General features: G+C 43.1%; 1 protein-coding gene and 1 pseudogene across 1 annotated transcript; both read left to right on the forward strand.

Annotated features, from left to right (window-relative positions):
- Positions 1-30,020: 30,020 nt before the first annotated feature.
- LOC121282453 (ADP-ribosylation factor-like protein 13B) lies at positions 30,021-101,663 on the forward strand. The gene is made up of 13 exons (XM_041196159.1): positions 30,021-30,108; positions 31,708-31,778; positions 37,297-37,546; positions 40,769-40,874; positions 42,960-43,162; positions 48,747-48,867; positions 53,857-54,109; positions 59,485-59,598; positions 82,460-82,556; positions 94,403-94,594; positions 98,249-98,372; positions 98,677-98,871; positions 101,592-101,663. The coding sequence occupies exons 1-13, from the start codon at positions 30,050-30,052 to the stop codon at positions 101,661-101,663; spliced, it is 1,857 nt and encodes a 618-aa protein (XP_041052093.1). The 5' UTR covers positions 30,021-30,049.
- On the forward strand, positions 45,669-45,777 carry LOC121282676 (annotated as a pseudogene).
- Positions 101,664-121,896: the final 20,233 nt, after the last annotated feature.

Here is a 121,896-nt window from a genome sequence, read left to right on the forward strand (position 1 = left end):
ACTATAAAAGGCCCCCCATGGAAGCAGTTCCTACTGTGAGGCAGGAAGCTGATAGAGAATTGTTGGTTCCTGGGAGGAGTTGGCTTTCACAAGTCAGATGAATAAGAACTGTAATTGTTGGCCAACTGGTTACTTACACTAGAAGGAACAAGACGTTGCCAATTGACCTTGTATAATGAAGGAGCACACAGTAGCAATTTAATGCTGGCAAAGCTTCACGAGACCAGCAACGGATCAAGATGGCAGCATCTTGGCAAAATCAGTAGGTCCCAAACTCTGCATTAAGTGGAATTATCATAATGTTTCAGGGGCCGATTTTCCTCGTCCACTTATTCTTTCATCCTCATCTATCAGAGTGTGGGCATCCAGTTGTACCTTGTCCACTACTCTCACTGTGGCACACTGTCAAGTTAGATGAATGTGACACAGAGGGAGAAGTTCAGCAGGGGCCTGTATGCTTGGGAACACAACATGTCATGTTGGCATGACAGGAACATATGCCAGGCCATCCTGCATTCATGCTCGCCCCCCAACATCTGTCAGTGTTATGCATTTGCTGGATTGCTGTATGTCTTTAGCTTGGGGCAATGCAGAGAAGACTCTAGTTTGAAATTCAAACAGTTTATTTACAGAACTTTAAAACATCCCAGACTTATAGGAGTCTCAACACACACATGTTCACAGCTCAGAGCCCAGAACCCTTCTGGAACGTTCTCAGATTTCTTAACTCTCTAGCTCTACCCACAGGCTTAAGCAATCAAAAAAGTGTACAAGGATCAGTTAGACTAACAATAATCAAATACTGATTAGACAAACCCTTAAACACTGCATCTTTTCCCCGTTTTAACTAAAGATCTTGTTCTGAATTAAATAATTCTGAACAACAAACATATATATGACAAGTCATTTCTTAAGAGTTCAACTTGTCTGTTTTCTCTAAGTATAGAAATAGTCTTTGTTGTCATGGTTCTGTGTGATCAACTTGATGAGACAGATGATCAACGTATCTCATAAGAAAAGGAAATGTATTCTCAAAATATCCTGGTCTGCTCACTATCAATGTCTTGCGTACATTCCACTTTGTGTTGCCATCTAACAGGTAAGTGTTGGTATGAGCTACCATTTGATCTGCATTGGACCTGATAGAGATGATGCAAGTTTGTGGTCATGATCTGGCCATTTGATTCAAATCCAATCTCCAATCTCAGATCATAGTTCTCTGGTGCTTGTACATTTGTCAAAGTATGTCTTTGCTTTACTTTGCCACTTCGTGGTTTCATCTGTTTTTGCTCTGACAGTCTTGTTCACTGATATTGACAGCTTAAGAATGGTTTGTGGCATGTGAAAGTTATGATATCTGATAAGTTTGGCTGCTGTCTTTATATGTTCATCTAGGCTCCTCATATTCTGAGCCCTGGTAAGGTTTTTTGTGTGTGTTCGTGTTCTGATATGCATCTTTAATTGATCATTCTTGCTGAAAGCTTTGTCACAGTAGAGGTGTTGGTAGGACATTCATCAAATATGCACACATAATGTTCCACTGCTGGCAAATTTCTGACCGCAATATGGATGAAGCTTCTCCTTCTCGCCAGTATGTGTCTTTTTGTGACTCTTAAGCACAGAGGGAGTCACAAAGGCTTTCTACATAGATCACATTTGAAAGTTCATTCACTGTTGTGTATCTGCAGATGTCTCTGTAGGGAGAAGGGAATCCAAAACAAGGCCTTATACTCCTCACACTGGAATAGTCACTCTTCTGAGTGTCTTTCTGTGGTTCTGGTATACATTTCTGTGAGCAAATCCTTTCTTCAAGGTTTGCATTCCTTAAAATGACCTGGTGCTTTGCCTTTTGTGATTATACATATACACTGTACCTCACTCTCAGGAAGAGATTCTTCCACGTGTCAATCCAATGAAGTCTTCTTCTTCAACGACCTGCACACCTTTGCAAAATGAGTATGAGTTGCACTTTTTTCCCTGGAGTTGGACATGACGTTGTGACTCAATGAGCATTTCCACAATTTGGGCACCATGACGGGGCATGTGTTAATGAGATTGCTGAGATCCCCTTGTCCCGTAACACTTGCACTTGAGCTGTTGGGGCAAGCTGTGTCTACAACCCTGAGGCTCAGGGTGCATTGCTCTGTAAGCTCTTCAAGTCCAACATGGTAGATTTGGTTTGGACAGCTAAGGTTGTGGCTTTCTCCAAGATTAGATTATCATCCTGCATTAGGAGACATTCCCTAACTCGTGGAATTGAAGCCTTCTCAACTCATTGGTCACAAATTAGTTCATTGATTAATGAGCCAAATTTACGTGTCAAAGCCAATTGCCGTGATGCAGCCAAGTATTATTTGATGGGCTCACTATTTCCCTGGGATCTCTGATGGGATATGTCCCATTCAATCATCATATTTCCTTTGGCCCAAAATATTTTTCAAGAGCACGTAATGCCATGTCAAATGTAGACTTATCTCCTGCAAGCTGATCAAATATTGGCTGTCCTTCTGCTCTGAAACAATGTGCAAGTATTGCTTTCTTATGAATTGCTGATCCAGACTGTCCATCCCCATAGCAAGCAAGTAGGTCATGAACCCCAAATCTATCGCTCCCATAACATGGGAGTGTCTCTTGGTGATGAAAGAAATGATTCTAGAGCTGGAGTCCTGGAATTAAACTTTTGTCAACATCATCATGGCCAACATGTTTTTGCCAGGTTGCTGTATGTCTTATTTATCTCAGAGCAATGTAGAGATGACTTGCTCGAAATCCAAGCTGTTTATTTATAGAACTTTACAACATCTTCGAACATGCAGGTGTCCCAATGCACACATGTTCGCAGCTCAGAGCCCAGATCCCTTCAGGAACTTTCTCCCATTTCTTAACGCTCTAGCTCTTTCCACAGGCTTAAGCAGACAAACAATTGTACAAGAGTCAGTAACCAAACTACCATAATCAACAGCAAATGAAACAAACCTGCGAACACTACAGTTAGTACTGAAATAGAGAACATGTGAACAAACATAGGTTGTTATGTGTTGCAATAAATGGAGTGAGAAGCCTTACTTGCCATGTGCTGTCTTCATTCTCATGCCAGAATGTCACAGAGGAGAACAGGTGCAGAAGGCACAGGAGGGTCAGTGCCCTACTTCTGCGACCAGGACCTGCAAATTCTGGTCAGTGAGATGCAGTGAAGGAGGGATATTATTACCCAAGAGGAAAGAGGAAATCCCATTGCGACCAAATGAGCATTGCAGGCACTGTGAAATCAGCAGGTGAATACCAACGTTACTGGATCCAGCACCGCAAGTGGTTCCACGACCTGCTGTATTCCGTCAAGGTGAGTTGTTCGGCAGAAGCACACAGATGTCACTGTGATGGATGACAGCTAAATGCCTCACCTGCTGGGCCAGTCTTAGCACATACACTCATCCATGTTATAGGAGCAATGACCAAGGCATTCATGTAGGTCCAAGCAGTTATGGGGTGACATGTGAATGCCCACTGTGATTCACCACCATACTGATGAGCTTTGCCCTTAGATGCAAGGTAAAATGGGCTTATGCCACCTTGTATTTTGTACTTACAGGAGAAGAGGTTTTACAATGCCAGAGAGATGACCAGGATCGGGGTAGGTCAACATGGCTATGGGCGATCCACTTAGTTGAGGAAATGGCAATGGAGATTGCCAGGGTGCCAGCCAAGCTCATTATCAGAGATGGAAATTTGCCCATAGCAGATGTCAAAGGTGGTGTTAGAAGCACTTTTGATCATGGTGTCAATGGTGGAGGTAATGTTGTTACTGCATTAAGCAGAATGGGAAGTTTTTGTGAGAGGGAGTGCGAAGGGTGAGTTTCATGATAAGGGTTCTGCTAAGGTTGCTAAAGGCACTGGCCTGGAGCCTTGCATGCTTTCAAAACATCAAGAGCTTACTCTAATTGCCTCCTTTTATGTATCACACAGACCCATTCAGCGCTCACCCAGCCCCCACCTTGGGCCAACTCATCCCTCAGGCATCAGAAGGAGGAAGAGGTGTCCGAGGATGCATTGTCACAACTGACCAGCCCATACTCCTTCAATGCAGCTACTAGAACCTCTGTGGGACATAGCGTGTGTATAGAGTAGGCGGCAATTAGTGAAGGGCACCGCACCATGGTACAGGAGGAGGTGTCTGAGCTCGAAACATTTGTACACAGTGCCCCTCTGAGGAGGGAGGGCAGTCATCATATTGCTCCAGTAGACAATGAGGTAGGGCCTCAAGAGTCAAATAAAAGAACACAGTTATCGGAGCAGCAGCAGAGTTACTTGAGGCAATGTGGGTTCATTCACTTCAAGTGGAGGAGTCCATCACAGTGACGAGATCTACCTTGCCTCAGGGGCTCGATTGCATGAACTCTAATCATGAGAGAATTGCCAATTTCATGGAGAGACATTTGCATCATCACACAGAGTGTACGTCAGAGCAGAATGACGCCCTACAAAAGGTTCAAGGCACACTCGGTAGCCTGCAGCCGACTTTTCATACTATGAGCACTGATCTCCAAGGAGTACGCAAGAAGCTGTGTACCCACAACGGGAGATCTGTGCTGATGGCACAACAGTGGCTAGAAGGGACAACAACTGCCAGCCCCATCTATCCTGCCTGAAAGCAACAACCCAGGGCTCTGGAAGCAGGCAATGAGTGTTCTGAGAACATCTCACACTCTCATTTTCAACTGCTTCCCTGGCCCCTCCACCAGAGCTCTCACCTATGGTACATATCCCACAGCTCCTGCACAGATGAAGAACCCACAGTCTCAGATAAGTCCCCAATAGGTCCATGCATAACAAGGTCGGCTGCCACACTCCTCAATGCCACATAGCATGAGACGTGAGCAGCCTGCCTCCACCTCCTCCAAGGCAGCATGGGGATCAACACATAGGAGCATTCACAAATGCAGGTTGCCACTTTGTTTTGATCACTGATGGGTTCACAATGGTGCCATTTACTATTAGTAATTAGATTCATGCTCTTTATAAATACACATAGTTTCTGCTATAGATGTGGTGGTCTGTCATTATTCACTTCAATTACCAGGTAACCGGAAAGAAACATATTCTTACCAGTGGCAATGGAGTCCATCTCTTAGTGATAGTGTGCGTGTCAAGGGTGTGCCCATGCATGTCGGCAGTGGAAGGCTGGTTTGTTATCCAGAAGTTCAGGGAAGGTATTAGTCCACTAAAGGGTGCAGATGTAGCGGGCTATTCCAACATTTATTACCCACCCATAGGTACATTGAAGAAGTAGCAATGACCCAGCTTCTTAGTAAGATGTAGTCCACCTGATGTGGTTCAACCCTGAATGCTGTGCAGAAGGCAGTCAGATGCACGTGAGTGTTCCACAGTGATGGAACAGTGGCTGCATGTCAAAATGTTATATGTCTTTGAGAGAAGCCTGTCTGTGTGGGATCCCACATACAATTGAAACTTTTGTCCTTCCAGGTGGTAGAGGCTGCAGGTTGACAAGAAACCTCAGTGAGCTGCAGCACTGTTGAAGCTGTCACACACTGATGTCACTCTGCACCCTTGGTGGGGGGTGCTGGTGGAAGTAAGTGGGTGGTGTGTCAAGCACACATATGGCTTATTCTTGCACACTGTCCAATCGCTGCATTGGCTGTTGGCCTAGCATTCATTTCTGCAGGTCCTGACTCTCAAGTCATACTGTTTAAGTGCACACATGACATGGCAGATACACTTTGACTAGGCACAAGGTGAAGCCCTCACCAGTTATTTGTCAGCCCCTAGCAGAAAATTACAGGCCCAGATTTAAAAGGGCATCTCAATGGACAATGGTGGATCCCAAGGGTGATGATGGTGCTGGATTCAGTGATGCTGTTGGCATTGAATGTCAGTTTCCTGTTGGTACTCTTTCTTATTGGGTTGGGCATCTCCTAGAAGGTGTGTGAACCAATGATAAAGGGAAAGTATGAGGCAATGCTCACAAGGGACTTGCTGATGGATTTGATGTGAGATCCTAAAGGCTGCTTAGAAGAATCTCCTCTGTATTAAGAGATCCCTGGTGACAATACCGTCCCATATGGATCTGACCATGGATACCCGGGCCTGCCCCACATAATGTCTCCTATTGTAGCTCTCCTTCTCTGTGTCAATTGATGGGGTCCTCCTCACTCTCCTCCTCCTCCTCCTCAGATTTTAGCTCTCTCACTGGCTACTGGCCCTCAATGTGAATGCCTCACTGCTGTGCCATATTGTGGAACATACAGCAAATGACCACTACCCTTTATATGTTTTCAGACAAGTACTGCAGTGCTCCTCCCGAGCAATCAAGGCCTCTGAACTGCCTCTTCAAAACCCCAATAGCCTGCTTGATGACAGTCCTTATCTGGTGGTTGTTCTAGCAACAATGGGGCCCTGTCTCTGGTCGCCTTGAGGGAGTAAGCAGCCACCTCCTTAACCTCCTTTGTCCCCAAGAAAACAACCACTGATCTGGGGTCTGGGCTGGAAAAGCAGTGGCAGGATGCTTCAGAATGAAAGCGTCATAGCAGCTGGCAGCGAAATGTGCTCATATGTGCAGGAAGGGCTTATTTTTACACAACCTGCACATTGATGAAGCGGAATGATTTTCTGTTTACAAATCTTTCTGGCTGCTGCACTGATGCTCTTATAGCCACGTGGGTATAGTCTACCACTCCTTGAATTTGTGGGAAGCCAGCTATGGAGGTCCTTTGCATTTGTGACTCCATATCTGTGGGGAAGTTGATGTGTTCTCCCACCCAAACAGAGACTGCATTGGTGATAATAGTAATACACCAGTGGGCAGCTGATTGAGAGATGCCACAGAGATCTGCAGCAGACCCCTAGAAGGAGCCGGCTGCATAGAAATTGAGAGCCAAAGTGACCTTCAGTGTAACAGGCAGGACATGAGGGTCAGTTGATTGTGGCACAAGTTCTTTGTTCACCACCATGATGCGGATCTCTTCAACAATTTCTCTTGAAACTCGGAGCCTTTGTCTGCGCTGCCTCTTGGTCATGTTGGGATAACTTCTTCAGAGACGGTACACCCTTCCCTCAGGGTAATATCTCCTCCTCCTCTCTTCCTGCTGAGCTCTGCAGTGGTGGCTTCACCATCTTCTGTGTGGGTTCCCTGGCTCTGGCCACACTTAGGTGCCACTGCCCTTCCTTTATTGACTTATGAAGGTTGGTGCGATGCCAATTTTTTTTCCTCTTCCTTCTCTACACAATCATCAACCAGTAAAACTGGCAATCTGTCCTGTCTCCCACCTGGCTGCCCAAGGTAAGGAATGAATCAAAGGGGCCACATAGATATGCCCTTCCAATTCCACAATCACATCCCCTCCCTCCTTTCTGGTCTGGCACAAACCTCTACCTGTGAAGTCAAACTTCTATTTCAAATTTCAACATAGTCAAGCTCTGCACAAGGAAAACACATCTTTTAGAAGGCCTTCAAAAGCTTTTAGAACTTGTCCATAAAGTTGTGACTCACACACTGCGGCAACTAAATTTGCATCTATTTAAACTCTGCAAAGCTTTAAATTGCCCCAGCAGATTTGTGATCCTCACATGTGTGAATCACACCCTGCCACCTTTCTCTTACCAGCGACAATGGCTTTAACTGGAAGCGGGGGCGGGACTTCCAAATTCAGGCCCTGGCTGCCATTTTTAAAGGTCTGCGGCAACTTCCCAACTCTGCAAAAATACGGCCCTAAATCTCCAAACCTTCTCTGAAATGGTAGCCTGAAAATCTTGCTAATTCCACACACTGAAAATAGACTGTTGACCATCAAATGATGAAGCGCAACTGTGCCCGTTAGTTGCTCGTTTAATCTCCGCAGTCCTAATATATATTTGAGTGAGAAAATTGAGAAAAGAAATTCCTCACAGCATATTTTACTCTGAGCTTTTACAACAGGTAGAGAGAAAAATTGTTTACTCTATTAATCTAATCTAGATTCAAATGTGTATACTGAGAGTGAAGGGGCACTATTGAAATGATCTAATAGATCAAAATCTTGTAAGATCTACCTATAGTCATTCTTTATGTATCAGTTTTGATTTGACCAAGAGTCTCAATACAACCACAAACGTTGTGATACAGAGGTATCATCACAATGCAAATTTAAGGCTGTGGAATTCCCTTTCACTGTGAGCAACTGATGGAAACATCTTTTGAGATTATTTTTTTTTCATCACTCCTGATCTTTTTTCTGTTTTGGAAGAATCCTACAGAAGAAAAGGAAAAGTTTATAACATGTTAACAAATTGCTCTCAAATAGGGAAAGGTCTGACAACAGGCTTTGCTGGGAATTGCCTGGAAGGTTCTCCTTCTGCACAGAGTTCAGGAATTTCCACTTGTCGATCATCTTCACATTAATCTTATCATATCTAAAGTGTAGTCAAAATATAAATCTATATTTTCTGTTATATAACCTTGTTTTGGAAAACCACAATCTTCAAACAAAACTTTCCAAATGAAGACCCTTTTTCTGGATCTAAGCTTAACTTGACTTTAAAGAAGACAGTGATTGAAGAAGTGATGTCCACAACTCCACTTGTCTTGAGCAAAACTGATACTGTTGCTATAGTAACTGTTTAGACACACTAATCTCCTAGTCTAATCATGTTAATGTGTTCTGCTTGTTGCCTTCAAGAAAACATTAGTCCAGAATCCTTTATGTTAATTCCACTGATTTCTCCAATTCTAACCAGTCAAAAGCTGCCGTCCTTCTCCAGGAAAGGAGACTGATATAGACCAGGATTCAGGGGTTTCTATTAAAACTGACGTGTGATAAGATGGCACATTTTTATTTATCTACAATGGACATAAAAGCATTTCAGTGTTTGAAGTAGAAATTTAAAATGTTCAGTGTGCTATGCTGTGTAATCTGCTCTGGACTTGATGTATATGAGATCAGCCCTGCCTCAAAAGGTCACTGGCACCTGCCTCCCTCCCACCCCCACCCCCTCCTCACGCCCTCTTCCCTTCCTGCTGTGAGTTCAGATCTGGTTAAATAGGTGGAACAGCAATTCCTGACTGCACAGGCTAAGCAAATGTAGCATTCAGACAGCGCTAACAGTCAACAAGCTCAGGACAATCTCCTAACCACGACACGTGAAAGATTTTTTTGTCTCATACTAAGGAGCTGTTACAGGCATTGAGAGGTTGCTGTAAATTCATGCAAAGGCTATTATTCAACAAAATGAATAAAAATTCAAGGAGCCTAGGCTATGTGCGTAAGGAGGAACTGACTATAGAAGTATATTATTATTACTATCATGACTCTTTAACACAACTGGATGTAAATCTTACAGATTTTGATCCCAAAACTCATATGAATTCAAAGGATAAAATAGGCTACAGCTACTTATATTGCCAGTTAAGGATTTCCTTGAAATAGCTTTTTGGACAAAATTCAATTGATGTGTCACAATCACAGCATATTTACCAACACAGGGAAATGCTTCAGCAATCCTTAGTCATGTTACAACATTCCCTTACCTTTTTATTTTGGTCAGTTAAGGTGATGCATTCTCTCCTGAAGCATGACCGAGAAAATTCAAGTGAGGCTTCCGTTGAGGAGCAGCAGTGGCAGCAGATGGTTTGCTCACATACATTCGTACCTGTACATCTACATCACTGTCAGCCAGTAGTACTGAGGAGCTCTCTGCAGCTCTGCCAGCCCGATTCACACTCACCAAGCCCAGCTTTGCTGTGGAAAACCAGCAATGGACTTTCTTATCAGGACTGGATTTTCTTCCTTTGTGCCATTGGGTGATATGAGAAAACATAAAGCCTTCCAATGGCAAATAAAACTCTTCTATTCTAATGATAAGGATAGAACAGTCAGCTGAGCAGTTAGAAAGATAATAAGGATTTTGATTGACCTTAATACTTGTCTGTTTCTGTCTTTCAGGTATATTTTTTAAACTTTTGAGAAGCTGGATCAAAGGAAATATCCCGTCACCAGTAATGTGATGGAATTGTACTCACATCAAATTCTACCATCAGTACAAACTGAGCAGAGTCAAAGTGATTGTATATTTATTCTGGCTAAACAAAGGTTCCCACCTTTATTTCTATACCACCCGTGTGCCTGTGCACTGTGTGTGCTGAATCTCAATGAGTATCTATTGAGTCTGTAGGAGAACAGAAGCACAGGATGGTGCAGGAAAATCCAAGTAATGACAGATATAAGCGTGTTGATGCGGAGAACCAAGGCAGAATATTTCAAAGGCCAAGGGGGAAGCTCTAGTGACAGATAAGAAGATTCACAAATTGGCACATCTCTGCTGCTCTCTTTGATCAAGAGGCCAGTTAGTTTATAATTGTATAAGGTCCCTGTATCAGGACTCATCAATACTGGAGTAAACTAAAAGCATCTTTAGTGAGGCTGATTCTGTGAGGTAGCTGAATTAACAGCGCTAGAGATATAATCATTAACACAATGCATTTCTTAAAAGAAGTTACTGATCTCATCGCTATGCAGTAGCTGAATTAACAGCATAGCAATAATTCCAAAGGATTTGGTGTTGTGTTATGATCTCAGTAGAGACCGAAAACTTTTATAAAGAAATTTGACCTTCTAGTTAATAATTGAAAAAATCACATGAAGATTTCATGGTTTAAAACTTTCACTGTAATAAATGACTAAAAAAATACACTGACTAAATACTGCATTCTTTACATAGGCAATTTATACATTAAACTACAAAAAAGAACATTCCCCTTTAATACTTTTCATACATCACACTCCCCACAGAATTATAGCCCTTATAGCAAACAGTCCATGGTTGCTCCCAGCTTCAAATGGATTGCTTCCTTTTCACTTTCCCAACCAGTAACCTCCAATCCCAGAAGTGACTTCCACTGTAAGGGTCACACTGGAGATGCCTTCACTCTAACCCAAGCAAGGTGAACCTTCCAGCCTCCTTTAAATCATCGTGAACTCGGCCTCTTCAATCTAAGCACAAGCTTCCACCTATGCTCTATGTAGTGAACAACAGTCAGCATTTTCTTTGCTTCAGATGCAAGACTGACTACAATATCTTGCTCTCTGCCTCTCAGATGAATGCTGACCACAATCTATCTGTGATATTCATTGTTTTGTGGGGAGGTCTATAACCTGATCTCAAAAATGGCTTCCTCTGCTTTCTTCATTATGTGAAACACATTAACCATATATCCAGTTAGAAATACTAATTAGCTATCTTTGATAGGTGATGATGTAGTGGTATTGTTGCTGAACTAGTAATCCAGAGTCCCATAGTAATGCTCTGGGGACCTGGGTTCGAACCCTGCCACTGCAGATGATGGAGTTTGAATTCAGTAAACATCTGTTAAAAGTCTAATGATGACCATGAAACCATTGTTGATTATCATAAAAACCCATCTGATTAACTAATGCCCTTTAGGGAAAGAAATCTGTCGTCCTTCCCTGTTCTGGCCTACATGTGACTCCAGACCCACAGCAAAGTTGTTGACTCTTAAATGCTCTTTGAAATGGCATAGCAAACCACTCAGTTGTATAAAACTGCTACAAAGCCTCAAAAAAGCAACAAAACCAGACTGACCACCCGGCATCGACCTAGGCACTGGAAACGACAGTGCCAAACTCGGCCCTGTCAATCCTGCAAAGTCCTCCTTACTAACACATGGGGGCTAGTGCCTAAATTTGGAGAGCTGTCTCACAGACTAGTCACGCAACATCCTGACATAGTCATCCTCACAGAATCATACCTTACAGATAATGTCCCGGACTCCACCATCACCATCCCTGGGTACGTTCTGTCCCACTGGCAGGAAAGACCCAGCAGAGGTGGGGGCACAGTAGTGTACAGCTGGGAGGGAGTTGCCCTGCAAGTTCTCAACATCAACTCCGGACTCCATGAAGTCTCATGGCATCAGGTCAAACATGGGCAAGGAAACCTCCTGCTGATTTTCATGTACTGCCCTCCCTCAGCTGATGAACCAATGCTCCTCCATGTTCAACACCACTTGGAGGAAGTACTGAGGGTGGCAAGGGTGCAGAATGTACTCTGGTGGACTTCAATATCCATCACCAAGAGTAGCTCGGTAGCACCACTATTGATCAAGCTGTCCGAGTCCCAAAGGACATAACTGCTAGACTGGGCCTACGGCAGGTGGTGAGGAAACCAACAAAAGGGAAAAACATACTTTACCTCATCCTCACCAAAATGCCTGCCGCAGGTGCATCTGTCCATGACAATATCGGTAGGAGCGACCACTGTACAATTGTTGTGGAGATGAAGTCCCACCTTCACATTGTGGATACCCCCCATTGTATTGTGTGGCACTACCACCCTGCTAAATGGGATAGATTTCGAACCGATCAAGCAACTCAAGACTGGGCATCCATGAGGCGCTATGGAACATCTGCAGCAGCAGAATTGTACTCAAGCACAATTTATAACCTCATGGTCTGGCATATCCCCCACTCTACCATTACCATCAAGGCAGGAGATTAACCCTGTTTCATTGCCATTGGCAGCACCAGGCAAACCTAAAAATGAGGTGTCAACCTGATGAAGCTACACCACAGGAGTAATTGAATGCCAAACAGCATAAGCAACAAGTAATAGACAGAGCTAAGCAACCCCACAACCAACAGATCAGATTTAAGCTATGCAGTCCTGCCACATCCAGTCATGAATGGTGGTGGACAATTAAACAATTCACTGGAGGAGGAGGCTCCACAAATATCCCCTTCATCAATGATGGGGGAGCCCAGCATGTCAGTGCAAAAGATAAGGTTGATGCATTTGCTATGACCTTTAGCCAGTAGTGCCGATCCATCTCGGCCTCCTCCGGAGGTCCCCAACATCACAGATGCCAGTCTTCAGCCAATTCAACTCACTCCATGTGGTATCAAGAAATGGCTGTAGGCACTGGATAGTGCAAAGGCTATTAGCCCTGACAATATTCCGGCAATAGTACTGAAGACTTGTGCTCTAGAACTTGCCTTGCCCCTAGCCAAGCTGTTCCAGTACAGCTACAATACTGGCATCTCCTTGGCTTTGTGGAAAATTGCCTGGGTATGTCCTGTACACAAAAGCAGGAGAAATCCAACCCGGCCAATTACCGCTCCATCAGTCTACTCTCCATCATCAGTAAAGTAATGGAAGGGGTCATCAATTGTGCTATCAAGCAGCACTTGCTTAGCAATAACCTGCTCACTGATGCCCCTTTTGGGTTCTGCCAGGGTCACCCACCTCCTCATTACAGCCTTGGTTCAAACATGGTCAAAAGAGCTGAACTACCAAGGTGAGGTGAGAGTGACTGCCCTTGACATCAAAGCCGCATCTGACCGAGTGTGGCATCAAGGAGCCCGAGCAAAACTGGACACAATGGGGATCAGGGGGAGAACTCTCCACTGGTTGGAGTCAAACCTAACACAAAGGAAGATGGTTGTAGTTGTTGGAGGCCAATCATCTCAGTTCAGGGACATCAATGCAGAAGTCCCTCAGGATAGTGTCCTTGGCCCAACCATCTTCAGCTGCTTCATCAATGACCTTCTTTCCACCATAAGGTCAGAAGCAGGGATGTTCGCTGATGATTGCACAATGTTCAGCACCTTGTGACTCCTCAGATACTGAAGTAGTCTATGTCCAAATGGAGCAAGACCTGGACAGGCTTGGGCTGACAAGTGGCAAGTAACGTTCATGCCACACAAGTGCCAGGCAATGACCATCTCCAAAAAGAGAGAATCTAACCATCACCTCTTGATATTCAATGGCATTACCATCACTGAATCTCCCACTATCAACGTCCTAGGGGTTACCATTGAATAGAAACTGATCTGGACTAGCCATATAAATATTATGGCTACAATAGTGGGTCAGAGGCTAGGAATCCTGTGACGAGTAACTCACCTCCTGACTCCCCAAAGCCTGTCCACCATCTACAAGGCACAAGTCAGGAGTGTGATGGAACACTTCTCACTTGCCTGGATGCGTGCAGCTCCTACAACACTCAAGAAGCTTGACACTGTCCAGGACAAAGCAGCTACTTGATTGGCACCACATCCACAAATATTCACTCCCTCCATCACCGACGCACAGTAGAGCAGTGCGTACCATGCACTGCAGGAATTCACCAAGCCTCATTCGACAGCACCTTCCAAACCCACGACCACTACCGTCTAGAAGGACAAGGGCAGCAGATAGATGGGAACATCACCACCTGGAAGTTCCCCTCCAAGTCACACATCATCCTGACTTGGAAATATATCGCCATTTCTTCACTGTCCCTGGATCAAAATCCTGGAACTCCCTTCCTAACAGCACTGTGGGTGTACCTAAACCACAGGGACTGCAGCAGTTCAAGAAAGCAGCTCACCACCACCTTCCCAAGGGCAATTAGGGATGGGCAATAAATGCTGGCCCAGCCAGTGAAGCCCACATCCAGTGAATGAATAAAAAAAACTCCCGTTCATCTTCAAAGTAAATGGTCAGCTTACAACACAACTGTTTACAATCCGAAGCCAACAATACATTTCTGGGCAAAAACAGAATTACCTGGACAAACTCAGCAGGTCTGGCAGCATCGGCGGAGAAGAAAAGAGTTAACGTTTCGCGTCCTCATGACCCTTCAACAGAACTGACCCTTCATCAGTTCTGTTAAAGGGTCATGAGGACTCGAAACGTCAACTCTTTTCTTCTCCGCTGATGCTGCCAGACCTGCTGAGTTTGTCCAGGTAATTCTGTTTTTGTTTTGGATTTCCAGCATCCACAGTTTTTTGTTTTTAATACATTTCTGGGACTTTTGGAGACTCAGAGTCTGCTCATGGTAAGCTCAGAGCCTGCTACCATTGTCCCCAAGTATAAATACCTTGCACATTCTTCTCAGTAAAACAGTCTAAGCCTTTCTTTGATCCTAACAATCAAACTACCCAGGCTTATTATAGCAGGTAGGAGAGAAGAATCCAGGCTTTACTTAGGCTTACTGTTAGGCAGCCTGCAGAACTGGTCACATAGTCCCTTTCATTTACCCTAAATTTAAATATACAGTCACAAAACATGATAATCTTATAAATCTCAAAATTGTGACAGCTGCACAGGGTTAGCTACCAGCCTTTCAGTTCTGTGATCTGGATTCAAATCCAGTTCCAAACTGGTTGTAGAAGATCCTCTGAAATGAGTTTGAACAGTCTAAATCCAGTTCTTAATGTGCATAGGCCCACACCAGAACACTATACCTAGTTTGGCAATAGTTGGCTGCATTAGGAATCTCAGTCCGAGGCCACAGAATGATTGACCTTGGAAACTGAAAATTGTTACCTCTATTAAATTGATTTAGTAAAAGAGATGCTCTTTCAAGATTGAAGGCACAATGATGCATTAGCATTGGGTGAACTTTACTGCTTAATGCTGGCACTGGGTACCTGAAAGTAAAAGTGTTCCATTCCATAACTATGCATAAACATGAAATCATGTAAAAAAACAGTTATGTACAGATACAGTCATTAACACAGTTTTTTAAAAAAATATAAGTTCTCTTCTCTTTCCTAGTGGTGTAGTGTGATGTTCCATACCTACCACCCACAGGCCCAAGTGGCCATTCTTCACCATGAGCCTAAACAGTGAGTGTTGGTGGGTTTGTGACTGAGGCAGAGGGGAGAGAAATCACTGAGCTGAATCCTATCCTTTTCTGTCACACGCACAAACGCTTTTTTAAGAAAAGTCACCGATCAGAAATAGGAATCTTGCGTGAATAATTTGTCCCTCTCATGCCAAACTCAGTGACACCAAAACCAATTGAAGAACCTTTGCTGTCCTGTAGCCGAGATCAACTAATTCTGTACAGATGGGAGAATTGAGCCTGGCACCTTCTGGGTTGGATGATTCCACTTACTTAGCCTGGTTCACTCAGCAACTAACCTATCAGGGCAGTAATGCTGACACTGATTATGCAAGGAAGCTACTTGAAAGTAATTAGAGATACACTCATTAACACATTGTCATGCTGGGAGCCCAGCAGTGATCCTATAGTCTCCTTGCATATGTATGTTAAATCTGTTTCATCACATTCTCAGCAATAATGTAACAGTTCTGATCATCAATGCCCAGCAAAGTCCTGTTAAGGCCAATACTATACAGTCAGTATTTAACCATGGATATCCTCCTGATATTTTTATTTGAACTAGATGTGTAATTATTCTCTTTAACTCTAACCCTAACCCTAACCCTAACCCTATCTGTGACATTCTATATTTAAGCAATATATTTACTATATTTAAGAATTAGCCTTCCCAGCAAAGAACAGGAAACAATCATGGGTGCCCTCAGACCAACTAAAAAACAGACCAAACCCACTGATAATGATGGTGAAATCTATACTCAAGTACCAACTCTATAAATGCAAATATTTACTCAGTTGAATCAGAGAACTATCAAGTGTGCATACTTATTTTCGTATTATTTACTCTTCAATTATTTTTTGCTTTAAACAAAAATAGAGCAAAATCAAAACTGTTCAAAATTCAATTTTGTAAAAGGGTCCTAACAGTTACATTTCCTTTAAAAAACGGTGGGGAGAGGCAGAGGAGATGCTGTGGTTTTGCTAAATAAGGTTAAAGCTAGAATGTGCCCATCCATTTCTGACGGTAATATCAATTCGGTGATCTGATGAGTCACCCCTGATCTCCTGAGATCTCACTCTCCTCTGGGAGAGTAGGTTTCAGAATCACCCTCAGGAGAATATTTTACATTTTTATCATTATACTACAACAATTTAGTAGTCAGATAAAATGCTGTGGATGCTGGAAATCTGAAATAAAAACAGAAAATGCTGGAAATGCCATATGACTCAAAACGTTAACTCTGTTTCTTTCTCCACAGATGCTGTCAGACCTGCTGAGTATTTCCAGCATTTTCTGTTTTTATTAATTTGGTAGTCAGTACCTGTTACTACTTGTTGAGAAGAATTCACATGTGTACGGAGGCAGAGGAGATGCCTCGTTATCTAGGTTGGCCCTATTTGAAAAGGCAGTGGGTTTACTCTGATATAAGTAACTACATTATGGAAATATATACGTGTCTTTAAAGAACATTAAATGGACATTTTTTCACCCTGTTGCCTATAAGATGATGCTGAAGTCATGCTGCCTGCAAGGTGCAGCATATGTTTGAAATATCAATCAGCGACGGCATAAACTTGCCAATGGATCTTTGAAATTTATTTTTGATCAACGGTTTTGATGAATTGGGACAATCCTTTTATGTTTGCATCTATGCCAAAGTGAACCCAAAGGGAAGAGAAAGACATAATCAGACTCTCGCTCTAGTTCTGTAATATTTTTGTACATGATTTTACATGGCAAGAGTGAACTGAATGCGTTCAAGTTCAATCCCATGGAAAGCTTGTCTTTAGATATACAGGATTCAGAGCTATTAAAGAGGACTGTCCACACATTAAAAGTTTTTTTAAAAAATGATCTAATACTGCAAGTTGAATGAATTATTGTAAACTAGCTAAATGTGTTATGTTTGTTCTTGCTTCTGTTTTAATATCTCATTAAACTTGATATGAAGTTTGCAGGCTAAGTTTGGGGCATTTGCTAGCAGTTGGAGAGAACATGGTGATAGCCCACATCCCATTTCCTGAGTACAGCCAATGGCAAAATGATTCATTTTGTGTTCATTGTCCCAGTTACTTCACATGGAAGGCAAACCACATGATTTTCATTTCCAAGAATTTCAAGAGGATAATTTGGCAGTGAAATTTTTCAGGTTGCTTGCAGTGATTTTATCTACAATTCCTGGGATGGAAGAAAAGTCAGAGGGACATTAAACCATTTGTTTAAAAAAGAAAAACCTTTGAAATGCTCTTAATAGTTATAAATGTATTGGAGATTGGAGAGGGTAAGAAAGGCTTATGACAGCTTACTCTCCAACAGATTATCTCTTTGTTTTCCAATTGGTTCAGGGATGCAGTGGTCAGGAGGATTGACATTTCAGGTGACCAATGACCAGGGCATGGTGCAGAGCAGCTTTAAGTCAAGTGATGAATCATCCAAGATTATGTCCAACCAGAGTTAGCAACCCTACAAGGGAAACATTTCCAAATGACAACATATCAAGAGTTTTCCAACTGTGACATGGGTTGCCGCTTCTGGGTTTATATATTGTCAAAACCCCAAATGTGGGGTCTTGTTGAGGCTGAAACATTTTATTAGCCCTTAAATCACTGAAATTTACATCTTCCTGATTTTGAAGTGCCAGTACACTTTGACTAATGAGTGCACTATATCTATTCTGGCCCTCACCACTGGTCTTTCTATTTTAACAGGTCAGCAGAAGGGACCCAAATGTGTGTGCTAGAGCCACAGAAATGGTAAATGTGGAATGCAACTGGAGCAGCTTACTGATATAGGTTAGGATATTACATCAATATCCTGGGGTTTTCATGTCATGACCTATACCTGAGCTGCAGCAGAGTAGAAGGAGCTTTACTCTACTTGTAATGACTGACCTGGGTGTGCCTCATTCTGATATTTGATATCAAAAGTGGAAAAAAAAATCCCTTCCTTAGCATGCTGTCCTTTCTCTTGGTAAGAGTAACATTCACTCCAAAACTAGAATAAAACATGGATTCCCCCATTTTTCAGGTACTGAAAGACTGTAAATAACCCACCTTGGACACCTCTGCCTAGTCAGTTTTGGAATTGTATTGCTGATAACAGGCAAAAGTTTTAAATAGAAGGAAATTTCCTCAAAGTTACAGGGGTTCTCAACACCAACAAAAATAGAGGAGTTCTATAAAATTTATGATGAAAAAGGGATTGAGCCAAAAGTGATATTTTAAAACCATCTAAATTATGTCAAAGTTAATGCATTCTATGGAACAAGTGAATATTACTTAATGTAAATATTTGAAAGTTCAGAATGATCTTTCGTACTTGAAATCACGGCTTCTCTGTTGGCTAGAGACTAGGTATCAATGAATGTAGGAGATACTGACTGAGATTTCATGGTCAGTGATGAAGTGATGTCACTTGACTACTGACTTTGAAGGAAACTGCTCAGAAAGATCTAGTGCTCCCTGTAGCCTGAATTTCCCCTTTCACAATATCAGTTTGAATCTGGCTCCAATTCAAATGAATGGTGTCAAAGCTTCTTTGCTGCAGCTGCACTAATCCAGGAAAGTGGAAAGTATTCCATCACACTCCTCAATTGTGCATTGTAGATGCTGGACAGGATTTGAGGAGTCAGGAGGTGAGTTGCTTGTCACAGAATTCCCCACCTCTGATTTGCTCTAGTATGTGGTGTTTATATGGCTGGTCCAGTTAAATTTCTGGTCAGTGGTAAGCCCCCAGCAATGGTATGGTATCAAAAGCAGATGGTTACATTCTCTCTTGTTGGAGATGGTCATTGTATGGCATTTATGTGGCTCAAATCAAATTTATTTGCCACTTATCAGCCCAAGCCTTGGTCTTGTTGCGTGTGGGCACAGACTGCTTCAGAATCTGCAGAGCTGTGAGTGGTTTAATTGCATTCCCAAGTGACCTCAACAATACACCAACCAGAGAAACAGCAACTTTACTGGCAGCAACTTTCGGGTTTCCTCGTTAAACAGTGCATATGTGAAATCCAGAAACCGATGTTAGTTTCAGAGGAATAATGACAGTGAACTCCAGCAGTTTTTCTGTCATTACTATCACAAAATATGGGCCGACAAATCCAGATACTTAAGTGACAAATGTGTGCCTACGATCCCTCTGGATCTGATTGTGTGTTGTGTATTAGAAGGCTCACAATGAGGGACGTCTCTGACCTGCTCAGTACTGGGAGTACCGAAGGACATGGGGAAATTGTATTGAGACACAAATAGTTACAACTTTTTCAAAGTTCTGTCGAAGTTCTGTCGAAGGGTCATGAGGACTCGAAACGTCAACTCTTTTCTTCTCCGCTGATGCTGCCAGACCTGCTGAGTTTTTCCAGGTAATTCTGTTTTTGTTTTACAACTTTTTCAAAACCTGGTTCACATTCCAATAAATCTGTCTCAGAAAGTGAAGGCAAATAATTAATGGTTAAATGGCTGCATATCTATTTCTTGGGAGATTGTTATAGTCAAGAATAAAGTTTCTCCATCTGATCCCTGGAGACATATAATATGTCTGTTTTTTAACACAAGTTGGAATGCTTCATGGTTTAGTGTAGATGGTGCATGACACGGAAATTTAATGTATTTGAAACCTGGCTGGAAGTGATAAACTACTAAAGTATCTTTATTGTACACCTGGCCTGCCTTATTTCTTAGCGAGAATGGATGTACACATTCAGAGAATGAAGTGATGATGCTATTGCATTACTGATCATTTTTGAAATTAATATAAATCCTCCCAGTGAAAATCATGTGCCAATATTTGCGATTTTTAAATATTTTTTCACGAGAAGTGGGTATCGCTGCCTAGGCCAGCATTTATTGCCCATCTCTAATTGCTCTTGAGAAGGCGATGATGAGCTGCCTTTTTGAGCCCCTCTGGTCCATGTGGTGTAGGTACACCCACAGTGCTGTTAAGAAGGGAGTTCCAGGATTCTGGCTCAGCCACTGTGAAGGAACGGTGATATAGTTCCATAGTCAGGATGGTATGAGATTTGGAGAGGAACTTCCAGGTGATGGTGTTCCCATGATGCAAATCTTGCATGTCCTATAGTGTTGACTATCCAATCAATTAATATAGCTGTTGTAAGCAGTTTTAAAAGCAAACCATTCATGAATCAATGTCTGCCCAAAGACTCCCCAAGGGGAAGTGCCCCTTTAATACTAAAGAATTTAGCAGGAAATTTTGTTCCTTAGCCTTAAGGCCCCCTCTAGTGGGGAGATTTTCACAGTACAATATGTTTGTTTTTATTTTTCATACAGAAAAATCAGTTATGAATGGGAATTGTGAGAAAAAAATTATATTCGTAAATATTCATTTTAATTTCTCTCACAATCTCCATTCATAAGTTACCTGATCACATCTGGAGGTAGAGGAACCCAGAAGGAGAATTATTTCTCAGAGCAAATGAAGGAGTAGGAGGGTGCAGACTATTGAGTTTGTCGTAATATGTAATTTTAGGATAAAACTAGTCCTAATGTGGGTAACACATGCTACTGTGAGATGAAGAAAGGAAAAAGAAGAAAATATTTTAATTAAAGAAAGAAGTTGAGTACTTCTTCATTTTGATCACCATCAATGTCCTTAAATTAAATGGCAACAATACACAATTCTAACTGCTTTGCCTCCCCTTTTATAGGACCACATGATCCAATTAGTTCATAATTATTGATGTTAACACGCTCACTGGATTGCCTGGCATTTCCCGCAGTACATTGACTGCAGTCGGTCCATTACCAATGGTGGTCTCAGTAGTAAATTAGTAAAAAAAAAAATTGGTTGATATTGGTATAGCGCAGTATAGCCTCAACCCTTGTCGCAGTAACTGAATCTTGTAGGTGTGCCATGAGCCCCATCCTTTGTCACGCAAGCTGGTCACCTACCTTTTTCTAAATCAAACAGTATGATTAGGAGTGGATGTCTGGAAATTATGAGATGAGAACTGCAAGAAATTGGTTGATATTGATTTATTTCATATTAATGTCTGACTTTTGCTTGCTGTGAGTTTTGTTTGAAGTGTGGACAATGTCAATTTCATTTCACTGGAATTGAAAAGCAAGGACAGTGTTTTAGTTGATAAGATTTCAACAGAGTCAAAAAAAGACTTCTTTGTTAGATGAGATGGCGCTATCAACATCCATAGCCTGAATGTGTATGAGGTGGTTCACAGGTTAATGTTGCCATCTGCTCAAGAGCAATATTGGCCCATTCCTCTGGAAACATTGTTGAGGAACCTGGGGCAGAATCATCCCAGATTTACACTAAGTGCGGTAGCAAGCAGGTAAAACGACATTTTACCCGTCAGCTGCAATGGCGGCTTTTCACACACAACTAATTATCGTTGCAAACCCACCGCACTATTTATGCATTCCCAGGAAACATGCCATTTCCATCGCAGGCGGGCTTTCATTCGCCCGCCACACCATCACCTCATCGCTTCATCATGCAGGACACCTTATTTAAAATCCAGCCACGCACACACATCTCAGTGCTTCCAGCCCATGGCTGCTGCAAAGAAGACGGCCCTGAAAGGCAAAAAGACTGCAGCTCCCAGGTTCAATGACATGTCCCTCAAATGCCTTTTGGACACAGTGGGGGCTCGCCATGATGTCCGCTACCAAACTCTGACCGCAGGATGGGCAGCAACATCACTAATTCAGCTTGGGAGGCAGTGGCAGCAGTGGTCAGGGCCAATGCCCTGCAAAAGAGGACAGCCTTCCAGTGCCGCAGGAGAATGAATGATCTCTTCTGTTCTGGCAGGGTAAGCCACTCTTCTCATCGCTCTCAACTCACGCACTCACAAACCCATCACACATCCACAAGGCCCTCACTCACTGCCAGTTCAAGGGACATCATCATTCCCTCTCTCACACACATCTTCATTGTCCTCATCCCATCCATGGGACCACTCACCATCTATACATGCCTGGCAGGCGCCCTGCTTGGGCTCTCTCCATCTCTACGTATGCAGGACAGGCTGGTTCATAACAAGACGGAGAAGTCACTTACTGGGGGAGAAATTCCTGAGATCAAGGTCCTCCCAGACTTTGAAAACAGAGCCATCCAGCTGGCTGGTGACGACGGGGACCAGACCTGTGCTGACGATGAGGTCGGCGGTGCTCAATCAAGTGAGGGTCCAGCAGTGCAACATCCATCAGACAACCATGCTATGAGTGATGTGTCCTGTTTCACAGGCCACTGCCATGCACTAATTATCTCTCCTTGCTTTTGTAGGCACATCTGCCAAACAGCCGACAGAGTCCACGACCCAGGGCCTCCAATCAAGCCCCGAAGAAATCTCAGAAGAGGCATCCTCTTTGAAGTCTCATCACTGTGCTCACCCGCACTCTCCACCAGCGCAGAGACACACACCTCAGTGGGACCTAGCTTTAGAATAGCCTCAGGATCACAATCTGGTGAGCACATCGCACTTTCTGATCCACAACAGGCCCAGGCTTCTCAGGTGTCCGGCACTCGGAGGACTGCTGGAGGCCAGAACGTTGCTGAGTCCGAGTCAGATGACGAGCTTCCGGACTCAGACATGTCACAATTGCTGGAGCTGCAAAAGCAAGCTCGGGAACATCTGGAAGGGATGTCCGCTGCTCTCTTCAGATTGCAAGGCGCAATGGAGGAGCCCACCTGCCTTCAGGCTGAGGTGATAGCACTGCAAGGCCAATGCACCAAGGTCAACACTGGTAGGATGGCGGCCGCCATGGAGACCTTGGTCCAGGATATTGCTCCTGCACTGCTGCGCGGGCTGAACTTCATCACTGACACCATTGTTGGCCTTCAACAGTGTGTACGTGAGAGAGGCGCGGGTCAGCTCGATCTCACTCCGCCTAGCCCTTCTCCTCAAGAAGTCAGCCCGGGGCCATCGAGCATCCATAGGGAGGAGGATCAGCTGGTGCACATCCTGGGGCCATCCACCCAGGTGACTCCGAGAGTGTCCAGCCCCTCCGAATCCCCTCTTCCTGTGACCCCAGCAGCTCCAGCTCCACAGGCTGAGGAGGGTGCCACTGCCACACAGCAGGACCCCAAAAGTAGGCCAGGGCCCTCCAGGTCTTGGCCCTCTGGAGGGCGCCTGCCAAGGTCATCACAGACAGGGCGTAACAGTCAGCAGGATGCCTCCATCTCCACTGTGGATGTCCAGGGAGCACCAAGACGTAGCGGCAGGGTTAGGAAGGTTGAGAAGATGTAATTCCACAGCCTGGGCACGGGTGTTAATCACTTGTACAGAATGTTCATTATTGTAAATAAACTCCCAAAAATGTCTCCCTACCTGTGGCTCCTTGCTCTGATGAGCAGTGTTCATGTACTCAAATGTGAAACCTTGGTCCCTGCACAAGATAAAGGCTGGTGTCTCAGTCCAGGGCCTCTTCCCTGTGCTTTGTACAGCCTTCAGACCAAAGTGATGGTCCGGCATTACATTCCCTGGACACATTACTGATGTCTGCACCTCGACGGTGCTGGTCATTATTGCCTGATGGCAGACATCACAGAGTTCCGCCATTCTCTCTGTGTGCTCTCAGTGCCTTTAAGTTGGGGCTGGCCCCCATCTCTTCCACATCTGTGACCAGTGGCAGTGTGCTCCTGAAGGACTCAGGTGCTGAAGGCAGACAAAAGGGATCAGATGCTCTTAAAGTTTCATGGCTGCATCTCCATAATATGACCCTGATCACAGGGCACAAGCAAGCTGCCATCAGCCAGACAGGAGTCAGGTATTCTCAGAGGCTATGTGAGTGCCCTCACTATATGTCATCATCATCCTCCTGCAACTGAATGACTATTAGGGCCTCCACTGCATCTCCATGACAGGAGCATTATCACAGAGGGTATGTGCATTGCCATAAGCCAGATTGGAGTCAAACATTCATAGATGCAATGTGAGGATCTATGATGTCTCCACACTGCATGTCGTCATCATCCTGTACAAATATGGCAGCCATGATGGCCTCCCAAGCATGCCTGCCTCATCTGACCATTGCGAGGGCCTCATCATCATCATCGTCAGCTTCGAGGACCTTTTCACCCTCATCATCATTGATATCCTCCTCATCGGAGGAAGTCTCCAGCTCCTGCATCGCCTCCTCCACCTGCTCCTCTCCCCATTGCAGTGCCAGGTTGTAAAGGACACAGCAGGCATTGACAATACATGACACCCTCTGCGGACTGTATTGCAGGGCTCCACCAGATCGGTCCAGGCACCAGAACCTCATTTTCAGCATCCCAGTGGTTTGCTCTGTTCATTACAGAATGCTGTTCATTATACCTTCGCCACTCACTATATCTCTGCTGCAGTCTGAGGCCACCGCACAGGTGTCATCAGCCATGGCCTCTGTGGGTGGCCTTTGTCCCTGAGGAGCGATCCCTGTAGCCTCTGTGGACCCTGGATGACGTCAGGAATCTGTGACCGATTGAGAACGTAGGAATTGTGCACACTCCCTGGAAATCATGTACAGACCTGCAGGATATGTTTGTGGGGGTCACACACCAGCTGCACATTCAGCGAATGGAATCCCTTGTGGTTGGCATAGTTGACCGCTTGTTGCGATGGAGATCTGAGCGCCACATGAGTGCAGTGGATGGTACCCTGGACCTGTGGGAAACCCGAGATCCAGGAAAATCCAATCGCTTTTGCATCCTGGCTTTCCTGGTCCTGGTCGAAATACATAAAGTTGTGTGTCCTCGCAAAGATGGCATCCGTAACCTCATGGATGCATTTGTGGGTGGAGGCTTGTGATGTCCCACAGAGATCACCTGTGGAGCCCTGAAAGGACCCACTGGCATAGAAATTGTGCATCGTGGTCACTTTCACGGCCACTGGCAATGGATGCCCTCCATGTCCCCATGTCAAATCCTGCAGTAGATGGCAGATGTGACCGACCAGTTTCTTAGATGTGTGTAATCTTCAGCGACACTGGTTCTTGGTGATCTGCAGGAGTGAAAGGCAGTGCCTATACACCCTGGGTCTAGCTAGGTGCCAACCAGCAACAGCTTGCTGGGGTCTTCAGTAGCGTGTGCAGGAGCCCCAGTCGCCTCTTCTTCCAGAGGGTGTTGGTCCTCCCTTTGTGCAGCCAGGTACCTCAGTCGCTCTCTTCTCCATCGTCTTTGCGCTCCATACATAACGAGGCATACAGCTTGTTCACCAGGCTCCATGCTCCTGATGTACTTCTACAGGCTGAAAGAGAGACACGTGGGTTAGCACGGGTGTACCAAGAAAATCTCTTGGTTAAGATTAAAGGCCGCTTAACGAATCCCGGAGAGTGCTGGCCACCATTTGGATGGCCAGAGTTTAGTGCACTGTATAGCTACCCAAAACCCCACCTTCCTCCACCCCACCCCACCCAACCAATTGGTGACAGCTTTGCCCATTAGACTGCATGCTGTGCTCTCAACTCAGGTGCAGGAATTCTCCTAACCCATGCTGCAAGGCTGCACTGTTAGCTTGAACCATGGGGGAGACTGGTTCAAACTGGAATGATGACATTGCAAGGGGCTGTGAGCACCTCCACCAGTGACTGCTCCACGGACAGCTTTAGCAAGGAGATTACACAACGTGCCCAGTCCAACTGTTTGGCAGTACACTAAAATGTTCATTAGTTTTCAGTCAGTGCTCAAGGGGTGGTGATACTTTGATGCCTCTGCATTGCTTGAGTGGGCAGATAAACTAGAAGCCTAACTGCAATCATATCAATGTGACTGCGCCTGAACTGTCTCAGCTACAGTGGAATGGTCACTTTATACAAGAGTTTCCTAATGTGCAGCTACTTCCCCCCACCCCCCCACCATATATGTGCTTGTGCGCTACCTTCAACTGCAGGGCACCCTTTGCACCCCCCACCCGCCACAAAATTAGCACAAAGGTTAATGTGCATTCACCTCCGAGTTCCCCCCAAAATGCAGCTCTCCAAGTGCATGCCTTTTATATGCTGTAGTGAAACAATCCAGCAGAGGGGGGACCTTATAATGATATGTTCATGTTACAATGAGGTTCCCAACGTCCGAAGGAGGGAAACGTGACCCACCATTGACGGGCTAAGCGGACAATTGCAAACTGGTTTCATGACATTGTGAAACTGATTTTTGGCCTTCTCACCTTATTGTCTGCTCACGCAACCAAACATGCCCAACGCCTGCAGGCATGGACGATTCCACCTCTCATCAGGTGATATCTAAAGTACTGCCCCTCTGTAATTGTCTTCAGTTCAATGATTTGATTGATAACTCAGTCAACATAAAGCCTCAATAAGGTATATAGAAAGCCTTCTTGTTAAAAGTGATATTCATTAAATGAGGAACGGGGTAAGGGAATCCTTTCAAAACATATGAATCCACAGTAGAGGAAAAACCAATTTAAGAGGGGTGTTAGAATAATACTTTAGAATTCAACAAGGCCTGCCAGCCATTAAATATTAGAGCATGAAAGCTGTGATTCGGTAATTTCTTCATTACCTTTTATGGCAAGTGTGACCCTAAGTATATGTGCAATTATTATTAATAATAATTATCATTGTTTATGTTTAGTCATTGGTAACAATCATTCTCATTGAATCCTATGAAAACCATAAACAACCTGCATCCTCATGATCTTGTGAAATATCTTATATATTTACAATTAAAAAATCCCTAGCAAAACAGCACATAAAAAGCTGAGGCTTTAAAGCAGAAGTCTGTGCAAGTGTTATCATTGTAGGTATTTCCATGAATTGTTATAAGTAGCTCAGAATGTCAGAGCATAAGCCAGGCTTCCAGTTCCTGCACCACCAGCTCCCCTTACCCCATTTAGCTTTGGACTTGATAAAGATGACAACCTATTGCCAAGTGATGTAATCTAACCTAATGACCAGGCACCTCCCAGTAACACAGCAAAATCTCTGTAGTAAACTAATGCCACCAGATGTCACTAAGTAGTTAAGAAATCGCCATGCGATTTACTAATTTCAATGCAACCAACAATAAATGTGAAATGTTTTGTATAACTCAGCAGCACAAAAACACAGAGAAAAGAACTGCAGGTTCCAGGGTGCATGTCCATCTGTGTACAATTTCTTTCTTGCCCTCCCCCAAAGGAATTAACATGGGAATTATTTAAATCCGGATTACAGCCAGCATAGCAGGAAAAGATTGAGACAAAATTTTAGAACTGACAGACAACAGGATTACTATTCTATGCAATATCCCAAAGGATCCCAAATAATGAATGAATCTAATCTGTTTGAATATGTTTAAGTTGATTGCCTCTTGCTGTGTTTAAATTGATCACCAACAATGAGCCTGCTATGAGTGTGATTAACTGTGCAGCAGCAGTTTAAACAGTGGGTGAGTTAACTTGATTGTAAAGCTGGCATTGTGTATTCAACGAGGTTAAAAATAAGCTACAGTGTTTAATGCTTCAATGTATATATCAGAATTTTTAATTGTTCTATAACGTACTCCAGGAATTTAGTTATGGTTATTCTTTACCTTGGATGTGGTTGAATAAATACTATTCTGTGAGGCAGGGGTTTACTAGGAGAATTAATCCAGCAGTGATTTACCAGATGGTTCAGTGTGCAGTGTGTCCCAAATGATTTCACTGCAGAGATGCTGGGTAACTCATTTATCATATTCAACTTTCTTCTTCGTTTCCCTCACAAAAAGACTGTTCTATTTATCAGACTTTATTTTACTTCAATGATTGTTACTCTAAAGCGATACAAACAATACCAAAACTGGTCATTCAATGCTGTTAGTGGAATGTTGCCCTACAGGAAAGGTTGCCATGTTTACTAAAAAGCAACAGTCATTTCACATTAACGTAACTTATTTTATGTGAACTCAGTCTTGATATGTGAGTACTAAGGGAATTAAGGGATATGATGATAGGGTGGGAAAGTGGAGTTGAAGTGGAGGCTCAGCCATGATCTTTTTTAATGGCGAAGCAGGCTCAAGGGGCTGTGTGGCCTATTCCTATTTCTTATGTTATGTTCTTATGCTCACGTAATTATTTCCTTTAACGTGCCTATTGCTTTTGGTCAATGTGATAGTCTTTTGTGCAGGGCATCATCCCACACAGAAAAATGAATGAAGTATGTGATACACCTTGAGATATTGCTGAGACATGTGAACAAGTGCTATTGTTCTCAACTCTAAGGCAAAATAGCTGGAATAGAGGTCAAAGAGCCAAGAACGATGATATGAACACAGTTTCATTTCTTCTTCTTACCACCGTACTGAATCAGCTCCATCTCCACTCTGGTTTATGAGTCAGAGATGTAGAGATGGCAAGATTTAGTGAAGTAGAGACTGTGCCAATCACTGGGCAAAAAGAAAGAAAAATGTAACTATACTCCCAGACTGTCAAAGAAAGATTCCCCCATTATATTATTATCTTTAAAGGGGGAGGGAAACTCTGACTATACCTCCTTGGTGAGGAGCAACATTTTGTCATCAACAGCACTCATCAGACACAAAAGCTGCCTCAAAGTGTAAGGGGCCGTTCGATAAATAAGTAAGTTTTAATTTTTAACTCTTACTATGTGCAGAAATACTTTGATTGGAATACATTTTTATGTATTGGTTTCAGAGAATTCATAGAATAGTTGTACACTGATGCATTGAGGGGCTTTTCAGAGATTGATAATTGAGGTGCATTATTGACAGAGAAATAATAGGTTTATTCTATATCTAACAGCTTTTAAAATATTTTGACTTTTCATACCTGGCTCTCCTGCTACTTAGTGACTTTTTCAATAAGAGTGAATTAAGTTTTTTTATTCTGTACACGTGTTGGGTAATTTTTTTAGTGTCCTGTAATTCACTGACTCTGGATATTTTTCATTTGGCGCACAATGGCATCTGGATATATTGAGGGACAAACAAGGGCTGAAATCTTAGAGGGTTATTTTGCTTTAGAATTATGCCCTGAAAAGTTTCACTAATATTCAACAGGGATCAGCAGAGCAGAAAAGTTCCACTGGAGTTGTGCCATGGGAGTTTAAAAGCATCATTCTCCACAGAATAAATTTTCAATCTGAGATGCTCTGTTCTAGGAGATTCTGAATTGAAGCCAGCATTTTTCACAGGGAGGAGATGGTTTGGATGTTAATCACTGATAAATAGATTGTGCCCGTAGATCTTCTGGTAGCTCTCCAGGTGTGGTATTGTCTGGGTAAAGGAAGGCATCTCAATATCTATCAGGATTAAGGTGTGACACAAGGAGACCAGAGACAAAATAACTAGGTAAGAAAAACTATTTGACAATAAGTGGGGAGAGAATGTCCTTAACTGTTGTGTTGCTCAAATCTTAACTCTGCTCATTATCCTGATGGTTCTTTTTGCCCTCTAACCCAGTGGTTGTGAAGCTGTCAGTCAGTCAGTTTACCAGTCTCCAGTCTCTGACTAGCCTCATCACACATTGATTCCACATCATGTTCAGCCTAATTACAAACTGCTGCACCTGGGCTCGGAAAGTTCAGGACCCGATCAGGTGAGTTTGTGTCTGCCTTGTTGATTTAAAGGGAAGCATCTTACAAGAAGTGTTATCAAACAATGACGTATCATTTTACAGTTTATTCAGTAGCATGTCCCATAGCTCACTGAGCCATGAAGCCCAGTATGTTGTCTTTGCATGCAGATTTTCTGAACGGTTTGCACCAGGGACTGACTTTCAAAAACAGTGAAATGGGCCATCCTGAGATTGGGACTAAGCTACCTTGGGAGTGGTACAATGCTGGGTAATACATGTGACCTAGGAATTACTTTTCTTCTTTGTTGGTCCTGTGCTATTGCTGTGGCTTAATTTTGACTCTGGGTAGGAGGAAAAAAAAAAGGAAAATCACCCATTCCTTGGTATCAGCGCCTTAACTTTAAGTAAACAATTACTCAAATACACAATCATTTTTTTGTATTTATTTTGCAATGAACCCTATGGCAGAGAATGAGAAACTTGAAATCATTCTTTGCTACATGGAGGAAAAGGAAGTTAATCGATGGGGAAGGTGGGATGAGTGGGTGTAGGATTGCAGACAGGAGCAGCGTTCCTTGCAGCACTGTTTTTTATTTTTCCCATCAAAATTGATGTTTGTTGCTTGCTAGCACATTGAAAACTTTCATCCTTTGCTGCCTGAACTCTGACAATGTGCAAACTAAGAGCCAGAAAGAGCAGTGAATGGGGAATTGTGCATCAATCAAGCATTAGTCAAATCAAACTCCTTGTTAAGAAGATGGTGTGGTAATCTGAGGTGCAATACACCTTTAAGAGAATATGAGCAGATTGGCCACGTGAATGTATTACCCAATTGCTGTGTAATGTGGACTACAATGTTAATCACTAGTTTAGAATAGCGTCTGGTTGGGGAAGCACACATTGTGTAGGTGCTCTGTTACTTGTATTAATAAACAGCATGTGCTTCATCTTACATTGGTCTCTGCCTCTGCAGTATATTATTTGCCAACTCACCCACCGGTAGATAGGCATGCAACCGCGTTCACAAGCAAAGCGACCTGACAGAAGGAACATAACAGATGGATTTTATAATTTCAGGCAGTGTTTGTACAATTCTATCACAGGAAACTTTTCTGAACCTCATGTTCATTCATATCAGATTTAGGAGCAGAGCAGCAGTGTCACAAAGACATTGCATGTTGGTGCTCCACTGAATAACAGCATAAGTTGAGAAGACACATGTTGAATCCCCTCTTAGTGCACTTGGCCCTGAAAAGAGGAGGGAAAATTAAATGGTACAAAGAGTGATTATGCTTCTCCCAGCTGTTATAGGCAAAAATGGGCATTGGCAGAGGTTTGGAAGTAAGCCACAGAATCATCGGACCTATAATTAGAACAGGGCTGTGACTACAACTGAGAGGACGTGCCTTTGTTGGAAGGAAAATGCTATCAAGCAGAAAATTGTAATTTTTGGATAAATGTCAACTTTGCTTAAGGACAGTAATCGATCACTCGAGGAACTCGAGTACAGCACCATTATTATAGATGTTGTATTAATTTTCTGGCACTGATTTGTAACCCAATTTGAGTAATCTATCGATTGCACACTGTAATCTGTGAACTTTTTCATCTCTTCTTCAGGAATGTCACTCTGCTGGTCCTAGGGCTCAGCCATGCAGGGAAAACTGCAATATTGAAAGGAATACAGAAAGGTAACAAAACTGCTACCCTAAGACCTGTTCAAGAGTGTAGAAACAACTGTTGTTTTTTTTATTTCTCTCTGCCACTTTTGAGAGAGAGAGAGTCACTTTCAGAAACCTTGGCCGCTATTTTATGTAGAGGTGGTAGCCCCTTCCAACCAGAAAGTCAGGGTCAATTTTACTTTATTCAGGTAATTAGTTGCCCATGGTTCCTATCCCGCTGAGGCAGGATGCTCTGCCTCCAAGAGCTACCAGCCTATCAGAGGGTCAGCAGCTCTTCAGTTCCAGCAGTGCTACTGTGAGCAGAAGCCACAGCTGGAACTGCAACAGTACCTGGAGCAGCATCAATGGAGAAGGCTGGGGTGCAGGTAAAATGGGGTCAGACCTCACTGAAGCCCAGTGAAAGTGGAGGGCTTAATTGCGCAGGTAGGAGGGTCTTCCAGTGGGGCCAGCCCTAATCACTGAGGGGTCCCTTTGTGGCCACAGGGTATCCAATCAAGAGGGACTACCCTACCCAAGTTTGCAGGAAGACCGTCAGGTTTTACTGGGTAGCCTCCCAGCTGGGGAAGAGCCAATCTGCCACTGGTAGAATACCAGTCACAGTTGGAAGAGGCCCTCAAGTGGCCACTAATTAGCCACTTAAGGGAAGGTGAGCTGTCTGCCACCTAGCCTGCTGCTGGTAAAATAACAGTGGTGCTGGGAAGGCGACAGGCACAATAACCCCCACCATCCCATCTGAAATTACACTCTTCCCCCTGACCCTCACCTCAGAAACTGCTGCTGGGGTCAGGGGTGGGGTTGAGTGTAAAGTTCTGGCCCTTAATCAGGGAAAATTATTCAACACTGTAAGGTCGGATTATAAGGAAATTAGGAGCCACCTATTTTCTTGCATTGAATAAGTAAACTTGGAATAAGAGACTAAAGACTCGCATTTTAACTTACAGGAAAGATGGATGTTAACCATCAAATCTAGTCAGAGATGAATCAAACTATTGAAGGGGAGGGCTGAGATATGGAAATTCTCTTCCAAAGGAGGATCGAACCACTCCTTCATGTTCAGGGAACATACGGGTGCAATGGTGAAAGATAAATGGTGGTGGACAATTAGAAAGAGGAGTCTCCATAAATATCATCATCCTCAATGATGGCAGAACTTGGTGTGTGAGTGTAAAGGTCAAGACGGAAGCGTTTTCAACCAAACTTCAGCCAGAATTGCTAAGAAGATCCAACTTGGCCTGTTCCTGAATGCCCCACCATCACTGAAGCCAGTCTTCAACTAAATTATTTCACCCCCTATGATAAAAAGAAATGGCTGAATGCACTGGGTATAGTAAAGACTGTGGATCTTGAGAACATTATGCTGCAGTGCTAAATGTTGGAACTCAGATAGCCAGGCATTAATATATAGAACTGGAGCCTAGTCTTTAAACACTTTCACACTTTTATTTACAAAGAGACATTACAGGTCATGCACTTCCAACCCAACAACCACAGTTTCAGTCTGCTCCTGCATAAGTATGAGCACAGGTGAATCCCCAGTTAATGTCCACCACCTGGATACAATTAAATGCCAAATTAATATACAATTAACATTGAAGACACATGCTCCCAACCTAGCTGTATTTGTAGCCAAGCTATTCCAATATAGTTACAACACTGACATCTACCATTCAAAGTATAAAATTGCCCAGCTATGCCCTTAACAGCACTGTGGGAGGACCTGTGCTACACAGATTGGAGTGTCATCACTTCCTCAAGGGCAGATAGAGATGGGCAATAAAATGCTGACCTTGCCAGTGATGCCCCTATCCCATGAATGAATTAAAAAAAAGCAGAATGGAGCAAAAACAGAAAATGCTGGAAAAACTCAGCAGGTCTAGCAGCATCTGTGGAGAGAGAAGCAGAGTTAACGTTTCAAGTCCCTATGACCCTTCTTCAGAGCATACTGACATATGAATATACAGACTTGAAACGTTAACTCTATTTCTCTCTCCAAAGATGCTGTCAGACCTGCTGAGTTTTTCAAGCATTTCCTGTTTTTGTTTCAGATTTCCAGAATCCGCAATATTTTGCCTTTAGCAGAATGGAGCATCTTTATCCTACGTAAGAATTATTTGTAAGGGAGGAAAGATGCTGGAATATAATAGGAATTTTAATGGAATACCTGGGGGTGGTGGGGAAGGGGCAGGGGTCAGTTTTTTGGGAGTCAGTTTTTTGGGAGTCAGGAGGTGAGTTACTGGCCTCAGAATAACTAGCTTCTGACCTGCTTTTGTAACTCTTTCACGTACAAACACGTTTCCATCTGCTTATTCAGATGAAGTTACATTGTTTCATAATTTGCCATTGTGAGATTTGAACTCTCGATCTTGGGGTTGCAAACCCAGTACCGTAACCACTTGGCTATTTAGGCCAAGCCCTGACCTGCTTTTGTAGCCACAGTATTTATCTGGCTTGTCTAATTAAGTTTCTGGACAATGGTAACCTCCAGGATGTTGCACATAGGAAGGCAAAAACAGATACAGTTTTGAGTTGAGGTAATGGGGTAAAGGCTAGGGGATAATTGGACCAAAGTATGCAGATATAATTAAAGCATGATTTTAAAAGCTGCAGTGTCCCAAATAGGGCAGATGTAATTACAGTGTGATAAATTTATGTAGGCAATTTCCATTAAGTATGGTTGCAGAAATATTTAATGTAAAGAGTTGACAGGTGATGCATGCAGATGTAATTTTTTTTGCAATGTCTTTTTTATATATTATAGACAGATTTTTAGCTTACATTTCTACTAGTAGAAGAATGTAATTGCAGTGTGATAAGTTTGTATGTAGGTCCCATGAAAAACTTGGATTTTAGGAATTTTTAATGGAAAAAAATTGACAGGAAGTGCGATAAGATGTAACATTTTAATATATTATATATATATTTCTACCATGCTTTCTGATGCTGATGGTAGAGGTTTTGGGCTAGGTATTATCCTGTGTTCATCCTGATACATAGATCTTCTTGTAGTTTTGTTTTAATCTAAAACCTTTTATTTATTACAAGAATTAAAGGTGTAGAGTAAGGAAATCTCTATGCAGTATGTCTATAAATAATGCACTTACGATTTTGCAATACTATTTCATGGAGCAATTACTTCTGAGGAATATAGTTCATTATATTGGCCTGAAATTTGCAGGGTTTTTGATGGCGTTCTCTATCTTTACCTCTCTGAATCCGTCCACACTTCAGGATTTCATGTAAGCACAGATTAACATGGAAATCTTTAAGTTACAGCCTGTCATTCACTGCTCCAACACAGGCAGTGGAGTGGGCCTTTCCACATCTGATGCATAGCCATTGATCAAATCAATTGATCGGGCGAGAACTTCTACTTTTCTGTTCTCATACCAATGTTACATACATAACTACCGCTGAACAACTGATCTGACCCTGAAAAAATATGTGGAACATCATGGTCAGAATTTTCACGTTGGCATGTGGGGGCAGGCTCGGCATGTCGACATGTAAAATGACACACAGTGACATCGGGTGTGCGTCCTGACATCACCGCGTGTCATTCAGATCTTTTGCTCAGCGGGTGCATGCCAGAGGTGACTGCGCACCCACCGAACTGTCAAAGACCTGTTAAGGCCATTAAAAAAACAATTGAAGTAATTATTAACGCTACCCATCCAATCTTAAGGTTGGCGGGCAAGTGAAGAGCTCAAGTGGCCTTCGCGTTTTTCAGGAAAACTCATCCATTGAGCGGGATGAGGTTTCCTGAAGGTTTTATTAAATAAAAAATTTTTTTCTCATCATTCATAAACATGTCCCAGCTCATGCCACACTGTCACATGAGGGGACATGTCTAATTAATTTTATTCTTTCTTTATTTAAAACTTTCAATATGAACTTAATCTCCTTGAGGTAGCTCCATGCCTCAGGGAGATTTCTGCACTCTTTTGCGCGCATGTGTGAAAGCGCAGGCTCCGACTCTCCCTCCTCCCCCTGCCCACACAGGTGGTGCTGAGTGCTACCAGCTGTGCATCCAATTAAGGCCCACCCAGGTAAAATGGTGGCACACAGCCAATCACGGGTGGCAACCGGCTTTGCGTCCACTTGCGCCCGCTCCCGACCAGCCCACCCAACAGGCAGAAAATTCTGCCCCATGAAATGTCTTAATTATGATTAATTACTAGATTTTTAAAAAATAATTTTTAAGAATTAAAGATTTTTCATATTTCCACCTCTGGCTTCACCTATGTATATGTCTTCACCTTTATTTCACTTGGTGTAAAATTTTTAAAGAGTGATTTGATTAATCATGTTTATCATTTCCTAGTTGGCTGTCAATGAGAATTCATTGTTCAGCTTGTTGATTTCACTGCAGCTTCACACTGGTAGTCTCCATTAAACTATGCTGCAATCAATTGCATAGCAAGCGAGGTAAAGTTCTCACCACAGAGATTACGAGAACTTCCAGTGTAGCTTTCTTCAAGGTCAGCAACAAGCGTCCTTGCTTTGCCACTGGCCACAAAATCCGGGCTAATATATTGCCCTGAAATTCATTAAAAGTTCTTTAATAATGTATGTTTCATGGTGACCTAGTTCACTACAAATGATAGGATGTTTGTGTAACTTGATTTCTGCGTGCTCCCATGGGCTGAACTCCTGTGCTGGGAAGTTCCTTCGCGGTTCCATCAGGTGGCCACCATAATTTCCATGGAAACCTAGATACACACTTTAAACAGCCTTGCCACTGACCTTCTCCAAGGTTACAGCGGCTGATCGGAAGAACCCCCAAGGGAATTCCCACTGTGGATCTTCATTGCTTTGGAAATGCAGATAAATAAGAGTAATTTCAAATTTATCATTCCAGTTAAATGGTTCTAAAACACTGTTGTGGTTTATCACACACTTAGAGTCATTTGATGAGATTACTATTGTGAATTCACCTTCTGTAGTAATGTTAGAATCTCTTACATATCATTTCATTGCCATTTGGCCACAACCTTGTACAGTTTGACTTCAGCTGAGGCTACAATCTCTATGCTTCTTTTTTCCCAAGCAGCATTCTCAATTATTCAAGGGTTGCTGAACCACAGCTTTAGCATGATTTTACTACAAGGGAGGACAAGGCGGCAGGTCCAAGTCTATCTCAGTGAGAACAGGGATCAAACCCCTCGCTGTCAGCATTGGTCTGAATCACAAACTAGCCATGTAACTAAACAAGCTAACCAGCCCTGATCACTGTGCTACAATCATTAACTTAAATGGATCTGTGTTTCCTGCATTGCATACAGTTTGCTTTTATTGCAATGAGGAAGAAAGGTTTGAACAGTTGGACTCCATTTCTAATGTGATTGGGGTTAAGGCACTTTCTTGGGGCAACGTAGAAAGCATTTAATCCCCTCCGCCCCCATCTGCTTTAATAGATCCACCACTAGCAAAGTGGAAAAAGTACCCCAGTTCCCAAAATCTTCATAACAACAGACATTCATCAAAAAGAATGAATATTTTGTGTCATTCATACTCTTTTTCCCACCAGAATCTCCTTACCTCATTCAGCCAAATGGCGGGTTTTCCAGGACTGACCTCATGGTAGATCGGTTTAATGTGACACTATTTGACCTGGGTGGTGGAGAGAAAGTCCGAAGCACTTGGAAGAATTATTATTCTGAAGCACATGGTTTTATTTTCGTTGTTGATTCTACGGATGTGAAGCGAATGGGTGAAGCTGGAAATGTTCTGTCAGAAGTACTAAAACATCAAAAGATGTCTGGGAAGCCTGCCCTTATGTAAGTACTGAAAACTATAGAAGAGCAAATTTGATAGTAAATATGATTGGATGATTAAAGGGAAACAAGGTTGATAAAGTGCTGGATAAAGCTTTTGTTGTTTTGCTTTAATGTGATTTAGCTAAATAAACAGTATCAACATGCTACTGTATCAAACTATATCATTTTCATGTGATAACAACAAAGTTTAAATGGAAGACAGTTTTTCTGGCCTGCTTCCTCCAAATACACTCCAGTTTCTCCTCCATCTCACCACCAGATTTTAGGACACTTATATTGTTCACTACTCCCACCACCTGCTACTTTATGAGCTGTCCATATGAGCTCCTAACTCCAGTTGAGGCCCTTAAGTGGCCAATTATTGACCATTTAAGGGCCATTTCCTGTCCAGCCTCAACTTTGAAGCTGCCAGGAGGAGTTCAGGGGCAGAGGGAAAGCCCAGCAGGTGACCCTGTTTAGACCTCAGATGGGAAGGGGAGAGGCGCATTCCTCAAGGGTCCCCTTTTCACATCAGGGCCTCCCCCACCAGATATGTCCGCCACGAATGTTCTCTCTCCCCTCGAAGCCTTTCCATCAAAATCTCACCTGCTCAGGCCTCACCTTCCCTCCCTGCTGTGACACCACCTACCACCCACCCCCTGCCCCCAACCCACCAGCACTTACCTAATCTTGGACTCTGGGACTTAGAATCGGGACTGCTTGTAGTCACAGTCCTGGTCACTTTGCTGCTGGTGCTGCTGGGACTACAGAATTGCCAGCTAATCAGATTGGCCAGCAGCTTTCTGAGGCAGGACTTTTACCTGAGTGAAAGTTGTAAGTCCACTCTCCAGCCAATTAAGGCTACTTCCCTTGATCACTCTACCTGCCATTCTCTTTCCAATATTCCCATCCTTTCCAAAGTTCTGGAATGTGTTAGCTAAAGCTGTGCCCTCACTTTTTGCAACCATCCTATTCAATTCAAGTCCTGTCTTGCTGACAGAATTGAGAATGAAGGGATCAAAGCCACCAACGGTAACATGTTCGATTGTGATTACGGCTTGCTGTTTCTCTTTATACTCCTTAACCTCTCGGTTGTCATCAATATCATGTATCATTTCATTCTTTTGCAACATTTCTCCTCTGCCTCCATGGTATAACTTGCTTCTGCCAATGCAAATTTACATTTCTAGTGGCTTCTCTTCACATCACCTCCATAGGGCCCCATCCTTGGTCCCTCCCTCTTCTTCATTTCCATGCTAAACTTGATGAGATTATTAAGGGAACATCCAGTTCTATCTCCCTGTCTCCTCCATTACTCACAAGATTATTGTTGTATCCCTAGCTGCTTTTCTGACAGTCAGCCTGGGTGAGCCAAAATTTCCTCTAATTTGACACCAGCAAAATCAACATCATTCTGTTTGGTTCACGTCGACATACAAATCCCGAATCTAGAAACACAAAAGCAAAATACTGCAGATGCTGAAAATCTGAATTAAGAATGAAAAATGCTGGAAAAGCTCAGCAGGTCAGCAGCATCTATGGAGAGAAGCAGATCGAGATGATTTTTCATCAAAACTATCAACCTGTGACTCTACCAACCTTCCCAGCTACAACCCCAGGCTGGTGTGGAACATTGGCATCTTGCTCAACTACAAGCTAAGTTTCCTCTACCATGTCAATTCGTCACCAAGATTGCTTACCTTCAAAGCCATCTGTTGTGCTCTGCTATGGCTGAAACCCCATTTCATGCGTTCATCATCTTTAATCTATTCCTAGCTGGCTTCCCTGCTTCCACCCTGTACCAATTACAACTATTCAAAATGAGACAGTCCAAGTCCTCTTTAGCTCCAAGTCCTGTCTCCTCCATTACCCCTGTCTGCTCCAAGCTCCGTTGGCTTTTACGCCCCAGCACTGTGACTTTAAGTTCCATATTCTCATTTTCAGATCACTCTGTTGACTTGTCCCACTCACTGACCTTTTCCATCTATTCCACATCACATATACCCTTCACATCTCCCATATCGGGTCGCTCTAGCATTAGTGTTTGCTCTTTCTATCACTCGGGAACTCCCTCTCTGATCCGTCCATCTTGCCAACTCTCACCCTGCCCTCAAAAACTTACTAAAATCCTCATCTTTAACTATGCTGTATTGCATCCCTCATTATGTTTTTCATTCTTCCTCAGTTTTTCCTTTTGCTTAGCATCACTAGATGCCTTTAGATGCCCTATGTATGTGGGAAATACTGTAGAAACTTAAGTATTCTAGTGTAAAGAAAATATACAAAATAATAATAAATTATTCCAAGTTACATCCTTTCCCTCTTCAATTTTGGTGTCGAAGTAGATGTTGTACTGAGGTTGGGAGTAAGGTATGTTGATTTCAACTGGTCACTAATTTTATGAAAAAACAAATATAGGAATAAAGAAGGAACTTTGTTTTACACCCATGTCTACTGTTTGCTAAGATTTGCAAACAGGGGCTCGAGATTCCCATTGTTAGGGCAGTGTAGGGAAAGCTTTACTTTGCATCTACTTTATGCTTTACTTGACTTGGGAGTGCTTAAAACCACAGCTTATAAGGAGATTTACTTTATATCTGATCCATATATAATAGAAGAAACAAAGTAGTAGATGCTTTCCTCTATATTTAACCGATGGTTTACCTAAAGTAATCATCCTTGTTCCTAATGCTGACTGTTACAAATAGAAAAATATTCAATTTCCTACTGAAATCCCTCAATCTTGATAAACACAGATGTATAAATTGTTTAGGTATCCCCACTCCATGTACTTCATTTTTGGAAACCCAGTTCATATTAATGTGAATTACATGTAAATAAAATAATCTGTGACAATCAACCTAAAGGCTCTGCAATTTGGACCACGATCTGTCATCTAATTGGAAGGTCAACCACCATTCAATAGTTGGAGATAGAACTGGCAATAGTTCTGACAACTTATCCATTGTCAAACACAACATACCCTATTGCCAATTGTCCTCTACTACTGTGAATATGCAACTTATGCAGCTTCTTATATGCATGTACTTAAGTTGATACTGTAACAGGAGTCAGAATGATTCAGCATACTTTAATTTGGATGTAAGTACATAGGTTTTATTCAAGAGTTACTTTCAACATGTAACAAATACTGACAATCCATTGAAATATTGTTTCCTTAAATCTTCACATGTCCATATGTTTTTCTCATCCTGAGTGTTTCATCCTTCACTTTTTATTTAGACTAGCAAACAAGCAGGATAAAGCTGAGGCACTACCAGAGTTTGACATTGTTGAGCAGATATCCTTGGGGAAGTTGGCCAATGAAAATAAATCCATCTGCCACATTGTAAGTTTAATAATTTTTCTGTATTGCTGAGATGCTGCTCACTTTTCTATCACCTTGCGTCTTCTATTAATGTCTTCTGCAAAAATATTAGAGTAGATTTTCCTTTGGACCAACAATTTGATACTCCTCAGGGACAACATACCAGAGGGGGGTGCACTACACCAGTCAGAGAAGGGGAGAACACAAATTTCCTGCTCTGGGCCATTTGAATGGCCTGACCCTTGGTCACATGTGGTGCTTGAAAGCAGGGCAGGATGCAAGACTTGTGACCTTATATTCAATCCCAGGATCTTTATATTTACAACTGTATTATGTCCAGTAATAAATAAATGCTATTATATAGAGGCCTGTAGTAGTTGCGGAGTACATGGTGAGTTATTTAATACAGAACTATTGCCAAGGATTGTTAATCCACAGTTTTTTTGTGAATGCATCTGGGCTTATTCCTGAAACAAAACATGGGAAAAGGGACAAGGATTCCTTAAATTGCTCTGGAATTGTGTTGGCTTCCCCTGAGGAGCAGTGTGGAAGATTGGAATGAGTGGAACTGCAATAGGGCTGCCACTGACCCTGCCTTGTTGTCATGTTCTATTATCAGTGGGAAATTCATATTGAGGGGCAGTCAAGTAAATAGTTCTTAGGACCTGAGCCCTCTCTCTCTCTCTCTCTCTCTCTCTCTCTCTGATTAGAGATTTGGGCAAGTGGTAAACAGAGAGGCTAGAAGAAACTTCCACTTTTCTCACAATGGCATTGAGCAACAGGTTTGTGCTGGAAACTTTCTTGCAGCGTTTGGTGGCCATTTCTGTGGTGTTTCCTTCTTTGTCTCTAGGCTCTAGGCTATACAAGGTGTTGTCCTACAGTGCGGGTACATCAGGACCATACGAATAGCCTAAACCCACCAATCCAGGTGGGTTCAGGTCTGATCAGATACAGGGAACACAGGAAATTCAGCTTCACAGAGCTGTTATCAAATGATATGGGCTACATTGTTATAATTAGTAACTCAGAGTATACTATTTCATTTTTTTACTCACATATAAAATGTTTTGTAGCATCTTATCAGAGAACCACTTCATATTGTCCACCTCAGTTTAGTTCCATGTAAGAATACAAATTGCACCTTTTATTGTCTTTATTCCCTATGTTGTGGTATGAACAATGTTTATTGTTTTCTTATCAGTTTAGCCAATGTATCTCATCGTCTATACACCACAGAAAACTGGAAATGCAAAAAGTAACAAAACCAAGGTTGCTTCGAACTTCATGAGTTATTCTTAAAAAAGAATCTCTTCCAATATCAATATAATAAATCTTTCATTTGAAAATGACACTCCAGCTATTTTGATGCAGTTAATACTGTACAAATGCAATCATCAAGATAGAAAAGAAATTCTCAGCAAATACCATGAAATGAATTATTTACAGTTTATATAACTTTCACATTAACATGATTTATTGGCTATATGACTTCTGGGACAATTCATAACTTTCTTACTTTCTTTCCTTGTAACCTTTGTTTATCTAGCTGCTCACTAGGACCGGATTTGGTTCACAATCCTCTTATTACAGCCATGTGCCAGAGGCAATGAATCTGGTATTGCTACAAAGACCTCAACCAAGTTTCAAATATACAAGATGATCTGATGGCAACTATGCTTGAAGGCACAAGGCTGTGAACAGGGACATCTCACATGTTTTTCATCTGTTGTGGCATCTGGGAAACCTGACAGTGGAGTGCCCCCGCAAGCTATTCTTGTGAATAGTTTATTTCAGTGAGATATTGACAGAGTCTGAGGAGTAGGCTATTCTCTACAACAGTGAATGATGCATTGGGTTAAGGAATTGTAAGGCAGGAGTTAAAACCAAATTAGGAAGATAAAGAATAGGAAGACATTTTTCCAGGCAAAAACTACAACTTAACAAATGGGGAACTTCTTCCAATTATGGGTATGGGTACGTAAGGTTAAATGTGCAACGCCTTGGCGTTTGTTGATGTGCACTCATCAATGTGCTCTTACCAATCTTAAAAACTGTGCCAAACCATGGTGATATGAATTTGCAGTAGCTGTAATCTTCTTTTTTAAGGAACCATGCTCAGCTACTTTAGACTACGCTGAAAAGAAACTAGATAAGACCATTCTGAAGGGGCTGCGCTGGCTCCTGCGGGCTATCGCCAAGGACTACACCAATCTGTGCACACGACAGCTCCATGAAACCATGGCACCAAAGACCAAAGAGCAGGAACAATCAGAGGGAGCACAGCCAATATACAGGAAACAAGGAGAAAGGTAAAAGTTTTGTGTCAACTGTGGCCCATTGGTAGTTCTCACACTTTCAGGTCAGGAAGTTGTTGGTTCAATCCCCACTCCAGAGACTGGAGCACGTCATCTAGATTAACATTTCAATGCAGTATTGAGTGAGCACTGTCAGAGGTGCGATTTTTTGAGTGAGATGTTAAATCAATGGGTTTAAATCATTCCATGACACTATCCAAAAGAGAGCAGCTGAGTTCTCTTGGTGTCATGGCCAACTTGTAATCTGTCAACCAAGACTTTAAAAAAAACCCAAATTATCTGTCCATTTATTTCATTTCTGTTTGTGGGAGCTTGCTTTGCACAAACTGGTTACTGCATTTCCTATGTTACAACAGTGAATACATTTTAAAAGTATTACATTGGCTGTGAAGCACTCTTGTATGTCCTAAGGTTATTAAAAGTACAATATCAATTTGAGAAAAAGCCATGGAGATTGTATATTCCACTGACTTTGCACAATCTCTTTCACCACACACAACCACTTGCAGCTTTACAGCAGTTGATTAAGACCACAAGAAGTTTCAGAGTAGTGAAATCGATAGCAAGCAATAAAATAATGGTTAGGGATGGTGAATGAGAACGTGGTATGACGGAATCTGTGGTTTCAAAGCTTATATTTTTGAGAAAGACCCTAATTGAAAAGGGAAACTTAGAAAGGAAACTCACCCTCCCAGTTTCTAAAGAAACTGAGACTGAAACTGAGATTGGAAACCAAAACTTCTGGGGAGCCTGAAACTGGTTGAAACCCTATAAAAGGTCACAGAATTGTCTAAGCTCAGATGATGATCATAGTGATGCAGTATTGAAGGCTGAAGATGGCAGGGGCTAGATTCAGAAGCTGAGAATAGGCAAATATACTGTTTTTTTTTAATTCGTTCACGGCATTTATTGCCCAACCCTAATTGCCCTTGTTCAGAGGGCATTGAAGAGTCAACTACATTGCTGTGGGTCTGGAGTCACATGACGGCCAGACCAGGTAAGGTCGGCAGATTTCCTTCCCGAAAGAGCACCAGATGGGTTTTTACAACCATAGTAAAACAATTTTATTGAATTCAAATCCCACCATGTGCTGTGGCAGGAATCAAACCCAAACCCAGAGCATTACCACCTCCTTCAATTTGGTCTACTGTACATTGGGGAGACCAAATGCAGACTGGGTGACCGCTTTGCAGAATACCTCCGGTCCGTCCGCAAGCATGACCCAAACCTTCCAGTCGCTTGCCATTTCAACACCCCATCCTTCTCTCATGCTCACATGTCTGTCCTTGGCCTGCTGCAATGTTCCAGTGAAGCCCAACACAAACTGGAGGAACAGCACCTCATCTTCCGACTAGGCACTTTACAGCCTTCTGGACTTAACATTGAGTTCAACAACTTCAGACCATGAACTCTCTCCTCCATCCTCACCCCCTTTTTTAATCTCCTTTTTTCTATATTGATTTTTATATTTTATCTATTTTTATTTTATTTTCATTCATTTGTCCATGGTTTAATCCCCTTTTTTATACCGCCTTCTATCCCAGTTTCTATTGTTTTTTTTTCCCCATCACTGCCCCCTCCCCCAATCCCATTCCCTACAGGGCCATCTGTTATTTGTTCCATCATGTTCTTTCACACAATGCTACCCTTGTTCTGTTATTATCACGGTCTGCTTTCTTAACTTTATGCCACTATCAGCACCTTTTTTAGCACTAATCACTACCATTAACATTCCCTTTGTCCTTTAGTTCATTACATCTTTGCCAACCTCTCCTTTGTCCCCACCTATCACTGGACTTCTATCCAGCTCCACCTGCCTCACTCCCCCTTAAACAGTATAAACTTCATCACATTTCCACTTCTCTTCGGCTCTGAAGAAGGATATGGACTCGAAAAGGCAAATGACATGTTGGCCTTCATTGTGAGGGGATTTGAGTACAGGAGTAAAGATGTCTTGCTGCAGCTATGTAGAGCCTTGGTGAGACCTCACCTGGAATTTTGAGTACAGTTTTGGTTCCTTTATCTAAGGAGGGATATACTTGCCATGGAGAGAGTGCAATGGAGGTTCACCAGATTAATCCCTGGGATGGCAGGATTGTCTTATGAGGAGAAATTGGGAAGATTTGGCCTGTATTCCCTTGAGTTTCAAAGAATGAGTGGTGACCTGATTGAAACTTACAAATTCTTACAGGGCGCGACAGGATGGATGTAGATACGATGTTTCCCCGGTTGGTTCCCCAGGGGACATAATCTCAGGATAAGGGGTAGGCCATTTAAGACTCAGATGAGTAGGAATTTCTTCATTCAAGGGCTGGTGAATCTTTGGAATTCTCTACCCCAGAGGGCTGTGTAAGCTTTAATCATTGAGCATGTTCAAAGCAAAAATCAATAGATTTCTGGAGACTAATGACATCCAGGAATATGGAGATAGCATGGGAAAGTGGTGTTGAGGTAGCATGGGAAAGTGGTGTTAAGGTAGATGATTGGCCATTTGGCAACTGCCTACGGCCATACTAGTCTGAAAACGTCTGATCTCGGAAGCTAAGCAGACTCAGGCCTGGTTAGTACTTGGATGGGAGACCGCCTGGGAATACCAGGTGCAGTAGGCTTAGATGATTAGCCGTGATTTAATTGATTGGCAGAGCAGGCTTAATGGGCTGAATGGCCTACACATGTTCCTATCTATGCCATCCAAACCACCTTAAGCAGAGTTGAGGAGGTTCTGCAGGTGTGTGCCATTTTTGGGGGAGATCATGCCTATGGAATTCAGGTTGGTTGTGTGCTGTTATTGGCTGGGGTCAAGCTAAATTATAGAAGAAGTGGAACTGAAATTCTTCAAGAGAAAGACAGAGATTTGAAGGACTTTGTGACTGGGATTAATGACGCAGACTGAGTGGAATGCTGAGCCAATTTGTGAGATCCATCTTTATCTTAGTTGTATCTGCCATTTCATGTGTAACTTATAATTTATAATCAAGCACAATTTGCCTGTTAATTAATGCTTAAGTTATGTTGATCTGGGTTTTAGAGTATAGGTGGTTTCCTAGGATAGTATTTAGTGTTTGCTTTGTATAGTAAGAATTTTTTTGTTTGAACCATGGAATCTTGTGGCTTCATTCTTTCAGTAAACAACTGGGATTTTGGATTTTTCTTTTTTCAAAAAATAAATTACTGGTCTCGGCTGAGATTATAACAATTGTGAAAGAAATAGGTTTTGACAAGGCTTTTGAAGGTGGCGAGAGAAGTGGCAAAGCAAGGGAATTTATGGAAAGAATTACTGACAGTAAATCCCACAAAGCTAATGGCACTACCATTGATGCTTAGGCTGGGAAAGGTGAACAAGCTGTTGATTCTTTCCAGTCAGTATTTTTCCTGAGCAGAGTGGTTATACAACTCCATCTAGTGGTCAGCTCCATCAGCAAGTCTCCTTGTCACAAAGGGACAGTTAAGAAAATGAATAAAACCTGTACTCATTGGAGTTTAGCAGAATGTGAGTCGACCTTATTGAAACATATAAAATTCTTAGGAGGTCGTGACAGAGTAGATGCTGAGAGGTTGTTTCCCCTTGTGGGAGAGTCTAGGACCAGAGGGCATAATCTCAGAGTAAGGAGGTGCCCATTTAAAACAGAGATGAGAGAGGGTTGTCAATCTGTGGCATTCTTAACCGCAGAGGGCTGTAGAGGTTGGGTCGTTAAAAATATTTAAGGCTGAGATAGAGAGATTTTTAATCAATAAGTGAATCAAGGGTTATGGGGGAAAAGGCAGGAAAGTGGAGTTGAAGATTATCAGATCATCCATGAACTCGTTGAATGGCGGAGCAGATTCGATGGGCCAAATGGCCTACTTCTGCTCCTACATCTTATGGTTTTATAGATTGCCTAAATGCCCAATAAATACATCATTGAGATGGATAACAGGTTTTTGCCCTAGGCAATATGAATGATCAGTCATGAAGTAGTTTGAACAATGTCTTGGATTTGCTTTTTCAGGGATCTCGGTCCAAGTAAAAACCTTGAGGATTGGGGCTATCATGAAGGAAAATACATCAATAGATATTGACTTCATATGACACAATTGACAATGACTTTTTGTTTCTCCTTCCCGTTTTCTAACCTTGTTTCACATCTTTTCCCCAGATAGACAATCCACTTCTAGCCCAATAAGCTCTCACCAGGAGTTGTATAAAAAGACCTTTGAAAGGGGTGATACAGTTTGTCCTCCACCGTTATGTGGATGAAGCTGCTCATTCATTCACACTTCACTGCATTAACAGCAGCTGAAATGGGAAATTCTGTATTCTGTTTGTGGAGGATAGAATTACTAGCTCTGAGGTCAGAATCACTTTGAAGCAGACCGGGATGACTTTGAAGCAGACCGGGATGACTTTGAAGCAGACCGGGATGACTTTGAAGCAGACCGAGATGACTTTGAAGCAGACCAGGATCTCTGTGAGGCAGACCAGGATCACTGTGAAGCAGACTGGGGTCACTCCTTCCATGATCTCCTTCTGTGTTGTCACCATTTTATGATTCAATGATTGGGGGTATTCCTAGAACTCCCCCACCCATTCAGACAGCCTTTCCTTCCATCTCCAATATTTTTATAATTAACAAACGAAAGTGTGCAAAGAAGTGATAAAAACACATAATTTTTTGAATTATGCAATTTTTTTGGTTACTCAAAGCAGTGATCCAGAAGATCAATGCTTAATTCTTGGAGACACCAGGACAATCCTAGAGAGTTGGCAACCCTATTAGAGGATCATATTCCACAATTGTATGATATACTGTGCACCTTACATTAAAACTCTGAGTTGCTTCTCAGAAATACTCAGTATAAGGTCACATTCTCTAGAATAAGTCAATAAGATTATTTCTAAGCATAAAATTAAAACTTTGTTCTCTTGCCATTATTTTTTTGTCATTTCTGAAACCGAGCACTGAAGCATGACATTATGGAAAAATAGCCCATTCATTTTCCAGGTTCACACACGAAGCAGGCCGCTTGAGGTACCAGAGAGTTGTACTGGAATCTATGAAATCATATTGAATGTCAGTTGTTATACTGAGAAGAGGAGAGAAAATTGGGAAGGAAGTAAAGAAATAAGTATCTTTTGCTACAAAGTGGCTACTGAAAGGGGCTGCATTTGATTTGTATTCAATTTTGGTCCCAATGAGCAGAGGTGAGAGTTCCAGTCTCTCAATCCCAGGTTGACAGCCAGCAGGCTACTTGTGTCTGACTGGAGTAGAGTAGTGACCCAGCACCTCTCCCCACACACACCCACTATTGTATCTAGTCAGTCCTCACATGCCAGGCTAATGAAGTTATGAAATAACCCCAAGCTCGATCTATTGGATGTAAAAACACTATATGAAACAGCTCGCCTTATGTGAAGATGAAATGACTATCCATCGCTTGATTTTATCTAGAGGCAGTCAATTTAATTTTGCATAGACACTTTGTGTAAGAACTTTGACTGGTATCTAATTCAGGACACTTGTCATCATGGGTTTTGTTTTTAAGACCTTGAGGAGCATCCTGCAGAATATTCAATAAGGCACTGACTCTTATTTCACAGGAAAAGACGGACCAGGGTTGGATTGGAGATGCAAAAGAGACAACATCTGAAAGACCTTGAAGCCACACCTCACACAAAGATCAACCCTTTGAAGTGTATAAATAATACCATCACTGCTCAGGTATGTAGATAACGGCAGGTTAACGGCTGTATTGTGAGATTAGCTTTTTATGTAGCATATTGGTTAATATGTCATATAATGAACAGGTCTTCCAATCAGTGCTGCACCCTTATTTCTGACCTTGACCAGACATAAAAATACCACCTACCTTCCTCCCAGAAGGAAAAAAAACAATGAAGCTGGAAAATAAGAGTTAAGGTCTGAACTATTTTTTCCTTCTGGGTTCCAATTTTCCTGGCCAATCTTCCTACGAAGAACCTTATGGAACTCAGTCAACATAGGAAACCTCGGAGACATCAGTGAAGGGGATCGTGCAGAAGCCACGCCCCCTTTTTGCAGCATTAGCTACTGTATTCTGGTAAGTATTACTATGGGCAGAATATTTCTGTCGGCGAGCTGGGGGTGGGGCCCGCTTGCCGATGCGAAAAAGACGCAGGATGAAGTTGGGGGGAACCCCTGAGGTCACCCCGCCCCATTTAAAATATTCAGGAAGGCGGACGGACAGCGAAATCAGCTCTCCGCCCGCTGACCTGTCAATGATTAATTGAGGTCATTGACAGGATCATTAAGCCAATTAAAGGCCCTGCCCGTCCAGCCTTAAGGTTGGCGGGCAGGTCAGGAGCCCCAGCGGGCTTCTGAAAAAACATGAAACCTCATCCACTGGCGGGATGAGGTTACATGTCTGTTTTTAAAAAGTTTAATAAACATTATGTGATATTTATTAATATGTCCCATCTCGTGTGACATTGTCACATAAAGGGGACGTTAATCATTTTTTTATTATTCTATTTTTGAAGTTTGAAACACTGTCAGTGCTCTCCCTGAGGCAGCACTTAGTCTCAGGGAGATGTTCGCTCTGTCACAAGCATGCACGAAAGAATGCATTCTGACAGTTGTGGAATCCCTCCCCCCTTCTTCCCCCACACAGGAAGCGCATAGCATTTCCCGTCGGGCGGGCCGCTAGGCAGGCCTTAATTGGCCTGCCCACTTAAGATGGCGGCGGGGCCCATTTCAGCGGCTGCCCGCCCGCTGCTGAGCCGGTGGGGCCCGCCCACCCATCAAGGGAAAAATTCTGCCCTATGAGACATTTAAACAGCTTTTCAGTGTGTCAGTGAATGAGTGTTGTAATATGGGTGAGGTAAGTGAGTAAGGGGGTGGGGTGGCAGCTGGATAGGGTGGTGGCTGGGCAGTGTGGTGAAGTCAGGTTGTGGCGGTTGAGGGGGAAACGTAAGTCCGGGCAGCAGCCAGGTGGTGAGAGTTAGGCAGGACAGGTCAGGGACGAGTCGGGTGAGGGGGTCAAAGTGGGAGTCAGGGGGCTCTGTTGTATAGTTACCCAAGAATTACACTTGGATTTTTCTGTCAAATATTTCCTGGTTAACTATTCAGGTAAGGATATCAGAACTGTCCAAAGTTGCTGACTCTGTCTCAGAGTTGGAGACTTTTTCAGAGGGTCCTGGGGAGCAGTGGAATTGCCCATTAGAAGCTCAAACATCTCAGGCAATTCCCACTGAGTCAGTGCACTAGGACTTCCAAGGGCTCCCCTAGCACATCTTAGGGGGTGGGGGGAATACGTCCAGTCTCCAACAATTTGAAGACCAGAAGATCTGGGCCAATTTTAGTGCAAAATTCCTTTCTATGCCATTTTAATGCAATCGTTAACCAGCTTACATTGAATCTACAGTACAGGAACAATAACAACTTGTATTTCTATAATATTTTTTACGTAATAAAATGTCAAAAAGTGCTCCACAGGAGTGTTATTAAATAAAGTTTAGCATCAAGCCACGTAAGGAGATGTTAGGGCAATTGATCAAAAGCTTTGTCAACATGGTGGGTTTTATGAAGCACCTTAAAGGAGGAGAAAGAAGCAGAGAGGTGGAGAAGTTTATGGAGGAAATTCCATAGTTTATGGCATCGGTAGCTAAAGCTGCAGCTACCAATGGTGGGCCAATGAAAATCAGGGATGCACAGGAAGCCAGGATGAGAGAAGAGCAGAGCAGTGCTAGCATAGGTTAGCAAGAAATGAGGGCAAAACCATTAAGGTAATTTGAAAATGAGGATGAGAATTTTAAAATCAAGGTGTTGCCAGACCAGGAGTTGATGTAGGTCAGCAAGCACAGGGATGATGGGGAATGAGATTTGGTGCAATTTAGGATTTAGGCAGCAGAGATTTGGATGACTTTAAGTTTATAGAGGATAGATGATGGAGTTCAGCCTCATGGGCATTAGAATACTGAAGTCTGGAGGTAAGAAAGGCATGGTTTCCTCAGCAGATGAACTGAGACAGGGGTGGAGTCGAGCGATATTACATAGATGGAAATAAGTGATCTTGGTGCTGGAATGGATATATGGTCAGAATCTCATTTTGGAGACATAGCACCAAAGTTGTGAACAATTTGCTTCAATCTCAAACAGCTGTCAGAGAGAGAGATGGAGTCAGTCCATAGGAAACAGAGTTTGTGGCAGGGACTAAAGACAATGTCTTTGTTTTCCCAATATTTAATTACAGGAAATTTCCAGATATCAGCCAAGCAGCATGACAATTTTGAGACAGAGTTGAAATAGGTGGTGATGTGGGAGAGCTGGGTGTCATCAACATATATGCCTGATTGGGTACCCTATGTTTTTTGATGATATCGCTGAGAGGCAGCATGTAAATGAGAAAGTGGAACTGGGCAAGAATCTTGGGGTCACCAGAAGTAATAGTGTGGGAACAGGAAGGGAAGCCATTGCAGGTGTTTCTTTGGCTATAACAGGATAGTAAGAATGGAACTGAGTGAGCCCAGTCCCACCCAACTGGATGGTGGTGGAGAGGCATTGGGGGAGGATGGTGTAATCACCTATGTCAAAGGCTGAAGACATATCGAGAAGAATTAGTTCATCTCGACTTTAGTCATGCAGAATGCCATAACTGACTTTGATTAGAGCTGTTTCAGTACTATGGTGCAGGCAGAAATCTGATTTGAGGGATTCAAACATGGAGTTCCAGAAAAGGTGGACACATATTTGGGAGGCAGCAGCACAGTGAAGGACTTTGGAGAGGAAAGAGAGGTTGGATATGGGGAAGTAGTTTGAAAGTACAGTGGGATTAAGAGGTTTTTAGGGGGAGGATTGATGATGGTAGTTTTGAAGGAAAGGGGGAAACAGTCACAAGAGATGTAACCATTAACAATATCAGCAACATGGGGTCGGGAAGGGAAGTAGGGTGGACAATTGTTCTGAGGGAGTAGGGTTGAGAGAACAGGAGGTGGGTCTCATAGACATGATGAACTTGGAGAAGACATGAGTGGGATAGGAGAGAAACTAGAGAAACATGCGATTTCAGGGCTAGGATGGGGAGAGCCTTTGAAAAGTTTGCCCCAGGGGACTAACGAGAGGGAGGAAAACAGGCTACATAGCCCAGCAGGCCTACATCTGTGTTTATGCCTCACACAAACCTCCTCCTAGGAATAGGGTTCTCTAACCCTATCAGCATTATTTTCTAACTCTTCCTCCTTCATGTGTTTATCTGACTTCCCATAAATGCATCTATGCTTTTATCTCAACTGTTCCTTGAGGTGGTGAGCTCCAGATTCTATACACTTCCTGGGCAAAGATGTTTCTTTTTATTTCCCAATTGGAATTTATTGGCAGCTATCTTGTATTTATAGCCCCCTGGTTTGCTTCCCTCCCCCACCCCACACCACCAACACCTACACCCCCGCCATTATAGAATCAAAGAATGATATAGGACAGAAGGAGGTCATTCTGCCCATTGTGCTTGTGCAGGTTTTGAAAGAGCTATCCAATTAGTTACACTATCCCCCTGCTCTTTCCCCATCGCCCTGAAAATTATTCTCCTTTAAGTATTTGCTCAATTTTCTTTTGAAAGTTGTTATTGAATCTGCTTCCAACTCCTTTCAGCCTGGCAGAATGGTAGCAGCAAATCTAATAGTAGTTTTCAAAAAGGCATTTGATATATACTGGAAAAGGAAAAAAGTTACAGGGCTATGGGAAAAGAATAGGACTGTGTGACTAAATGGATAGCACAGGTCCTATGGGCTGAATGGCCTCCTTCCTGTACTGTATAATTCAATGATATTCACCAATGAGGATTTCTTATAGAGGTTATCCAGTTGCATGCTCATATACTGGGGTTGCAATTTTACTCCGGTGCTTCCATCAGTCTGTCGAAAACTGGTGCTAAGTGGAAAGCAAGTACTTTTTTGGGAAAGGGGGAAAATAAAGAGAGCAAGATCCCATTCTTATACCTCTTCTTCAGGCAGTTAGGGTGACATGAGATTAAGGGTTTGGAGAAGACTACTCAACCTTACAAAAGCCTGCATATGTTATGTGATAAAGGGGAACCTCAGAAGGTGAGAAAGTGTAAAATTTGCTAAAAATTAAAAAAGACAGATGTTTGTAACTTGTGAGCTTTTATTTTTACTTCAGGGTGGTGATCCTTTTAACAACCCTTTTAATGTTAAATTCAACACACAGTGTACCTAGTGATGCCAGCTACATTCAGCACTCCAAGAGGGACATATTCCACTGCTGAGGCCACTGTAAATGTGCATCATACTGTAATGTTGTCATTCTAAATAATTCTCCATTTTTGTGCAGACAGAAAGAACATGTACGCACATTGCACCTATTGTATTCTAAGCAAGGAAAATGCAACCTAAACAAACAGCTAAACAAAATAAGTGACAGCCATTCACTGACTCATTCCTCAGGGCAATGCCTTGACCAATCAGGGTCAAGTTGTCTGGTTTAAATTTCAAACAATGCTGGCAGTTAACTGTCAGTCATCATCAACTGATGCATTCTCCATGGCAACGCCTCTACCAATCAGAATCCACTTGCCAACCAATCACCACTCTCTTCTCATACAGTATAAATTATTGTTTTCCCCTTATAGTGGTATTCTTGCGAAGTGTCCTGATGGAGTGCAAACGAAAACTTTGACATGTCTCTTTTTTCAGCAATTCTCCATTTTTATCACAACAGAATGAAGAAAAAATCAAGAACGCCTTTGTAACTAAGAAGAAAAAGAAAAAACTCAGGTTTGGTAGAAGCAATCTGACTTTGCCTGGAACAAGGAGGCTGCCTAATGGAAGCAATTCCACTTCAGATATGAGTATCAGTACACTTGTATCCAACCAAGGGAGGAGAGAGAAAGGTGATGGACAGCTAGACAATTCTCATCCAGCAGAGAAGAACACACTGATGCCAGGCTCTTTAAACACAGAAACCTCCACAGGTATAACAGAATAGCCTGGTTGCTGCTCACCTGAAACAGAAAGTGTATGAGTCTGCCTCTGTTATGTGAAATCTAATGTAATGTCTCTGGGTTAGCTACCTCAAAATCTTATCAAATTGTGTTGAACTGGGAGAAGCATGATCTTCAGAAATTCTTTGCAATGACAGGGACACATAAGTGATTTGCTTGCTTAGAATATTCCAGAATGGACAGTACATTGATCAGTTAGAAAAACAGTTGGCAATAACTTAATCGGTTGGAAACATCCGTATTTGTATAAAACTTTACTGTGGGCAGAAATTTCTGCCTGTCGGGCGGGTAGGCCTGACCCAATCGCAGGCGGGCGCGGAGCCAATCGCCGCCAGCAATTGGGGCCGCACCGCCATTTTACGTGGGCGGGCCAATTAAGGCCCATCCAGTGTGACGTCCGCCGGGAAGTTAGCACTTCCTGTGCGGTTGGGGGGAATCCCTGAATCCCTAATATCAAGACTGCACTGTTTCACGCATGCACACGAAAGAGCACATATCTCCCTGAGGCTAAGTGCAGCCTCAAGTAGATCGCCTGGACTTATAAAAATATAAGTGCAGCCTCAAGGTGATCACCTGGACTTTTAAAAGTATTAAAAATAGAAAAAAAAATTCCCTTACATGTTCCCTCATGTGACAATGTCACATAAGTTGGGACATGTTCATAATTTACAGAACAACTTTATTACAATTTTTAAAACCCTACATGAAACCTCATTCCGCCACTGGATGAGGTTTCATGTTTTCTCTATTTGCCGCCGGGGCTCCTGGCCTGCCCAACAACCTTAAGGTTGGATGCGGAGGTTTTTTAATTGGTTAAATGATCCTGTCAATGGCCTCAATTGCCATTGACAGGCCGGCAGGCCCGCAGCTGATTTTGTTCCGCCCCGCCTTCCTGAAAATTTAAATGGGGCGGGTTGATGTCGGGGGTTCCACCCAATCTCATCCTGCGTCACTTTACACATCGGCGAGTGGGCCCGCCCCCTGCTCGCCGACAGCAAAATTCTGCCCTGTGTCTCTCAGGAGCATTTTGAACAGGGCTGTTATGTAGGCAAATACAGAGGCAGCCATTTTTCACTCAACAAGATCCCGTAAACAGCATTGAAATGAATGGCCAATTAATCATCTTGCATGTGTTGGTTAAGGGAAAAATCTTTTACCAAGATACAATAGGACTCACTGCTCTTCTTTAAATCATGCCACAGGATCTTTAATATTTTGACCCTTATGTTGTTTCTAATTGCTGCTGACTCGCTGAATTTATGGAAACATTTTAGATGTAGCCCTTGATTCTGTATGTTGCAACAGTTTATTTGAAGTTCCATTTCTTTATACCTTTAACCCTCGCCTAAATAGGGCCTTGTTTTAATTGCCATCTGAAGATCAACAACTTGAACAATTCAGTACTCAACAATATTTATCTGAGTGTCAGGTTAGATAATGTATTTAAGACCTAAAGTGTAGAGAAGAGTGCTACCCCCTGGACTAACATATTCAAACACATTAAATCAGGTGTGTACTACTTCCTGTACTCAATCCAGAGTGACTTTTGGACTTCAGTACATAATGAAACTGCTGCCTACCAGAGGGTGTCCTCATTAGTCGATTTGTTATACCAACTTATTGAAATAGAATTTCTTTAGATTGTGTTTTCCTTGCTTAGAATATAATTAACTCATCCTAACCAAAGCCACAAATGACATCCTAGTCTGAATTTCAGAGTTGAGATGTTTCCTGGATCCACAAACCTGACCTGGGAGTAAGTGCCCCGGAAGCTAGGATTTTCATTCCAGGGTGGCGGGTTTCTCTGGGAGTTGTGCCAGGCGACCCCGAAACAGGTATAGAGGCTGCCGGGTGAGGAGCTGGGCTAGGCGGAAGGCCTGCCTTCGTGCACCAGCACTTTGTCAAAGATTTTTTAAAAAGCATTAAAACAAAAAAAAACTCACTCCTCACACCCTCCCTCACCACACACACATTCACCAGACCCATTCTTTGCCAACCCATGCCATCTCATGCCCTCTACCGATGCCCCAAGGCCCTTTATAACCCCTATGCCAACCTAATACCACCCACCCCAAGTCCCTTTACAACCCCTTTGCCAACTTAGTGCCAGCACATGTCCTCCACCCACCACCCTTTTCCCTTCCACCTATCAAGCCAACTCACCCAGTATCCTCTAGACTTTAGGAGCTATGCATTATGATATAAAGTTCTAAGTGTCTATTGCAGACTTTTTTTTTTTTAGAAACATTCTCATGAAAACCTATTCAAGGCATTTACATTCCTTCAACTACACAATCCCTTATAAGAACAAACATTTCATTCAAGTGCTTAATCCCTTATAAAAACAAGCATTGGAATTCATAACCCCACTTCAATGAATCTATAACCACTTGGAGCTGTCAATCAAACTGTGAAGTGGAAGGCACTGTGATAATGGAAGGTTGTGAAATCAGTCATGCAACACAAATCCAATAATGATAACCCTCAGGCTTATGTCAACAGTCAGAATGAAATAGCAAGCAGTGTTTTTTTTAACACTTTTTTTTCAAAGATTTAAAAGGTACTTTTAAATGCCTTAACACCTTGACAGTAGTTTTGACACTTTTGACAGTTCCTCTTGACAGATCCTCTTCACAGTTCTAATGAGTTTATGTATTTTTTACATACATTTAACTCAATTTTTAACAATCCCAAATGGCACCTTACTCTCCCAAAGGACGCCTGACCTCCACCACAGATGGCCCGAGACCATAATGAAAGGGGTACCCTACTTCTCCAAAAGGGTACACCATCTGTCCAAACGACTCTGCAAAGTTTAGACCTGCTCCAACCAGGTCTAATCTGCAAATGTTGTGTTTCCCACTCCTGGCTAATGAAAATTAGACATCACCAGAGGAAGTTGCTGTTTTGAATGAGCAGTTGCCTCTGCAAAATACACATGCGTAAATCACAACCCAGCCCCATTCCCGACCCCCTGAGAATGGTAGGTGTTGCATTCAGAGATGGGACTTATGTTTCTCGGCCTCCTCCGCCTTTGTGAAAATTCAGGCCCCTCTGTGACTTGTGAACATGGTACACTATCCCTCTTCGTCCATTTCAACCTTTCTTCAGCCTTTGGCACGTGACCATACCCACCTCCTCCAATGTCACCCCTCCACTATCCAGCTGAGTAGGACTGCACTTGTCTGGTTCTATTCATACCTATCCAGTCATAGCAAGAGAATTTCCTGCAATTCCTTCATTTATCACCTGCACACAGTTATCTCTGGAGTCTCCCAAGGACTCACCCCTTCTGTTTTTCAATTACATTCTGCCCCAACCACAACATCATCTGAAGACATGAGATCAGGTTCCTCATGTACACTGATGTCACCCAGTTCTACCTCACCACCACATCCTTAATCCTCCCACGATCTGTGTAGTCAGACTGCTTGTCCGATATCTAATTTTAGATGAGTCAGTTTCCTTTGAGAAGACCAAATCCATTGTCTCCTTCTCCCATTACAAAGTGTGTTCCCACATATTTGATTCCATCTCTCTTCCAGGCCACTATTTCAGGCTGAACCACACTAGTTTTTTTTAATTCATTCATGGGATATGAGCTTTGGTGGCTGGGCCAGCATGAGAAGGTGGTGAGCTGCCTTCTTGAAACACTAGTCCATGTGGTGTAGGTACACCCACAGTGCTGTTAGGAAGGGAGTTCCAGGATTTTGACCTAGCAACAGTGAAGGAACGGCGATAAATTTCCAAGTCAGGTTGTTGAGTGACTTGGAGGGGAACTTCCAGGTGGTGGTGTTCCCATCTATCTGCTGCCCTTGTCCTTCTAGACAGCAGTGGTTGTGGGTTTGGAAGGTGCTGTCAAAGGAGCCTTGGTGAATTCTTGCAGTGCATCTTGTAGACGGTACACACTGCTGCTACTGTGCGTCGGTGGTGGAGGGAGTGAATGTTTGAGGAGGAAGTGAATGTTAAAACTTGCTGTCTTAATTGACACTGAGCTGAGCTTCCAATCTCATACCCTCTCCATCACAAAGACCACCTACTTCTACATCAATGACATTGCCTGTCTCAGTCCCTGCCCTGCTTTAATTCATCAGCTGCTGAAACCCTCATCCATGTTCTTGTTACCTCTAGGCTCAACTATTTCTGCCTGTTCTCCCATTTTTCCTTTTCCATAAACTTGAGTGAATCCAAAACTATGGTGTCCATTGTTTATCTGTTACCATGTTCCAATCACCCGTAATTCATGTGCTCGCTAAAATACATTAGGTCCTGGACCAGGAATGTCTTGATTTTAACATTCTCATCCTTGTGTTCCAATCTCTCCATGGCCTTGCCCCTCTCTAACTTTTTGTGTTCTCCAGCCCTACAAATCCCCAAGAACTCTGCACTTCTCAAAATCCTGGCCCCTTGTACATCTTCCAATCCCTTCACCCTACCATTGGCGACAAAGCCTTCAGGTGACTAATCCCTAAGATCAGGAATTCTCTCTTTATATCTCTCTATTTTCACCTCTTTCTCACCCTTTAAGGCCCTCTTTAAAACCTATCTCTTTTACCAAGCTTTTAGTCACCTGCTCTAATATCTACTTTGACTCAGTATCACTTTTTGGCAGATTCCATTCTTGTGAAGCACCTTGAGATGTTTTTGCACATTTAAAACATTATATAAAGGTATCGTGTTGTTGAAATCAAATCACGAAAATGACCAGTCTGACTGGTTAGATGTACTGGCAGAGGTGGAAGCAATAAGCAGTCAATATATTTCTAATGCGAATTGTAGTTATCACTCTGATTGATGTTTAAGATGTTCCTATTCACTGTCATATTTCGAAATTTATTGAAGCCATGTTTATACCAGCCTCAATTCTGTGTGCTGTAAAAATTTATTTCAAAACTACTTCCTTTTCTGTTTAAAGTGCAGGGTAGGGAATGGGTGTGGATCAGTACAATAAGTGAGAATTGCAGAGAAATTATAAATTATAACAGTTCTAATTTCATGGCATCAGCCAATTCAAAGTCCATCATAACAAATCCTGTAATTCACCCTTTGAGCTCCACTGGGGACTTGTAATCCATTTATAAGAAAGGAGATTTGTTGTTGTTTATTCTGTCATCAAGTTATGTGTCAAGGTCAAGACAACAGCAGGGAGGAGAATGCATTGTAAACAAAATTAGGTCCTGAAAACTGAGTTTTATTTGGAATTAATAGATGATGAGATCTAATTATTATGATGTTACCTGACAGTATTTGCAAATTCAGGATAAACAGTGTGCCTTGTTGCAGTTTGGATTTAAGGTCATGGTCAAATTTTGTGATTTTATCTCTTTTTTAAAAATCTGGTTTAGATTCTGAAAAGAAAAACAAAGGGAAGAAATTGAAGAAGAAAAGCAAAAATAAAATCAATTCAGATGACACCGAAGATAATTTTTCCAGAAATGTGGACTTAACAGCACCTCTGGGTAAGGGTGCAGCAGATGCTTGACATTCCAGTTGTTTGATTTAAATCAGGTTTTCGCTCGGTGGGGGTGGGTACATTTCCATTTTCTTACTCAAAGGGCCGATATGTAATTTTCAGAAAGATGATGTTTGGCGCAGCATTAAATGGGAATTTCAGAATAAAGTTGTGGCATGAACAAACGAAGCAAATTGCTGAGCAAAAATAAGACAATGTCAAAGCAATAAGTTGATAATTAAAGAGCAATTAATAAAGATCACCATTAGAGCGTGAGAGGGGTAGAGTCTGTTTGTCTGCCTCGCTCCCAATCTCTTGATGTTCACTCACTCACCCTCAACCACAGTGTGAGTGAGGGTGTGGCGGTGGGGGTGAATGAGAATCCTGCAACTGCGAATGAGTCAGACACAACTTCCCACACCCACTCATTCTCTCCAGCACACGCGCGCACGCGCACACACAAACACACACACATATCCTCCCCTAAACACACACACACACACACACACACACACACACATGCATATCTTCCCCCAAACAGACACACACGCATATCACCCCCAAACACACACACACACGCATATCCTCCCCCAAACACATACACACACACATATCCTCCCCCAAACACACACACACACGCGCATATCCTCCCTCAAATGCACATACACGCATATCCTCCCCCAAACACACACAAGCGCATATCCTCTCCCAAATACACACACGCGCATATCCTCCCCAAACACACACAAGCGCATATCCTCCCCCAAACACACACTCGCGCATATCCTCCCCCAAAAACACACACGCACGCATATCCTCCCCCAAACACACACACACACGCATATCCTCCCCCAAACACACACACACGCATATCCTCCTCCAAACACACACACACGCATATCCTGCCCCAAACACACACACACACGCATATCCTTCCCCAAACACACACATGCGCATATCCTGCCCCAAACACACACACACGTGCGCATATCCTCCCCCAAACACACACACACACACGCACACGCATATCCTCCCCCAAACACACACACACACGCATATCCTCCCCCAAACACACACACGCGCATATCCTGCCCCAAACACACACACACACGCATATCCTTCCCCAAACACACACGCACACATATTCTGCCTCAAACACAAACACACGCGCGCATATCCTCCCCCAAACACACACACACACGCACACGCATATCCTCCTCCAAATACACACACACGCGCATATCCTCCCCAAACACGCGCGCATATCCTCCCCCAAACACGCGCGCATATCCTCCCCCAAACACACACACACGCATATCCTCCCCCAAACACACACACACGCATATCCTCCCCCAAACACACACACACGCATATCCTCCCCCAAACACACACACACATGCATATCCTCCCCCAAACACACACACACACACACGCATATCCTCCCCCAAACACACACACACACGCATATCCTCCCCCAAACACACACACACACGCATATCTTCCCCCAAACACACACACACATGCATATCCTCGCCCAAACACACACACACACACACGCATATCCTCCCCCAAACACACACACACACGCATATCCTCCCCCAAACACACACACACGCATATCCTCCCCCAAACACATACACACGCATATCCTCCCCCAAACACACACACACACGCATATCCTCGCCCGAAACACACACACGCTCACACACACCCGCATATCGTCCCCCAAACGCACACACACATGCATATCCTCACCCAAACACACACACACTATCACACAACCTCGCCCAAACACACACACACACTTTCACACATCCTCGCCCAAACACACACACACACATATCCTCCCCCAAACACACACACACACACGCATATCCTCCCCCAAACACACACACACACTTTCACACATCCTCGCCCAAACACAAACTCACGCATATCCTCCCCCAAACACACACACACGCATATCCTCCCCCAAACACACACACACACATATCCTCCCCCAAACACACACACACGCATATCCTCCCCCAAACACACACACACACATATCCTCCCTCAAACACACACACACGCATATCCTCCCCCAAACACACATACGCAATCCTCCACCAAACACACACACGCATATCCTCCCCCAAACACACATACGCATATCCTCCCCCAAACACACACACGCATATCCTCCCCCAAACACACACACACGCATACCCTCCCCCAAACACACACACACGCATACCCTCCCCCAAACACACACACACGCATACCCTCCCCCAAACACACACACACGCATACCCTCCCCCAAACACACACACATGCATACCCTCCCCCAAACACACATACACGCATATCCTCCCCCAAACACACACACACTCACACTCATCCTCGCCCAAACACACACAAACTCATTCACCCCCCTCCCATAAACACATTCACTATCATTCTCTCTCCCACACCCCTGGGCAACAAATCTTTTCATCCACACCACGTACCACCCAACCCGTGTCCGCACCATCACACCCAGCCTCTTCCAGCCCAGCAGCAAGTCTCCCCTTCCCATACCAGCCCGGAGCGAATCTCTCCTTCCCCCGCTTACCATGAGAGAGTGTCTCCCTCTACGGCCTTCCCGGAGCGAGTCTCTCCCTCCCCCACCCAGCACATGGCAGTCTGTCTGTCTGCATGTCTGTCTCTCTCTGTTCCCACCACCTCTGGTTCCGGAGCTCGCTCGCTGCCACCAGTGCTGCTGTTCCTCCAACCACAAACTGCGTCTCTCCCACATTTGCTACTGAGGCTCACTCATGAGCCTATCAGCAGCAAACACAGGCGAGAACAGCCTATGATTGGAGGAGCTGTTTCTTTAAGAATTTCCCACAGCACTTACTGGCATTTTGGAAACTACCTCCGTTGGCCACATTGGGGGTTTCGTGGGCTGCATCTGGCACATGGCACAGAGATTGTACAAGCCTGATTTAAATGGCTGACAGATGAGCAAGACAACATCAGCTTGTATTTAAAGGCAAAATACTGTGGATACTAGAAAACTGAAACAAAAACAAAAATAGCTGGAAAAACTCAACAGGTCTGACAGCCTCTGTGGAGAGGAACACAGTTAACATTTTGAGTCCATATAACTCTTCATCAGAGCTGAAGAGAAATAGAAATGTGATGAAATTTAAACTGTTTAAGGAGCTTGGGACAGGTGGAGCTGGTTAGCGGGCCAGTGATAGGTGGAGGCAAAGAAGAGATTGACAAAGATGTCACAGACAAAAGGACAAAGGGGCATTGACAGTGGTGATATTCGCTAAAGGATGTGCTAATGGTGACATTAAGAGTAGAAAGCAGGATGAGCAAGTGACAGATTGCCCTAGTGGGGGTGGGGTGGGGGGGGAAGGGATCGAAATAGGTTAAAAGGTAGAGATAAAACAATGGATGGAAATAAATTTTAAAATAATAATAGAAATAGATGGGAAAAGAAAAATATATTTTTTAAAAAATAATTATTATTATTATTAGAAGAAGGGGATCGGAAAGGGGGTGGGATGGAGGAACATTACAAGCCCATTTCATTACAAGCCCACCCACTCCCACACCTACCTCGACTACAGCTCCTCACACCCTGCTTCCTGTAAGGACTCCATCCCATTCTCTCAGTTCCTTCGCCTCCGCGCATCTGTTCTGATGATGCCACTTTCCAAAACAGTCCTTCTGACATGGCTTCCTTCTTCCTTAACTGAGGTTTTCCACCCACAGTGGCAGACAGGGCCCTCAACCGTGTCCGGCCCATCTCCCACGCATCTGCCCTCACATCTTCCTTTCTCTCCCAGAACCATGATAGGGTCCCCCTTATCCTCACTTATCACCCCACCAGCCTCCGCATTCAAAGGATCATCCTCCGCCATTTCTGCCAACTCCAGCATGATGCCACCACTAAACACATCTTCCCTTCACCCCCCCTGTCAGCATTCCATAGGGACCATTCCCTCAGGGACACCCAGGTCCACTCCTCTATCACCCCCTATACCTCAACCCCCTTCCACGGTACCTTCCCATGCAACTGCAGAAGGTGCACCACCTACCCCTTTACTTCCCTCGTCCTCACCATCTAAGGGCCCAAACACTCCTTTCAAGCGAAGCAGCGCCTCACTTGCACTTCCGTCAATTAAGTCTACTGCATTCGCTGCTCCCAGTGCTGTCTCCTCTACATTGGAGAGACAAACGCAGATTGGGTGACCGCTTTGCGGAACACCTTCAGTCTGTCTGCAAGCATGACCCAGACCTCCCTGTTGCTTGCCATTTCCACCCTGCTCTCATGCCCACATATCCGTCCTTGGCCTGCTGCAATGTTCCAGTGAAGCTCAACGCAAACTGGAGGAACAGCACCTCATCTTCCGACTAGGCACTTTACAGTCTTCCGGACTTAACATTGAGTTCAACAGCTTCAGATCATGAATGGTCTCCTCCATCCCCACCCACTTTCCAATCCCCTTTTTCTAATAATAATTATTTTTAAAAAGATATATTTTTCTTTTCCCACCTATTTCTATTATTATTTTAAAATTTATTTCCATCCATTGTTTTATCTCCACCTTTGAGCCTATTTAGATCCCTTCCCCCCATCCCATCCCCACTCGGGCCATCTGCAACTTGCTCGTCCTGTTTTCTACCCTTAATGTCCCTATTAGCACATTCCTTAGCTAAGATCACCATCGTCAACACCCCTTTGTCCTTTTGTCTATGACATCTTTGGCAATCTCTCCTTTGCCTCCACCTATCACTGGCCCTCTTTCCAGCTCTACCAGTTTCAGTCCCCTTAAACAGTTTATATTTCAACTCATTTCTATTTCTCTTCAATTCTGATGAAGAGTCATACGGACTTGAAATGTTAACTGTATTCCTCTCAGCAGATGCTGTCAGACCTGCTGAGTTTTTCCAGCTATTTTTGTTTTTGTTTTTGCTTCAGCTTGTATTGATATGACACATTTAACGTAATAGAAAAACTCAGAGCAAAGGGACATTATATTAAAAAAAGACATCAATTCATATAAGTCATATTCGGGTAGATATAATTTTAAGGAGTATTTTAAAGGAGGAAAGCAATATGGAGAGGCAGAAAGCTATAGGGAAGGAATTTCAGAGCTTAGGGCCTATTGTTGAAGGTACCCAGTGGAGCAATTAAATTCAAGGGTGCAAGAGGCCAGATTTAGAGGAGCACAGGTATCTTGGAGGGTTGTGGGGCTGGAGAAGATTGTAGAGATGGGGAGGGGTGAGGACATGGAACAATTTGAAAACAAGCATGAGAATGTTGAAATCAGAGCATTGTTTAACCAGGAGCCAGTGTAGGTAAGCGCGCACAGAACAGCATTGGTGCAAGTTAGGAAATGGGCAGTGCAGAATTTTGGCTGACCTCAGGCTCAGAGGATAGAACATGGGAGGCCTGCCAGGAGTGCATTGGAATAATGAAGCCTAGAGATAACAATACCATGGATGGGAGTTTCAGCAGGAGATGAGCTGAGGCAGGGGCAGAGACACATAAGGTTACAGGGGTGGAGATAGGCAGTCTTAGTGATGGTATGGATATGTGGTTGACACCAAGGTTGAAACCGTCTGGTTCAGCCTCAGACAATTGCCAGGGTGAGGGGCAGAGTTTTAGTTGAGTTTATTATAATGATTTAGTTAAGATATATTGCATCAGAATAGGGAAGAGCCAATGCTGTAAAAAGGAGCATGTCCTGTCTTCCTCCAACTCTACTACGCTCCGACAGAATTCCCCAAATGATGCTGTAGGTTCAGAAGATTCCAGAAGAAATGCACAGCAGCATTGATTCAGGGGAACAAAACAAAAACAGAATTACCTGGAAAAACTCAGCAGGTCTGGCAGCATCGGTGGAGAAGAAAAGAGTTGACGTTTTGAGTCCTCATGACCCTTTGACAAAACTTGAGTGAGTCTAAGGATTCCAGCATCCGCAGTTTTTTTGTTTTTATCTCTTGGTTCAGGGGAATCTTTGAGCGAAGCAGCATTCAAAGAATCATCGCCACTGCTTGGAAAATCCTTTTTAAAACACTGTGAAATGTCAATGTTAACTGCTAATTAATCAAAAAATACAGAAGATTTTACAACAGGCACTTTAGATACTTCTAATCATTTTCTTTTCCTTTTTTAAATCCCTTTTAGATCTCTACAGAAAAGCACTCCTCGCATTAAAGACCAGACCACGAGTTAACAGCTAGGCAGTTTATTCAATTCTACAGTAAGGATGGGTATCCCAAATGGGTCTCACAGGATTTTTCAGTCACTGGGTACTCTTCACTTTGGAGCATGTGAACAGTTGATAATTCATCTGAAACTTTATTAAACTATATCCATCTTTGGAGTTGGTTAGGTAGGATAGATGTCTTTCAGTCAATGCATTACATTATTTTCTCTAAGCTTTCAAGAAAGTATTGGCAAATCATGCAAATTAGTAATCAGAAACCATGACAAATTTAATTTTTCATGATGCATCAGAATGCAGGAGACCTGAGACCCTGGCTGCCACCCACATCAGATTGTGATTCAATGTCACTTCACAACTACTTTCCATTCTGTGCAATATGTCTTTTGTATTCCATGTTGCCACATTCATTTCTTTCCTTTCATCTGTCGCATTTTGTTTTTTTGGTTCTTGCTTAATGTGTTTAAAAAGAAAAATATTTACCTGTTTCATAACCTTTAATGTTATAAAGAGAGGTACCTAAATACCTGCTGGTTCCTCAGTCTCTTGGTATCTAATTCTTGACACTACACTTCAGGGAGAATGTGAAGGCTTTAGAGAGAGTACAGAAAACATGTATGAGAATGGTTCCAGGGATGAGGAATTTTAGTGAGAAGGATATATTGGAGAAGCTCTTTTTTTATTCATTCATGGGCATCGCTGGCTAGGCCAGCATTTATTGCCCATCCCTAGTTGCCCTTGAGAAGGTGGTGGTGAGCTGCATTCTTGAACCATTGCAGTCCATGTCATGTAGGTACACCCACAGTGCTGTTAGGAAGGGAGTTCCAAGATATGGACCCAGCGACAATGAAGGAACAGCGATATATTTCCAAGTCAGAAAGGTAAGTGGCTTGGCGGACAACTTCCACATGGTGCTGTTTCCATGTGTCTTTTCCCTTCTCCTTCTAGGTGGTAGAGGACATGGGTTTGGAAGGTGCTGTCTATGGAGCCTTGGTGAGTTGCTGCACTGCATCATGTACATGGTACACAATGCTGTACACCACTGTACGTCAGTGATGGAGGGAGTAAATGTTTATTTATGGGTTGCCAATTAAGCTTTGTCTTGGATGGTGTCACACTTCTTGATTGTTGTGGGAGCTGCACTCGTCCAGGCAAATGGAGAGTATACCATCACACTCCTGACTTGTGCCTCGTAGATGGTGGACAGGCTATGGGGAATCAGGAGGTGAGTTACTCATCACACGATTCCTAGCCTCTGACCTGCTCTTGTAGCCATAGTATTTATATGGCTAGTCCAGTTCAGTTTTTGGTCAATGGTAACCTCCAGGATGTTGATTGTGGAGGATTCAGTGATGGCAATGCTATTGAATGTCAAGAGGTGATGGTTAGATTCTCTTTTGCTGGAGATGATCATTGCCTGGCACTTGTTTGAGCCACTTGTCAGCTCAAGCCTGGATATTACCCAGGTCTTGCTGCATTTGGACATGGACTGGTCCAGTATCTGAGGAGTCATGAATGGTGCTGAACATTGCGCAATCACCAGCGAAAATTCCCACTTATGAATATACAAAATAGGAGTAGAAGTAGGCCATTCCGCCCCTTGAGCCTGCTCTGCCATTCATTAAGATCATGGCTGATCTGTTTCTGTTTCAAATTCCACATTTCCATCTACCCCTGATAACCTTTGATTCCCTTGCCCAACAAGAATCTATCTACCTTTGCCTTAAAAATATTCAGTGACCCCATCTCCACCACCTTCTGAGGCAGAGTTCCAAAGTCACACAGCCCTCTGAGAGAAAAGATTTCTCCTCATCTCTGTCCTAAAAGGGTGACCCTTAATTTTAAAACAGTGCCCCCTGGTTCTGGACTCACCCACAAAAGGAAACATCCTTTCCACGTCCACTTTGTCAAGGCCATTCAGGGTCTTATATACTTTAATCAAGTCACCCCTCACTCTTCTAAACTCCAGTGGAAACAAGCTCAGTCTGTCTAACCTTTCCTCATAAGACAACCCCTTCATTCCAGGTATCAATTTAGTAAACTTCCTCTGAACCGCCTTCAATGCATTTACATCCTTCCTTAAGTAAGGGAACCAAATTGCACATAATATTTGAGATGTGGTCTCAATAATGCCCTGTATAATTGAAACATAACATCCTTACTTTATGTTCAATTTCTCTCGTAATAATGGATGGCATTCCATTAGTCTTAATTACTTGATGCACCTGCATTCTAACTTTTTGTGACTCATGCACTAGAACACCTAGATTACTTTGCAGCTCGGACCTTATGACGGAAGGAAGGTCATTGATGAAGCAGCTGAAGATGGTTGGGCTTAGGACACTGCCCTGAGGAACTCCTGCAGTGATGTCCTGGGTCTGAGATGATTGATCTCCAACAACCACAAACATCTTTCTTTGTGCTAGGAATGACTCCAACCAGTGCAGAATTTCCCCCCTGATTCCCATTGACTCCGGTTTTGCCAGGGCTCCTTGATGCCACACTCGGTCAAATGCTGCCTTGATGTCTATGGCAGTCACTCTCACCTTACTTCTTGAGTTCAGCTCTTTTGTCTAAGATTGTTGTCTTTAGAGAAGATATGGTTGAAAGGAGATTTGATGCAAGTGTTCAAAATAATGAATGGTCTAGAAGGTTTCTATAGAGAGAAATTGTTCGCATTGGCTGAAGGCTCAAGAACCAGAGAACACAGATTTAAGGCGATTGGCAGAAGAATTAAGGGAGACATGGAGAAAATTTTCATACAGCGAGTAGTTATGATCTGGAAAGCAATGCCTGGGAATATGGTGGAAGCAGATTCAATCATGGCTTTCAAATGAGCATTAGTTATGCATCTGCAGAGAAAAAACATACAGGACTACTGGGAAAGGATGTGGGATTGAGAGTAGCTGAGTTGATCTTGCAGAGAGCTGACACAGATTTGACGGTCAGAATGGTCTCCTTCTGTGTTGTAACCATTCTCATTCTATCCTATGATGACTCATAAACAAGAAGGTTAAAAACATTTTCAATCCATACCCAATTATATAGTTCAAAAGCATCTGACATCCAAGATGGTATTGTACCATTGAATTATTTAGACTTGTCCAGCATCATGTTGTTGAATACAACAGCTGTAAAAAATTAACTTTGATTTAAGCATGCATATTCCATCTTACACTGCATATGAATAAAGATTGCATGTACACCAGGTATTTCCTTATTGGCCCAAAGATCAATAATTTAATATCAGATAATAGATTGTATCAAACATGAATTGCGCATACATTTCAATTGAAACATCGTAAAAAAAAGTTTATGAAAAGAAGGAACAAACTTGCATCATTATCGGCCAGGATGACACTTACAGCTACTCACAAATGCGCTTTTGAATGGCAATTTCAGGAATTAAAGAGCAATTTCAGCATGGTGCATCTAAAAGGGATTTGGAATCTGTATGAGCAACATAACAGAAACCAAAACCTTCACTACACTGCTCATTCACTGAGAGAACATTAAGTTATAATACTTATCTACCGGATATACACAAAACATGCCAGATAAAGTTACAGCTTGTCCATTCAATTATTAGTGAATTTTTAATGGTGTGATAAATCTTGATTAATGCCAAATAATCTCTTCAGCACTAAAAATTTACTTTTCGAAATATTGGGACTCATTCCTCCAAATTTTAATTGGCCAGCATGAAATCGCGGTCGGAGCCTGATTGTGGGTGGTTGTCCATTGGGCAGCTGTTACCGGCCCGCCCGTCCTGCCTGCCCCACGAATGGAAAATCCTGCCCTTATAGTAAATGTTTTAAGCAGTCTAATTAATTTCTTACATAGAGAGGTGATTCTTCATTTATAATGAGGCCGTCCCTATTAATGTCCCATATTTGGTAAAAAGACCACCTATTATGATTGATGAATTCATGGAATTCCTGCTGGTGTAAGAGAAACAAATACATGATGTTATTTTTTTAGGTGTGTGTATTCCTATCAGTGAATTTGCATTGTTGTGAAGGGAGCTAAGCCTCATCTTGTCTTGGTAAGCTTTCTTAGACTTTTGTTAGAAAGAAATAATGCACTCTGAGAGTTTACAGGGAAATCGCTCTTTTTAACTTTATATTCCTGCATTATGACCATATCTTTCTACCCTTATTCATTCACAAAGAGACTCTGACAGTGCAGTACTCACCCAGCATTGTACTGAAGTGTCCACCTAGAGTGTATTCAGATATCCAAAGTGAGGCTTTAATCAAAGGCCGTCAGATTCAAAGATGAAAGGGCTAACACAGAGCCAAAGCTGACAAGTGTAACAAATGTTCTATTTAATAGTTGAAGGGGGATTATGCTTTGCTGGTGATGTCCTGCAATTAATATTTTTCAATTTCTCTTGCAATAGAGTTAACAATGAGATTTCACAAATAAACTACAGTTAATGATACATGAAAAGTTCACCTATATGCATTATACTTTCCATTATTCCATATATTTTTGTTCAAATTATTTTAAAGCATCATATTTATGTTATAAATTCTGGGACATCATATCACTCTTCTTAGTCAAAAGCTGCCTACGTTTGCTGTCTGTGCCCATATATGAAAAATGGCCACACCTTAATGTACAAAAGGGTTGCAAAACCCAAGGAAACATTGCATGTCAATTTCTGGACTGGAGGCAGAAAATTGTAAGGCAAAATGCACTATGGCAGATCTTGCACAAGAGAGGTCAATGTCCCAGTCCTTAATTAGACTTCAGATTACCCTTGCTAATTTCCCTGTGTATTTCCTTGTACATTTACAAACACAACTGAAACATTCAAAGAAAATTACATCTGGTTAACTATCAAGACACAGAAATACAGTAAAAAGTGCTCTAACGGATAAACAAATTTTATATGTAATGGAACATTTTTCCCTTTGCACCCCTCTTGCATTTGATATTCTAGATTTGTTTGTCTGTCTTTTGTTTTTGTTTTTCCTTCTTCCTTATCTTTGCATCTTGTCTTATTTTTCACCCCTGTTGTCCGAACTGGAGACCCTACAGAAACAACATGAGGCTCAGAAATGCCTGAATACTTGCATCATTGTACAGGGGCATCTAGCACAGGTTTTCCAGAAATTAGCCAGAAGACGGAAAGCAGGGAGCAGATGTGAATACTCCTTTTTTAGGCTGAAGGAGAAGGATACGTCTCCTCGGGTCAGTGTTAATGACTTTGAATTTGGCATACAGGGCGTAATTTCAAAGTTTGCAGAGGACACATAAATTGGAATCTAATAAATGTTCAGGAGGATAGAAGCAAACTTCAAAGGACATAAATGGACTGGTTAAATGCACAGACATATGCAGAGGCAATTTAATGCAGAGAAGTCGGAAGTGATTCATTTTGTTAGGAAAAATGAGGAGAGGCAATATAAATCAAAGGATATAATTTTAAAGGTGGTACAAGAACAGAAGAGGCCTTGGGCAAGGAAATTCTTTGAAGTTGACAGGACAAGTTAAAAGGTTGTTCAAAAATCATGTGGGATCCTTGATTGTACAATTGGAGGCTGAAGTTTATCTTAGAAAATTGGGTGGGTTTGTGTCATGTGGGGGTTTGAAGTCCCAAAACATTGTTTCCAGCCACCCCCTTTGGGCTTTAAAGTTGGTGGTGCTAACCCAATCTAAAGAGGTGGGGTTGGAATTTTAAAAATGCTGTGAGCAGCTTCTGTAATGTAATGCTGTTGGCCAGGTTTTCTGAGCAGCTATCTAGAGGAGAGGACAGTGGATTCAGGAGGTCATTGCCTTACACCTACCTGCACCTGAAAACCCTCTGCATTTGGAATCCCGCCTCTGATCTCACCACAAGACCGCTGACCTCCCTCTACAACCAGGCCCCTCGATCACCATTTCACCACCAGGCCTCCAATCCATCCCCTAGCCTCAGATCACTCCACTCCCCCCCACCAATGCCTCTGATCCAGTCCACCACACCTCCCCACTGGGATTGGCATCTGATTGACCCGCAAACTCACTCACCCCTACCAATCGCTCTCTCCCCCCTCCAAAAGACCCAGCCTCACCACCCCACCCCCCACCCTCCTGGTTGGCCCATCCACTGCAGATCAGCATCCCCTTTCCAGTTGACCCTTCCCTTTCTCTCCTCCAACCTCCTTATGGTTGTCGCCTCCTCTCACCACTCCAATCAACCCACTAATCCAGTACTCCTTTTCAAGCCCACACCCCACCACCCCAGTTGATGCCCACCAATTGAGTCCAGCCAGAATGCCTCCTGCTGTGGCCATCACAGCCTGGGCCTCCAGTCAGGGAATTGATCAGTGACATCACTGACACAGTGTGGCATTGAAGCCAGTCTTGAATTGTAGGTTACCCACAACTTTTTGACCGATCCACTCTTTGCAGGTCAGTAAAAATTCTGGCCATGAAACACAAATGTCAGGAACTTTTGTTAAACAATTAGAAATCACTGGTTAGGACCCAGCTGGAATTTTGTGTACTCTGGATGCCACACTTTAGGAAGGATGTCAAGGCAGTGGGAAGGATATAGAGGATGGTATGGTATCAGGGAAGAGGGGCTTCAGTATATGGAGAAGATAGGGAGTCTACGTTGTTTTCCTTAGAGCTGAGAAAGTTATGGAGAAATATAAGATTATGAAGGGTTATGACAGAGTAAATAAGGAGAAACTGATTCCAGTGCCATAAGGATTGGTAACCTTAGAAATCAAATGAAAGCGACTGGCAAAACAAACAAAGGCGAAATGAGAATTTTTTTAATGCAGCAAATTGTTATGATCCGGGAAAGGATGGTAGAAGCAAATTTAATGATAGCTTTCAAATCAGAATTGGATAAATACTTGAAGGGAAACATTTTGCAGGCTGTGAAGAGAGAGCAGATGAATGGAACCTATCAGATAGTTCTTTGAAAGGGACGATATACCAAACTGCCTCCTTCTGTGCTATATCAGCCGATAATTCTAAATGACTCGCACCATTATTTCCGCCACACCAAATATTTTCTCGGACATTCTACATTGCTCCCCATTAGTTTAAAACTGTGTGAATTACTTATCATAACGTTGCCACAGGAACGTCTAATTTGCTACATTAACACCAGGTTGACCGCTGCTGACTCTTTGAACTAAAGCAGCACTGGTGATCGGAAAGTGATACGGTCTGCATTGAAAAAATTTGGTTTGGAAACTTCAACAAGCTCCAACAGACACTGGCTTAACAAAATGTTAAACAAATTTCATGTCAATATATTTTTTAGAATAAACACAAAATTATTCATAAATGTCAGAAAGGCTATTTGCAATCTGAGGTAGTCTTTAGCTTTATGATTGTCATTGTTCCCTGTGACTGCGATAGCAACTGTAATGCCTGTCGTAGTGTACATTCTCCAGAATGCAGCAGATGCCAGTGTAGAAGGCTGCCTGGTTGGAACAAAGCTGGTTGAACACCTTGCAGTTGAGGACCCTGACCAGGTAGTAGCTCTCCAAGTATCTCCCGATTGCTCTTCCTGATCAAATCCTTGTGGTGATGGGCGGGGGCATGGAGTCATTATTCCTGGGAAATTTTAAGTGCTAAAAAGCCTCCAACCTGGCCATGATGGTGTTTTGAGCTGGAACATCAGATTAGTCCATGTTTAGTGCAAGATGTTGTCTTGCCAGTGGAGTTGAAGTGGGTGGTAGAAATGCCTGAAGGATCATTAATGGGCTAATTGCCGCTTAAATTTCCTGCTGGCACTCCTTAGAAAGGCTGAACAGCACTTTGGTGGCTAGCCTTCTGTAAATAGCAACCGGCTGAATAGGAATTTAAAAAGTTACTGAGGATTTTAAATGCTACTTAAAAGCACATTCACCTTTCACTGTCCATCTGCTACTGGAGGTTTGAAAAGAAGTTTTGAAACACATCCAGAGTCTTTCTGACACAATTTATCAAGACTTCACTAACACTCTATCAGCATTTACTCTGGAAATTCTCTGAGGAGCCCACTTAAAAATAGTAAGTGCTACTCTATCCTTGGAGTCAACAGGAGAAAGGGCCATGGGCATCTTACTATAGGTCCCACCATTCCTCATGTTTTGAAACCACCCAGGATTACAGGATCCCAGGACAGACAATGCTCCTCGGACTGCTATTCTGGCCGCATCCTGAGTTCCACACTCAGTGCCATGTGCCGCCACATGAACACACTCGACCTCTCCCTCCAGCAGCACCGACTCATCCTATCTCCGAGCTGTCCTCGTGCCCTGTTCATTTTATTCTTTGTCTCATCCGACACTTTAACAAGAAACTTTTTCTCTTCTTTTCAGGTGTTAAGGATTGCAAGCTCCAATAATTTATTGATACTAACACCCATCCAGGACCCTCTACCCCTTCCTGTCCCTCTGGCCCCATCCGTTCTTCTAACCCCAGCCCTTGCCGTTTATTCACCATACCCTCTGACCTTCCCTTCTTTGATGGTGAACGTTCTGTACTCAGCAAATGACTCAGTTTCATTCCCTTACGCCCTCAACTCAATGAATTTCGGGCTCGGCACAACGCTGAACTCTTCTTCCACCGTCATTGTCTCCATATTCACTTCTTTGGGCAGGAGTTCTCCCCCTGTTCAATAGATACTTTCACCCAGTATTCTCCTTCCACCTGGGCCCCTCCCTCTGGCCTCTTACCTGCTCTTGATCTTTTCATTGAGCATTGTTGGTGTGAAATTGGCAGTCTCAATTTCTCTGCTCCTCTCACCCACTCTAACCTGTTTCCTTCTGAACTTGCTGCACTCCGTTCTCCTAGGCTGAACCCTGACTTTGTTATCAAATTTGCTAACAAGGGAGGTGCTGTTGTTATCTGGTGTACTGACCCCTATCTCACAAGGGCTGAACGCCAACTCTCAGACATTTCTTCCTACCTCCCTCTGGACCATGATCCCACCACCGAACATCAAGCCATTGTTTCCAGGACTGTCACTGACCTCATCTCCTCTGGAGATCTTCCCTCCACAGCTTCCAACCTCAGTCTCCCAACCTCGAACAGCCCACTTCTACCTCCTCCCCAAAATCCACAAACAGGACTGCCCTGGTAGACCGATCGTGTCAGCCTGTTCCTGCCCCATAGAACTCACTTCTTCCTATCTTGACTCCATTCTCTCTCCCCTTGTCCAGTCCATTCCCACCTACATCCACAATTCCTCTGACGCTCTATGCCATATCAACAATTTCCAGTTTCCTGGCCCTACCCATCTCCTCTTCACTTTGGATGTCCAATCCCTCTACACCTCCATCCCCCACCAGGATGGTCAGAGGGCTCTCCGCTACTTCCTTGATCCAAGGCCTGAACAATCCCCATCCACCACCACTCTCCTCCATCTGGCTGAGCTTGTTCTCTCACTGAACATTTTCTCCTTAAACTTGTCTCACTTCCTCCAAATAAAAGATGTGGCTATGCCTGTCTCTTTATGGGGTATGTGGAACATTCCTTGTTCCAGTCCTATTCAGGCCCCTCCCACAACTCTTTTATCGGTACATCAATGACTGTTTCGGTGCCAATTCATGCTCTCGCCTGGACCTGGAAAAATTTATCAATTTTGCTTCCAATTTCCACCCCTCTATAACCTTCACATGGCCCATCTCCGACACTTCCCTTCCCTTCCTTCTCTGTCCCCATTTCGGGTGATAGACTGTCCGCAAATATTCATTACAAGCCCACCCACTCCCACAGCTGCCTCAGCTACAGCTCCTTACACCCTGCTTCCTGCAAGAGCTCCATCCCATTTTCTCAGTTCCTTCACCCCCGTTGCATCTGTTCCGATGATGCCACTTTCCAAAATGGTGCTTCTGATGTCTTCCTTAACCGAGGTTTCCCACCCATTATGGTTGACAGGGCCCTCAACTGTGTCCGACCCATCTTCCCCGCCTCTGCCCTCACACCTTCCTCTCCTTCTCAAACCATGATAGGATCCCCGTTGTCCTCGCTTTTCACCCCACCAGCCTCCGCATTCAAAGGATCATCCTCTGCCATTTCCAGCATGATGCCACCACCAAATACATCTTCCCCTCATGGCCCTGTCGGCATTCCATAGGGACCATTCCCTCCGGCACACCCTGGTCCATTCCTTCATCACTCCCATACCTCAACCCCTTTTCACGGCACCTTCTCATGCAATCACAGAAGGTGCAACACCTGCCCCTTTACCTCCTCCCTCCTCATCTTCCAAGGGCCTAAACATTCCTTTCAGGTGAAGGAGCACTTCACCTGCACCTCCTTCAATTTGGTCTACTGCATTCGCTGCTTCCAATATGGTGTCCTCTACATTGGGGAGAACAAACACAGACTGGGTGACTGCTTTGCGGACCACCTCCTGTCTGTCTGCAAGCATGACCCAGACCTTCCTGTTGCTTGCCATTTCAACACATCACCCTGCTCTCATGCCCACATGTCCATCCTTGGCCTGCTGCAATGTTCTAGTGAAGCCCAACACAAATTGGAGGAACAGCACCTCATCTTCCGACTAGGCACTTTACAGCCTTCCGGACTTAACATTGAGTTCAACAACTTCAGATCATGAACTCTCTCCTCCATCCTCACCCCTTTTTTATCCCCCCTTTTTTAGAAATTTATTTTTAGCCACTTATTTTCATTTTTATTCATTGTTTTATCCCCTTTTAATTCCCTTTTTATCCCCTTTTCCATCCTTTTACCCCAACCACTGCCCCTTCCCCCACCCCACCACCAAAAGGGCCATCTGTTATTTATTCCGTGTTGATTTTTCTCAGAGCGCTGACCCTTGTTCTGCTATTAACACATTCTGCTTTTATGCCACCATCAGCACCTCCTTTAGCCCTTCCCACTACCAATAACAATCCCTTTGTCTTTTTGCCCATGACATCTTTGTCAATCTCTCCTTAGCCCCCACCTATCACTTGCCTCCTTTCCAGCTTCACCTGCTCCACCCCGCCCTCCTTAAATTTCATCACATTTCTACTTCTCTTCAGCTCCAAAGAAGAGTCATGTGGACTCGAAACATTAACTCTGTTTCCCTCTCCACAGATGCTGCCAGACATGCTGAGTTTTTCCAGCATTTTCTGTTTTTTATTTACTACAGGTCCCCCTTGGTCTACAGGAGGGATGAGATGATGTTACAAGGTCAGGAAAACAGCACCAGCTGTTGCAGGAGTGATGGACAGAAGGGCAAGGTGAATTGCTTCCCCACTACAGGCACAGAACAACCCTCCTTCTCTGGAGCTCCTCCATGAGAATCTTCCATGCTGCATCTGGGGACATGTGTATCTTCTCCCTCTGTCCCTGCACCATCCTGAAACATGCCATTGTGTGTCAGCCAGTCCATTTCACACCTTTAGTGGAACTAAGTAAGTGAGCCCACGAAGATTGTTTTCAAGGAGCAGTTGTGTGCTAAACCTGCAAGTGTCTCTTTTAACAAGTACAAGTGATGGCAATTGGCAATTAGGTTCAAAATTGCAGGTTAAAACCAGACTTCAAACAGGCATGTCTTATTAGCACAGCACCCTTTTGGCACCCGATTTCATCCTGTTACTTGACCTCTGTAGAGACTGATAACTTTTAAAAATAAATTCAAACAGCCAGTTAATAGTTGAACAGATGACATGACAAGATTTCACAATTCAAGACATTTATTGCAACAAACAGAATTGTAACAAAGCACTAATGACTACAATTTTTGTAGGCAATTTATATTTTAAATTACAGCATAGGACGTTTAATATAGCTAAAAAAGAACACTAGCTGGTATAGTTTACACCATCCTTTAAGTAGATATCCAATTCTCCTGTAACCAGTCCTAAATGATCTTTAGCTCCTGAGCATTTACTTGCAATCTTTTTCATTTGCAGCCTGGTAACTTTTAACTCCAGAACTGTCTTTCGCAGTGTGAGGTTTTCTAAAGAATTCTCCCTCTAGTTTAAGGTAGGCAAACCTTTCAGCCTCGTTCTCACTAATTTGGTCTTTCCAATCCGAGCATCAACTCCGAAGCCCATTCACACATGGTGAACCATAGTGCCTCACTGCCTATAGCTGCTCTCCCTCTATGGAGAATCATCTGAGACTCCCCCCCGGATCCTGTCGGGTAAAACTTGCCTGTGATATGCAGGGATATTTTAGGAAACCCTGTGATCAGATATAACAATGACTTCCTCTGTACCCTCCCATCTCAAAGCCCATCACCATGGCAACGTGAATCACATGGGCCTTGAACCCAGGTAGTGATGCTGATTAGCTATCCTTGAGGCCCCAACTCTCTTTTACCTTGGAATTAAATGGGCAGTTTAAAGCACAACTGTCAACAACCTGACATTCTCAACATGTTCCTGGGACTTTGGAGACTCTCAGTTTATCCACTGGTAGCAAACAGGCTGTTGCTATTGTCTCCAAATGTAAAAACCTTGTACCTTATTCCCAGTGAAACAATCTGGGCCTCCTTTAATCTCATAACAATCAAACCACCCAGGCTTGCTGTCAGGCAGACTTCAGAACAGGTCATATGATCACCTTCATTTTACCTTATGTTAAAGACACAATCCGAAAACATAACAATCTTATAAAATGCATAATTCTAATAAACCTTTCCGTAAAATCCCACAGGGGTTCACAGAGGATCCACAACTGGGCATTTCAACTGCTTATCTGCCTAGTTTCTGCTGGACGGGTAAGGTTAAAATCCACCTCACTTCCATTGTATCTTTAAAATAATGATATGGAAATGGTATGCAACTACATTTTCTCCCACTAGAATGGTGTTCTTTTAAGAATCTAATGGTTGAGCTAAGATACCTTCAGCAGCAGGTGAACCTGTAGGTGGAGCTTCAAACTATAAAAATTTCACGTCACCTGAGTGGAGCAAATTGTAACAATCCTCAAAAGGTTATCTGAAATTAGCTTCCTTTATGATCACGTGAGGAGTGATAAATTCTGTGGACTTCAAACTGTTCTTAAATAATGCACACAGAGATCCATTTTCATTCCAGTGGAACACTGGCAGAAATGTATCGTAAAGTCTAGGCTTAATACTAAAATTCCAAGAATGTTGCTTCTCCATGTTATTTTCACATGCATTTTGATGCTGTTGGCTGGACAGATTTCAGAATCTCTATCTTCAAACCTCCAGGACAATACAACATCAGGTGAGTGTTGAGCCAATGTTAACTTTGTTGGACAAGAATACATCATTAGTTTGGAAAGCGTTTTCTTCTTTCAGTATCACTGAGGAGTTTTGTTATGTGCACAAGTTTCAGATTGGGGAACTTGGGGAAAAATTCTATGGGCACAAATTTCCCCCCGTCGGTGGGGTTGTAGAGGGGCGGGTGCGAACTCAATTGGTGCCCCCGATCTGGGCCGCACCGCCATTTTGCATGGGCAAGCAAATTAAGGTCCGCCCAGTGTGACGCTCGCCCGGAAGCACTGAGCGCTCCCTGTGCAGGCGGGGGGGTGGATTCCATGAGTCGGGGCCTATGCTCTTTCGCACGCAAGAGTGCAGAAATCTCCCTGAGGCACAGGAGTGCCTCGGGGAGATTTGTTTAAGTTTTAAACATCTAAATAAAGAAATTTAAAACTTTTAAAACATGCCCCCTCAACAGTGTCACATGAGCTGGGACATGTCAATGAATTTTTTGGAAAATTTTTAATGAATTTTTAAACACTTCATGAAACCTCATCCTGCCCATGGATGAGGTTCCATGAAAAATGCCAAGGCCGCCTGGGGCTCTTCGCCTGTCCGCCAACCTTAAAGTTGGACAGGCAGCTCATTTAATTATTTCAATTAGTTATTAAGAGGCCTTAATAGGCCTTTGACAGTTCGGCTGTGCGCCCGCCGAAGTGAAAATCTAAATGACGCGCGGTGACATTGGGAGGCCCGCCCAATATCACCACGCATCATTTTACAAATTGGTGAGCGGGCCCCGCCGATCCAAAAACCCTACTCTATGTTAAAATAAGTCCTGCTGTGAGATTGAATATTTAATGAAGTACTGCCCCAAAATAAAAACAGAATTACCTGGAAAAACTCAGCAGGTCTGGCAGCATCAGCGGAGAAGAAAAGAGTTGACATTTCGAGTCCTCATGACCCTTCAACAGAACCGAGTGAATCTTAGGAAAGGGGTGCATTATAAGCTGGTTTAAGGTGGTGGTGGTGGGGGGGGTGGGGGGGGTTGTGGGGGGAGGCGGTGGGAAGAGAAGTGGGGGGGGGGTGGTGTGGTTGTAGGGACAAGCAAGCAGTGATAGGAGCAGATAATCAAAAGATGTCACAGACAAAAGAACAAAAGAACACAGAGGCGTTGAAGTTGGTGATATTATCTAGACGAATGTGCTAATTAAGAATGGATGGTAGGGCACTCAAGGTACAACTCTAGTGGGGGTGGGGTGGAAAGGCTAGCAGGGCATAAAAGATTTAAAAATAATGGAAATAGGTGGGAAAATAAAAATCTATATGAATTATTAGAAAAAACAAAAGGAAGGGGGAAGAAACAGAAAGGGGGTGGGGATGGAGGAGGGAGTTCAAGATCTAAAGTTGTTGAATTCAATATTCAGTCCGGAAGGCTGTAAAGTGCCTAGTCGGAAGATGAGGTGCTGTTCCTCCAGTTTGCGTTGGGCTTCACTGGAACAATGCAGCAAGCCAAGGACAGACATGTGGGCAAGAGAGCAAGGTGGAGTGTTAAAATGGCAAGCGACAGGGAAGTTTGGGTCATTCTTGTGGACAGACCGCAGGTCTGCAAAGCAGTCGCCCAGTTTACCTTTGGTCTCTCCAATGTAGAGGAGACTGCATTGGGAGCAACGAATGCAGTAGACTAAGTTGGGAGAAATGCTGCTTCACTTGAAAGGAGTGTTTGGGCGGTGAGGAGAGAGGATGTTGCAACTTTTACGTGAGCATGGGGAGGTGCCATAGGTGGGGGTTGAGGAGTAGGGGTGACGGAGGTGTGGACCAGAGTGTCCCAAAGGGAACGATCCCTATGGAATGCTGCCGGGGGCGTGAAGGGAAGATGTGTTTGGTGGTGGCATCATGCTGGAGTTGGCGGAAATGGCGGAGGATGATCCTTTGAATGCGGAGGCTGGTGGGGTGATAAGTGAGGACAAGGGGGGCCCTATCATGTTTCTGTGAGGGAGGAGAAGGCGTGAGGGCCCAAACACTCCTTTCAAGTAAAGCAGCATTTCACTTGCATTTCCCGCAACTTAGTCTACTGCATTTACAGCCTTCTGGACTGAATATTGAATTCAACAACTTTAGCTCTTGAACTCCCTCCTCCATCCCCACCCCCTTTCTGTTTCTTCCCCCTTCCTTTTGTTTTTTCCAATAATTTATATAGATTTTTCTTTTCCCACCTATTTCCATTATTTTTAAATCTTTTATGCCCTGCTAGCCTTTCCACCCCACCCCACTAGAGCTGTACCTTGAGTGTCCTACCATCCATTCTTAATTAGCACATTCGTCTAGATAATATCACCACCTTCAACGCCTGTGTTCTTTTGTTCTTTTATCTGTGACATCTTTTGATTATCTGCTCCTGTCACTGCTTGCTTGTCCCTACAACCACACCACCACCCACCCCCCAACTTCTCTTGCCCACCCGCTCCCCCCCAGACCTTAAACCAGCTTATATTTCATCCCTTTCCTAAGATTCACTCAGTTCTGTTGAAGGGTCATGAGGACTCGAAACGTCAACTCTTTTCTTCTCCGCCGATGCTGCCAGACCTGCTGAGTTTCTCCAGGTAATTCTGTTTTTGTTTTGGATTTCCAGCATCTGCAGTTTTTTGTTTTTACTGCCCCAAAATGTTATTCCTAATAAAGATATATAAAGTGAATATTTGTTCATGTTGGCATGAGGTCATTTAGATTATTGTTTCACAATATCCAGATTGCATTCTAGGCGCATATCCATGGGCCAGATTTTGCTGAAAAGTAACAGAATTTTAACGCAATAGGAATTACTTACATTTCAGGGTCACCATTTTTCCCCAATAGGTTTTATTCTGGTTGGTGCTCTTAATTATATGACATTAAAATCCCATCTGAGTCTTATGGACATCATTGGATTCCAGTTAGCATATAATTAATGAGAATCGTACCTGAGATAGGTGGGTGCTTCAAAACCAGCAGAATTAAACCTGGTGGGCGAGAATGGAGCAGCATTTAGAGCCACGATTTTTAAATCCCATTCCATGGGAATTACACTTCCAGTCCTCAAAGGGTACAGTGCCTCTCTGGCAGCATGGCTTGAGGTTGATAGTTCACTCCACGGAGACAATATAGGCACAAACCTACATTCTCCCATTGCACAGCACTCTGCTGTATCAATGCTGCTGCCATTATGCTAAATATTTATTCTGGAATTATAAAGATCAGAGATTGAATTCCCTCACCTAAGAAGAACGGGAGTAAAGCTCAGCTTCGGCAGGGGTACAAAGTGGTGCGTAGCAGCTTTAAACCCTGTTGAAGGTAATGGGTAAGAAAATCAGGCTGGGTGAATAATGGGCAGCCAATCCGCTACTGCCCGTTTTTGCAGACCTGCCAAAATAGCATGTTTTGCCTAATGTTTCATTTTGATAATGCTAGGGGGTGTTACATCCTTCACAACGTTTTAGGAAGCTATATTTTCTCTGGCAATGTTTTTCTCTTATTATCTTATACTTTTCTTTCAGAAAATTGCAAAAATATTCATGACTATGAGCCATGTTTGAAGAACACATGTCCAGAGTATATGCCTTGCTATTGTAGGGAGAAGGAAGAATACTGCCGGTAAATATACATTTCTAAATGGATATCAATAATGAGATTGAATATTTAATGAAGTACTGCCCCAAAATGTTATCCCTAATAAAGATATATCAAGTGAATATTTGTTCATGTTGGCATGAGGTCATTTAGACTATTGTTTCACAATCTCCAGATTACACTCTAGGTGGTGTACTCACGGGCCAGATTTTCCTGAAAAATAGCAGCATCTTAACAGCCACAAATTGTAGAGAGGGAAAGATACACCATAAATTGTAAATCGCTGCAAGTTGCAGGCCAATTTACATCACTCCACTTCACCAAGATGCTGTGTAGTCTCCTTAATGAGCATTAGCAGGCAAGGTAAGTGGCAGTTAGACTGTTAACAATCCTCTGGGTGGCTGTTCCTAGCTCACTCTTCAACTCCTTCACAAAGATGGTGTCTTGCATTAAACGTGGGCTAAACAGGTGTTGCAGCCCAAGACCCTAACTTGGTCACCTCACAGGCTTTTTAGTGCCTAAGGTATCCAGGGAAAATCATCCCCTAGGAATTTTATTGTAGCTCACATCACACCAGAAGATTGGTACTATCAATCACACCAAACACATTCTTTAATAGACTAAACTGAAGCTTACGCAGAGATGCAGGAGTACAGCTGAGATATTAACCTCGAATATAATCTAGCAAATTTGTGGGAGCTCCCCTGAATGAAAAAACAGTTAAAACTAGGAACTAAGAATGCTGGTCTGAACTGGTCTTGTATACCTTAAAATGGAACAGCTGTAAAACTGGGAAATAAGAGTACTGGTCCGAACTGGTTTTTTTTCCTTCTTGGGCTGCAGATGGAAGTTAAAGTAGTTGCCTGGTGGAAGCCACTCTATTCCCACAGTATTTCTATCCTCCGCCATTTTAACTGCCAGTTTCTGGCTGTGTGAATGCCACCCTCCACGGATACGTGGGGGCCTAAAGATTGTGGCCCAATGGCGTCATTGCTATGGTGCAGTGATTGTAAACTAAAGTCATGAGAGCCTTGTGAAGCACCAAAGCCACCAGTCAAACCAGGAGTGAGGCAGCAGCAGCAGCTTGGCCAGGAAATATCGAGTTAATTAAGTGAAAGAAAAATTTTAGAAAGAGTCCTTAGAGACCAAGAGGAGCAGGACTGGTCCTCTGAGCCCCACGAGGAATTCCTTCAGCCTCCCCTGGTGCAACCTTGCATTCCCCGCATGACTGGTATAGGCTCTGCAAATATCCCACAGTCAGAATTTACTTTGTGATGGCACCTGTTGTCATGAGAATACAGCAGTGTCTTGCTCCATCTTCAATTCTCATTCCCACCTACTGTCTTGATGTTATTCCAGATAGTTTCAGGTGACAAAGGTGCAGACATATTTAAGCAAGGAAGTTAAAATGTCTCAGGCCTCATGCTGTGGAATTCCTGAATTTCCCTTGTTTGCTGCCTTAAATGTTTGCTGCCTTAAATGTGCCTTAAGCTAAAATTAGCACTTTGAATCAATTTAAGTACAGTAGTCTGGAGCCAGTTCTAAAGGGTTAATCAGACTGATAGATGGGAGCCATTGAAGATGTTCTTTGAGAACCTATGATAAAGTAAATTCTTTTCCGTGAGACAATTTTCAGGGTCATTGGTGAGCCAGCAAAATACATATTTGCAGGAACTAAATATAAGAGAAGACAGGGCAATGACCTGATAAAGATCCTCAAGATTATGAAAGGGTTTGACCAGGTATGTATAGAGAAGATGCTTCTACTGCAGATGAGCCTAGAACTAGGGGGCAGTAAATATAAGAAGGTCAATAACAAATTCAAGAGAAGCACCTTTACCCAGAAAGTGGTTAGAACATGGAATAATTGAGGTGAATTGCATAGATTCAAGGGGAATCTAGGTAAACTCTTTATTCTTTCATGTTGTGGACGTCACTAGCAAGGCCAGCATTTGTTGCCATCCCTAATTGCCCTTGAACTGAGTGGCTTGATAAGCTATTACTGAGGGCAGTTATGAGTCAACCACTGCTGCAGATCTGGGGTCTATTTAAGCCAGACCAGGTAAGGATAGCAAATTTCCTTCCCTAAAAGACACTAGTGAACCAGATGGATTTTTGCAAGAATGATATTGTCATGGTCAATATTACTGAGACAATTTTGCAATCCCAGACTTATTAATTGAATTTAAATTTCAACAGTTACCATAGTGGGATTTGACCCCATGTCCTCAGAGAATTAGGCTGGGCTTCTAGACTGTCAGTGTAGTGATATTACCACTATGCCACCATTGCCCCAAGACACAAGCATAAGGGAGAAAGAAAGAATAGGATATGTTGATGGGGTTAAATGAAGAGGCTGAAAGAAAGCTAGAGGGACCTGTTGTTCTGAGTGTTTCTGTGCTTTAAATGTTTTGTAGGAAGGAGGCCATTCAGTCCATCATACCAGTGAAGTCTCTTTGAAAGAGCTATCCAGTTAGTGCCATTGCTCTACTCTTTCCTCATAACACTGCAAAATTTTCCTTTTCAAGAATATATTCAAATACAACAGATAACTGCAAAATTCATCAGCTTATTTAAAATTTCCTTTATTTTCAGTCAATTTGTATGACTAAATTCCATTTGACAGATGGACTGGATGGATTCCTTATCATGGTCTAAAAACATGGCTGTTGATATCTGCTTTGCAACTCCAAGTGCCAAGGTTCCATAGGATAAAATGTGCAGCAGAAAATAATATTGGGCATCGTAAAACCTGTTGCTTCCATCACTAGGAATGTGCTTTTTCATATGCACTTCAGTCATGCTCCATATTTTGCTAACTATCCATAGAGGGGAGGCAGAAACAGAGTGGGTAATTTTAAACCCCCAAAGTGGGTGGGTTGGAGTTGGATGAGACATAAAAATTTTGAAAATCTGAAACATGACCCTAACCGCCTCCAAGCTACCCTCTCCCAGGTTTCATGGAGGCAGGATGAGGGTGTTGAGGCAGTCAACTGACCTGCTCCCAGGAAGTGGGTTGTCCTTTAATATATCATAACAAGGCTGCATGCCTCAGATTTAACCTACTTTAACAGATTTAACCCTGACCGGCTAGGTTTCCCAGCCCTCAGGAAACACAGCAGCTCTAGGAAGGCATGGACAGCTTCAGCGAAAGGTGAGTGCCTTTACAGCATTGCAGGAAGAGCAGGAGTGTTTCTGCATAGCCACCAATCTACCTTCTTCCCTGCCATTGGAGTCCCATCCTTGCCATTGGAACCTCCTCCCGTCCCTGGGAATCAGGCACCCACTCCTCTTCCCAGGTCTGACTTATGGGCAGGGATCCTGTTTAAAATAAAAAGACCCATGTTATGGAGTCAGAAGCTCCACAATGGCCACAGAAGGAGGCCATTTGGCACATCGTGTCTGCACCAGCTTGCCAAATGAGCATCACGACCTAGTGACATTGCCCTGCCTTTTCCCTGTACCCCTGCATATTGTTTCTATTCAAATAATTATCTAATGCCCTCTTCGATGCGTCGATTAAACCTGCCTCCACCACACTTCCAGGCAGTGCATTCCAGATCCAAACCACTCGTTGTGCGAAAAAGTTTTTTCTCGTGTCACATTTGCTTCTTTTGCAAATCACTTTAAATCTGTGCCCTCTCATCCTTGATCCTTTTATGAGCGGGAACAGCTTTTCCCTATCTACTCTGTCCAGCCCCCAAATGATTTTGAATATCCCCATCAAATCTCCTCTTAGCCTTCTTATCTCCAAGGAGAACAGTCCCAACCTCTCCAACCTATCCTCATAGCTGAAGTTTCTCATCCCTGGAACCATTCTTGTAAACCTCTTCTGCACTCTCTCCAATGTTTTCACATCCTTCCTATAATGTGGAGCCCAAAACTGTACACAATATTCCAACTGAGTCTAACGAGTGTCTTAAATAAATTCAGCATAACCTCCCTGCCCTTGTACTCTATGCCCCTATTATTAAAGCCCAGGATACTATATGCTTTATTAACTGCTCTCTCCACCTATTCTGTCACCTTCAATGATCTATGTACACATACACCCAAGTCTTCCTGCCCCTTCAAAATTTCACCCCTTATTTTATATTTTCTGAGCATGTTCTTCCTACCAAAATGCATCACCTCACACTTCTCTGTATTGGACTTCATCTGCCACCTATTTGCCCACTCCACCAACTTGTCTATGTCCTCCATGTTCCACACCATCCTCCTTGCAGTTCACAACACTCCCGAGTTTCATATCATCCACAAACTTTGAAATTGTCCCCAGCACACCAAGTTCTAGATCATTAATATATATCAGGAAAAGCAATGGTCCCAATACCGATCCCTGGGGAATTCCACTACAAACCTTCCTCCAGCCTGAAAAATATCCATCAACCATTACTCTCTGCTTCCCATTTTTCAGTCAATTTTGTATCCACGTTGCTTCTGTCCCTTTTATTCAATAAGCAATTCTCACAAGTCTGTTGTGTGGCACTGTCAAATGTCTTTTGAAAGTCCATGTTCACCACATCAACAACTTTACCCTCATTGACCTTTTCTGTTAAGTCTTCAAAAAACTCCAACAAGTTAGTTAAATGTGATTTCCCCTTTAGAAATCCATGCTGGCTCTTCCTTATCAACTCTTATTTTTCCATGAATACTAATTCTATCCCGATTAATTGTTTCTAGAACCTTGTCCTCCACTGAAGTTAAACTGACTGGTCTGTAATTGCTAGGCTTATCCTTGCAGCCTTTTTTGAACAAGGGCGCAATGTTTGTAATTCTCCAGTCCTCTGGCACCACCTCTGAGTCTAGGGAAGACTGAAAGGTTATGGCCAGTGCCCTTGCAATATCTACGCCCACTTCCTTCAATACCCTTGGATGCATCTCATCAGGTCCTGGTGTCTTGTCAACTTTAAAAGCAGAATTTTTTGTCCCCCAGGCGGGTGTGTGCCCGATCCAAATGGGAGTGAAATAGTGCGCAATGACACCCAGCCCGATGTCATCACAAAGTCTCGCGATTTTTTGGTCAGTGGGTATGCATAAGAGGTGACAGACAATTAAAAGTCAAATTATGGCCCTTAATCAATTAATTAAATTGAATTTTTCACTGCCTGTCCAACTGCTCCATTGGCAGGCGGGCGAATAGGCCAGGCAGCTTTTGCATTTTTAACAAAACCTCATCCACGTGCGGGATGAGGTTTGATCGGTGACTAAAAAACCAATCAAAATTTTTTAACCTCCTTCATGTGACAGAGTCACATGTGGGGGCAAGATTTCCTTATTTTTTGAAATCTTTAATTTACAGGTTAAAAATCTTCAGCTCCCTGAGGCATCTCTGTGCTTTCAGAGAGCTTTCATTGAGCGCACCCCTGCACATGCGTATATTTCAGTGCTCACACTCCTCCCACCCCTACCCTAGCAGTGCTGAGGCTCTTAGCGTGCCTTTCACACTGGTTGGCTGTTAATTGGCCAGCCAGCGTGAAATCATGGTCTGTGTCCGATTGCGGGCAGCGGTCGATTTCGCGGTTGTTCCCGGGCCTGCCCACCACGCCCACCTGCTGAGGGGAAAACCCTCCCCTAAGTACCAACAGTCTATTCGACACTTCCTCCTTATGAATTTTGAACCATTCTAGTGACAGAGATTCCTCATCTGTCACCATGGCCTGGATAGCATCTATCTCCTTAGTAAACACAGATGCAAAGTACTCATTTAATACCTCAGCTATGGCCATGGCCCCTTCGTCCATGTGTAAATTCCCTTTTAGGTCCCTAATCGGCATTACTCCTCCTTTTTCCACCCTTTTACTATTTATATGGCTATAGAAGACTTTGGGAGTTCTCTTTATGTTGGCTGCCAGTTTTTTTTTCTCATAATCCCTCTTCTCTTCTCCACTAGCTTTTTTACCTCCCCTCTGAACCTTCTATATTCCTCTTGGTTCTCAATTGTATTTTCTACCTGACACCTGTCATAAACGCATGTTTTCTTCTTTATCTTAATTTCTATCTCCTTTTTTATCCAGGGAGCTTTGGATTTGTTTGCCCTATCTTTCCCTTTCAATGGAATATACCTTGACTGTGCCCAAACCAATTCTTTTTTGAAGGAAACCCATTGTTCAGTTATAATTTTTCCAGCCAATCTTTCATTTCAGCCTAAATGGCCCAGTTCCATTCTTGCCCCATCGAAGTCGGCTCTCTTCAGTTAACTATTCTTACTCTGGATCCTATCATCCTTTTCTATCATCCTAAACTGTACAATACAATGATCACTGTCTCCTAAACGTTCCCCCACTGACACTTGATCTACTTGGCCCATCTCATTTCCAAGAACCAGGTCCAACAGTACATCTTTTCTTCTTGGATTGGACACATCCTGCTGTAGAAAATTCCCCTGAACACAATCTAGGAACTTTTGCCCCTCTCCACCCTTTACACGACCACTGTCCCAGTCTACATCCAGGTAATTAAAGTCACCCATTATAACTATTCCATAAAGCTTGCATCTCTCTGTAATTTTCCTGCAGGTTTGTTCTTCTACAGCCTTCTCACTATTTGACAGTCTATATACTACACCGAGCTATGTAATTGCACCCTTCTTGTTCCTTAGCTCTAGTCAAATTGATTCTGCCCTTGAACCCTCTGGGACATCCTCTTTCTCCAGCACTGCAATGCTCTCCTTAGTTAATACCGCCACCCTTCCTCCTCTCCTTCCTTTCATATCTTTTCTGAACACGTTGTACCCGGGAATATTTAACATCTAGTTCTGCCCTTCCTTGAGCCAGGTTATCGCCACATCATACTTCCAGTTTGCAATTGACCACTCCACCCGTCAATGGAGGGTCGCATTTCCCACCATCGCACATCAGGGACTTCATTTTAATACATCTGCATATCATTTTAAGCCCTGCTTGCATGAGGCTCCGTAAGGCCCTACCACACATACTTATCCCTCCAGGATCACTTGTGGGCTGGCTGCCTGCAGCTGAACTGCTAGTGGGAGGTCGGATGGGGGGGTGCTGAAAGACATCATTACACATTATTCAATGAAAGTGAATATATTTTCAGATTATAAGGTGACAAAATGTGTTCAACTGTGCAATTACTTGTAATCAGAAATTCTTAACTTTTCTAGGCCTTCCACTTCTTCTAGGTGCTGCCCTGACATCTGCAGTAGGAGTGGAGACAGTCTGTGCAATGGTTGGCCATGTTATCCCGATAACTTTGGCTTGTGTCCTCTGGAGAACCAAGGCTTTGGGGGCCCCGGCTTGTTTGACTGTCCTCCTGTGGGCCAGCTGCTCCCTCTACGGTGACCGAAGACAAGTGAGGGGGTCACAGGCAAAGAGGACTCGGAGGCAGCGAACAGCCTCTGAGTTTCCTAAGTTGATGATTTAGGGATGTCCAGCTGCTGCTCCTCGCTAAGGCTTGGTGTGCCTTGAGAGGAAGGAGCACCTGGGGGATGTCGAGGTGCCTCGTTTCCACCTCGGGTTACCACATCAGGAATTCACCCATGGCTACCTGATGGAGCACAGGTCTGTGCACATCTCCGCATTCTGTTGGACCAGGGTCTCTGTGGCATCCACCATCCTTCCCATGGAGACCTCCATACGTGCAATGTAGGTATCACTTCATCTGAGAGCAGGCAGACACATTCCTCCAACTAACATGCCACCCTATTGAGGACTTCCAACAGCTCTGTGTGATGTTCCCACTCCTTCTGCTTACTCTCCACGATGATTTGGAAGGCCGAATACAGAGCTGATCACCTTACTCGGACCTCACACGTCCCTCTTCCCCAGCCGTCCTCTGAGTGCCAGGGCACTCAGCTGAATCTGCCTCCTCCTGCTGCTGACAAGAGTACCACATTGTGACCACCAGATTGTGAACCTAAGCCTGCTCCAGATCTAGGTCCCACTGAATTATGTGTCTCTGTACTGGTTGGGGGTGTGGGTAAGCGCTGTGACGGATCTACCAGGCTGTTTATTTCCAGCTTTCCAATGGAGGAGGTGTCCTCTTTGCTGGAGATGAGGACCCAGATGGAGCTGAGGGAGCGGTGGATTGAGGGTGTCAATCGCTTGGCAGAGCTCTCTGTGAACCAATGTAAAGATAAGCAGTGTGTGGCAGCACAGTCAAAAGCAGGAGAGAGAGCACTTACATTTGCATTGAGAGAGGGATCAAGTGGTGTAGGATCCTCATGTGAGTGTTCACTGTTGACCTCAACATTGCTGTAGGCACGGTCCACATCCTCACCAGTCAGAGCGATGGTATACTGCTCAAAGTGAGTGAGGGGCCTAATGTGGGCCACTCCACCCTCTGTCTGGCACCTCGCCCTGCTGTGTGAGCAGGCTTCTCCTGCATGAAAACAGATGGAGAGACTGTGTGCTGGGCACATGGCACTGTGTGGAATGTTTGTGTGGTGAGCGGATCCATCGACAGGATGAGGACACAAGCTCCTGAGGATATGAGAGTGATGGAGATGTGAGGGTGTGTGTGAGAGTTAGTAGTGTTGTCCCTTGGGGTGTGAAATCCCTGTGGATGCGTGATGGGTTTGTGAGCGTGTGAGTTGAGAGTGATGAGAAGAGTGACTTACCCTGGCAGAACAGAGGAGACCATTCATCTCCTTTCAGCACTGGGTGGCTGTCTTTTTTAGCAAGGCATTGGCATTGACCACCGCTGCCACCGCCTCCCATGCTGGATTGCTGACCTTGCTTGCTGGCCTTGGCCAAAAGCGGGGTTAGATGAATTTGCTGCAGGCCTCCACTGCATCCAGTAGGCACTCAAGGGAAGCATCGGTAAATCTGGGGGTAGCATGTTTCCTCCCTTTGGCAGCCATCAGTTCACAGCAGCTTTTTATCCCTTGAAGAGTGCTAGCTCTTTGCAGGGACAGCCTTTAAATATGGCATCAAGTTTACTGAAAGCCTGAGGTGACGGTGGAGCATGTGAATGAGAGGATGCCCCACCTGCAACCTGGCATGATTCCAGGGAATGTGTGATTAATGAGGCGGGATTGGGACAATACGATGTGAAAAGCCGCCATCATGGCCAGCGGGTAAAATGTCCTTTATCCTGCCAGCACTTAGGGAAGATTTGTCCCAGATTTGTACTGTGTGCAATGCATGTACAGAGACTGAACAATAGGCCAAACAGCTGTCAATACATGATAACAGTGGGTATATAGTGGGTAACTTGGGCAACTCAGTCACACAGGATCGTGCATACAAAAGTGTTGTTTGTTCATTGGGAATAAAGGGGATGTTTGTATCTTTTTATTAACATGCAAAAGGAGATGTTTGTTTTATTTATGAAAAAGGGAATGTTTTGGTTTTGGAAATGTAATGCTTTATTGACTAACTGGCTTTCCATTGCCATGTCCCTCTGCCATCAGGCACTCTGCCTCTGGGGGCAGACATCTTAAGATCAGTTCTTAAGATCAGGGTCTCAGTGAGTACACATTAAAGAAGAGCAGCTGCTCTTACACTGGAAACACCCTTAACTTGGAAAGGCCTCGAGAGTCTGCGAGCGTTTTTGATTGATGGCTTTAACTTCAACAAATATGAGGAAACCCAGCAAAAGAAATTGGGTCTAATATCAACTGGAAATACTTCCCTAAATAACATGCTGGAAAATATAAAAATCACACCATTAAAGCTCCTTGGATCCTATGAACAATAACCATGCCAAAGAAAGAATTTGATACAAATGCATTAAGCACACAGCCTAATTTCCAACCTAAAGAAAGCAATAGCAAGAGCGACAGCTAGAAGAAAATTATTCCCTGTTATAATGTTAAACATTTGGGCAAGCAGCTTATAAAATAAAATGATAGCCAAGCAATAAACAAATACATTACAGATTTCCCAGCTGAAGTGATAGAGATTTAAACTGTAGTGACAATTAGGTTCTGCAGGTAGAATGAATGCGCTGATGGATCCATTTTAAAATGATTCCGTACAGATAATGCACCAAAAGTTTCACAAAAATTGTTTAACTGGTTACACTCTGTAGTTTGGTCTTCCAATGGTCCAGCGTTTCTAGGCATAACATTTGGCACAAATATTAATGCTGACACTTCATTATAATACTGAGGAGGTGCTGCATTGTTGGAGGTGCTGTCTCTTATTTTTATTCATTTGCAAAATGTGGATTTCGCTGGCAAGGCCAGTGTTTATTGCCCATGCCTACACAATGTGGCAACCATTTTGTGCACATCAAGGTCTCACAAACTACAACATGATAATGGCCAGATAATCTGTTTTAGTGGTGGTTGAGGGATAAATATTGGTTGAGACTCAGGGGGAACTCTGCTGTATTTTTTTAATAGTAATTTGGGATCTTTTACATCCACAGGAGAGGGCAGATGGGGCCGCTATTTTAACATCTCATCCAAAATTGGAGATCCTGTGGCATAGTGGCTATGTAAACAATAACCATGCCAAAAAAGAAATTTAATGATTGCCTCTAGGTTGCTATTCTAACAACATAGCATGGGAGTTCTCCTGGTGTCCTGGCCAATATTTATCCATCAGCCAATGTCACTTAAACAGATTGGGCCAAATCTTCCAGTCTCCAGTTTGTCAGAGACTGGATATATGATTGAGATGCATGTTGGGATCCTGGCGTGTTGATGTATGTTGGAATTGTCCAGAAAACTTGAACTTCCAATGGGCAATTCCCCTGTTCCCTGTCAATGTCTCCAACTCTGAGACAAAGTCAGAGGCTTGGAAGAGATCATCGGTACTTACCCGGATAGTTACTCAGGAAATGTTATTCAGATTAAAACCTCGTCTAACAGCTGAGTAACTATAAAACTGACTCCCCAATCATCCCTATGACCCCAACATACTTTGATCCTCCAACTACCCTCCTGACCACCCAACTACCACTCCAGATCACCCAACTACCTCCGTGACCACCCAATTGTCAACCCATCCTGACTACCATACCAACTCACCCATCTACCCCGACCACCCAACTAACTCTGATCACCATCCCAACCTGACCCAATTCCCCCCTGACCAAACATGATGACTTCCCAGCCATCCAACTACCAGCCACCCAAAGCAACTACACCTGATTACCCACCCACCACCCAACTACCCACCGACCACATGACTACCCTCCCAAACACCTGACTACCCTCCTGAACCGACTAACCCTCCCTGACCTGACTCAACTACACCTGACCCCCACCTATCCACCTCACTCACTTACCCATTTACCCACCTCACCCACCTACCCAACTATCTACTTATCCACCTCACCCACCTACCCAACTATCTACTTATCCACCTCACCCACCTACCCCCTACCTCACTTACCCACCCTTCCCAACTCACCTACTTACCTACCTTATTAATTCACTCGCCCATTCATCCATTCATCCATTCATTAACATTCAAACTGGACATTTAAACTTACTATACAGCAGTTAGTGCAGTACAAAAGGGGCTTGTCTTCTGCACTGATCCTCTTCGCAGGTCTCTGCATAGATTCCTGCGCTGAGACACTTCTGGCTGCTGCATCGCAAGTTGGACCTTTGTAAACGTAACCAGGTAAGTGCAGAGTTTCCTGACTTATCTATGTCAGATGCAATGTTTCTGACACTGACCGGAAGATTTGTTCTACTATCTGGCCATTATCCTGTTTTCTGTTTGTGGAACACTGCCGTTGTCACTTTCCTACATTGCAAGAGTGACTACAATTCAAAATGTATATCATTGCCTGTAAAGTGCTTTGGGAAATTGTTAGGTTGGGAAAGGTACTATATAAATGCAAGTCTTTTTTTCTTTTAATTTGTGCATTTTATCTGTGTATCTGTAATTATTAGGCAACAATTGAATTGCTACAGGATTACAAAATGTTCAAAACATGTTTCCTAGGTGTATAAATTTTAAAGGTCCCTTGGGGGATTACTGGAATTTGGGACCGAAATGTGACCAGCAATGGAATTCCCTAGACCTGATTCTCATAGGTGTAGTTCCTGGAATTTGCCTTACCATGGTTGTCGCTGTCTGTATGTACTGTGTTTACAGCCACAAGAAATGGAACTATCTTGCAAATGCCACAGAAAGGTGAGTCAAATATTATTAGAGGTATAAGTAGATCAAATATGATTGTCAATGCTGGGATTATTCCTAGATCAGTGGGATGACCTACATAATCAAATCTGATATGTTATAAAGTAATTGGAAGCTGCTCTAAAATCTCCAAACTCATCAGGAAGTTTGAAATAAAAACAAAAATCCTATAAATGCTAAGCACGTCTGGCAGCATCTGGAGAGAGAAACACGGAAAATGTTTCAAGTCGTGACCTTTCATCAGAATTTCTCACCAAGAGGTTGTTTGATATGCCTGCCTCGCACACCAGGGGCTGAATGATATGGGTTGCTGGATTCTCAACTGCATCAGCTAAAATGTCGGGGTGTTGGGGGCAGTAGCTGCCAAACAACCCCAGCTGCCCTGCATCCATTTAGTGGCCCCAATTGGCTGTTGATAAACTGGAGGTGGGACTTCCACAGATTTGGATTAAGAAGCCCCTCCTCAAAGAGCGACTCGGCTCAGGGATAGTCAGCTTGGCTTTGTCAGAGAGCGGTCATGCCCAACGAATTTGATTGAATTTTTTGAGGAGGTGACCATGTGGGTAGATGAAGGTAGTGCAGTTGAGCCTTTAACAAGGTCCCACATGGGAGACTTTTAAAGAAGGCAAAAGCACACAGGATACAGGGTAATTTGATAAGGTGGATTCAAAATTGGCTTAGTTGTAGGAGGCAGAGGGTGATGACAGAAGGATGCTTTAGTGACTGGAAGCCAGTGTCCAGTGGCGTACCACAGGGATCTGTGCTTGGTCCCATATTATTTGTCATTTATATAAACAACATAGATGACTATGTGGGGGGTAGGATTAGTAAGTTTGCGGATGACACAAAGATTGGCCAGGTGGTTAACAGTGAGGTTGAGTATCTTGGGCTACAGGAAGATATAGATGGGATGGTCAAATGGGCAGATAAGTGGCAGATGGAATTTAACCCTGAAAAGTGTGAGGTGATACACTTTGGAAGGAGTAATTTGACAAGGAAGTATTCAGTGAACGGCATGACAACAGGAAGTTCTGAGGAACAAAGGGACCTTGGCGTGTGTGTCCATAGATTTCTGAAGGCGGAGGGGCATGTTAGTGGGGCAGTGAAAAAAGCATATGGGACACTTGCCTTTATCAATTGAGGCACAAATTGCAAAAGTAGGGAGGTCATGTTGGATTTGTATAGAACTTTAGTGAGGCCACAGGTGGAATACTGTGTGCTGTTCTGGTCGCCACATTATAGGAAGGATGTAACTGCACTGGAGGGGGTGCAGAGGAGATTCACCAGAGTGTTGCCTGGGATGGAACATTTAAGTTATGAAGAGAGATTGGATAGACTTGGGTTGTTTTCGTTGGTGCAGAGAAGACTGAGGGTCGACCTGATCAAGGTGTACAAGATTACAAGGGGCATGGACAGGGTGATAGGGAGCAGCTGTACCCCTTAGTTGAGGGGTCAGTCACAAGCAGGCATAAGTTAAAGGTGAGGGGCAGGAGGTTTAGAGGGAATGTAAGGAGAAACCTTTTTACCCAAAGGGTGGTGACGATCTGGAATGCACTTCCTGGAAAGGTGGTGGAGGCGGGTTGTCTCACATCCTTTAAAAAGTAACTGGATGAGCACTTGGCATGTCATAACATTCAAGGCTATGGGCCAAGTGCTGGTAAATGGGATTAAGTAGGTAGGTCAGGTGTTTCTCACATGTCAGTGCAGACTCGGTGGGCCGAAGGGCCTCTTCTGCACTGTGATTCTGTGATAGGTAATCAAAGGCCAGCAGCTCTCCAGGACCGGCAGTACCACCGGGAGCAGTGACCACTGCACTCGGTGCTTGAGGAGGTGAGCTTCGGTGAATCCAGCTCAACTGGTGAGTCAGGAGTCTGCTGGGTGCCAAGTTGGCAGGCCCTGGTGAGAGTCTGGCGCATCAGCTTTTGAGAGGGGAACCTCGGGGCTAAGGTAATGCTAAGTGTGGCCCTGTGACAGGCCCAGGGGAGCCCAGTTAAGGAGGGACTTCCCCCACCCTCCCTCATGCAGGGAAACCTACTGGGCTGGGCACTTGGCATAGGCTTCTCCCACTGCCAATTAAGTCCTGGCAGCAGTGCGATGAGGCCCTTAAGTGGGAATTAGTTGTCTACTTAAGGGTGTCAATTTGTCCATTGGCAGGCAGGGCACCCGACTCCACAAATTGCAGTGGTGGGGAGGGGTGGGCAGGCAGGCGACCCGTTGAAGTTTATGTATGTCCCCCGGCCTTCAAATTGGTTGGTGGGAAAGCATATAATCCAGCCCTAGGTGACTGAAAATAAAGAAGGCAAAGGAAAAATTCAGCCTCAACTCATGAAAGTGGAGCATGCAACTTTTGAAGGATACTGAGTGCTCCTCTCCACACATTGGCCAAGTAAGAGAGGAGTCAGTGGAAAGGCTCAGCAGCCTGCTGAAGACCTCTGCTTCATGTAGAACCCTCTATCCCCAGGTCATCAGCAGTTCTGGTGGGAAGACCTGAAAGTAGGTATTCAGGGTAGAAGCAGATCAAATCTACTCTACTAGTAACTGCACTACAAAAACAATCCTTCAGTTGTAAAGAATTTGAAGTGAGGCAGGAATTTATGCTGGAATATACTTTTTTTGAACAGTGATAACAAACATTTATATAATAAAATTGTCTATTGTGTCTCCAATGCATGCATTGCCTTGTTATAATTATGCACCTCTCATCCTGCAAAGTTGAGCATCAGGAATATAGACCTTAAAAATCAGGCACAAATGGCCAAAGAATTACCATAAATATACAAAATTATTTGTATGCATTTTATAATGTATTTGTGGGTTACACAAATTCAATACAAATTGGGAGCTTTAAACTGGTGTACGCATAATTTGCTTTTTCCTGTCACACTTTTCAATCATAATAGGGATTAACTCATGATGAGGGACGGTGGGGGGGGAGTGATTTTCATTGCTTTGTCTGGGATGAACAGATTAACAGAGTGTAGTGACCTCAAAATGGGGTCAGAAGTCTTACCGCACTGTAAACATTAGTGATGCAACTGGCAGCACTTTGAAGGAGGCCTACTGCCTGTCAGTACGCCGGAGTGTTTCAGACAACAGCACCCTTTTAATACGAAAATCAGGGTCCTTCGACTGAGAGAAGACCCTGATTTCCATTGTTGGTCTGAACTGGTCAAAGCATGCTTCAACCAGTTCCATGGGCACTGCAATCAAAGAGGTCCGGCAAAGGTAGGCAGTAAATTATTTTTGTGCTCCTCAAAGGAGCAGGAGATCTCCCACAGTGCCTACAGGAATAATGGGCGCCTTTGCCATTCCAGGCGGTTAGATATGCTGTTTTGGAATAAAAGTGCCAGATTTAGCAATGTAAATGCAGGGATCTGGCACATGAGATCTGTTTCTGGAAATCCAAACTAAACAAGTGGTTTGCAATCATGACCAGAAACAGCACTTATAGGCTTGGAGGAGTTTTTGTTTAATTTGCCAATGCAAGATATTGAAAAAGAGTTGCAATTCTGTAGTAAAATTGAAACCCTTCAGTTAAATTTGGATAGCAGAGAGTTATGCACAATATGGTTGAGTTTCAATCATTACTTTTTTCCACATTAATAAGTGGATATCAATTTTTAATGAAAAATGAAATTTTACTGACAGAGATGGATTAACTGCAAGTGAAACCAAACCTAAGCAACCTATGATGATCAGCAATCACCAGAACGAAGCCTTTTTGAATGATGAAGTCAACTATCAAAATCTGCATGGTCAACAGAAAAATATGGTAAGGCTTCAATGGTATTAGTTCAGGTAAAAGTACGTCCCAAATTTGCTGGAAGCTACTTAGAATCAGGCCTCAAGGGATGCTTGGCCATAATATGATAGAATTTTACATTGAGTCTGATAGTGACTTAGTCGAGTCTAAAACCAGGGTCTTAAATCTAAACAAAGCAAACTATGCAGCTATGAGGGGCAGGTTAGCTGAGATAGATTGGGAAACTACATGAAAAGATATAACAGCTAGCAAGCAGTGGGTAGCATTTAAAAAATTAATGCAAAATTTGCAACAAATATACAGTTCTTTAAAGAGTAAAAACCTTGTAGAAAATGTGATCCAACCACGGCTAAAAAGAGGAATTAAAGATGCTGAAAGATCAAAGAAAGAAGCTTGTAATGTTGCCAAAATGAGTAATAAACCTGAAGATTGTGAGGATTTTCTAATTCAGCAAAGAAGGACCAAGAAATTGTTACAGAAAGAGAAAAGAGAATATGAGAGTAGACTAGTAAGAGACATAAAAACAGATTGTAAATATTTCAGTAGGCATGTAAATACGAACAGATTAGTAAAAGTTAACATGGGCCACATCGAGGCAGAAACTGGTGAAATTATAATGGGGAATACAGACATTTCACTTTAAAAGACATTAAAAAGTACTTTGTTCTGGGTTCACAGCAGAAGACACAAAAAAGCATTCTGGAAATAAAGGGCAACCAAGGGTCCAGTGAAAGTGAGGAATTTAAAGAAATCTGTTTAAGTAAAGAAATAATACTGGAGAAATTACTGGGACTAAATGGCAACAAATGGTCAGGACTTGACGGCCTACATCTTAGGATTTTAAAAGAGGCAACTGCAGAGATAGTTGATGCATTGGTTTTGATCTTCCAGAACTCATGGAATTCTAAAACAGCTCCCAAGAATTGAGAGGTAGCAAACATAACCCTGCTATTTAAGAAAGGAGGAAGAGAGAAAACGGGAAACAATAGGCTTGTTAGCTGAACATCAGTGGTAGGCAAAATACCGGAATCTGTTATTAGGGATGTGGTAACAAGGCCTTTAGAAAGTCATAAATTGCTGTTGACTCTGCTTAACCATATGATGAAAGGTAATTGAAGTTGACAAATCTGTTTTTTGAGGATGTAGTTAGTAGGATGGATAAGCGGGAGCCAGTGGATATAATGTATTTGGATTTTCAAAAAGCATTCAATAAGGTTCTGCACAAAATGTTATTACACAAGATTAGGACTCATGAGATTAGGAGACTTTTTCGCATCAGTTGAGGACTCTTTAATGGACATAAAATTGATAGTAGGAATAAACAGGTCATTTTCGATTGACTGGCTGTAACTAGTGGAGCACCGCAAGGATCAGCACTTGGGCCTCAGCCATTTACACTCTACATTAATAACTTAGATGAGGGGACTGAGTGTAAAGTATCCAAGTTTGCTGATGATGCAAAGTTAGATGGGAAAATAAGTGGTGAGGAGGACACAAAGAAAGGCTGGTAGCTGTGCATTGTTCGGCAGCACCACTGGGAGTTGGTGGTTCCTGACAGTAATTCACTCACATATGGCCTAGGATCACCAAGAGACAAGGCCACAGTTAAGTGATGGCAGGATGGGATCACAGGATGCGATTCACGGTGGAGAAAGGGGTGGTGAGGCGGGTCAGCAGCAAGGGATGAAGGATGGCTCTCAGTGGGCCCCCTCCTTCCCAATGTTGAGTCCCTTGATCAGAAACTGAGTGTCTTTGAATCGGGGACCCTCCCACACCCATCCACTCCAGCTGCCTGCAAGCAACCCTGTCAGCGTTTGCTTTTTGGGTTTCCTGCAGTCCTCCACCTGCTGCTGGGTAAGGGATGAAGCCCTTAAGCGAGCATTAATTTCCCACTTAAGGATCTCAGTTGTTGTTGGGGCAGGAAAGCGGAAGGGTCCCCATCCACCACCCTCCCATCTGATTAATGCATCCCACCACCAAACTTACTTGGGAGAGGGCATTAAATTCCACCCTTCCGCAGAGATACTCCTGCGCCATCACCATAATCTGGTTGGGGCTTGTAAGGAAATGTTCACACTTGTAGAAGATTGACCGCCATGTGTCTGGCTTAGTTAGAATGTGGAGCAAGGGCTGCTCAAAGGAAACTACAGTCCACTGTATTTGGATCACACATAGATTAAACCTGTTAAACTGTGTCAAATTATACAACACTTAAGTCTGTGCTTGTAATGTCAAAATAGCCCAGGATTCTTGATAAGTTATTGCAACTGTTGTGTGATGAAATTTCAGGGAGTGTTTCATAATGTTGAAATTATTTGCAAACTCTTTAAAATAGATATGGATACAGAGGTTGACCTGATATGAATGTTCCATGGTATCTTGGTTCCCCAGGGCCATTAGGTAGCACTGTTAGATGTTTTTAGTGGTATTATTATTGCCTAGAATGGGAATGCAAATTTAAAATGAGCTGGTAGATGTGATATCAGCTCTTATGGGCTAATCTAGCCTCATCTCTCCTCTCCACATAAACCCTTCCAGGGTTTCATGTCAGACCCAGGAAAGTGAGGTAATATAGTTGAAGTGATAGATTTTAAGGAGGTAGTGTTGAGGATTTAGAAAAGGATTAACAAGATTAAGGGACAGGTTTCCAGAGTACTTGACATAGTGGTTGAAAATTCTTCAGATGATAGTATGGAGAGAGGGGAATAAACAGCAGACCAAAAAGAAAGAGTGGGGATACAACAAGACATAGCACTGGAAGGGGTTGATGAGGTAGGAAGGAATAAATTTTGGTGATATTTGAAGACAAGAACAAAGGTATGGGAGGCTGGCTGAATTAAGGTTTTGATTGAGGAAGATTCTATGCAAGTGGCAGAGGTGGAGTTTGCAAAAGGTGAAACTAAGGGGATTTCCCACTCTAGTGTCTGGAGAAACACTTTGGACTGTCATTAGATACATTACTTATCCAAACTCCGACTGACATGAATCTGCTGTTGATTAAATAAAAATCTTAATGTGGCAGCAAGCTTACATAAATTTTCAGTTCAAATATAGAAAAAATATTCACACATATATACATTGAGAGTTCCTGAACAGACCATTTTTGTAAATCACACTCCACAACCTGTGAGTTCAACTGACAAAGTTCTGACCTATATCATTTTAATATATGCAGAGTCCATTGTTCATCAAGATATTCCTCTTTGAATAATTTTCTTATGATTTTAGATGGAGATTGACATTTTTTCATTACACAGCCAAAATAAGAAGATAATTGAAAAACTAGAGTTGCTACAGTAATTTCTCAAGGTTACTCTATTTTTTTAAAAGTAAATTAAGTTAATTAATGATTTCTTACACATATTTCAATGGTATGAGCAGACAAGTATGTATCATGCTGCTTGTTGGGTCGGTTAGGGAATGATAGCGGAAGGTGATTGTAATCAAGAAGGTGCCTCTTCTTATACCATTCAGAGTTACTCTAGTAGCAAAGGAAGATGCAGAATTGACACAATCTGTGGAGCTAAATCTGGTGTAACAAAGAAGGTCACATGGAAGCAGAAGGTTGAACTGGAAAGTATAGAGAAAATAAGTGATTAAATAACATTAAAACACCCACTACTAGCTTGTAGAAGTAATGAAAATCCATTCAGTTTTTAAAGTGCAAATGCACTACATAATACTGGAAAGCATTTACAGATTTGTAAATGGTTCAGTACTGAAATGGGAACCACCAAATTAAATGTGGAAAAAGGCAAAAAGATAACATTATGTTAATCTGTGTAATTTTGAGCTGTTTTAAGATTTGAGCATGTCATTTAGATTGAAGCCACACTGAGGGAGTGCTGCATTGTCAGAGGTGCCATCTTTTGGATGAGTTAAACCATAACCCCATCTGTCTGTTCTGATGGATAGAAAAGATCCCGTGACACTATTTGTGGAAAATTAAGGAATTCTCCAAGTGCCCTGGCCAACATCCATCACTCCATCAACAGGTTATCTGGTTACTTATCTCATTTTCTATCTTTTAGAATCATGCTGTATACAACATATTTACCTCCAATACAGCAGTATCTGTATTACCAGAAGTAATTGGTTGGCAATGGGTTAGCTGTTGGTTTATGGAAGCACAAAGGATCTGGTTAGGCTCAGGGCGGGAATTGAAGGGATGGGGCAATGGATCATGCGAGGAAACCCCCCCCCCCCGCCGCCCCAAACAACTTCCTCCCCGACCCCAACCCCATAGTCTTCAGCAATGTCTTAAAGGAGGAAAAAAAGGCAGAGAGGTATAGGAAGAAAATTCTAGAATTTATGGTGTAAGCAGCTGAAGGCATGACCACCAGTGGTAGAACAATTAAAATCAGGAATGCTCAAACGGCCTGAATTAGAGGAGCACATTCAGCCCAGATATTTTGAATGATTATAGGGGTGGAGGAAATTACACAGACAGGAAGGGGTGAGGCCTTGGAGGGATTTGAAAATTAGAAAGAGATTTTTTTAAATCGATATGTTGCTTAATCAGCAGCCAATTTAGGTTAATGTGCAAAGGGGTGATGGGTGAATGGGATGGTGCGAATTAGGATATGGGCAGCAGAGTTTTTAATAACATCAAGTTTACAGAGAGTAGAACTTGGAAGGTCAGCCAGCAGTGCATTGGAATAGTCAAGACTATATAGGTAAAAAGACATAGATGAGGTTGTCAGCATAAGATGTGTTGAGACAGGAGTAGAGTCAGGTGATCTTATAAATAGGCAGTCTTAGTGATGCATGATCAGAATATGAGTTCAGAAACTCATCACAATATAAAATATGACACCAATTTTGTCAAAAGTATGTTTCTTCCTCAGACAGATGTCACCTGTGACTGTGGGATGTTGTTGCATAGACTGAAGATAATAGATTCAGTTGTTCCAATATTTAATTGGAGAAAATGTATACTCATTCAGAGCTGCATGTCAGACAAGTTATCTGACAATTTAGTGACCATGGAGTAGTAGAGAGAAAGAAGATGGTGACATGGAGCCGGTGCCATTAGCATCCTTGTGCAAATTGGCACTGTGTCATGATAATAGTTGATTGTGGTAGTGGGCTCCAGTATTAGATACTATACTGTACTCTGTACAAGTTAGGGGGGGTCACCTGACCTGGGGATGGTAGGTCAGATAGTACATGTTGGAGCCTGTTTTGATAGAATTCAGTTTCTGCAGATATGTGTTTATGTTAGGAAAATGTGTTATCAATAAAGTTAGCTCAGCTACAATGTTGACAGCCTGTGTGCATCATTGAAACAAAATACAAGACAAAGGGGAGAATCTTCCAGTCGGCGAGTGGGAGTGGGGACCGCTCGCCGACACGTAAAATAATGCAGGATGACGTCAGATGGAACTCACAACATCACCCTGCTTCATTTTCATTTTCAGGTTGGTGGGGGCTCAGCCGAGTCAGCTGTATGCCCGCCGACCTGTCAACAGCCTATTAAGGCCATTGATAAACCAATTTAGGTAATGACAGGGCTGCCCGTCCAACCTTAGGGTTGGCAGGCAGGCCGGGAGCCCTGGCGGGATGAGGTTTCATGAGGGTTTTTAAATATTTAATAAAGGTTTCAGTAAAAGTGATGGACATATCCTAACACTTGTGACAGTGTCACATAAGGGGACATGTCAGGGAAATTTTTTAAACATTTGTCTTAAAAGTTTTAATTCCGTGGCGATCTCCCCGAGACAGCAGTTAGCCTCAGGGAGATCAGTGCACTCTCTGGAGCGCAAGCGCGAAAGAGCACACTCCCGGCTGAGGGAATCCCCACCCACCCGCACAGGGAAATACTTCCTGTCGGACTCACACTGGGCGGGCCTTAACTGGCCTGCCTACTTAAAATAGCGGTGCGCCCCCAATAGGGGGCACCGATCAGAGGCACGCCTGCACGTACCCATGCCCACACTTCCTCCCCGGCAGGGGGAAAATTTTTCCCATAGTGTCAGAAATAAACTAAATGCAACAATGCAGGTTCTGAAACCACCGACAGAGCTCAGTTTGGAGGGAAATCTCGCTGAAAACTGGAGGAGCTTCTGGCAGTGATTTGAGCTGTACCTCACAGCAATGATAAAAAAAACACCCTCCGGTACAGTCTTCCACCTTTCTTCATGTAGCAGGGGAAGCAGCCCCAGAAGTCTATAACACATTCATGTTTGAAAGTGCTGAGAAACAAAATGAATTGAAAGAAATAATCGAAAAATTCGAAGAGTACTGCAGCCCTAAAAAAAACATCACATATGAAAGATACTGATTTTTTACGTGCATGTAAGGCAGTGACAACATTAGTCATTACACAACTGAGCTGAGAAAATGAGCTAAATTGTGTGAATTTGGAGAACTTGAAGAATCACTCATCCAAGATAGAATAATTTGCCGAATTGCAAATGACAGTCTGAGAGAACGGCTTCTGAGAGAAGTTGATCTCACGTTGGAGAAAGCAATAAATATCTGCAAAGCGACAGAGACAACCAGATGGAATGCCAGATCAAACAGATGACAGAAGATGATAAGCTGCACACAGTCAAGCAGTTAGATGCAGTTAAACAGGAACAGCCCCAGAACAAATACAGAATCTGAACGTAAAAAGAACAAAACTGCTATGAAAACATTTAAATGCAGCTGATGCAGAACAGAGCATTTATCACATGGTTATCCAGCCTACGGAAAGCAGCGTAAGAACTGTGTTAAACTAAATCACCTCGCTTAAGATGTGTAAATCAAAGGAAATGCACACGATTGACACAGACATTGAAACTGAACTTTTCGTTGGTGCAGTAACAACAAATTCCAAAGAAGAGAATGAAAGGTTGATTTAAAAATTGCCAACATGATGGTTAATTTCAAGCTTGACACAGGTGCACAAGCAAATGTCATTCCCATAAGCTTGTATCATGAGATAAGCAAAGATAAACAGCTAACTAAAACAAAAGTGAAACCATCTACTTATACAGGTGAAAAAATTGCAATAGAAAGCCAGGGCACACATAAAGTGAACTACAAAAAACAGTTCCAAGCACTTCCATTCATAGTGGTGAAAACTGATGCGAACCCATTCTTGGAATCAAAGCTTGTGAAAATCTAAAGCTGATCAAGACAATAATGACTGTTACCATTGATGACATCCTGTTCCAGGGGATTGTTTGCCTAAAAGGAGAACACACCGTCAAGACTGACGAAACTGTGACGCCCAAAATACACCCTTCCAGGAAAATACCATTAATGCTGAGAGATCGACTGAAAACAGAGTTGGACAGAATGGAGAAACTTCACATCATCAAGAAAATTGAAGAACCAACAAAGTGGGTTAATCCAATTGTAATTGTAGAAAAATCACATGGGAATCTGCGAGTCTGTCTGGATCCCAGAGTCCTAAACCAGGCACTACAAAGGGAGCATTACCAACTGCCCACAGTAGAAGAGATCACGTGTAAGCTAGCTGATGCTAAATACTATTCAGTCTTGGATGCGAGTTCAGTCTTCTGGCAGGCCAAGCTGGATGAGCGCAGCTCCTATCTCTGTACCTTCAACAACCATATGGGCAATACAGATTTTTCTGCTTACCTTTTGATCTTAATTCATCTCTGGAGGCTTTCCACAGAACAGTGAAGCAGCTGCTTGAAGGATAAAAATGCATGGAAACCTATATCGATTTATGCTTTTTTTATTCTTTCATGGGATGTGGGCTTCACTGGCTGGGCCAGCATTTATTGCCCAATCCTAATTATCCTTGAGAAGGTGGCAGTGAGCTGCCTTCTTGAACCGCTGCAGCCCATGCAGTTTAGTTACACTCACTGTGCTGTTAGGGAGGGAGTTCCAGGATTTTAACTCAGTGACACTGAAGGAACGGCGATATATTTCCAAGTCAAGATGGTGAGTCACTTGGAGGGGAACTTCCAAGTGGTGGTTTTCCTATCTCTCTGCAGCCCTTGTCTTTCTAAAAGGTAGTGGTCATGGGTTTGGAAGATGCTGTCTAAGGAGCATTGGCGAATCCCTGCAGTGCATCTTGTACACAGTACACACTGCTGCTACTGTGCATCAGTGGTTGAGGGAGTGAATGTTTGTGGATGGGGTGCCAATCAAGCAGGCTGCCTTGTCCTGGATCATGTCAAGCTCTTTGAGTGTTGTTGGAGCTGCACTCATCCAGGCAAGTGGGGAGTATTCCATTACACTCCTGACTTGTGCCTTGTAGATGGTGGACAGGATCTGGGGAGTCAGGAAATGGGTTATTTATCACAGGATTCCTAGCCTCTGACCTGTTCTTGTAGCCACAGTATTTATATGGCTAATCCAATTCAGTTTCTGGTCAAAGGTAACCCCCAGGCTGTTGATAGAGGGGTATTCAGTGATGGTAATGCCATTGAACGTCAAGTGATGATGGTTAGGTTCTCTCTTGTTGGAAATGGTCATTTCCTGGCACTTGGGTGACACGAATGTTACTTGGCACCAATGTTACTTGCCACTTGTCAGCCCAAACCTGGATATTGTCCAGGTTTTACTGCATTTGGACATGGACTGCTTCAGTATCCGAGGAGTCGCAACTGGTGTTGAACATTGCGCAATCATCAGTGAACATCCCCACTTCTAACCTCATGATGGAAGGAAGGTCATTCATGAAGCAGCTGAAGATGGTTGGGCCGAGGACACTACCCTGAGGAACTCCTGCAGTGATGTCCAGGGGCTGAGATGACTGACCTCCAACAACCACAACCATCTTCCTTTGTGGTAGGTCTGACTCCAACCAGTGGGGAGTTTTCCCCATGGCCCAATTGACTCCAGTTTTGCTAGGGCTCCTTGATGCCACACTCAGTCAAATGCAGCCTTGATGTCAAGGGCAGTCACTTTCACCTCACCTCGGGAGTTCAGCTCTTTTGCCCATGTTTGAACCAAAAATGTTGGTCTGGGCAGCCTCATAAGGAGAACATGTCCACAGACAGAGGCAGGTGCTGGACAGAGGTAGAGAAAGGAACCTCAAGTTGAAGAAAGAAAAGTGCAAAATAGGTCTTCATGAAATCAAGTACTTGGGACATGTGCTAACAAGTGAGAGACTGAAGCCGGACCCGAGTAGAATCGAAGCTATCATGAACATGCCACCCCTATAATGTAAGAAAGACTTGGACAGGTTTTTATGAAAATTCATTATGAACATGTCAGACCTGACTGTACCTCTCAGAGATCTTCGACAAAATGAAGTGGAATGGCACTGGGAACAAAGTCACCAGGAAGCTTTGACCAGTCTGAAGAGAACACTAACCCAGGCACCAGTGTTAAATTATCACTATGTCAATCAGCCGGTAAAAATCTCAGTCTTCAAAAACTGGCCTGGGAGCTGTCCTCTTGTAAAATGAACTACCAGTGGCATACACTTCAAAGGCAGTGACTGACACACAGCAAGGGTATGCCCAAATAGAGAAAGAAATGTTAGCAATTGTGTTTGGTCTAGAACACTTATCTGTGGCAAAGATATAGAGGTACAGCCTGATCATATGCCTTTGGAATTATACTTAAAAAGCCCCTGAACTGTGCACCACCAAGAATGAAAAGATTACTAATGCAACTGCAGAAGTACCAGGTCAGAGTTAAATACAAACTGGGCAATGAAATGTACATCATAGACACTCTGTTATGTGCTGGCCCACACATTGGATCGGAGCCCCTCCTTCTGTACAGCGCATATATGAAAGTCATCTTGGCTTAGAAACATGCAGGAGGAGAGCTCGAGATGTAATGTATTGGCCTGGAACGGGAGCATGTATCGGGGAAATGGTGAATGTGTGTGCAGTGTGCCAAAAGTACAGTAAATCGCAACAAAAAGAATCATTTCAACCACACACTGCTCCAGAGAGGCCCTGGCAGAAAATTGGAGTGGACTTGTTCACATTTGACAACAGTGAGTACTTAATAGCAGTAGATTATTTAAAGTTTTTTGAGTCTGTGATGCTGAGAAATGATACTAAGAGCATCACTGTAATAAATCACTTAAAATCAATTTTTGCTCAATATGGCAAACCTGAAGTGCTCATCTCAGATAATGGTCCACAATTCTCAGGCTCTGAATTTCGCAAATTTGCAGAGGACTCCGAGTTTTGCCACACTACGTCAAGTCCCAAATAATCCAACGGAATGGTGAAACATACTGTGCAGACCTTAAAACACCTGTTGAAGAAGGCAAATGCGGACAGAAGAGACCCCTACCTGGCTCTGCTAGATTTCAGGAATACTTCATTAGAGGGCACTTGATCATCTCCAGCACAGCTCCTGATGGGGAGAAGACTTAGAACTAAGCTTTCAACTATGCCCCAACTGTTATTTCCACAGCCAGTGAGCTACAGTGTGCAGGACCTGCTCAAACTGAAGCAGCAGAAGCAGAAACAGAACATTGATCAAGGTACCCAACCTCTGCCTGACCTGAACATGGGAGAAACAGTGAGGATTCAGCATGAAAGGATCTGGAATCCTGCTGCTGTCACAAGAATCACAGGAGAACCAAGGTCTTACATAGCCCAGACTACAAACAGACAACAGTTCAGCAGAAACCTGAAATTCCTACAGAACACAAATGAAACACAACCCTTCTCTGAACCAAAAAGTGTACCTGAAGATCAAAACCCAGAATGCACCAAGTGAAGCAACAGGTATCCAGACAGAGTCTGAGTCCTGAAAACTATCCAAGGAACGATAGTGACACAGAGCTAGAGAAAGCCCCGTGTCCTTCAAAATCACCTCTGTCACCATTCAGAACATTCAGTGGAAGAATTGTGAAAAAAAACAAGGGGCAGGATTTTACACGTCGGAGAGCGGGGGCGGGACCCGCTCACCGACGCTCGTTGACCTCGGGGAAGCTCCCGACGTCACCTTGCCCCATTTAAATTTTCAGGAAGGCGGGGGTGCAGCGAAATCAGCTGCGCGCCTGCCTACCTGCCAAGGCCAATTGAGGCCATTGACAGAGTCAGTTAAGTAATTAAAGGACCTGCCCATCCAACCTTAAGGTTGGCGGGCAGGCCAGGAGCCCTGGCGCGAACTAGAAAAAGCATGAAACCTCATCCACAGGCGGGATGAGGTTTCATGTAGGTTGTTAAAAATTTTAATAAAGTTTTTGTGAAAATGATGGACATGTCCCAACTCACGTGACAGTGTCACATGAGGGGACATGTTAGGGAAATTTTACTTTTCTATTTTTAGGTTTTTTACGTTTTGAGCTGATCTCCCAGAGGCTGCACTTAGCCTCAGGGAGATGACTGCGCTCTTTCATGTGCATGTGCAAAAGAGCGCAGTCTCGATTTTGGGATTCCCCCCGCCCGCACAGGGAGCACATAGCACTTCTGTGCGGTTGTAAGGCTGGGCGGGCCTTAATTGGCCCACCCTCGTAAAATGGCGCCACGCCTCCAATTGGGGACACTGATCGGAAACGCGCCAGTGTGCACCCGCCCTTCAACTTCGCCCCCAATGGGGGTGGGGGAAATTCAGCCCAGAGATACAGAGATCAGTAAAAGACAAAACAGACTGATCAAAACAGAATGATAAAGAATAGATAAGAGACTTTGTGGGCACTTGTGTACAAAAGTTTGTTTTTTTTAAAGGGAGACATCATGATAATAGTTGATTGTGGTGGTGGACTCCAGTATTAGATACTATACAGTACTCTGTAATAGATATGGGGTCAACTGACCTGGGGTTGAAGGTCAGATAGTGCATGTTGGAACCTGTTTTGATAGAATTCAGTTACTGCAGATATGCGTTCATGTTAGGAAAATGTGTTATCAATAAAGTTAGCTCAGCTGCAATGTCAACAGCCTGTGTGCATCATTGAAACAAAATACAAGACAGTTTGGGCGATGATGCTGAGAGGCAGAACATAGTTGAGAATACTTGCACAGGTCTTCCCATCTAATACATGAATGAAAGCATAAAAAGATTGAGGTTCTGGCTAAATTCAAGTTTATATCTTTGTATTATATTAGTTCATTTTAAATCTATTGCATGCATAATAGTTTATGTACTGCACTTTGAATTGAATTAATAGCTGCACTAAGCTGTAATCTCAGAAATGGCACTGTTTCATTTAATTATTTTTCTAATCTCTTACCAGCTTGACTATATATCAAAGTGAAATCTTATTGGTTCAAATTGTTTTATCAGGGGGAGGAGGGGAGAGAGGTAAGAGTTTACTTCTGGGTTTAGATTACTTAAGTGCTCCATATGTTCCCTATTGCAGGTCCCCTCCCACCCACAAAATTCCTAGAAATCTATAAGCTCTAATGCTTAGATGAAGGAAAGGAAAATTCCTTACTGCTGAATTCCTGAAAAACTTGCAGTAGTAGCAATGGTGACCATGGTTGGGCCTTCACTTTCAATCAAAAATGGCAGCCAGAAGTCCTCCAGCACTAATAACTGCCCCAATGTTCCTGTAAAATAAAGAAGTATTTCAATGGTGATGACTGAGGAAAATGATACAGCGAGGAATGCAACAAGGCACATCCCTAAAGCACTTCTTGTCTCCATCCTACACATCTCCAGATTGATAGGGAAGGAAGGAGAGGTAGGCACTCTAAGCCACATTTGTAATTTGAATGTGTATGGTTTAATATAATTTGGAATGCAATTGAGGTTGGGGCTATGAATTAGGCTCTGCTATAAAGGTCACTGACACTGTACTGAGGTCAGGGAGATCCTGTATCACTACACCAGGAACCAGAATGAAATAGCTATCCCATTGTGGTCAATGAAGAGGCATTTTATTATTTAATTCTTTAGTCCTTTGGTTGATTACTGAATTAAGATGCATTTGTGAAAAAATTACTGAATGTGGCCAACTCAAAGTGTTCAATGTTTTGAACAGAGAATTCCAAAGGTGAATGCAGTTCACATCGGCCAAATGGAACATATCCATCACGCCCAAATGACAAATGTTCCTCAAACTAAGTTCAGGTTTGGAATTGTTTTGTGTCTTGTTTGTCCTTTTTATGCACAATTAGACCAACAATTGTAACTATTAACCTCTGCATCAGCTCTTTATAAACTTTATAAGCACATTGAATTTGGAGTGGGAAATCATTATAAGCACGCACTCATCCTATCACACAAAGGGCTTAAATGTAACCAAGAAACTGGTTCTGTTAGGTCACTTAGGTATTGGAGCAAGATTCCTTTGTTAAAATTGGACTGTGAGGCCCTGGATTTTTTTTTTTTGGTATTGCTTTTGCTGTCATTAATGGTTTAAATTACAATGCCTCTTTCACTTTAGGGTAATATGAGCAAATTTTAAGACCGACCTCAGATGGTTTAAATTCAATGATCCTGGAGTATTTTGGCATTTTCACTTCGGAAGCTTTACTCTAGAAAGAATTGGTTTATCTCAGTTGAATAGGACAACAGACAGGTTATGCAGGAATGGGTGCCTTAATTTTAATATAAATGGTGGCTATCTTATATAAGATCTGATCCCTGAAAACCTGTCACAGCTAGGATTCAGTGTGATTTCAGTTACTGTGAATATTTGCCCTCTGATGGTGAATTTCTGTGTGACACCAGGAGTCTACAGAATATTATACTGCATCATTGTTAAACATCATTTCCATATAAAACACATAAATGTTTCTTTTCTCGATTACAAACATCTTCTCAAAACCCTCTCCCCTGTCCCTTCAACTCCAACAAGTGCAAGGAGCTCGTGGACCTCTGACAGAGTTTGTCGTCATATGCCTTCAGATCATCTACAGAGGATGTAGATGAACTGACAGAAAGCTGTTCAGCCTTGCTCACCTGAGATCCAAGACAAAGACGTGCCATGTCCTCATCAGAGAGTTGCTCTACGCTGATGATGCCGCTTTGACATTCCATACTGGGGAACACCTTCAGCAGCAAATAGACAGACTCTCTCATGCCTATAAGAAGTTCAGTTTGACCATTAGCATCAGGAAGGCAAAGGTCATGGCCCAGGAATGTGCCAAATGGCCATCTATCAGCATTTTAACGCCGGAGGTTGTTGATAGCTTCACTTATCTAGGCTCCACAATCACTAGCAATCTGTTACTTGATGCTGAAATTAACACACGTATCACAAAAGCTACAGCTGTTATGTCCAAGCTGATTAGTAGAGTGTGGAACAACAGCAACCTGACTGAGAACACGAAACTGCGACTCTGCCGAGACTGCACCCTCAGTGCGCTCCTGTGCAGTGATGAGATCTGAACAATATCTGCTAGGCAGGAGAAAAGGCTGAACTGTTTCCATCTTTGCTGTCTCAGACATTTCCTCAGCATCTCTTGGCAGGACAAGGTCGCCAACTCAGAGGTCCTGGAGTGTGCTAATTCCATCAGTATACACTCATTGCTAAGCCAATGACATCAGCATTCGCTTGGCCATTGTCATTGAATGGATAATGGCTGTACATTCAGAGACCTTCTGTATGATGAACTGGCTGCTGGGTCATGACCTCCTGGGTATCCATACCTCTGCTACAAGGATACCTGCAAGCGAAATATGAAGATGGCAGACATTGACACTGACAACTGGGAGACAGTCACTGACAGCTGTAACATCTGGAGGCTGACTGTTTGGAGGGACATTGGAAAAGGCGTGCAGAAACAAAAAGTTCAGCTGGCCAAGAAGAGGACCCAGAGAAAACAGGGGCCAGTGAACCGTGCACCTTCTCAACCCAACTGTCTTCCCCTGCAGCAAATACAGCAGAGACTATGTGCAATGTGGGGGTCCTGAGCCACCCTAGGAAATGCTTAACAGAGTTGGCCACCATGGCGTAAACCATTGTCTTACAAGAAGAAAGGCTGCCACCAAGATTGACAATCCAATCTGCTGCTTCTGTTGTGTCCCTTCCTTCCACTAGCCCACCTGGGCAAACCTTCTTTTGATGCTTCCCCTGCTGTAATCCTGAAATCACATATTTCTCTCCTATCTCCTCCCATGCCCTCTATGAGCTTATCTTGTCCATGAAACCCACTTCCTGTTCCCCAAATCCTATTTCCACAAAACTGCTGATCACCCAACTTCTCCTCCTTCTCCCCTTTAGCCAATATTGTAAATGGTTCTCTTTGTTCAGATATTGTCCCTCTCTTCTTTTAAATCTGCATCATCACACCTCTCCTCAAAAAACAAACTCTTGACCACAACATCTTGCAAACCATGTCCTCAACTCCAACCTTCCTTTCCTCTCCAAAGTCCTAGAAAGTGAGGTTACCTACTAAATCCATTCCCATCTTTCCCAGAACTCCATGTTTGAATCCCTCCAGTCAGGTCTCTGCCCTTGCCAAACAGCTCTTATCAGAGTCACAAATGACATCCTTGTCCTTCTCAACTTGTCTGTACAAGCTGACACAGCTGGCCACACCATCTTCCTCCAATGCCTGTCCAGGTGGATGGGTCTGTTCTCACCTGGTGCCATTCTTTTCTATCTAATCATAGCCAGAGAATCACTTGCAATGGCTTCTCTTCCTGTTAATGTATCATTCTCTCCAAGATCCCCTGTGGATCAATCCTTTGTCCCCTCCTATTTGACTTCTACATGCTGCATCTCAATAACATCATCCAAAAGTACAGTGTTTACATGTACACTAATGACACCTAGTTTTTTTTTAATTCATTGACGGCATGTTGGCTTCACTGGCTGGGCCAGCATTTATTGCCCAACTCTAGATGCCTTTAGAAGGTGGTACTGAGCTGCCTTCTTGAACCACTGCAGTCCATGTGGTGTAGGCACACCCACAGTGTTGTTAGGAGAGTCCCAACTCTCTGTCTTCTATTAGTTAGCCAATCCTCTATCCATGCTATTATACTACCCCCAACACCAAGGGCTCTTGCCTTTTTAAGTAGCCTTATGTTTGGTACCTTGTTGAATGCCTTTTGAAAATCCAAATATATTACACCTACTGGTTCCCCTTTATCTATCCGGCTTGTGACCTCCTCAAAGAATTCTAATAAATTTGTCAGGCATGATTTCCCCTTCATGAAGCCATGCTGACTCTGCTTGATTATGTTATGCATTTCTAAATGTTCTGCTATTACATCCTTTATAATAGACTCCAACATTTTCCCAGTGATGGAAGTTAAGCTAACTGGCCTATAGTTAACTGTTTTTTGCCTCCCACCCTTTTTGAATAAGTGTGTTGTATTGGCAGTTTTCTAATCCTCTGGAACTTTTTCAGAATTTAAGGATTCTTGGAAGATTATTACCAGTGCATCCACTATCTCTGTAGCTACTTCCTTTAATATCCTAGGACGCAGCCCACCAGGTCCAGAGGACTTAGCGGCCTTTGGCCCCATTAGTTTCCCCAGTACTTTTTCTCTAGTGATAATTATTGCATTTATTTCCTCCCCCAACCTTTTACCCTTGATTATTTAGTATTTTTGTAATGCTATTAGTATCTTCTACCATGAAGACTGATGCAAAGTATTTATTCAACTCCTCTGCCATTTCCTGATTCCCCATTATTATTTCCCCAGCCTCATTCTGCAAGGGGCCAATGTTCACTTTGGCCTCTCTCTTCCTTTTTGTATATTGAAAGAAGCTCTTACTGTCTATTTTTATATTCTTTGCTAGTTTATCCTCAAAGTTTATTTTCTCACTCAGGAGCTGAGTGGCCCTGGCGGAACCTAAACTGGGTGTCAGTGAACAGATTATTGCTAAGCAAGTGCCGTTTGATAGCACTGTTGATAGCCCCTTCCATTACTTTACTGATGAGCTGTACCTCAGGTAGCTGTACCTCAATCACCATTACTTCCTTTAAATCATCCACATTTGCTAAATTACCAGGTTGCTTATCCAACATCCACTACTGGATAAGCAGAAATTTTCTCCAATTAAAAATTGGGAAGATTGAAGCCATTGTTTTTGGTCCCCACTCCAAACTCTGTCCATAGCTACCGACTCCATCCCTCTCCCTGGAAGCCTTGGTATCACATTTGATCCCAAGCTGAGCTTCTGACTTAATATTTGTGCGATTACAACGACCGCCTATTCATGTAACATCAACTGGCTTTCTCCTTCATCTGCTGAAACCTTCCTTCATTCATACCTTTATTGCCTCTAGACTTGATTTTTCAAAACATTTCTGGCTGGTCTTCCACAATCTACCCTTCATAAAATTGGCGTCTTCCAAACTGCTGACCTGCATTGGCACCTGGCCAAGCAACGTCTTGATTTTAAAATTCTCATCTTTGTTTTCAAATTTCCCCATAGCCTCACCCCCTCCCTATCTCTGTAATATCCTCCAGCCCCACAACGCTCCTGGATATCTGCGCACCTCTAATTCTGGCCTCTTGAACACCCCCAATTTTAATTGCTCCACCATTGGTGTCCGTGCCTTCACTTGCCTAGGTCTCAAGCTCTGGAATACCCTCCATATGTCTCTCTACCTTGATTTCCTCCTTTAGGATACTCCTTAAAAACTTACCTCTCTGACCAAGCTTTTGGTCATCTGACCTAATGGGCAGAATTTTACGACAGCGGGATTTTACACTGCCGCCGTCGCCAATGGCATTTATAATGGCCCGCCGCATTTTACGGCCCTGTCCCCGCTGAAACGGGGCCGTAAAATTCTGCCCAATATCTCCTTTTGTGATGTGGTGTCATACTTTGTTTAAGAATGCTCCTAAGGAGCACCTTTGGATGTTTCGTTATGTTAAAGTTGTAGTATAAATATAAATTGTTGTGTATAGATATAAAGTACATTAAAAGTTTCTTAAAGGAAAATTAAACTTTTTTGAAAACATATGTGCTCCAGTAAACCTTTCCTATATAACACAATACTTACATTAACACTGCGGTCCAATAAAATTTTATAACCTAAAGGAAAAAGGTGCCATTTTAAAAATAATTAATGATGTTATTTTCTTTATCAGTTACCATCAGCCTGTATCAAATATTGCCCAAGAGAATTTTTCACCTCCAATGACACACGCAAGTTCTTCACACTACGAAGGTCAGCATTCTATTCCCCAATTCCACCCAATAAATGGATATCCTGAACAGAATTATAGGATATCTCCTATCACCATTAAGAGACCTGAGGTAAGCCAAACAAATCAATCCCTGCAATAATAATGTGCACCTAAGCTGTTTTTAGCCAAAGTTCCTAGAATCTCCCGCAATTAAACAATACCGGCATCTCAGATATCTATAATCAATCCTAGTTTATACACATACCCTGAAGAAAATGGAATTCTCTTGTTGTTTTAGCTTTGCTACCTTCAGTTTTACATTAAAAGTGTTTAGATGCTGAAGAAATATTGTTAAACTGTGCTGCAAAAGTCATGAGGTAATTTTAACAATTCAGGTATAATTCAGGTAGATCTGGTTCTGAAATGTTTGCAGGACTTTCACTTCATGAAACTTTTAGATACACTATTTAATCAGTTGTATTATTTCCTCAGAAGCAGTGTAAGGCATAATAGGCTTAAATCAAAAGGTTGTATTGCTCTGGAAAGCCATGTCATATTTTTGCTTTGCAGATGATGGGGATTCAGGTTTCGCCTGCAGTGGGACCCAGACAAAATTTCGGAATGAAACAATTAGACCAGGATCCAGGTTATCAACAATTCTACAACCCTGTCTGACATGGAAGGTCTCAATATTAAGGAGCGAAAATGCGCCAACAAGGGAATCTGACCTCTTTTAAGCACAGGCATTGCCAGCAACACTTGCACACATAGAAAATTAATTCAATTAAAAAATCAATACATAAATTAACCATCAATAAACGTCACAATTATGAAATGAAGTGCCACACTGGAGATTATGGAACAGAGCTCTCTAATGATGTCAATAATGACAAATAAAGATTTTCTGAATATTATGCTTTTGAAAATTTGTGCTCATGTTATGTATTCATATTAAGACGGAGTTAGCACAGGGAATTTAACTCTTTCCCATTTAAGGTACAGAAGCCTTGATTTTAAATCCCATTGGGAATTGTTTGGGTTGGAAGAGAAACCATCCACCCCTCCACAGCCTGAGGCCTGAGAAATTTTAGCCGCAGGCCTTCATCTCCATGAGCCCTGTCAGTTCCTATCTGCATTGATGGGAGATTCCAGTTGGTCAAATGTCGGCAGCAGGATTATAGAAGAAGGAGGCTGCTGACTGGGTCTATGAGGATCGGTCAACAGCAGCTGGCCATATGTTTAGGAGGGAACAGTAGGGAGGAGGCATTTGCAGTTTGGGGAGGCAAGCCTAACTCAAGGAAGATTTAAGGTTTCCCTGTGGGGCTCAGAAGGGCATTCTTGTTCTTCATGATCCAAATGGAAAGAAAAAAAATGACCACAATTACTTGAATGGAAAGGGAATCAGATATGGTGCATTACATACAAGGCAATCTCCTGTCGCCAGTTCCCTGCCTCACTGACAAATTTAAAATGTACTCTTAAGTACATTGTTGCTGCATTCAAGAAAGAGTTGGAGGCAAGTTAAAAGTATTTACATAATTCCTGTTTTCATTCATAAATAGTTTTTCTGCATTGGTAACGCCATTGGTCTCTTTCTGAGGCTGTCTTTTTATGAGATTATTGCTTGACTAAAGAAAATGTTAACAACAAGGTCATAATTTGCAATTGAAAGAAATAAGTCTTTCTTTTTAAGATATATATAATTGTTTAATCTGTTGCTTGAGCTGCAAAGTAATCATTACAAGGTAACCAATGAGAAACATGAATATCAATCAGTACAAATTAGACAACCATAAATAAATCTATCATTTTCTAAATGTAATTCCATTTAATTGTAAACACATTGACTGTTAAAGTCATATTATTCAAACAGCATATCTGACTGATATTTTTTAATTAAATTTTCTTCCTCCTCTCCTGAAAGTAGTGTTTCCATTGGCATTTGGTGCTTCTTCTGACTGATCGCTTTTTGGACATATGTCTTAACTTGGTCCAGTGGCAGCACTCTAGTTTCTGAGCCAGAATTTTGTGGGTTCAAGCCCTGCCTTAAGACTTGAGTGCATAATCCAGACTGACACTTCAGTATAGCACTGTGGGGCTGCTGGATCATTGGAGGTGACATCTTTCAGATGTTATGTTAAACCCATACTCCATTCAGGTGGATGTTTGAAGAATCGTTCTTGTGAACATTTAGCTCTTAACCAAGAATGGGTTGATTATTTATCCCATTGCTGTTTGTGGAATCTTGGTATGTGAAACTTGGCTGTTGTGTTTACCTGCAAAATAATAGTAGCTACACTTTTTTATGACCAAGTTCGGAGAGGTGAACAGATTCCTCTCTTTTTCACCCCTGACGTTGGCTATAACAGAGTTTGAATTTTAAAAAGTGTTAAGTTTTCAATTCAATAGGTATTTGACCATATGTAAAGCTATATGAAGAAATAAGCCAGCCAGGTCTCTTGAGTTAACAACTAAGGAGTTAGTTTTATTGTTAAAAACTCACTCAGGTCAAAATATAAGACCAATTAAAAATGTAAGAATGCATCCCGAATCCTGCAAAACACACACACACACACAAACAGGCCAGAGCAGTTTACAGGATGGAGGAGGTGGCACTGATAAGAGCTACAGTTCATAAGAAACAAAAAAAATGGTCCGACGTTCCTTTAGTGGTCTTGAAATTTGAGGTGTTGCAGCCAATGTGAGTTGGGTTACTTTTCTGGAGAGAGTCTCTTTTAATTCATTCATAGTACGTGGGTGCTGATTGCAAGGCTAACATTTATTGTCCATGCCTATTGCTCTTTAAAAGGTGATGGTGGGCAGTCTATATGGTGTAACTACAACCACAGTGCTATTAGGGAGGGAGTTCCAGCAGCGGGGGAAACTTTTCATTGGTGAAACCCACGGGCAGCTGACAATGCTGCTCTGTGGATGGTCTATTAAAGATCACCAGCTGAAAGTGATATTGGATGATGTCCTTTACAATGCATAGAAGGGAGGACCAACCGAGCCTGCAAGTTTAGCCAAGTCCCACAGAGTGGGGAGTACAATGGATTTTGCAGCCAGGCACGAACACTGTTAGGAGGGTAGGGTGGCATGCAGCTACTGCTGCTCCAAGGCAGGCAGGGAGCAAAACTTGTCCCAGGATCCTGAAGGCTGACTGCAAAATGCTAGTCAAAGTCCTTTAACTGGTGTTAAATGGCCCTTAACTTGCTTGATCGGATAGTTGCCCCATGGCCCTGAGGTCCCTTCCATCCTCCCTCTGCAAATGACCCAAGGCAGGAAGAATCTGGGGAATCAGCACACAGGCTGTATATTGAACACCCGCTACAGTTGTAGGTGAATTAAAAATTCTGTAAGGACTCTGTCAGAAAACACTCTGATGGACCCACATTTGGATAATCCTGACACCATCCTTTAGGCCCCTTATTTTCTGAACTTAACTGACTGTTTCCCACCACCATAGGCCCATCACACTTCATTCCTCCAAGCCCCTGACTCCACACTCTATTCATCGCTGGATCCCTTTCCCAGTCCTCCAGGCCCCTGATCCCAATCCAAAAACACCCTCACCAGTGAGTCACCTTTGTCTGCTCTGAGCCTCCATGCAAGAGACCATTCTCCTGCTCCCCTCCCCGTGCCATAGAGTTAAGCAAGGAAAACTGCTGATCTAACACACAACTGCAAAAAGCTGACAGGCGCATGCCATTTTTAACTGATCATAAGCCGGGTGCCACGAGGTTTTCATACACTGCTGACTTTATCTTGAATGTCGGACGTAATTTTTTAAAGTTTTATGTTAATAAATATTCATGACATGCAAATATATTACGAGTGGGAACCAGCCAAAGGCCAGTGAAATGTTGAACATGCTGTTGAATTTATCTCTGCATCTCACCTGTGGTCAGGAAACCAAAATTTCCCGTCCCACCTAATTATGTCATCCCGCGTGCCACCTTTTCCATCCTTACAAGCTCCATAAAATCCTCACCACCCACCGCCCCCCCCCACCCGCCCAACCCAAGTGTGGGCTTCTGACCCCACCCCCATTTGAAACTGACAGGGGAGGGGTTCAGAAGCCCGCAGCGAAAATCCTGCCCTGGGAGTGAGTACGAGATGTGAGTAGCACATTTTGCAGGGTTGAGGCTAGATTTTGGATGCATTTCCCTTTAAAGAATATAGGACTATCATAAGATTTTTAAAATATAATGCAGCAATTTCAAAATACTGCTTGCTATCCATGTTATTTTGTGCAAATCAACTGTTACCAATAAGTTTTCAGTGGCTGTTACCTGGCACCAAAATGGAATGCCATGGCCATTGATGACCATGAGAAAGGAGAGAGTATTTGATCCAGAACTAAATGAAGCTACTTTCTGGAGATATAAAATTATCTCCGGCACCCAGATGAGCATTGCAAATGATGGTTTATGACATCTTAAACATTCAGTTCAACTACTGCCTTGTAATAATTTCTTACATTATATATTCAAGATAGTGATCTTTCCTGTAATTCATTATCAACAATGGTTTGGGACAGGTCAAATATCCTTTATCTGTAAATCCAAAAACTAAACACATCCAAAAACTGGATTATTTTGAACCTTATTGATCTTTAGCACGGGAAGTCCCTGACCCAAGCCAACAAGACCCAAGCTGACATTAACCTCGACGACCACACCCAACCTTTAGCGCGGAAAGTCTAGTTGTTTGCTTTACTTTGTGCACAGTTGTTGTGAGAGTTTTTGCTTTTGACCCAAACCCTATCATGGCAATTAAGTTCAACCAAGAAAATGTTGCCCCTCGGGCAAATAACGATGTCTGATCCAAATGGAATCAGCAAATCTTTGGGAGTACAGGTACAAGTGCTGAGTCTGGTGTGCCAGAGGCTGCTTTCCCTTGCTTCACAAACTGTCTAACATATCACTGAGGGACACAAATCCTTCTCTCCAACTCCCCATTACTAGCTAGGTTTCCACAAGTCACTACTTATCCATCCTAACTATATCCAAAAACTGAAAATATACCAATACCGAAATGCATAGATAAAGATTACTCAACTGTAATTCTGCACTTCAGCATTAATTAAAGAATCTTTTGCTAATACATCATCAAATCAATATTCCTTAAAGTCCTAGATCAGATGCTACCTTGAAACAACAATCGAACTGTTACAGCAGAACTAAAATTGTAAAGAAACAGCAACACTTTGATTAAAAAAAGGCTACAGATTCTTACTGGAGAATTCAGGACAATGAACATGATATAGATGGTAGGTGTAAGCTACTCCATTTATACTGACACTGTTCTGGTCTTTTATCTCCTTGGCCCAGATTTTCGGTCACAGATCGGGTGCATAGAGGTGGGAGAACTCCCGGTTCCACCAACCCAACCTCTAAGAATGTCTGCCCGAACTTCCAATTTTTGGTCCACTAGGGGGAAGGGGATGTGGGCAAGAAGAGGAGTTTGGGCGAGCAACCCCAGAAGTAGTGAAGAGTCGGAGGCTGGCCCGGAGTGGATAGGGAGACTTGGGCACAGATAAGGAATTTTGGCACAAGAGGGATTGCAAGAATGGGGTTGAGTTATAAGGGCAGCGTGAGCATGGTAAAGG

This window comes from Carcharodon carcharias, chromosome 9, assembly GCF_017639515.1.
Source record: "Carcharodon carcharias isolate sCarCar2 chromosome 9, sCarCar2.pri, whole genome shotgun sequence".
Classification (NCBI taxonomy): Eukaryota; Metazoa; Chordata; class Chondrichthyes; order Lamniformes; family Lamnidae; genus Carcharodon; species Carcharodon carcharias.

Bases quoted from the DNA above. Each gene is read 5' to 3' on its own strand.
- LOC121282453 (XM_041196159.1), top strand. From the start codon at position 30,050: ATGTTCAGCCTAATTACAAACTGCTGCACCTGGGCTCGGAAAGTTCAG. The intron at 59,599-82,459 runs GTAAGGGTGCAG...CTTTTCTTTCAG, and splicing joins GGACTTAACAGCACCTCTGG to AAAATTGCAAAAATATTCAT. The intron at 94,595-98,248 runs GTGAGTCAAATA...TTTTACTGACAG, and splicing joins CTTGCAAATGCCACAGAAAG to AGATGGATTAACTGCAAGTG.